General features: G+C 41.8%; 5 protein-coding genes and 1 long non-coding RNA gene across 15 annotated transcripts; 3 read left to right on the plus strand and 3 right to left on the minus strand.

The window, feature by feature from the left end:
• The first annotated feature begins 2,062 nt into the window (after positions 1-2,062).
• PIAS3 (protein inhibitor of activated STAT 3) lies at positions 2,063-11,513 on the plus strand. Of its 2 annotated transcripts, none has more exons than XM_081224690.1 (14): positions 2,063-2,244; positions 4,898-5,315; positions 5,475-5,559; positions 5,792-5,842; positions 6,070-6,160; positions 6,658-6,792; positions 7,015-7,120; positions 7,692-7,765; positions 7,900-8,060; positions 8,828-8,961; positions 9,042-9,210; positions 9,357-9,490; positions 9,724-9,761; positions 10,324-11,513. In XM_081224690.1, the coding sequence occupies exons 2-14, from the start codon at positions 4,901-4,903 to the stop codon at positions 10,588-10,590; spliced, it is 1,860 nt and encodes a 619-aa protein (XP_081080816.1). In that variant the 5' UTR covers positions 2,063-2,244; positions 4,898-4,900; the 3' UTR covers positions 10,591-11,513. The 2 variants fall into 2 exon arrangements, with proteins under 2 accessions (XP_081080816.1, XP_081080817.1); XM_081224691.1 differs by lacking the exon at positions 2,063-2,244 and adding an exon at positions 2,834-2,938.
• NUDT17 (nudix hydrolase 17) lies at positions 9,065-14,263 on the minus strand. 4 transcript variants are annotated; one of them, XM_081224697.1, is made up of 8 exons: positions 14,044-14,258; positions 13,511-13,694; positions 13,242-13,267; positions 13,013-13,105; positions 12,676-12,774; positions 12,311-12,447; positions 11,776-11,928; positions 9,065-9,197 (listed from the first exon to the last, which is right to left on the minus strand). In XM_081224697.1, exons 1-8 carry the CDS (start codon positions 14,086-14,088, stop codon positions 9,194-9,196), a joined length of 741 nt encoding a protein of 246 aa, XP_081080823.1. In that variant the 5' UTR covers positions 14,089-14,258; the 3' UTR covers positions 9,065-9,193. The 4 variants fall into 4 exon arrangements, with proteins under 4 accessions (XP_081080823.1, XP_081080821.1, XP_081080822.1 ...); XM_081224695.1 differs by having other exon boundaries at positions 13,900-14,254; XM_081224698.1 differs by lacking the exon at positions 9,065-9,197 and adding an exon at positions 11,543-11,664 and having other exon boundaries at positions 13,900-14,263.
• On the plus strand, positions 11,949-20,732 carry LOC308612305. 2 transcript variants are annotated; one of them, XR_014015096.1, is made up of 3 exons: positions 11,949-12,323; positions 14,312-14,423; positions 20,655-20,732. It is a non-coding gene; the product is annotated as an uncharacterized lncRNA (long non-coding RNA). The 2 variants fall into 2 exon arrangements; XR_014015097.1 differs by lacking the exon at positions 20,655-20,732 and adding an exon at positions 15,298-15,504.
• On the minus strand, positions 14,605-30,320 carry POLR3C (RNA polymerase III subunit C). Of its 4 annotated transcripts, none has more exons than XR_014015095.1 (15): positions 30,156-30,320; positions 28,982-29,148; positions 27,864-28,119; positions 27,568-27,753; positions 26,435-26,523; positions 23,023-23,349; positions 20,984-21,064; positions 20,699-20,750; positions 20,284-20,344; positions 19,685-19,835; positions 18,832-18,933; positions 18,668-18,717; positions 18,088-18,237; positions 16,231-16,370; positions 14,605-14,699 (listed from the first exon to the last, which is right to left on the minus strand). XR_014015095.1 is itself a non-coding variant. In XM_081224693.1 (15 exons), exons 2-15 carry the CDS (start codon positions 29,126-29,128, stop codon positions 16,289-16,291), a joined length of 1,623 nt encoding a protein of 540 aa, XP_081080819.1. In that variant the 5' UTR covers positions 29,129-29,148; positions 30,156-30,305; the 3' UTR covers positions 15,702-16,288. The 4 variants fall into 4 exon arrangements, 3 of the variants coding, with proteins under 3 accessions (XP_081080818.1, XP_081080819.1, XP_081080820.1); XM_081224693.1 differs by lacking the exon at positions 14,605-14,699 and having other exon boundaries at positions 15,702-16,370; positions 23,023-23,133; positions 23,245-23,349; positions 30,156-30,305; XM_081224694.1 differs by lacking the exon at positions 14,605-14,699 and having other exon boundaries at positions 15,708-16,370; positions 23,023-23,115; positions 23,245-23,349; positions 30,156-30,302.
• A 208-nt stretch (positions 30,321-30,528) lies between these two features.
• Positions 30,529-90,846, plus strand: RNF115 (ring finger protein 115). Of its 2 annotated transcripts, XM_081224700.1 has the most exons (10): positions 30,696-30,760; positions 49,671-49,729; positions 50,584-50,635; positions 53,396-53,438; positions 61,481-61,692; positions 83,331-83,381; positions 84,558-84,630; positions 85,562-85,655; positions 88,194-88,309; positions 89,517-90,846. In XM_081224700.1, the coding sequence occupies exons 2-10, from the start codon at positions 49,720-49,722 to the stop codon at positions 89,646-89,648; spliced, it is 783 nt and encodes a 260-aa protein (XP_081080826.1). In that variant the 5' UTR covers positions 30,696-30,760; positions 49,671-49,719; the 3' UTR covers positions 89,649-90,846. The 2 variants fall into 2 exon arrangements, with proteins under 2 accessions (XP_081080825.1, XP_081080826.1); XM_081224699.1 differs by lacking the exon at positions 50,584-50,635 and having other exon boundaries at positions 30,529-30,760.
• Positions 90,847-98,178: 7,332 nt separating this feature from the next.
• Positions 98,179-105,707, minus strand: CD160 (CD160 molecule; the record flags this gene model as incomplete). The annotated part of the gene is given in 9 exon segments (XM_081258379.1): positions 98,179-98,342; positions 98,345-98,372; positions 102,339-102,482; positions 102,486-102,527; positions 102,531-102,581; positions 102,584-102,631; positions 102,635-102,636; positions 103,283-103,345; positions 105,653-105,707. Coding segments are annotated over 9 exon segments (597 nt in total).
• Between the last annotated feature and the right edge of the window lie 25,535 nt (positions 105,708-131,242).

The raw sequence follows: 131,242 nt of genomic DNA on the forward strand, positions 1-131,242 counted from the left end.
TGATTTGCAGGTTCCCTCCTTTGTCTGGTAACATTATTTTATTAAACTGATATTTAAAGGGCCTACTAAGTGCCAGGCACTGGGGATAGAGAGACCTTGCAGGCAGGATCAGACTCAGGCGCCCTGGTTGCTAGTTTTATGTTATCCTGTAGGGATGCTAGAACTAATAACTGCAATTAACTCTTTTTTTTTCCCTTGTGAATTTGTTTTTATTGGGATATAGGGGATGGGTTGCAAAATATCTCCGTGGGTTATGCCCCGTCAGGGAAATGTCCATTCTAATGTCCCTGGAATAGCTTTTGGAACTTTTTCTTGGAGCTTCTGCTCTTGCTATCAGCAGCCTCTTTAGGTCCACTGCTGAGCGGCTCCTCCTTGGAAGAGAATTTCCTCTTTTTCTTGGGGACTCAAATTAACTATTAAAGGAGATCCCTCCTTTATGAAGTCACTAGGAATCAAGGTGAGGTTGATTTTTTTTTCTTTACATTTTTACAGCTTTATTTGGGTATAACTGACATACAATAAGCTGCATGTAAAGGGTACAGTTTGATAAATTTTGACATATGTATACACCCATAAAACCATCACACCATCAAGATGATGAACATATCCATCACTGCCAAAGAGTTCCCCCATCTCTCTCTTTTTTTTTAATCCTCCCTCTTCTCCTTCCCATGAAACCACTGAAAATTCTAGAAGATACAAACTAGTCCATAGTAACTTTTGATATAGAGGGCTTAACAAAAAATGAGCTCAGGGGGCTTCCCTGGTGGCGCAGTGGTTGAGAGTTCGCCTGCCGATGCAGGGGACACGGGTTCATGCCCCAGTCTGGGAAGATCCCACATGCCGCGGAGCAGCTGGGCCCGTGAGCCATGGCCGCTGAGCCTGCGCGTGCGGAGCCTGCGCGTGCGGAGCCTGTGCTCCGCAGTGGGAGAGGCCACAACAGTGAGAGGCCCACGTACCGCAAAAAAAAAAAAAAAAAAAAAAAATGAGCTCAGAGCCTGATGAAGATTCAAGTGTTGGAGGGAGCAGTTGGGATTTAGAACCAAATACCGGAGCTTGAGGTTTCACCATTGCTGGCAGCAGAGCAGCAAGGAAAGAACCTGAGTGTCAGGAGAGGGCAGACATCCTCCCTAGGGACAAAATCCACAAAGTAGTTGGGTATGGTCCAGTTCAGCAGGTACCTGGGGATGTTGGTATGCTGGTACCTTCAGCCTTACAGTTGTGGGGTCTCATGGGAAGGATTATACCGAAGGTTTAAGCTAAATGAGAGCATTACTCATATAATTTATTAAAGCACTCTTTTGGGATGCCAATTATTGGTTTAACCATCTTGCTGCTGCTAGACTGAGAACTCCTGCAAGGATTTTATGTCCTCACCACCTAACAATCTTTGAACAGCATTCAAATATTTATTGAACAAATGACATTATCACTTAGGTCCCAGCCGACTAAGTATAAAATGCTATGAATTTTTCCAGTACCCAGTTTGGGTAAACTGCTCTCACGTTGGTACTTTCAAGGGACCTGCCTGCGAGTGATTAGCTTAGTTGAGAATGGGGCCTCTGGAAGGTCTACGGCTTTGGAGGAAGGAGAGCAGGCAGTTCAGAGTGGCAGAAAGGTGCCCTTTTTGGGTGAGAAAACCTCCCCTCTGTTCACTTTCAGCTACTCCAAAGCTGTGGGGTCTCTGGTGACAGTGTATTTGAGGTAAGGGGTAGGGGACCACAGGTAAAGTTAGGGTTTAGGTACACTTTGGATTTTAGCAGCCCATGTTTTCTTACCCTTAGGGAGAGAGACTCTAAGTAGGAACCTCTTTATGCGATCAGATTCCTGTTCCACACCGTCTTATTTGAAGCATTCTTCTACCTCAAGCGCATACATGAGTTTGCAAGGGTCACAGCGGTAGTCAGAATGGGAGATAAAAGAACTTCTCTCCTGATCCACTCACTAGAGGAGTTAATCTCTCCCGGCCGGGCTCTGAGTCCCTGCCCCTCCCGTCTCAGGCTCCGCCCCCTCCCCACTTCTCCCGCGGTCCTGGCGGGCTTACCAAGGAGGGGGGCGGCCCCAGGCCCAGCGCTGGGCCGGGCGGAGCTCCCGCCCAGGCGGAGCTGAGGCTGCAGCGTCCAGCTGCCGGACCGACCTCCAGGCGGGCAGACTGCGGGAGCGGCGCCGGGCCCCCTCCCCCCACCTCTCCAGCCCACCCTCTGAGCCTCCCGAGCCCCCTCCCCGCTCCCTGCAACTGTGCTGGTAAGTCCCACTCTCCGCACCAAACTTTTTTGCTGCCGAGTTTGAGTCCTACCGCCGGACCACGAGATACAATGTAATTGGGGGGGGGGGAGGGGTGAATTGAGAATAGAATGAACTCTTCACGACACCATAGCGTCTCTAAAATGGATCAGATCTCCCCCATTTCCCGAATTGGTAGAACTCTTGAATTTAGATGGTTAAACTTGTAGATAAGGAGCTGAGGGTATTTCCTCCAACTTCGCTACCCCCTCCCCCATTTCTCTGAGATTTAGCCCTTCCCGATACTTTCTCTCCATATTCCAAGTATCTTTGGCTCCCTAAAAGCTCATCCCTTCTCAACTCCGGCGTGGCAAAGCCCCCTCCCCCAGGTGCTTCGGGTCCACCTCCTTTCCCATTCCCCCTGGGACCCCGCGATCCTTCGGGCGGTACACTCCCTCCGGGTCTACCGGTCTGGCACACCGGCCAAAGACGTGCAGGGGCTGGGTTCGGCTGTGGAGGGAGGGGCTGAGGCTGGGTCCAAAACCCGGCGGGCGGGGCCGGGAAGGGGAGGTGTAGGGGGCCGGACTGGGCGGAGCAGGCGGCATTTGCGGCCGGCGCCGGGGTGGAGAGTTGTGCGCCGGTCCCTGGGCCTGAGCTCGGGCTCGGGCTCGGGCGCCTGCGATGTCTCAAGATGGCGGAGCTGGGCGAATTAAAGGTACCGGCCCCCTCCCCCATCCCCATCTGGACTGAGCCCGGCTGTACGCCGAGTCCGGGAAGCGACCGAGACTGGGTGCTGAGGGCTCGGGTGGGGGCCGGAGACGTGGCGGGGACTGGCTGCCGGGGATGGTGAGAAGTGCCTGTGGGCGACGAAGGGGCTGCGGCGGGGCTCCGGGGGCGGGGCCGCGGGGCAGATATAGGGGTGGGGCCGAGGGGAATTGCCGCAGTTGGGGGCCGAGGCGCAGGGGGCGGGGACGCGGGGTAGAAGTCGGATTTGGTAGTAGGGGCAGATGTAGGAGTAGGGCCAGGAGGAAAAGCTGCTGTAGAGGCAAAGGGGGCGAGTCGATCAAGGGCCAAAGATGCGACAGTAGGGGGCAGATGTTGGATGTGACTGGGGGGCAGATTACGGGTAGGTTCCTCGGGGGAAAGGCGCTGAGAGGATAGATAGAGGCTTTGGGGCTGCTCTTGGGATCTGAGCCTTGGGAAGTACCAGTAGGCGGCTGAGATCTAGGGGGCGGGGCTGTGCGGGGCTAGATCGAGGGGTGGGGCAGAAGCATCCTGGAGGCTGAGAGGAAGGTTCTGCCTTAGTGAGTCGGTATCTTTGGGCAGAGGAGTGTGAAACTATGGGATAGAAAGGGAGAAGTTCTTGACAAAGCTAATGGAGCAATAAAGACGGGACAGAGGAAATTAGGATGGGGAGAAAGGTAGAGGAGCAAGTTTTTAATCATATTCCTCAAAAGGGGCCCAAAGCCATAATGTCTCCTATGAGGGGAAGAATTGTGGAGGGCTAGGAAGGCCTGCCCGTGGCAGGGTCTCCTAGAGATTCATAAAAGTGAGTCCTTTAAAGAGAGAACTTACCACTACCAGAGACTTGAGGATAACCATATCCGAGGACATCTCACAGAACCTTTAAAAACCATGGGGTTCATCCCCCTGTCTCCTGGCTTTATTCTGCCTTTTGAAATGGAGCCATTTTCTTGGGAGGGCCTGAGGTCTAGTTACTGGGTCTAGCTGCCTAGAAGAGCATGCAATTCCGCACCCTGGCTCAGGGGCTGCTCACCTTCTCCTCACCCTCCCAGGGCCCCTGTTTAGAGCTTTCCTCTTCTCTCTTCTACCCCTGTGGAGGAGGGGGAGGATCACTTATTTTCTCTGGGTAGGAGAGAAGCAGGATATTAGTTCCTGGCAGATGGAGTAAACGGGTAAACAGGAAGGATACCTGGATTCCACGATTCGCTGTTAACCTCTCACCCCAAGTTTTGGTCCTGTTTCTCTCCCACAAAAATAGGACTGAGGGGAGGGTGGTTATGTAAATGACACTGAGAAAGGATTTGGGGGAGTTATGAGCATTGAACCCTGACCTGAAAACCCTGGCCACAAATGCTTCAGAGGCTTGGGGAAAATAGCTGAGGTAGATTGAGGTGTTGGGAGAGGTGGGCCGTGAGGCACAATCCTCCAGCCACCTGGCCCCTTTCTTCTCTCTGGGGCTGTCTGGCCTGAATCCTCTTCTCCCCCTCCTTCTCCCTGTCTCCTATCCTCTTCCCAGGAGCTGGGATGGATCTGAGTGTCTGAGAAAGAGCAGGAGAGGAGATAAGCAGCTTACAGGAGGGTCCAGGCTCACGGCAGGGATGGAGGGAAAAGGCTGTAGTGGACTCAGAGGTGTGCTTTGGGGTGGCATGCTGTCTGCACCCTGCCCTCACCTGTTCAACTGCCAGGCACGGGGAGATAGGGCTGCTCAAGCCTGGGGGGCAGTGGTGAGGTGATCTGAGGGTTGCTAAAGTGGGACTTAGATGTCCGTTTGGCCAGCTTTGCTGTCTGGCAGTAATCCACTGGCTGCAAAGCACCTTTCTGATTAGCGCTGGAGGGAAAGTGCATTGCCCGCCTAATAGCTCAGCCCCAGTGTCTTTGGCAGGACAGCCCTGTGCAAGGTAGGATTCTCAAGCTTCTCTGGTCTCCACAGCACATGGTGATGAGTTTCCGGGTGTCTGAGCTCCAGGTGCTCCTCGGCTTCGCTGGCCGGAACAAGAGTGGACGGAAGCACGAGCTCCTGGCCAAGGCCCTGCACCTCCTGAAGTCCAGCTGTGCCCCCAGCGTCCAGATGAAGATCAAAGAGCTTTACCGCCGACGCTTTCCCCGGAAGACCCTGGGGCCCTCCGATCTTTCTCTGCTCTCTCTGCCCCCTGGCACCCCTCCTGTAGGCTCTCCTGGTCCTCTAGCTCCCATCCCCCCAGCCCTCTTGGGCCCTGGCACCCTGCTGGGCCCCAAGCGTGAAGTGGACATGCACCCCCCTCTGCCCCAGCCTGTGCACCCTGATGTCACCATGAAACCGTTGCCCTTCTATGAAATCTACGGGGAGCTCATCCGGCCCACCACCCTCGGTATGGCTCTTTGTGGTCCCTGGGTCTTCCTGGACTCCGTGCCTCTTCCCCAAGCCTTTCTTAGGCTTTAGTCCTGTGGGATCAGCACCCTGGAATAGGGGCAACTTCTGTGGCTACCTGTGCATGGGCTTGGGAATAACTGCCCCTTTGTGTCCTCAGCATCCACTTCTAGCCAGCGGTTTGAGGAAGCGCACTTCACCTTTGCCCTCACTCCCCAGCAAGTGCAGCAGATTCTCACATCCAGGTACATCTCTTTCAGTCGTCCTGCCTCATCCTTGGGTGGTTACCCTTAGTCTCTGCTCTCTTTCTTCTCTTCTGCCCTGCCCTCCTTCCTCTCCATCCTCCTGCACCTGCTTTGTCCCTCATTCTCTTGTATGTCCCTTCTCCATTCTCTGGACATCTAACTTTCTGGGTCTCTTTTCACCCCTGCCCTTCAGGGGCCACATACTGACATCTCTCCTCCCTCCCTCTTCCAGAGAGGTTCTGCCAGGAGCGAAATGTGATTATACCATACAGGTGCAGCTAAGGTGAGTTGATTCTCCCTCCCCTCAGGGCTCCCACTGAGGGTGGGAATGAAGTAAGGGTATGACGGTTACTATTAGGAGATACCCTGCTCTGCCATGTCCACCCCAGCCCTGGGATTCTTGTTTGGAAGCTGAAGGCTACAGATATCCATGACTGATTTTCTGAGGTTGCCTGCCTCTCTCTGCAAGAACTGCCTCCCACCCTTTCATCTTCTCTCATCTCTTACCAGGTTCTGTCTCTGTGAGACCAGCTGCCCCCAAGAGGATTACTTCCCCCCCAACCTCTTTGTCAAGGTCAATGGGAAACTGTGCCCCCTGCCGGTAAATGCTCTTCCCTTCTTCTGGCAGTAACCCCTTCCCTGTTTTAGTTCCTAAATGTTACATCTATTATGAAAGAGACATGCCTGACATAGTAGGTGCTCACTTTACTGACTGAATCAATATAATCTAGAGAGTACCAAGATAGGGCTGAACAAGGGTTCTCTCAGAACCCAGAGAGGGGATATTAGTTCAACTCAAAGGTTCAGGAAAGATTCTCAGAAGTGATGACCCCAGAGCTGAGGGTTGGAAGAAGTGGGGTATCCCTACTCTTCCTCTTCAAGAACTCAGTGAGCAGGTTCCTATTTATCTGGTCAGTGAGTAAGTTCTCCTTTTTCCCCAGGAAAGAACCCTGCTGCCAACCCTAGAGAGTGCCCCAGTCTTTTGTCACTGAATGGGCCCCCGTCTCACTCATCTCAGTGAGTGAGCTGACCTCTCCAGAAAGCAAGTGACCTAAGACAAGGTGTCTTAACCAGGCCCTCCTTCCCTCCCTCCCCCAGGGTTACCTTCCCCCTACCAAGAATGGAGCTGAGCCCAAGAGGCCCAGCCGCCCCATCAACATCACACCCCTGGCTCGACTCTCGGCCACTGTTCCCAACACCATCGTGGTCAACTGGTCGTCTGAGTTTGGACGGGTGAGTGTGGCTGAGGCAGGGAGCCTGGAGAAGCCTGCAGGGAGTGAGAGGGAATCATCCAGTGCATTGGGCTGGGGAAACATCTTTCTCTTCATGGGTCTCTCTGCATTAACTTGCTGTCTCTGGCCCTCATGTGACAAGGTGGGGGGCCGCTGGTGGTGGTGGTGGTGGTAGTGGTGTACGAAGCAGAGGCTGATTGTCTCCCCCCGCACTTCCAAGTAGAATTACTCCTTGTCTGTGTACCTGGTGAGGCAGCTGACTGCAGGAACCCTTCTACAAAAACTCAGAGCAAAGGGCATCCGGAACCCAGACCATTCCCGGGCACTGAGTGAGTAACATCCCATCCCTCTTCTCTCTGACCAGGATCCAATTCTTCTTGGCCCTCGAGCCTTTACAATTAAAACTCATACCCCTCTATGACAACTTACTTTACCTCTCACATGAACCCCAACCCGTGCCGTACCCATTACCAATCTTTGTGGTTGAAAAGTGGGGCCACTTCAGGCATTGACACCCTTGCATTCCCAATTATACATCTGCTTTGTACCTCGCAGACCTTAACTCCAGCCCTGTTGGAATATGGGTTCTCCAGACTAGAAAGTGTCTTTAAGTATCATCAACACTAACCCTCTTGTGATGCTTCAATTCCCTCTAGGTCATCTCTGCCAAAGTGTCACCCAGCTGTATTTAAGCATCTTCAGGGATGGGGAAATCTCTCCCTGCCACCTAGCCTTCGTAATGCAGATCCCAGACCACCCCCATGTGACATCCCATTGGCCCCCCAAAGGCGCTCTACCCAGCCGCCTCTCAGCCAGAGCCATCTGCTTCTGGCCTCACCACCTCCCGGGCTTCTCTCCAGCCTTGCTGACCCCATGGCTCTGGCCCCACTCTTGTTTCAGTCAAGGAGAAGCTGACCGCTGACCCAGACAGTGAGGTGGCCACTACAAGTCTCCGGGTGTCACTCATGTGCCCGGTGGGTACAAGGGAGAAGAGAAGGGGGAGGGGTGGTGGGTTAAACCTCTAGACTCAGATGAGGGTTCCTAGGGCTATTAGAGTGAGGCTATCTGGGACATGGGGACTCTGACCAGAGAACTCGTCTCTCCTCAGCTAGGGAAGATGCGCTTGACTGTCCCTTGTCGGGCCCTCACCTGCGCCCACCTGCAGAGCTTCGATGCTGCCCTTTATCTACAGATGAATGAGAAGAAGCCAACGTGGACATGTCCTGTGTGTGATAAGAAGGCTCCCTATGAATCTCTTATCATTGATGGGTAGGGCCGTTCTGTATTCAGCTTCCTTTTACCTAGGACATCCACTAGGACTGGCCCCTGCCCCCATATATAAATATATATCTGTAACTTACTTCCCCTCCCAACTCTTAATGTATGTCTCTTTTATATAAATATTACTTATCTATTTATCTATCTCCCCCTCCAACATTGAGGACTTCACTACACACCGTACTAAGTACTTTGCATGTCTTATCTCATTGAGTCCCATGAGATGCCAATAACCCTGTGAGATAGGTACTGTCATTACAGGTGAGGAAGCTGAGACCTAGAGAGACTTAGTATCTTGCTCAAAGTTACATTGTTAGTGAGTGGCAGAGCCAGTGTATCAAACTGTTACATCAAACAATTACCTGACCTCTTACTGAACATAGCAATAAAGTTCTTTTGATCTAGCGACTCCTAACCTGCTTCCTGAGCCTACATTACGGTTCTTGTTCCCAGTGCCTCTTTTTGAGGTAGCTTATAGAGTTCTGTTATCTCTGCTCCTTCTGTCTTGTCCCTAGTACTACATGGAACACGTGCTTAGAATGTACTTATTTTAAAACTCAGCATTTAAAATTTTCAAAGCTCTTTTATGCACCTTACTTTATTTGATTCCAACAACTCAGAGAGGTCAGGAGGGTGGATAATATCCCTAATTTACAGATGAGGAAACTGAGGTTCAGGAAGGTGAGTCCCAGAACTCCCTGGCTACTGTTGCAGCCATCTCCCAGCTACATGAATTCCCATTCTCTCCCCTCCCCTAGTTTGTTCATGGAGATTCTTAATTCCTGCTCGGATTGTGATGAGATCCAGTTCATGGAAGATGGATCCTGGTGCCCAATGAAACCCAAGAAGGAGGCATCTGAGGTTTGCCCCCCGCCAGGGTATGGGCTGGATGGTGAGTGACCCCCTGTCCCCCAGTTGAGCTAAGTCTTGTATGGCCTCTTCTCTGAGACACAGTCTTCTTACCAACCACAGGCCTCCAGTATAGCCCAGTCCAAGAGGGCAATCCATCAGAGAATAAGAAGAAGGTTGAAGTTATTGACTTGACAATAGAAAGCTCATCAGACGAGGAGGACCTGCCCCCGACGAAGAAGCACTGTCCTGTCACTTCAGCTGCTATCCCAGCTCTACCTGGAAGCAAAGGGTATGAAGAAATAGGCTGAATCTATAGCAGAAGGGAGAGGAAGAAGTCAGGAACGCTTTCTGATCACTGGGCAAACTCGGGCAGAGAGGGGACTTGAGACGCTGAGCTGGGTGAGGACATCTGTGATTCCTTCTATCTCCTCACAGAGTCCTGACATCTGGTCACCAGCCATCTTCGGTGCTACGGAGCCCTGCTATGGGCACGCTGGGCGGGGATTTCCTGTCCAGTCTCCCACTACATGAGTACCCACCTGCCTTCCCACTGGGGGCTGATATACAAGGTATGACACTGATCACAAGGTGGGGCCGTGCACTGCCATATCTTCCCCCAAACCAGCTCACAACCCTTGCTCCTTTTCAGAGCTTTTTGGCTGTTTTGCAAAGGGCCACAATCCAAGGAACTTATTTGATATTTTGTGTGTGTGTGTGTGTGTGTGTGTATGTGTGTGCGCGCGCGTGTGTGTGCTGAAGGGGTCAGATAGGAGGTTGATTTTAATTTTTCTTCTCCTACCAGGTTTAGATTTATTTTCTTTCCTTCAGACTGAGAGTCAGGTAAGTGGTCCCTTCTCTATCTCAGATCTCTGAAGCTTCCTTTCTAGGCACTGATGGGCCCCCTTACTCTCTCATTTTCCCCAGGGACCTTAATGTGCTTCTCCATGGAGGAAGGAAACTGCGGTACGGGCAGTTTATTTCCCTCCTAGGCCCCACTGGGATTTCTTCGGATTCTTACCCATGTCTTCCTCTGTCCTCTGTTACTTACTGTTCTGTCTCCAGAGTTTTTAGTGTAGTTCTGCGCCTGTCTGCTCACCCCTCCCCACCCCCCCAAACCCACGTGCACTTGAGCACCATGACTGCCCCAGCCGGACATTCCACACATTTCAGACGCCCACAGGGCCGAGAATCTAGCAAGCTGGTGGGGCTGTCTCCAGGCAGGGAAGAGGGGTGGGGTGTGGGGAAGTAGGGGAAGGAGTCAGAGGGAGGCTCTCCTGCTTCTCAGAGAATACTTTGGGATCCTGAGGGGTTTATTTATCCCATATGATATTTCTGAGATGAGTGACTGGAAGGCAGGTAAAGTCAGGATAAAATCTTAAACCATGCTCTTGATTCCTCCCAGCACTATGGTCCGTCCGTCATCACCTCGCTAGACGAACAGGATGCCCTGGGCCACTTCTTCCAGTACCGAGGGACCCCGTCCCACTTCCTGGGCCCGCTAGGCCCCACACTGGGGAGCTCTCACCGCAGCACCACTCCGGCACCCCCTCCTGGCCGTGTCAGTAGCATTGTGGCCCCTGGGGGAAACTTAAGGGAGGGGCATGGAGGACCCCTGCCCTCAGGTCCCTCTTTGACTGGCTGTCGGTCAGACATCATTTCCCTGGACTGAGTCCCCTGGATTACGGAACCTTCACCGCCTCGTAACACTGAGCAAGTATGCTATGGAGTCTGGAACTCTGGCCCCTCTGACTCCTCAGAAGGGCTTTGGTCAAGGCCAGAAAGATCTTCATGGACACCTGTTTTTGGCCTTATCTCTGCCTGACAAGGCTAGCACCCAAAGGGTTAATATTTAACCTCTTTTAAAGGACATTTGGGGTCTGTTTTTGGAAATGTTCTTTGATGTCCAGCCCATTCCTTTGGGTCTGTTAACCTAGGCAGTGGGAGGCAAATGGGATGGGATGTGAGTTGGGGAAAGGGCTGAATCCTCAGCCTTGACTGTCTAAAGCCTCGTGGGGAAGGGGCCCTTCTCGTGTCCCCCAGATGCCCTCTCTTCCCATTCCCCAAAGCCGGCTGTGTTCCTTCCCCATATCCATTGTCTCTTCATGTCCATTCCGTTCTCTTTGGCCAAACAGACAGCTGGAGTAACTGAGATAGGCAGACACATGGACAGAGAACTCTATTTTGGGTTGCATATTTTTTGTGTGTAAACAAGAAAACCCAAAATACTCCAAAGATGACTTTCCCTGCCTCCTGCTTCCCAGTGTGACTGAGGAGGAGATAAGGCCTTAGCCCTGATCCCCAGGGGTTTGGGAGAAGGGCCTGGCCAATTGCCTGGGTCTCTATTTATATATTTAAGTAAGTTCACAATGATGCTTATGCTGACCAGCCTGGGGCCTGAGCTTCTAAAGGTCCATGGCCCTGTGGTTAGGTCTGGCTCATTCTGCACCTTTCCTGGGAGGTGGGAGCACCCTTGTGCTCTCTCCAGTCTCCCTTTTCAGGCTCCTCTAGGGCCTAGGGTCTATGTTGTAATTTTACTTTCTATTCCCACAGCTGTAGCAAAGTTCTTACCCATAATAAAGGTTGTGGATGTTCTGTGAGTGTCACAGAGGTGGGCTGGGGAGGGGATTAAGCACTTTGCTTTCCAGATCCCTGGTTTGTGGCAGGGGGATGGTCCACGTTCTGTTCTTCCCTTGCAGGCCCTGGGTCCGAGTGAGCTCCACTTCCACATGGTAGGGGTGTCACACTGAGGATTTCCAAGGGCAGTTCTTTCTTCCTTTCTTTCCCCCACACCCATAAAAACACTAGACCATTCAGCCCAACACTGTGGAGTCCTTAAGTCCTTCCTCATCCTTACCTGCCCAGATGCTGTAGCCAGAGCCTGAGGGCAAACTTGGTCCCAGTGCTGACCCTCTCTTTGCTATCTGCCGTGGCTGGGGTCGTCCGCAGCAGTGTGGACGTGGGTAAGACCAGAGGTTGAGCTCCTCCATTCTCTTCTAGTTCCACCGCGCTGCAAAACGACAGCTCCTGTCTGGGCTGTGCCTTGTGGCTTAGCCCACTTCCGTATCCATAAGGTCATCTGATCCTCCCAACCACCACAGGAGAGGGGTGGGTGGGTGTTAACCTCATCAGAAAGGAGGGTTAAATGACTTGCCCCCATGAGAGAGTGGGACTGAAACCCAGGTCTTCAGTGCTAGCCAGTTGGACAGGAACCCTTGGAGTATCATGGGCAGTGTCTTTGATCTCATATGCTCTCTTCATTATCAGTTGACCAACTCCCTCCCTAAATCTCCCCCACAGCACAAAATTGCCCCGAAGGACGAGACAGAAGATGAACTTCTCAGTGTGTATGTGTTGGTGTGTTGGAGGGTTAGGGAGAAGCTCCTACTTACAGGACAGAAAGCGGTAGGTCCTGGGGAAGATGTCTGGGTGTCTCTGTCCCATCCTCTGTGGCAGCCACCGCAGCTGCTACATCTGGTCCCAGCCACATAAGGGCGCTCACCTCTCTTGGGTTTGGTTGGATCCGGGCCTGGGGCCAGACATGTTGATCCCTTAGTCATGGCCTCTCTCAGAAGACCTGTTCTGGATCACAGCCTACACACAGGTGGAGTGGAGAGACTTGGGGCAGGGACAAGGGGAGAGGCTACTGGATTTCTTGGTTATCTCTGACCTTCCCTCTCCCCCTCCTTAGTCATAGTCGGAACCAGTCTGTTTGGGCCTCCTAAGCCGCATTTCCTTCCTCTACTGCCAGCCCTACCTGTAGCTGCTGCTGTGACTCCTGGGAGATGACAAGTAGATAGAGAATGATGTGATGGTATTTGGGGAGACCCCAGCTCAGCCTAGGAGGGTAGGCAGACTAAGAGAGAAGAAAACAGCAGAAGTGAGAACTGCCTGTCCCTTTTTGAGGCTTTGTAAATACAGCTGAGGAAGTGGAGAGTAGAAGTGGTGGAGGAGGGACATGGGTAAGGGTTGTGGGCTTGGGGACTCCAGACCACCCACACTCCATCGGGTCCCATGTGGTCAAGGCAAGCGTGGCTATTCTCTGGGCTTTGGTGGGTTAGAAGCTGTTAAGGGCTCCCAAGTCCCTGTCTCACCTCCCATAACCCCAGAGGGACCCAAAAGAACTGGCCCTGGGGCAGCTGTAGTCCACTCTCCTCCCAAAGCTCTCGAAGTCCTCCGTCCAGCAGCTGGGAGTGAGGGGGCAGGAGGTCAGAGAGGCCACCATCTGACTCCTCAAGTCCTGTGTTTGCCCTTCCCTCAGCCCACACCCAAGGTGGTCCCTCCTTCAGGGCAGGGTGCAGGTTGGGTCAGTGGATTGGCTACCTCTTCATCAGGTTCCACGTGCCCACCTGCAACAACAGTGGGACCAGTAGGTGAATGGTGGTGTTCCTGGTCAGGGACCCTCACTCACTGTTTACACCGCCCCCTCCTCCAGTGGGCACAGATGCAGTTGTAGCCCCTTGTGATTATGGGACCTGTTGATACCACATTTCTGGGCCTACTTCTCTGTCATTCTGAGACTGGGAATAGCACTGTTGGGGAAAGGGCAGATTTCTTTCCTGAACTTAGGGCCTTGTCCTCAGACCGCTCACCTGGGGGTACCCAGAGGTTGGGGGAAACGTTGAGAGTGCGTGTCCTTCGGGTCAGCAAGACAGTCTGATCGCTGGACTGCAGAACGACTGCCACAGCCAGATCCACACCTCGATTCGTGGGCAGCTCGGCCCCAGGAGCCCTGGGCTGCTGATCCAGGGCCGAAAAAGGGCAGAAAGGGGGTCGCTGGCGGGAGGAAGCCGCTGGGGTTAATATCTCAGAAGCGAGGCGGGGCTTTCAAAAATTGGGCGACACCCCGGTGGGGAAAGAGGCCACGGCAGTCGACTGGCCCCCAGGCCTTTCGCCTCCATCCCCCACCCGATCCCAGTCCCTACCTTCGGCCCTTCACCCCCCGCCCCCGCCCCCGCCCCGTGTGCCCCCGTCTCCGGACCTGGAGCGGAAGCCTGGCGGAGGCGCCTGGGAACGGCCTGTCCGACAGGACGAGTTGTCCCCGCTTGAGGCCGCAGTACGTGGGCCACGGCCCGAGCCCCGGCCCGGCGCCCAGGAGGCCACACACGCTCTGCACGAAGCTCACCGACTCCGGCCGTCCGGACAGGAGAAGCACCCTCGCCGCCGCCATAACGCGGCTCTGGGGTCTCTGCGGCCCGCTCCGCGCCCTCTAGTGGCCCAGCGGGCTTCCCCTCGGAGCCTTTCGCCGGGTGGGAAGGAAGGCCGGCTTCCGGGACTTGCCCCGGGAAATTTAGGCATGACACTTGGGGATGATCCAGGGGTGTGATAGGTAAATGACAAAGGGGAACACCTCTAAATCCTCAGCTCCTCTTTTCCTCCCATCTTCTGTTTAGGAAAATGATCCCCAGACTGTGATTTCTGGACTCACGGGTCATCTCCCACCAGCCATGGGCGGAACTATAAGCACCCCTCCATGGCACTCTGCACACCTATCTGTTATAGCAGGTAACATCTCCAATTAGTGAATTACACCTGTCTCTTAGCCAGACACCCAAGAAACATTTTTGACACCTTCCCTTTTTTCTCGTTTAATTTATTTATGGTTGTGTGGGGTCTTAGTTGCAGCATGTGGGATCTTTTGTTGCCGCCTGTGGGCTTCTCTATAGTTGTGGCATGCAGGCTTCTCTATAGTTGTGGCATGCAGGCTCCAGAGCGCCAGGGGCCTAGTTGCCCCAGCATGTGGGATCTTAGTTCCCCCACCAGGGATGGAGCCGGCGTCCCCTGCATTGGAAGGCAGATTCTTAACAACTGAACACCAGGGAAGTCCCACCTTCCCTTTCTTTTCACTCAAATGGCAACCAAGTGCAGCAGGTTCTACTTCCTTAAACTTTCTCAAATCCATGTCTTAATCTCCAGCCACCATTGCCCAGTTCAAGCCTTCCTCATATTCTGCCTGAGATACTATTACTAGTCTTTAAATAGTCCTGCCTCCACCAATTCATTCTCTACAGTGCAGCCAGAGTGATCTTTCTAAAATACAAATCTGCTCATTTTGCTTCCCACTGCTCTCAGGATAAGCTACTTAACACAGCGTAGCAAGTACCCACCAGTCCTTGCCCCTGCCTGTCAATTCTGGTAGGACTTATGCCCTGTTTTTCAGTCACATGTTATTCTGTTCCCTCAAGAAACAGGCTCTGCTTCCCTCCGGGATCCTTTTTCCCTTCCACCTGGCAAATCCCCATCTTTCAAAATACGGATTGTGTCACCTTCTCTATGCTCCCTTTCCTGCCTGACCCTTTTCCCCATTGCCTCTGTACATGATACTTTCCCACTATAGCCCCCCAACACTTCCTTGTACTTATTTGTCTCCCTCCACTAGGCTGTATGCTCAAGGCTCTTCATCTTTGCATCCCCAAGGCCTGGGGACATACCGGGCACATAACTGGTGCTCGGTAAATGATGGTAAGTGCCTTGAAGGCAGAGGTGGTATTGTATTTATCTTTGTATATTATATCTAGTATGGTGGCTGGTAATTAATTGGCATTCAAATGTTTAATGAATTAGAACTAACATTGGTAAGAGGAAACTGAAGAGATTATAAAACAACTCCTGCCTTAAATGAAACTGAAGCTGCTGGGACAAATTATGTCAACTAGTTTAGTCATCTATCCATGGTACTAGGAGAGAGAAGTTAGAATTGCCAGTTTTTAGGAACCATGGTGAAGAGGAAGGCAGTGATTTATTGAGTGCTTACCACATGCCGGGCATTGTGCTGAGTGTTTCACATACATAATTTCAGATGTGTTAGAAGCCCGGAGCTGGCAAATGTAACTTTTATCCATAGATTCTAGTGTGACTGCTTGGGCCAAACCACCTGCTAGCCCTGAAAATAGCTTTTATCCCCCCTCTGTGGTAGTCTTTCACATTCCCTACATTGTGTGTGTGTGTGTGTGTGTGTGTGTGTTTAAGATTACAGTTTAACAAAGTAAAGAACAGGTGTAGCCTTTTGAAAATGGAACGAACAGCTTAGGAAGAAGTTTTTCTCACTGTCAGGGATGTTCAAACACAGCCTTAGCTGACTTCTTGGTGGGAACTGATGCATCTGATAGATGATTAATCTAGTTGATTTAAGGTTCTTTCCCCTGCCAAGATTTGATGAGGGTAGAATATAGTGATGATTCTAAAACAGGATCAGCAAACTTAAAAAAATATGTCAAACTCTTTCTAGTGTATTCTGGGTGGTAGGGATAGAGAGAGGGTTTCAGTACAAGAATCTGGAACTTATCCTACTGCAAAGAATGCATCTAGGCACCTCCTTTATTCTTCCTTCCAATCCCCTCAGATCTTCTGAGGAAGACTCTTCTTCTGGGTCATTGTCTCTTCACGGTGCTCTCGATGTATGACTCCAGCAGGAAGATGGTTTCATCCACCTGGATCTCACAGGCATCCAACCTGAGTGAAAAAGTGAAAGCATTTGCCCACACTGAACATTCATTAGCATATTTAAGATTAGAGGCTGGACTGGGTGTGGTCATGGAGAATTGCTTGGTTACCCCTGAAAGTACTGGGTAGAAAGCAAGAGAACCAATAGATCATTCCTCCCACTTACTGAGCATCTCTTATGTGCCAGGTACTGTGGAAATTGCTGAGGATTCAAAAGATAAGGGCTCTGTCCCAGGAGAAGTTACATTCTAACTTGCAATGAGGAGGAAGATAGCACATGTTAAAGGCATAGGTGTAAAAGGACCTAGTGTGTTTTAAAATAGAAGCTGAGAGTGGCTAAGGCTTAAAGTGATTAGGAATAGAAGGGAACACTTCATCAACCTGATAAAAGCCATCTATGAAAAACCCACAGCTAGCATCATACTTCGTGGTGAAAGACAAAGCTTTCCTCCTGTGATCAGGAACAAGACAAGATGTCTGCTGTTACTTCCATTCAACATTTTACTGGAAGTTCCAGTCTGGAAATTAGACAAGAAAAACAAATAAAAGGCATCCAGATTGAAAAAGGAGAAGTAAAGCTACTTCTAATTCACAGATGACATGATCTTATATACAGAAAAAGCTCAAAGGATCCACAAAAAACCTACCACAGCTAATAAATGAATTTAGCAAAATTATAGGATATAAAATCAAAACACAAAGATCAGTTCTATTTCTATACACTGGCAATGAACAATTCAAAAATGAAATTTAAGAAAACACTAAAACATGGGCTTCCCTGGTGGCGCAGTGGTTGAGAGTCTGCCTGCCGATGCAGGGGACATGGGTTCGTGCCCCAGTCCGGGAAGATCCCACATGCCGCAGAGCGGCTGGGCCCATGAGCCATGGCCGCTGAGCCTGCGCGTCCAGAGCCTGCGCTCCGCAACGGGAGAGGCCTCAACAGTGAGAGGCCCGTGTACCGCAAAAAAAAAAAAAAAAAAGAAACACTAAAACAATTGCTTAGGAATAAATCTAACAAAAAAGTGCAAGACGAATACCAAAAACGACAAAACTCATTGAAAGAGACAAAGGAAGATCTAAGTAAATGGAAAGACCTTCCATGTTCATGAGTTGGAAGATTTAGTATCATTAAGAAAGCAATACTCCACAGAGTGATCTACAGATTCAAAGCAATCCCTATGAAGGTCAGTGGTGAGCAGTGAAAGGAAATGAGGATGAAGAGATAGGCTGTTATGAGACTGTGAAAGGCCTTATATGTTACGCCAAGGAGTCTGGTCTTTATACTGTAAACAAGGAGTCAACAGAGCATTTACAGCAGAAGAGTGATGTTGTCAATCACTTTAAAGATACTAACTGTGAAAGCATTATAGAAATGGTTTGAAGCAGGAGGTGATTTGCAAAGGTCTGGCAAGAGGTGAGGAGGGCCTGCATGGGAAGCAAGATGAAAGGCCAGATTTGGGACACATTATTGAAGTAAAATCAGCAGCTTTGGTGAATGAGAGAGTGTGTGTGTGGGTGGGGGGCAGCTGGTGAGCGAGGAGAAGCTGAACATGTCTTCAGAGTTTTTAGCTTAGGGAAATAGGTGGATTAAATTCTGTTAATTGAGGTGGGGAAGAAGAGAGTGAGTTTCGGTTTCCTCACCTTAAGTTGGAAGGGTAGCAGGATATCAAGATGGATTTGTCTGCAAGGTATTTTGAAACTTACGTTTGAAGTTTATGATGCTTACTTGTTGACGTTACGTTTCAGGGTCTCTAGCTGCTGGCGTTCAGGGGCTGTGATCATCTCCTCTATTTCTTGTAGCTGTGCCTCCTCTGCACCTGTAGCCTGCATAGATGCAATGATGGCTTCCACCCTCTGAGACTTTTCCAGTAGACGCCTGTCAGACAAACACAACTCTGAGGCATGTCCGCTAGCCTTGGAGATTCTTTTATCCCATAGCCCTGGGGCATAGCTCCCCCTTTTAGCATGTTCCTGGTCAAAGTGGATAATGTCACTCTCTAAGGAAGGGCATTTTCTACAAGCTTAATTAGAAATGTGACTTCACTCCGGGAACTCTTGCTGCCTCTCATTTGTACTTAAAGTTTGGTGCCAGTTTATATGTTGCTCATAAATTTAATCTGCAAAATTATTTCACTGGGGACATACGAGAGAAGTGTATACTAATGCATCTTTATGCCAACCTAAGCCAATAATTCAGTGCAACCAGACTTGTTATTGTCTCTGTTGGTTTCCACTTCTATAGGAAGTTTCCCCATAAGCCTTTTGGCCTTGTAAAATGTAATTACTCAACTGAAAATGTTACTCACTTGTTTTCTTTGGTTTCAAATTGCCTCCTTTCTATCAAGTTGGCTACACTCTGAGGGGAGAGAAGATAAGAAATGCACACAGTTCCATTTAAGCAGCTCAGGCAAAATGGCTAAAGGGGGCATGAGGGTGAGACATCACTGTGGATGGACTGGGGAGGAGTTACCTTGTAGCATTTGTGCAGCAACATTCGGGCAGCTGACAGGATGTTCACAGTATATAAATAGAAGGTCCTGGATGGGGCATGGTCTGGTGTTTTGGGAATTTCCTATTTGTCCATAGAAAGAAAAATAAGACTTTATACTTTTCTTCAGAACTGGCAAAGTAAACACCTGTCCCGCCTGGAGCTACTCAGCCCTCTCTTTCACTTATACTTTCACTCTTCCCCAGTCATACAGCATCTGTATTTATGGTACAATCAGCCACATGGAGGGTTGGGCTGCCCTGTTTTTTCCATTTGACTGTCAACATCCTGAGTGGGGAAGAAAGAGAAGGCACTTAACATTTACTAAGCAACTCTCATGTGCCAGGTAGACTGTATCTGATCTTAAAACAAACCATATTGTCTCTGTTACCACCATCCATCACCATTTTGTAGATGGGAAAAAAGATGGTAGGTAATTTGCTCAGTGTAACTGGGTAAGAGGCAGAGCTGTGATTCTGACTCCAAAATCCATTCTATCTGCTTCCTCATGGGGTATACTACACGGCTCTGCATGTAGTGATGACCCAATAGATTTAATCTACAATAAACTTAAGGCTCGAGGAAAGGACAAATCACATGGACTAGGAGTTAAAGAAAAAAGGGTAGGGTGATTCTGGGGTAATTTCTTGGCTATGCCTCTTATTTACTAGGCCAGTTAAAGCTCCACAGTTATCTTTCAAGTGCTTGCTAAGTCTTTGTTAATCTTTTTTTTTTCTGTCTCAGAGCTGGATACAGTTTGTTTGGGGTTCAGAATGTTTGCTTCAGGAGTTTCTCTCATCCTAGGTCAGCTCTGCTGGCTGGTGATTACCGTTACCTGGAGTGATATGAAATTTTCTGAGAGCATTTTATAAAGCATATCCTTTGCCTCCTTTGCTGGAATCATTGCAAAGTCTTCTACCTGTTTCTGTTCCAGGTGTTTCTTTTGTAAAACTAGACGGAATATTCTGGCACAGCGAGACCCAAATCTGTAAAGGAATAAAGAAAGCAAATGGCGTGCCGACGTAGATTAGCTTTAGCTCTTAGTCACAGATGGTGCTTGTTCGGTTTCCATGTGTGGAGACAGGACCAGAGAGGAACAGCAATCAGAGAATTCCTTCATAACTCCACAGATTGATGACAATACTGCTAATCATAAGAGTCACCAACTGCTGACTCACTTGAATGCCTCAGTTCCTGCATTTGTAAGGCTTTAGGAAGGATGGTTAATTGGCATCACTGGGAATTAAGCAGTAGGGTATTTAGGGTAAAGAGCTGTAGTAGATGGGATCCATAGCAGTCCAGTGGAAAATGGGGCAAGATGTGCCAAGGTGTGTCTATATTGGTCACTGACATAATGACCAAGTCACTTGTTCAAATGGGGTGTGGAAAGGAAGTATCTGACCCCCAACCCCAATCAGGGTGACCCCCCCTTACCTCTCTTGTACGACCGACTCCAGAGTGGCTGTGGCTAGAGATCTTAGAGCCTTATGTAGGTCTTTATGTAGAAGGTTAAGGTTACTCCGTAATGTTTTGGCTTGGTCATTGTGATCTTAGTTTTATTCCTAAGTCTTTAATTTAAAACTTAAATACTATTTTGTTTTTCACACTAGTCTCATTTATGGTATGTAAGTATTTCGAAATCTTAATTAACTAAGGTGCTTAAGTCAGAGTTTTGCTTAACTAAAATTTGGTTAGTTAAAAGTCCCTTTCACTTCTTTATCATCAATGTTTTAGTTCAATTTTCTAACTTACTTAGTATACTAAATATCATCAAATCTTTTCTAAGTCACCATTCTGTTTCATAGTTCACGCTGCCTGACTGTAAGGAAATAACCACCCATAAGGATACTGATGACATACATTCCTCCACCACTGTCGCCAGACTTTCCAACAAACTCAAGCTATTAAAAGAAAAGAAAAGAAAAAAAAAGAGCACGTGTGTTATCTGAATGGAAAGTCCAGTGATCCTGTTTCCAAAAGAGCAAATCTGGCCAAGAGTCTGCAGCAGGAAGCCCTCCTATCAGATGATGGTAGAGAAATTGTCTGAGCTGGCTAGGTAGAGAATGAGGCTACAGAAGACTGATAGCAGGCAAAAATTAATCGTAAATACAGCAGAAAAAAGAAAAAGACTTACTGGATCATCTGCCAGCAGAGTGAGATACTGATCAAGAACTTGCTTAGAGATGTTATAGCCAACAGGTAGGGATCTGAAGATCTATGGAGCAAAAGAAACAGTGAAAACGGGTCTGTGAACTCAGAACTCCTGACATTGCTGAAATAAAGATGTTCTAATTTTAGATATCACAAGTATAAAAATGTCCAAAAGCACAGCAGCATTGTTGGTAAGAGTAAAAAACTAGAAACAATTCGCATGTCCAGTAATAAGGAATTCATTAAAATAAAGTACATCATGGCCATTAAGTGGAATATGATATGGCAATTATAAAGAATGAGGCAGATCTAAAAATACTGACATGAAAAGAAAGTTTACATATACTGTCATATGAAAGAAGCTAGTTTAGAACAGTTCATAGAGTATAACCCCATATTTTTTTGTTGTTAAAAAATATAGGGCTTCCCTGGTGGCGCAGTGGTTGAGAATCTGCCTGCCAATGCAGGGGATACGGGTTCAAGCCCTTGTCTGGGAAGATCCCACATGCCGCGGAGCAACCGGGCCTGTCAGCCACAACTACTGAGCCTGCGCGTCTGGAGCCTGTGCTCCGCAACAAGAGAGGCCGAGATAGTGAGAGGCCCGTGCACCGCGATGAAGAGTGGTCCCCGCTTGCCACAACTAGAGAAAGCCCTCGCACAGAAACGAAGACCCAACACAGCCATAAATAAATAAATTAATTAAAAAATATATATATCTACATTTATGTGAGACTATACATATAAAAAAGTCTGAATAAAGATATGTACCAAACTACTGACAAGGATCTCTGGGGCTGGGATTATGCAAAACTATATATTTATTTAAACTGGGGTATGTTACATACAAGAAGCACAGATCTTAAGGGTACAGTTTGATGAGTACTGACAATTGTATATACCCACATAACTACCATCTGCAAGATATAGAACATGCCTGGCATTCCTGAAAGTTTGGGGAACTACAAGTTTAAAAAAATTATACATTTCTATGCTGTTTGAATACAGGTCATGTAATTACTTTTGTCATCAGAAAAAAACTTGTATTTAAATTTTGTTATATAGTAAGTTAAAATTTTTTTAAATAATATAAAAATATAATAACTATATTTAATGTGGATAAATATTAGTATAATTACAAAACATTAGTATAATTACAAATAAAACATTTGAAATATTAATTTTTCAATAAACAAAACTTAATAAACAAAGCATTTAAAACAAATTTAAAATATACAAAATATATTGAAAAAAAATAGAAGGGGCCATATAATGTCCTGAGCACAAAGGCTCAGATTCCAAACAGTGGATTCTTGGAACAATTAAGAATAACTTATACCATATATATATATATATATATATATGTATATACACACAATGAAATACTACTCAGCCATGGATGGACCTTGAGATTATCATACTAAATGAAGTCAGAAAGACAAATACCATACAGTATCACTTCTATGTGGAATCTAAAATATGACACAAATGAACTTATCTATGAATAGAAACAGACTCATAGACATAGAGAACACACTTGTGGTTGCCAAGGGGGAGGTGGGTGGGGAAGGAATGGATTGGGAGTTTGGGATTAGCAGATGTAAACTATTATATACAGAATGGATAAACAACAAGGTCCTACTGTATAGCACATGGAACTATATTCAATATCCTGTGATAAACCATAATGGAAAAGAATGTATATATGTATAAGTGAATCACTTTGCTACACAGCAGAAATGAACACAACATTGTAAATCAACTATACTTCAATAAAATAAATTAAAAATAAAAAAAGAATTACTTATACTTTGACTAAGGTAATGGTTTAGGTTTTTAAAGGTTGAATTCCCAAGAGACCAAATATTTCAGTACCTACCACCTGAGAATAATCCCCGTACCTCCTCAAATAGCAAAAACCCTTCCTTTCAAGGTTCAAACCTCAACCTAATTGCAGGCTCTATGTATACTAATTATTATATCCAAGAGCCTGTCAGAAAACTAGTACAAGAACATGAAGCTCACCTCGTTGGAAGACAATGGCTGGGTGAAGGGGGCACTAGAGGAAGTGGTAATCTCACTCATCCGGAGCATGGTCCGCACGATCTCGCTGCTGGTCTGGGTTTGAAAAGTGAACTGGAAATCAGAATTCACTCTGCTGTGCTGGCTTTGGCTATATGCCAATGGCCACATCTGCAAATAAGTGAATATTCCTGATAGCCACTGTCCCACCCACTTAGATATCACCTGGTCCATCCTGTTGGCAACTGCACTGACAATGCCTTGGTCACGGAAGTGCTGGTGGAATCTGTCAAGGTTGGCCTGCCAATAAATCCCATCATCTGGAATGGGCTGAGGAGGAGAAAAAGATTAGAGAGAAACATTTAGATACAATGAAGCATTTTCTAGTGAGAAGCTTGGATTTAACTGTTCAAATTTTCTTTTCCTATATAGTAGCAAGTAAATTGGTTGGAGGAAAAAACCATTCAACCATGTGGATTTAGTGCCTCCACAATGACAAATTCACAACCCCCAACTTCAAACAGATTCTCTTTGCTTACCTCGAATCTTTGTCTATTTTAACTCTTTTCCAGTATTCTCAAATCTCCCATTTGCCCCTCCCTTCTCTTTCAGCAGATGACCTTGCTTATTTCAGAGAGCAAATAGAAGCTATTAGGCCAGAACTCATTCAGCGTGGTGCACACATCCCCACCACATTTCTTTATTTTTAAAAAATGTGAGCTTCTCAAAGAGTTGGTCATCCCAGCTGTATCCCCATCCACAGATTTACTCAACCCATTTCCACCATTACACTGAAATGCCAAAGTCCCTGAGGAACCTGTTGCTAAGTTCAAAGAACACTGTCCAGTTCCAATCTTATTTGATCTTTCTAAAGCATATGACATGGTTGGACATTTTCTCCTTAACTCTATGTGGCCCCTTGGACTTTATGACACCATTCTTTCTTGGTGCTCCTTCTGACCACTCTGGTTACCCTTCCTCAGTCCCCACAGATTCCTTTTCCAGATCCCATCTATAAATACTGGTGTTCCCCAGGGTTCTGTCCACAGCCCTCTTTTCTTTTCACTCTACATATTCTACTTAGGTGATTTAATCTGCTCTCAAGGTTTCAACTGTTCCAAGTCTATTACTTAATTCTAGAACTCTCTATTAAGCTCCAGGTGCATAGACTCAACTGCTTACTTCCACCTGTGCCTTAAAACTGTTCTTTTAAGTTTTCAGCTAACTACACTACAACCAACCCAGTTTCTTAAGCTAGAAACTTGAATATCATCCCTAACCCCTTGCTCTCCCTCATCTACTATCCAATTACCCAGTTCTATCTATTCTTTTTTTAAAAATTTATTTTATTTATTTATTTTTGGCTGTGTTGGGTCTTCGTTGCTGCAAGTGGGCTTTCTCTAGTTGCGGCGAGTGGGGGCTACTCTTTGTTGCAGTGCACAGGCTTCTCATTGTGGTGGCTTCTCTTGTTGCAGAGCATGGGCTCTAAGCGCGTGGGCTTCAGCAGTTGTGGCTCATGGGCTCTACAGTGCAGGCTCAGTAGTTGTGGTGCATGGGCTTATTTGCTCCATGGCATGTGGGATCTTCCAGGACCAGGGCTTGAACCCATATCCCCTGCATTGGCAGGGGGATTCTTAACCACTGCACCACCAGGGAAGCCCCTATCTATTCTTTATATTAATCAGAAGTCTACTTTTCTTTATCCTGTCATTACCTTATTTCAGGCTCTAATCTTGGCTCACCTGGATTACTACAGTAGCCTCCTAACTGGTTTTCATTTTTCTTTTTCATATAGTGGTCACTATAAAAAAGGGCAACTGGGTTTTCTGCATTTAATCTTGTTCCTTTTGCATCGTTCTCCCCATTTCTCATAGAGCAGTGCTTCTTTTTACCTTTTGGGCTCACAGTTCCCCTGAAGAATCTGAAGAAAGCTATGGAGTGCTCTATAGAAAAATGCACAAAGTACAGGTGGACTCTCTGAAATGCATCCATGGAGTTGTACAAGTTATAAACCACTGTACTATGGTAATATTTCTAAAATGTAAATCTAGCCACTTCATTCACCTGCCTAAAATTCATCAATGGCTCCCCATTGTCTTCAGGATAAAGTCCAAACTTCTTAGTTAGTCAATCAAGAAATATTTATTGATGTCTTGCGAGTATTCCAGGTGCCAGGGACAAGATACTGTCCTTAAAGAGTTTATAGTCTATTGGGAGTACAGAGACAAACGCTTGTACAAATAATAAGTAATTTCAGCTACTTATAAATGCTGTGAAGATGAAATGAGAAAATGTGGTAGAGACTGGAGTAGAGGGTGGGCAATGGTGCTTGAGCTCTAAGAAAGTAGCATTTGAGCTGAGATCGGAATGATGAAAAAGAGGCAACTACATGAAGATCTGAGGGAAAAGTATTTGAAGCAGAAGAAATCCTAAGGGCAAAAGCCTGAAGACTAGGAAGAGTATGATACATTTAAAGGATGGAAAAAATGATAGAAGCTGGAACATAGTGAATGACAGAGTAGGAAGAGCTGAGGCTGGAGAACCTTGTCTCCAGCAGATCATGTAAAGACCCAGCTCATGTAAGGCTTCATAATCCATAGTAAAGAACTGGATTTCTTCTAAGAGTAATGGGAAGCTATTAAAGGAGTCAAAAATCAGTGATGTGTTGGAATTTTTAAAAAAGAACAATTTAGAAAGTCATTTTGGCTCTTAAGTAGGTATGAATGCAGGTAGGGAGACCACTTAGGAGAGTGTTGGCAAAGTCTTGACTACAGTGATAATGGTTTGGACTCGGGTGATGGCAGCGGAAACAATAAGAAATAGTTGGATTTCAATTATTTTTAGAAATTGGGTTGACAGGTTTTACTGTGAGATCAGATGGCTCCTAGGACTTTGGCCTAAGCAAATGGTGTCCTGGGTGGTTGGCCTTGGTGGTGTTCCTTACTAAGATGAGGAAAGCTTAGGAGGGAGGAGTAGGTATCTGGGAGCAGGAAATCAATTACTCTGTTTTAACCATACTACTTTTGAGATGCTTATTAGACATTTTTACAGGGATGCTGAGAAGGCATTTGAATATAAGAGCTCAGGCCTATACATATCTTTCTAAACTCATTTATCACCACTCATCCCCATGGGTCTCTATGGTCCAGTCATACTGACCAATTTAAACTTTTTCTAGGCCATTTTTCTGCCTAATCTATTACCTCTTTCCAATGACTGAAGTAAGTTAGGCCTCAGAAGGGACACAGCAACAGAGTTCACTCTTTGTTAGTCTATCCCTGGCCAAAATTTAATGAAGTTCATAATCCTACTACTTCTCGACCCAAGAACGTTTAAGCTCTTTTGAGGCTTGTCATCTTAGTGATCTTTCTGGCTTGCCTCAGGGTGAGGACTCCTAACCAAGAAGCCTCATTACCTCTTTGTTATCTGTGTTATGTTTTGGTCTCTTGGCCTTGGGCTCCCCAGTTGCATCTTCGTCAGATGATCTCCTCCTTTTACCTTTCCCTGCCAAACAAAACAGTTGCACAGTTAGCCTACATCTCATATGATAACAGGAAATGACCGAAGGTGAAAGCAGGTGTCTCTATCCCAAAGACATCTGTAGCTACCTCTAGGTTAGAGATGTTGAGGAGACTGAGGAACTACAAGAAATTCAAGTTAATGATGAAGTCATCTGAAACTCAACAAGTTCAAAAAGAAATTCATAGTCTTTCTGCCTCAAACTGCTCCTGCTCCAATGCTTCCTCTTACAGTGAATGGTACCATCGTCCTCCCACATACTCAAGCCAGACACACAGATGTCATTCTTGATTTCTGTCTTCCTCACCCCTCCTATGTCTAATTTTTCACTGGTTTGTGAAAAATTGCCCCATCCTTTCTACAGACAGAAACATATTTTAAAAATGCAAATTAGATCATGTTACTTCCTTTAAAATCCTTTAGTAGTTTTCCTTTGCTCTTAGGATAAAGAACAGGTGCTTTACAAGGTCTTGCATGATCTAGCCCCTAACTGTCTGTCTAACCTTAACTTACGGCTCTCTTTCCTTTCCTCACTGTACTTTAACTATATCGATCGTCTTTTACTTTCTCAAATTCCTATTTTTTTCCTCACTACATACTATTCCCTTTGCCAAAAATGCTTATCCTCTGTACCCCTTCATACCTTACCTCACTGGTTGGCTCCTACTTTTGCTTCAAATCTTAGTTCAAATGCCACTTCCTCAAAGAAGCATGTGCCCAAATCCCCAGGTAAATCTGGTCCCCTGTTATATATTTTCATAACACCCCATATTTTACCTTCATAGTACTTATCGCAGTTTGTTATTTATATATCCATCAGGCTATTTGATTAATGTAAGCCTCCTATACTAGACTTAAGCCCCATAAGGGCAAGTAACACAATTGTTTTTTCATCTCTTTATACCACAGTATCTGGCATAGAGTAAATCCTTGGTAACTGCTTAATTGATTGAGTCATTCATTTAACAATCATTAAGGAAGAATCTACAATTAGGTCAAATCACAGATCTAGGGGCCAAGATTCCTTACCTATCAAGCTCAGTTTAGGAACCAGGTACATGTCCTTTTCATTGATGACAAGAGTGGGGGCAGGTGGCGGTGGCCCAGGGTCTGAATTCTCAGTGGCAGGCACCAAGGGGCAACGCTGCACGAAGTGTGTGTCTGCTAGTCGCACAAATGTGTTTGAGACCTCAGCATAGTCCATGGTCTTGCCATCTGTACGACAGGAGGAAAGAGGCAAGTGAGATGGCCTCAGATAGCTAAGGGTCCTCTCCTGAAGCCAGCCAATCTATGCTTTTGCTAACAGCTGTGGATACAGTACTGACCCTCCATAGTCTCTGTGAGCCGATCTGCTACTTTCTTCACGACAGCTGACATTGCCATCTTGCCATTCAACAGGAGCTCCTCAACAATCAGCTCTCCAGTGTCACTGTACAGTGTTTTAGCAGTATAGATGTACCGGGGATACCTAAGCATTCGCAACACCCGGCTGCACTGGGCTTCATACTCTACCACACCACGTTTGTGCACCTGATATATCACCAGGTTATGCTGGATGAGGACACAAAGGGCTTTTTTTACCTAGAGAAAACACAGAAGAAAGAGAAGAAAAATCTGAAGATGCAGCTAATTATTGCTGGCAATTTTTGTCCAACATTTCCTAAACATCAGGAGATGGCTGGAATCTCTGTGTGTCTTCCCTCTCTCCACTGGAATAGCTAATAAGAAGTGAATATCAATGGAAGAAATCAGGAAGAGTCCTTGCTATGATACTCATATTTCCTCTGATCTTTATCTTTCAAAGTACAATTTACTTCCCCTGTTATTTTTTTTTAAATTAATTAATTAATTAATTTTCGGCTGCATTTGGGTCTTCCTGCTGCACGTGGGCTTTCTCTAGTTGCGGTGAGTGGGGGCTACTCTTCGTTGCGGTGCGCGGGCTTTAGGCTCATGGGCTTCAGTGGTTGCGGCATGCGGGCTCGGCAGTTGTGGCTTGCGGGGTCTAGAGCACAGGCTCAGTAGTTGTGGTGCACGGGCTTCATTGCTCCGCAGCATGTGGGATCTTCCCGGACCAAGGCTCGAACCTATGTCCCCGGCATTAGCAGGCGGATTCTTAACCACTGCGCCACCAGGGAAGTCCCATCCCCTCTATTATTCTTATTCCTTAAACACAGTACTGAAATTAATAGACTCATGAATAAATGAAGTATGGCATATGGCATAGGAGGAGCAAAGATTTGCCTCAGAAGCCACGATGAGCCACTTTGAGAAGCAGAACCCTGGGCACTATGCCTCATCATCTTTCCCCTCCCAGATAACACTATTCTGATCCTAGCACAGACTTTGCTTTCTTTTCCATTTTGTGGGGTGGGGAGTAACAATATTCAAAGGTAGGTTAAAGAAATTAATGAACTGGAAGCAAATTACTGTGATCCAAACATACCTGATCCAACGATGTTCCTGTGTCATGGGCAATAACTCTTAGTGGCTGGCTGCCAGTTCTGATTAGGTGGACTCCAATTTTTTCTACGATCTCTCCAAAATGCTCTTGCAGCAACAAAGAACACAGTTTAATTTCTGCTTGAGTCATTGTGCTGAGGAGTCTCAGAGCTAGGAAAAAAAGAAAAAGATGGTATGATGGGAAGTTTTTCTTTTATGTTGGGAGTAGAGCTGCTGAGTGTAAATTCATGTACTTTCTGGAGAGCAATTTGACAGTAGATATATCAAAAGCCTTAAAATCTTGCACATCTTTGACCGAATACTTTTATTTTGGATATTCTGTTCCAAGGGAATAATAAAAACATGTCACTTTAGAATACCGATATTCTGGAAACAAGCTCATAAGTGATTATTTCAATAAATTATGGTATACTCATATAATGGAATACTATGCCAACATTCACAATAAAGTATAATATGTATTAGTGTAGAAAATTGTTCATTACAAAGCAAAATGTAGGGGAAAGTTCAATTACTGTGGAAATAGCCCCACACGTATGCATGAAAAAAAAGACTGGAAGACTATATATCAAGTTTATCTTTATGGGAACATGTGTGATTCTAGTTTTCTTTAAAGATCGGATGTAGATGGTTTTGCGATCCGTCAACAAACCTTAGATTCTATACTTCATTGTTTGGGAGAATTAAGGCCACTATTCACAGACTATTGGGACTGAACAGGCAATGACAACTTTGCAAAATAAACTAAGAGGTAAATGAGAGCTTCTCAACAGGGTGTTTCAAATAGGGGATGAAGTATGTTGTTGGCAGGGCAGTATTTAATTCTGAAATTTCTATTCCTTGACAAAGTATACACAAAGAGAAACAGACATAGTCCACTGTATAATCACTTCCTTATTATCACAAGTGCTATCAAACACTGGTTTGTTCATTTATTTCTCCCAATTCCTCAGAAGCCAAGACTTTGCCTTTCAGTCTCACTATCCCCGTCCACAGGTCTTTGGGGAAGTATCCCCAGACCCTCTGCCATCCCCGGAAAGTATTTCCAAGGAGCCCGGCTCCTGGCTCTTCATTTCTTTACCTCAGGTTCCTGTCCCGGACTGGGTCCCTGGGTCCAGAGACAGGGCCACCTCGTTCAGACCGCATTTTCCACTAACCTCTGGGTCAATGCCACGTAACGTCGCCGACTTCCCCACTGCAGCTTCGTACAGCTCCCGCTGGCCGCCCGGGCAGAGGGGGAGCCCAAGGTCCTTTTCCGCAGGAGCACGGCCACGGAGGAGGACCGGCAAAGAGGCAAAACATGTGCCGCTCTACCCCAGCGTTTCGGTGGTTTCCGGGGACGCTCTTTCTTTCTTCTCGCTGGGCGATTGGAGGACCGACGAAGGGTTGTTTGAGGAGCCGGCGGGCGGGCCGCGGCGGGCGGACTCTCCTTCCTGCACCTCTTTGGTGCTGGGAGGCGGGCCTCGAGGTTGCAGTCTGCGCCGCCGCCTCTGTGGGCCGGGCGAACTCACGTGACCCGCGCTGGCTCTGGAGCGGCTGGCAGCACTGAGGAAGCGGCGGCGGCGGCGCGGCGGCAGAGGCGGCGACAGCAGCTGGGAGGTAGCGACCTGGAGAGCGACCGGCCGGCCGCCCTCTCGGACGGCCGCGGCGAAAGAGAAAAATGGCGGAGGCCTCGGCGGCCGGGGCCGGAGCGGGCGCCGCGGTTGCCGCGCACCGGTTTTTCTGCCACTTTTGCAAGGGCGAGGTCAGCCCCAAACTACCGGTAAGAACCCTGTGTCCTCTGCGCTCGGGCATCGGCCTGGATTCCTCGCCCCGATATCCCGGAACGGGTCTTAAGCTTCCCGCCCATCCCCGACTCCCCTGACATCGGTCTCCCAAGTACTTGCTGCCTCCCGGTCGCTGGCCCCAAACCCCGGGCGTCCCTGTCCTGGCTCCGTAACTCCCGCTTGCATGCTCCACCTGCCCCTCACTCTCTCTCCCCTCTTGACCGGCCCCACCTCCAATTTTTTTTTTTTTTTTTGGTCTTCTTTAGCAAGTTCTCTTCTGACATCCGCTCAGTTTTCTTGCACTCTTCTTCACCTTGTCTCCTTCCCACGATGACCTCTCTTTTCCCCCCACTCAGATACTCTTTCCGCTGTTGCTTCTCACCTTTCTCTATTTCCTTTTCCACTTTTCACCAGATCCTCCCCTCCCCCATCCTCATTGAAGCAAAATAGCGGATTGCTGAGGATTGTCCTTATTCGGTTGTCTCTAGGGAAGAAAGGAGGAAGAAAGCACAGAAAGAAAGAGAGGGTTGGAAGGTAACTGGGATGGAGAGGGGGATTTTGCTCTTCAGGGGTTTCCAGCGTTCTTGTGAAAGTGAAAACAGCAGTGTACTAATGACTTGCAGACTGCCTGCGCTCCCTATTACTGTTGAAGGAAATGGCTTTAGGAAGAAGGCAGAACATACTGTTTCAACTTGCTTATTTTGGTTGTCATGCTGCCAGTGTCTTTAGCACCACCTGCCTTACCCACCCCTCCTCCCCCGTTCTATCTCTTCACTTAATAGAAAAGATCTAGGACAGAATGCTGGGGACCGCATCATCTGATGTAAAATTGGTTTTCACCACTATCTGCCAGACTGTGTTAGCCCCTAGAGAGGTAGTGCTATGGCTGTGACAAAAAGTGCTTCTGCAGCATGCTAGCCAGCTACAGCATGCCAATCGCACAGGCTGCTTGGGGTTGGGTTATAGCTACCACAGGGAGACGCACCAGGGTGAATGTTAATCCTACCTTTGGCCAACCATCTTTAGAACTAGTTATGTGTGTTCTTTTCCTTAGAAGTATCTGTGTTCAGCCTTAAGACAGGGTGCCTGTCTAACAACTTCCGTCAGTGTTTATAGTGGCTCATACAATCTGTAAGAAAGCCTACTAAAGTGTGTCTGTATGTCTTATTTCTTGGAAACACAAACGGAGTCCAGTGAAAAGTGCCTAAAAGTTATTTTAGCCTTTTTCACTTAAAGGTTGTGCATTTTCAGGCTTTTACAGCATTTTCTTTTCTTCTCTTTTTGCCCGACCGCCAGCTTCATAGTTGCATTGTCATCTACATGCTGTTTTAGTTTTGTTTGCTGACTCGGCTGTGTTTGTGTCTGTGTGCTTTTTGCCATACTTTAGTGCTGAGAAGAGCAGGTGCCTTGTTTTTTTGTCAGAGGACATCAGAGCCTCCAGAATGCTCCCTTACCACAGAGAAGGAGTCTGGAATTCAGCCAGTATGTGTGTGACCAGTGACATGTTGAATATGATGTCCTATTGAACAGTGTGGCCTCAGCTCTTCTGATCTTTAAGTTGCTGTTCACTGTTTGCCTTTAGGAGTGAGAAAACAGTCTAACTTTCCGCAAGTTTTTATATCTTTTCTTCTTACCATCTCAAGTCCTCACTTCAAAGTGCTCTTGAAAAGGGATCATTTGAAAGACTTTTTAGGCGTTTTTCTAAGCCTTAGTTTGATACATGGAGGGGAAGTTGTTGATCTTTTTAGACTGATTTATTATCTGTCATGCCTGATTTGTAAATTGAGGCCTAACACAATGAAGTGTAACTGAATACTTCCTGCAGACATACCAGGTTCTCTCAGCTGAATGTCCTGGAGGTGATACTGAGGAGTCTGTGGTTCCCGCTCTTAAGCACCTCACAGTTTTGTTGGAAAAAGTAACAACTAAGGTGAATGAGGATGGATAATAATGTGCTTTAGAATTCAGAGAGGGGGAGACATGGTAGCATTGGTGATGTGAGGTCGGGGAAGAAGTGACAGATGAGATGGGATTTAAGTTTTGAAGGATAGGTAGAGTTCAGACTGAGGAGACAGCATAGACTGAGGTAGGAAAGGAAGAGTGAGTTGAGGAAGAAGGGAGAAACATTTAGTAAATCATTGTTGCTATGCATTTTTAGGAAAGGTACAGTGAGGTTAGGAATATAGTTTTGATTTCTGGATGAGCCAGTGAGTTTCATGTTTCATGGCCATTTCTGTCTCCTTAACTCTAGACTGTCATCTTGAAAATGTTGATTGTAAGAATGACCAGGTTAGTAAGTGGCTGATTCAGTACAAATCAATCTCTGCTACTGAAAAACCAATCCAGCACTGGTTAGTCAGTAAGATTATCATATATATTGGACAACATTGAAGTTTTTTAAAAATAATTTTTTATATAAACTTGGGATTCCCTCACTGTATAAGTACTCAGCATTCATTAGGCATGCATTGTTTCTTGAACTGGATCAATGTGGTGGGAAACCTGAATGTCTTTCTGCAGATAGCCAGAATAAAGTTTTTCTTTGTCTGGGGTTAATTTACATCTCAAGAGGGTACTTTGGTGGTAGTTGGATCACAAGATCCATTACCCAGGAGTGTTGCCCTCTCTGAACACCAGAGGCTGGTATTGAGTTTTACATCAGCCTTTAGTGAGCTATTGCTAGGGATGTTTCTTCACCCAGTCAGTGGGAGGAACTGCTTCAAAGCCATCTCATCTCTTGCCAATTTATTCACCACATAAAGTCATAATTTTGTTCAGTGGGACGAGGTTGCAAGGTTTTACAACTCTTTATTTCTTTTCCCTTCCCCAATCTTTAGGTTATAGCACTTCATGATACATTTGGAAGTGTACAGGCAATAGCAATAGCTTGCTCAATGTTCATCCCTGAAACTACCCTTAGGTTTTTATTGTTTTTCTTGTCAGTCCTGCTACTCTGAAAGATTCACAGGCCCAGCTAACTTCAATGGCTATATTAAAAGGTTTTTTTTTTTTTTTTGGTTATAACTTCTGAGAGAGATTGGAGTATGTCTAATGCTATGTAGGTTAAGCCACATTTGGTTGAATTAATTTAATTTGATGAAATAACCTCCTTACTCCTGCTACTCTGAAAGATTCACAGGCCCAGCTAACTTCAATGGCTATATTAAAAGGTTTTTTTTTTTTTTTGGTTATAACTTCTGAGAGAGATTGGAGTATGTCTAATGCTATGTAGGTTAAGCCACATTTGGTTGAATTAATTTAATTTGATGAAATAACCTCCTTACTCCTAATCCTGATCCATCCATCTTAGCTTTGTGTGTTTTTGATTTGGATCCTCCCAGATAAGAAGACAAAAGTTTCTTTTAGAAAGAAGATATTAAGAAATGAGGGGGAAATCATGAAGGGAATTTTAGAATGAAAATATATTCAGTGGTGTTGTTATCATTAGGTTTCTAAAAAGCCTTTATTCTAGAAGTGAATAATGATTTAGGAATTTATTTTTTTATTAAGTGTTTTCCTATTTACAGTGGAAATGGTTTTAGTAAAATTTAGTGAATGTTAAACTTGGATTTTAAAATAAGAGATTTTGATTATATGGTCTGAAGCCCTAGTGTTTCAGGTTTATATATATAACTGGGTAAAATGGCATTGTATATTTTTTGGTCATCAGATGACAAAGGAAATACTTAAGTAACTTAAAGTTATTTTGAAAATACAGCAGAAGCTTCTACCTCACCTGACTATCCCATTGAGAGACACTGTGAAGCCAAGACTGATGGAGTTAACTATGCGACACTGAGGGATGACTGGGTGGTGCCACAGAGGGCTGTGTCATGGAATGTAAAGGTGTCATTCCATCTCCATACTGCCTTCCCCCACTTTTAAATAAAGGTCAGGGAATATTACCTTATGAGATTAAATCCTGTAGCGTCATTAAGCAGGTGAGATAAATCATATGCAGAGTAAACTACTTTCGATATTGATGAAACTAGGGTGATTCTTAAGTGTTTTATGGAGATCAGAGTATCCAAAGCCAGAGAAGAGACCAGTGTAATTAAGGACTGCAAGTGTATTGCTCACCTACCTCTGAGGCTTTGTCTGAAGGAAGTAGCTGGCTTCTCTCCCTCTCACATCTCCTTATTATTATCACCTTTGATCTAATAAAATGTCATCCTTATCAATAAGTAATATTGGTTTGGTTCTTTACCAAGTGCTATACAAGTCATTGTCATTGTGCTGTACTCTAATGACTCTAATACAGGAAAACTTTCTAACCACCCCATAAGAGTAGGTAAAAAGTAGACTCCCTAAAGACTTTGTGATTCTTAAAACTCTAAGCTCACTGACCTTGCTTTTTAAAGTTGCATGATTCTTAGAAAGATCCTAGAGCGGTGTCTAAGTAATGTTAGTAGTTTTGTTGAGCTGAGGGAACAAATTAGTTATTTGAGCTGGGTTTTAGAGGTTTTAATAATTAGATTTCTTGTTTTAAAATATATTTATTTAATTTATTTATTTTTGGCTGCATTGGGTCTTCATTGGTGCGCGCAGGCTTTCTCTAGTTGCGGCGAGCGGGGGCTACTCTTCGTTGCGGTGCATGGGCTTCTCATTGCGGTGGCTTCTCTTGTTGCAGAGCACAGGCTCTAGGGCGCATGGGCTTCAGTAGTTGTGGTGCATGGGCTTAGTTTCTCCATGGCATGTGGGATCTTCCTGGACCAGGGCTTGAACTCATGTCCCCTGCATTGGCAGGCAGATTCTTAACAACTGCGCCACCAGGGAAATCCCAATAATTAGATTTCGTAAATTCTGTTATTGGTGACTTCAGTTAAAAAGTGTGCTTGATTATCTAGCATCTTTCTGGTGCTATATAGCCAACTGTTTATTAAAAGTCTCTTGAATGATAGTCTCTTGACCCCGTAGTTATATTCAAAAAGTAGTGGTGTTAGTGGTATGACATCTTTATCTAAAAGGCTTCAGTGGAAGAAAATGCAGGTGCTACCATGTGAAGTTTGAACATACAGTGTCAGTAAGTATATTCCCTGCAAAGATCTAGAAATAAGAAGTAGGTATTCTTATGGGTAGAATGCTAGTTCTGGTCTTGAAATTCTACTGATAAATAGACATGTATATCTTGGGTAAATCTGTGGGATTTTTTTCAGTATGAGGAAGAACAAGAATCTTCAAACTCACTGCAGATGAAATTCCTTATATTTTTTGGGGAAGTACCAGCTGATTGCTAACACTTTGTGTTTCTTTATGTTTACTTGGCTTTTTATGACCTTTGCTTATGTCCAGGGAGAGGATGCTAAGGTCTCTCAGACAGCCATCTTATTAGAAGAGGAAAAAAAAAAAGTGGATTGTTTCTTATTCTCTGTAGTCAAATTAGAAGGGGTCTGAAAATAAGAAGCCTTTGGATGCTGACTTATTTTTATGTCTCTGCAGCTTAATATTGATAAATAAAGGAGATAATCTAGAGTAGTGGCTCTCAACTGGGGGCAGTTTTGCGTTTTACGAGGAAATTCGGAAACATCTGTAGACATTTTCTACAACTGGGTTGTTGTCACTAATGGGGGAAGGGGAGGGTTGTTTCTGGCATCTATTGGATAGAGGCCAAGGATGCTGCTAAACATGCTTCAATGGACAGGACAGCCCCCAACAATAAAGGATTATCAGGCCCAAAATGTCTAGAGTGCTGAGGTTCAGGAGCCCTGGGTATAGAAGGATAAAGGGATAGTCATTGGCTTCTCGTGTCAGTCGTGCTTAAGGTTTTGTCCTGGGTTAGTTTTGATTTCTAATTTGGGGATCCTATTGAGAATTTTCAGGAAGATAATTGAGACCATATAATTTTAGCCAAAGCCCTGATGGTTGGGATTGTTTAGAACAGGAGTTAAGTGGCTGCTATTCCATTATAGCAGTATCTCTTGGGGTCACTTTCTTTCCTTGTGGTTACTGAGACCAGAGGAATTGGATCACTCCTCTCAAGTTACACACTGGGGCAACTTCTAAAAGAAAAGTATCCAAATTTTTCGTCAGTTGGGAATTGAGGTGGTAACACCACATGTAACTTAGTAAGACATCTGGAAATTCCAGTTTGAAAACAAAGCAAAAAGCAGACAAGTCTAACTTAGTTTTTCTATAGCTCATCTTAGCATTAATCAAGTTTTACTTTCTGTGTTTCTCGTTCTTGAAAGTTTTCCTGAGCTTAGGAGATGTTGTGCTTAAACGTTGTTTCTTCAAACTCTTGGTCGAGTGGGTGAATTAAAGTTATCAATTCTTGTTCTAAAACTAATTCTTCAAAGGGCTGGAGTTGAGTCATATGACCCTCTCAGTTTATCTTAGTATATCCCACTGTAAAATACTACTGAGGTGTGCCTATTGAAAGCTTGAGTGGGTATTCGGAGAAATGGAGCTATGTAATCTTTGATTGAAAGGTTGTGTAGGAATGAGCAGTCCTTATTTGTAGACAAATAAGGCCTTTACCATAGGAGAAACATTTTAGGTAGTTCTTATAGTTTTACATAAAGAAGTTTAGGTTAGGTTCTGAAAGATTTTTTTTTTTAAATCTTTTAAGTTCAATTGTTAGCAGTTCAAAGTTCCTTAGAAGTTTCCAGATGCATATATAACAAATAGAAGTGGTGATTTTAAACTAGGCACACTTTTCTTGTATGTTAAATAGATTGCCCAGCTTCTTTTCCCAAAATAGGCCAGTTAGTTTTGTTTTCCTTGAAGAGCTGTTAAAGTAGATAATCTCTCTCCTTGATGATTTCAACAGTGTCACAAGGAAGTTCTTAGTAGGCAAGGTATCCTATATTCACCTCTTTGCCACTTACTTTCATGTTGTGCAGATTTGAATAGACTTAAACCTAGAGGACCATCTTCCAATAAAGGTTTTATTGTGTTTACTTTTCAGCATGCTTAGAATTTACATTCTCAGAAGAAAGAAAAAATCCCATAGTTATGTGTCCTTTCTTTTCTTTTTCTGGATTGACTAAAACCTATAGATATCCTACAGTGATGCTGATCTTCTAGCCCGGGAGTTCTCATACCTGTCAGCCCAGTGCCCTCTTTTTATAGTAAACATTTTGAAACACCACCTTTAATGAAATGAAATTCTTAGGTAATACAAATTCCTTACACATACATTTAAAAAATTCTCTAGATGTAAGATAAAGGATAAATAAAAAGAAAGTAACTCATGACAAAATAATATGCATTTCAATGTGTAAATACTCAGAAGTCCATTATAGGAAGATATATATAATGTAGTAGATATTGGCACCAAACACAGACATAACAGTTGCCCAAAGAGATTAGCTATAAGGGTATTTATGCCTTAAATGGCATGAGTGGTAAGCCACCAGAATGGTGAACAATTCTTGATAAAGGTACAAATAAAGTATAATTTTCTCTTGTTTTATTCAGTAGTTGTTTTTCTGGACATACAGTGCATGGTGTTTATATAGAGAAAGAGTTGGTGTTTATATATAGAATGGAGTTAGGTTCTAGGCTTTGGTAATTATAAAGATATTTTTTATCTACTTAACTATCCATAGGAAGTTTAAGAATGGAGACATTTCTTTGTGCTGGAGTTTCTTATGCTTATGGACTCTGCCCATTAAATTAAGTAGCATTTCTTAATTGCTGTGACAACAAAAACACTTCAATAGATGTCCAAAATGTCCCACAGATGATTGTATTATCCTCATTGAGAATGACTGCTAGTCACAGGGAAACATCTTCCCGTTTTATCACTCTTCTTTTCTCTTGCTTATTATTCACTACTTTAGTACTTTTAACATATTGCAAGATTCAGTCTTTGTCATTTAGACTTGATTTACTTTTCCTTTAGACAATTTCTCCTATATGCCTTTAAATTTCTCACTTCCTCACCACTCTTGTCATCATTTTTGACTAACCTGTTGAATGGAACTTAGCTGCTTCTAGTGAATCTTCTGTAATTTAAGTGGTAGTCAGAGGTACTTTATTCTCAAATGAACTTATGAAGCTGTTGATTCCCTGATTTTATTTTATAGTACCAGTTATTACGTTCTGATCTTGTAATACAGTCACTGCTGAATGGTTAGAGGCATTAGTATTCCTAGTTAAGACAAGTTAGGTTGAGGAATGGAAATTTTGTACCTTAAGCCTGTTGGTTTGAAAAAAAATTATTGTTATTTTGATAGTTGACGTAGTGTGAAGACTATAACGGTATGTTTACTTTTTGTTTAATTACATGTAAAAGGCAAATTCAGCAAATTAGTTTTCACTGCTCTTCTTAATTTGCATGTTTTAGATTAAAAAGTGTTTGGAAGTAATATGAACAAGTGAGAATAAGGAAAGTATTTAATTCCCTAAATTTTTCAACTTTGTTTTCCTAATCACTAAAATTATTGGTTTATTATTCTGTGCCAAGTGTAGGTGCTGATTCAGTTAGGGAGTCCTGTTTTTTTTTTTTTTTGCGTTACGCGGGCCTCTCACTGCCGTGGCCTCTCCCGCTGCGGAGCACAGGCTCTGGACACGCAGGCTCAGCGGCCATGGCTCACGGGCCCAGCCACTCCACAGCATGTGGGATCCTCCCGGACCGGGGCACGAACCCGTGTCCCCTGCATCGGCAGGCAGACTCCCAACCACTGCGCCACCAGGGAAGCCCGGGAGTCCTGTTTTAATAATATACTAGCATTCTGGTTCTTTGTTCTTTTTTAAAATTTATTTATTTATTTTTATATTTTTATATTTTTTGGCTGTGTTGGGTCTTCGTTTCTGTGCGAGGGCTTTCTCTAGTTGTGGCAAGCGGGGACCACTCTTCATCGCTGTGCGCGGGCCTCTCACTATGGCAGCCTCTCTTGTTGCGGAGCACAGGCTCCAGATGTGCAGGCTCAGTTGTGGTGGCTCACGGGCCTAATTGCTCCGCAGCATGTGGGATCTTCCCAGACCAGGGCTCGAACCCGTGTCCCCTGCATTGGCAGGCAGATTCTCAACCACTGCGCCACCAGGGAAGCCCCTGGTTCTTTGTTTTTGAAATGCAAAATTTTATTTGAGCCAAATTGAGCATTATAACCCTGGAACAGACTCTCAGAAAGCTCTGAGAACTGTTTCCTACTAGCATTCTGTTTTAACATACAATCAGTATTAGATGAGCAGATTCAGAGTTCCCAAGGTTTTTAATAAGGTCAGCAATGTAACATACGTCTTTCTCATCTTGCAACACTAATGTTGTAAAAGGGTTCCAGAAGTATGTCTATTTCTATTCCTGAGTGTGAATTATTTCTCTGAACTCAAATCTTTAGTGATTGTTTCCCTGGCTGTTAATCAGGAAGAAAACCAGTTTACAAAAACAAAAAAACCCACCATTAGGCCACAGTTTTTTAGTGTTATACAAGGATACCTATATAGTTTAAATATTGTTTGGAGAGCTGTGATTCAGTTCCAGGCCAATAGAACTGCCTTTATTTATGGTCTCACTCCCTACGAATAGTAACATTCACAACCATCATCATTTTGTTCCTTCATTCCAGGCCGTGATTGAACATTGACATTATCAGGGACTCCAAATAGGAATGTATAATCAACCAACCTTCTTTAGTTCATTGTGTAACAAGGCAGAAAATCAGGTCACGAGACAAAGCGTTACTTGATATAAGCTTGATCAGATGGACAAGAAGCCAAATTTTCTAAGAAAAAAAAAAGACTAAACTATAAGAATTATCAGAGAAAAAGTTAACACAACATAGCCAGAAAAGATTTAGTTACAGTGTTCTTTGCTTGCTTACACTAAAGGCAGCAAAAAGGAGAACAACTCAGGGGCATAGATATAAAATGGTAAATGATACTAAAAGTTTGACCTTTGTTCTGTTGTGTACCATCATAGTTTGGAGGAAAATTTTGTCTTACGTTCAGTTTAGGCTGATAGAATCTTCTTACATAAGCTGACAACATTCATTCAGCAAATATATTCTAAGCTCAAATTCCAAGCATTGTGCAGAAAGAAAAGCATGCTTGATGGGGAAAGAAAAATAACCTGGGATTAAAAGTCACTGAAATCATCTACAAAAAGTTTATGTTGTAATAATAAAATCACACTTAGAGAAGTAAAGGCACATAAAACAAACTTCTGTGAATATCCTGATCTTAAGTACTTACCCTCAAAAGAAGAATTGAATGAGTGAGACTTCTTGTTTTCCTGAAGGAGAGTTAGGGGAGACAAGTAAATGAGGACAGCATTTGTGTTCTAGTTTTACAGATGGAGAAACAGGTCTTCCCAAAGACCATGAACTGGTGGAACTGGGAATAGAACTCAGAAATTCTGTTACTGACCTGGGTCCTTGGACTCTTTAATCAATAGAAATTGATAAGAGGCCAGATGAGAAATTCAGGCAAGGCTTTACTGGGACTCCAGCATGAGGGAGTGAAAATAAGCAAACAGGTGCCCTTGCTCGCTTTCTGAGGCGGGGCCTAGCTGGTTCCTTAAATGAGGTGAGGGTAGGGGCAGGTTGGTCTGCCCGCAGGTGGTGCCCTGTGTAGGGATCATGTGCTTTTTCTTCCCGACACCTCTAAAAAATCAGTTAGTTTGTGGCCTTTTTGTATCTTACTGTTCATAATTGCCCCAACTGTGCCTCTGTGCAGTTATTTTTAGTTCCTCAGTTTGTCCAGGTGCAAGCACTCCAGTAAGGGGTTCCAGGTCACAGGTCCCAGCCTATCTCAGTTCTGTTATCTTTGTTTTGGGGCTCACTTGATGCTTTTGAAAAGGGAGGAAGTGTAACTTGGCTTGTAAAGGGATAATCATAGGGGACTATGGAAAAAGTCTCTAGAAAAAAGTAGTGTCTTTGATGTTAGAGATGTGAGTTGGCATGAAATTCATGGTGTAGTTGGTTCTAGCCTAGGTAGGAACTGTGATGTGTTTCAAACAGTTTGTGTTCCTAATCCTTCTAGTTAGGAGTTTCTGAACAGTTTTGCCTTGTGATACTCAAAGAGAATATGAACAATAGAACATGACTGACTTAATATTGTGATCTTAGATTTTGACTCTGTCAAATGACACAGAAAATAGGCTTCTCTTTTAGATAAAATAAAAAAAATAGACTTTGATCGTGACTGTATAGAAAAGCAAAGCTGTGGAATTAGGAAATAAATAGTAAGCCTTTATATTTCATATTCTGAATAAACATTGGATATAAATTTGTATAAAGTTCAAGGGTATGTAAATTTCACAGTATGGGACTTCATATAAATAAGTCCTGGCTTATAGGTCATTGTTCTACCAAGACCTTACATTTTGTGATAATTGATCCCTTGAAATATAAGAAGGAAAAGAAAATAATGCATTAAAACCACCCTTTCCCTTTCACTCTTGTATTCCAAGTGCTTTGTGTCCTCCAATACTGTTCTTCTAAGTGGGTAAGCATCAGGGCTAAGCTGTACTTAGGGAGTTGTCCCTGATTCAGACTATTAATGGTGAAAGATATTTCTGCCTGTGGGTATTTTTAGGTGAAATAGACAGTGGAACATCTGAAGTAGTTCATTCAAGTGTACCTGCTACTGAGTGTCCTCACTTAGGTTGTGTACAGTAAACATTCAGACCCTAGAGGAAAGCAGCTTAGTTTAGTGGAAACAACTGGGTTCCTGTTTCCAGTGATTCTGGGTAAGTAACTTAGGCTTGTTATACTTCTCTTTTACAGATAGGATGGTAGAAATGACCTAATGAAATTTTTTGATAAGACTTAGTGACTGTGGGGACTACATACATTGGCAGTATTTGGGGGGAGGGGTTGGTGTGAAGATTTGATATATTCATATTTAAGCAGAGGAGAGATGTCCATAGTGTCAGACATATAATGGGCCCTTAATTCACTCTTATCCTTGGTTTTTCCCTCCCCCCAAACCTATCTTATGCTTAAAATTTAAAACTCTGTTATCTCAACAGATGAATGGATAAAGAAGATGTGGCACGTATATACAATGGAATATCATTCAGCCATAAAAAGAAATGAAATTGAGTTATTTGTAGTGAGGTAGATGGACCTAGAGACTGTCATACAGAGTGAAGTAAGTCAGAAAGAGAAAAACAAATACCATATGCCAACACATATATATGGAATCTAAAAAAAAAAAAAGGTTCTGAAGAACCTAGGGACAGGACAGGAATAAAGATGCTGACGTAGACAATGGACTTGAGGACACGGGGAGAGGCAAGGGTAAGCTGGGACGAAGTGAGAGAGTGGCATGGACATATATACACTACCAAATGTAAAATAGATAGCTAGTGAGAAGCAGCTGCATAGCACAGGGAGATCAGCTTGGTGCTTTGTGATCACCTAGAGGGGTGGGATAGGGAGGGTGGGAGGGAGACGCAAGAGGGAGGAGATATGATAACATATGTATACGTATAGCTGATTCACTTTGTTATACAGCAGAAACTTAACACACCATTGTAAAGCAATTATACTCCAATAAAGATATTAAAAAAAACAAAACAAAACTCTGTTATATGAATATATGAGGATGATTCTAAGGCCAAGGCCTGGGTGTGGGAGGAGTGTAGAGTCAGAGAGAGACTGTGTTTGGTTCTTGTTTGATCTTCTTACAAATTCTCCTTAATTCATGGATGTTCACCCAAATTGAAGTTAGTAGTACCTCTGAAGAAAAATTAGGAAAAATTGAAATGCCAAGTTAGCCATCTTTAGAAGTGATCCGAGATAAATACTTAAAATCCAGTCCAGTCTGGTTGTAATCTCAGTGTAGGGCAGGACTAAATTGTGATTGTGAGTAAGAAAATACAGCCAAGTAATTGTATTATATTCTAACAGGAAAAAGAACTTGTCTATTAGAAGAGGGTGTGGGAATTGTGGGTCAGCAGTGAAAGAATAGAAAAGGAGTCAGAGGCAAACATATACTGTGTTCTTCCTGCCCAGAGGGAGAGGAAACCCAGATCATTGATTTTTGAGCATGTGGTTTATGTTCATAGTGGGAATGGATATATTAGGCTATCCTAGCATGATGACACAAGCTATATATCCAGTTACCTACTGGTCTGATTCTCTGCTTATTTAGCAGGTGATTATAATCTGCAATAACAATAATAGCTATATTTATTAAATGTCTGCTATCTAATGTGGCAGTCACTGAGTTAAGTATTTTGCAAACATCTTAAACTTTACAGTAATACAGCATTGAAGCAAGCATCTCCATTTTACAGATGAGGAAATTGAGTCTCAGAAATGTAATATGACTCTCCCAAGACTTCATATCTAATAAATAGAGACCTGAGATTAGAATTCAGGTCTCTGATTCCAAAAATCTTTCCTCTATGCGTATGCCTCTTTCCTCTATTTAGGTGGATTTATTTATTGAGGAAGACTGTGCTGAATTGTAAAAGTAAATGGGCCACTTGATAACTCTTTTTCATTGAAATTAAATGGGCATTCTGAGATGGCCTCTGAATTTGGTTTTATGTGACTCTTCCTCTAAGAGACAGATCTTCTCTAGGTGCTAAATTAGATTTCTGAGCTTGTAAGATTGAAGGTTTCAGACCCTGGATGGTATGTTCATCGGGGTACTGCTCCCCTGTAAGGGAAGGAGGGGGCTGAAAGGCTGCTGAACCTCCCAAGTCCTCGTCTGGCCTTGACATAAACGTTTCCATTCAATCCTCAGCAAATTATAGTTCCTGTTCCCTTCTCTAAAAGAATAGTTATTTTCAATCAATGAAGTGTAATGAAAAGAATATGGAGTTTTGAATTCAAGAAAGACCAAGATTCAAAGCTCTTCCTTCATCCTTTGGGCAATTTTCTGGTTTTCTGTTACTGCCTAAAAAAATCACCCCAAAATTTAGTGGCTTAAAACAGTATTATCTTTCATGTTCCTCTGGATTTACAGAGTTCAGCTGGTCAGTTCTCACTGGAGATCTTTCATGCATTTGTAGCCATACAGAACCTGGAGAGGGAGCCATCTGAAGCCTCTATTGGAATGGACCTTCAAGATAGTTTTTCTCTTTTACAATCCAATCCTTCTCTGATGTCTTAGTGCTCCTCTACGTGGCCTCTCTGTCCAACAGAGTAGCCAGACTTTTGTGGCTGCTCAGGGCTTTAAGAGTCAGGAAGCAGAAACTGTTAGGCAGTTAAGAGCATTGTCTGGAATTGACTCAGTGTTCTACAGGTAAAGAAGTCACAGGGCCCTCCAGATTCAAAGAGGGTGGAGTGGAGGGTTACATTGCAGAACAGCATGCGGGTTGGGAGATTTTGTTGGGGCCATCTTTGGAAAATCAAATCTGCCACAGACAACTTATCTCTTTCTTACTTACAACTTCATGTTCTTATTTGTGAAGTAGAAATAACAGTATTTTCCTCACAGAGTGGTTAACAGGAATAGCACAATGTCAAGCATGTAGGTGTTTCATAAATCTAAGTACCCTTTCCCCTTAATTCTCCAGCATAATAGATTATTTCTAATCTACTTTTACTTTACACAGTTTTTTTCTTTTTTTTTTTTTTTTTTTGTGGTACGCGGGCCTCTCACTGTTGTGGCCTCTCCCATTGTGGAGCACAGGCTCTGGACGCGCAGGCTCAGCGGCCATGGCTCATGGGCCCAGCCGCTCCGCGGCACGTGGGATCTTTCCAGACCAGGGCACGAACCCGTGTCCCCTGCATTGGCAGGCGGACTCTCAACCACTGCGCCACTGGGGAAGCCCCTTTACACAGTTTAGTACATAGTTTGGTTAACACTTACTTGACCTATGTTTCTCAGACTGATGTAACTTAAAACAAAAAAAAACTTTTTCATGGAAAATTTCTAACATATTAAAAGTAGAGAGAGGGACTTCCCTGGTGGCACAGTGGTTAAGAATCCGCCTGCCAGTGCAGGAGACACGGGTTCAAGCCCTGGTCCAGGAAGTTCCCACATGCCACGGAACAATGAAGCTCATGTGCCACAACTACTGAGCCTGCGCTCTAGTGCCCGTGAGCCACAACTACTGAGCCCTCATGCCACAACTACTGAAGCCCACGCGCCTAGAGCCCAGGCTCCGCAACAAGAGAAGCCACCACAATGAGAAGCCTGCGCATCACAATGAAGAGTAGCCCCCGCTCCCCGCAACTAGAGAAAGCCCGTGCACAACAATGAAGACCCAACGCAGCCAAAAATAAATAAATAGATAAATTTATTTTAAAAAAAAAGTAGAATAGTATAAGAAGCCCACATGTACCCAGGTTCAGTAATTATCAACTCATGGCCAATATTCTTCATTCACCTCCACCCTTACATAACATCCAGTCTCCAGATTAGTTTGAAGCAGTTGCTGGAAATCGGGGGGAAATTAGTGTGATTTCAGAAGAAAATGGCGGTAGTAAATAGAGTGCTATCAGGCCTTTAAAAAGAAAATCTAGAAACTGGAACTATAGTATCTTCAGAATGTTATTTTTGGGTTTTTAGGCTTCCAAGAGAATGGTTTTCTCAGACCAGACCTTTGTTCTGAGATCAGACTACTGAAGTATGTAGGAGACAAGTATGCATTTTTTACTTTGATAATTAGAGAATGACAGGCTTGTGAATTCTGAAAAGTTCTCCGTATTTCCTGTAATGTTGATTTTAGGAGGAATAGTTCATGGCTGAGAGGTTAGTTTGTTCTATAATAAGCTACTTTTATCAAGAATAATTCACAGAGCATTTGGAAGGAATTTTGGTTCTCTTCCCTGTAATCAAAATAGAATTACCTAGAAAGGTTTGATTGTGCTAGTAAATGGAAGGAATACCTAGTGGCAGGAAGAAGCCACTAGGTACTCCTGTAATTATAGTACTTCTGTAATTTGGTTTATACCTCTGAAGTGTTCTATTCTGTGCAGGAGCTATCTATGACGGCTGACAGCCTGATTCCTAGAACCATGACTGGGATCATGAAAGTTTCTCTACTCTAAATCAGTGTGATTCTTGCTTCAAGTCTTTTTTGTCTTCCCAATTGTAATATCTGCCTTTTGAAATTATTTTCTCTCTACCACAACTCTAAACATTATTGGAAGTTTAGTATCAATGTAGACCACCCTTTAAGTCTGAAGACCTTCATACCTACTCTACTTTAGCCAGCTACTCCCATAGCTGTATCTTGGACTTTGTGATCATCCAGAACATTGCTACTTCTGAAATCTTAGGCTTCACTCTCCCATGAGCAGGCCACAACTTCTTAAGCTTCCAGCTCTTTTCTTTACTTCCACTCCAACCATCCTCTAATTGTATTAGATTCTGGTACTTTGACTCCTAGTTGTGAGGTGTGTGGCAAGTAATTTCATGTTTGTTTATTCAATAAATATTTATTGAACACCTTTCTGTCCTAGGGATATAATGGTAAACAAAACTGATCTGGACCCTGCCTTTATGAAACTTAAAACTTATTGAATGGTGACAGACATTAAAAAAGCATTAAACAAATATATAATTACAAATTGTGATAAGTGCTATAAAGGAATGAACAGGGTGCTGTAGGAGAAAATAATCAGAGGAAACCACTTTAGATTGGATGATGAAAGAGGGACTTTCTGACATGACCTTAAAATGGAGACCTAAAGGACTAGAAGTCCCTTGCCATGCAAAAAGTTAGGGGAAGAGTGTTTCAGTCGTAGGAGCAGAATGTATGAAAGCTTGAGGTAGGAATGAGCTTGATGAGTTAGAAGAACTGAAAGAAGGTCCATGTAGTTGGAATTCACTGAGGGAGAGTAGCCTGAAATGAGGTTGGCAAGTTAAACAGAGACCAGTTGAATTAGGGCCTTGTAAGGCATGTTTAAGAGTTTGATTTTATTCTAAGTGTTTTTGGAAATAGTTGAAAGGTTTTAAGATGGGAAATGATATATGGTCCATTTTATGTTTTAAAAAGATCATTCTGACTTCTTCATGCAGAACAGATGGGAAAAGGCTAGAAGAGAAGCAGGACAACACTTAAGAGGGAAGTTATTCATTGTCCAGAGCCAGTATTGGCTTGGGTTAAGATAGTAAGGCAGTGGCGCAAGGAGTAGGTTTGAGAAATGTGTTCGTGGTAGGAGTGCCAGGATTTGATGGTTGGATGTGGAAGATAACAGAGAGGGAGGTGTTAGGAATGACTCCCAGTTTTCTGGTATGAACAAACTGATAATGCCACCTCTTGAGAGAGAGAGAGAGAGAGAGAGAGAGAGAGAGAGAGAGAGAGTGTGTGTGTGTGTGTGTGTGTGTGTGTGTGTGTAAGTGTAAGAGAGAGAAAGAGGATGAAAGAAAGTACGTATAAGGATAAATGAATCTGGAGTTCAGAAGAGTGGCCTGGGTTAGAGAGAGATGTTTGGGAGTTGTTCCACATATGGGATATTTATTTATTTATTTTTTCATACAGGGGATTTTAAAGCAATGGGAATGAGTGAGAGAGGAAGAGAAAAGAAAGAGGAGGGCCTGGCACTGGGATGGTGACAAATCACATTTTGTAATTGATATTTTTTTCCTTTTTACTTTAGAATAGATTTAAGGTTAGCCTTCTAAAGTCAATCTCACTTCCTTTCAGATAAACTTTCTTAGTGGGAGAGAAAGGAATGTAGTTACTGCTGCCTGGGAGGGTGGGGGATGAAGGAGTAGAGGGAGGGGCTCAGGCATTCATGTTGTCTCCAGATTATTTCATTTCTGGAGTAGTTAACAGTATGGCCATTATGAGTGATTCTTGTCTTTCATGTGTATAGAGGAGAGAAAAGGTTGAGAGATTTCTAATCCACAGGGTAAAGTTCATGGTAATCTGAAGTTTTCCACAGTCTGGTTCCAGCCTGCCTACTCATACTCATCATACCATTCCCCTCCAACCTCCATGCATGCTATATTCTCTTGTTACAGTTATTAACCCATAATTTCCTTTTTTATTGAGCAAACAGAGTACTATTTTAAGTCTATGTTTCAGATAAAGCCTTCCCTGATTCCCTCAGGCAGACTTCGGTATTTGTTTATATTTCCAGTGTGCACTGATTAAAGAAAGTCTTTTATTAAATTTTACTGTTTCTTGCATTGACTGTCTCCTCACCAAACTAATTTTGACAGAAGGGATTGGTCTTTTTTCTTTATATCTCTTTTAAGAAAGCATTTGAATATTTGAGTTACCATTCTGACTGTCTTTGTTTGAGTAGGCAAATACAGCTTGCATTTCCTTCTGATAAGACAAACTTTCATGTTTAGAAAATATAGAGAGCAAGAAAATAGTTGAAAATGTCTTTCCCAGATCTATTTTAATAGGTAGTTAAAATATACTTTTAAAAAACTATGGTAAGGCAGTCTCTAAATTATATTCTTTCTTATCAGCCCCAAAGCTTGATATTTAAAAGAAATATTTACTTATTTAAAAGAAAGATTCATGGTAGTTAAGGAAATAGATGCTGATCTAATGGGATTGTTCTGGTTATTTAAATTATCATTTCTATAGAATACCTGAGGATACTAAGTTTTATTTGGAACCACTGATAATCAAAAAGCAGATCAGAAATATTGTAAAACTTCACTGTAAATTCCTAGTCTACAAATTGATTTATTCTGTGATTCAGTTTATGTCTCCTGTATGTACATAGTAAAAAAAAAAAAAGCAATTTCTGTACCCATGAATATCATAATCTTCTACTGCTCTGATATATGTAGTGGAACTTTTTCAGTAGATTTGAATAGAAAATTAGATAATGAATTCATTCCAGTTAAAGAAAAATAAAAACCTTTGACATTCTTCTTTTAGTTCTCAGTGGGAACTGCTTGTGAAGCCATTCTGTAGACGTCTCATGGAATTCTTTATTTGCCAGAGTATAACAGAAAAAACTGTCCTGGGAGTCAGCAAGTACATACAACATTTCACAGCATCAGCTTGTGTACTGCATATTATTCTGAAACTATATACTTAGCTTTCTGATGAACGACTTTTATTTGTCTTCCTTTCTTTTATAGGAATATATTTGTCCCAGATGTGAATCAGGCTTTATTGAAGAAATGACAGATGATTCCAGGTATTGTACAAGCTCATGAATAAATCAGGCATTCTGTTATCAAAATTATTTTTCTCAGCATCAACTGAGTGAATAGAAGGGAATTTGTTTTATAACATACTCTATTGAGAGAGAGAAGAAAAGTGGCAGAGCGAAGGGGAAGAAAAATGGGAAAATTTGGAAAATGATGTGATAGTGGGTGTGATGAGATCTACTGTGACATCCCTTGGAAACCTCTGTATCCATATCATAGTAAATCTGGTAAGTTTTCATATATTTTCTAAGAGTTTGGGGTTCTCTTGGATTATTGGTTGGTTTTTAGTGACCACTCTGTGGCCTGAAGGTAAATTGCTGTTATACCTCTTTGGTGGGCTGGTGAGTGACTTCTGACAAAGATATCTAGTAAGATAAACAGGCTGTTCTAGCCAGGGAAACTGAGTTGTTATTCTTGCAGAAGCCTTGGGTCCCTTGTCCTTATTAGGATTATTGCAGTCAAACTTACGCCATCTTGCCACTGTAATATCAGTGTGTTGGTAACGCTTGAAATTGGTTCTTGTTGCTTTTACTAATGGTATAAAGCCTATAAAAAGGGGACATTATTTCTGAAAGTGACAGTGTTAAGTATTCCTTCTTGGTTAATATGATTAAAACTATGAAAGCTTAACAAAAAGTAGAATAGTGTTGATAGGAGGGCCTTTTTGGGGTAAATGTAATAACACGTTTGTTCTTTTGTGGCTATCTGGTTAAACATTGGTTGGACAATTGAAGAACTACTGACTGGGTAAAAAGAATCTGTAATCTGAAGCTTTTAATCTTGGGATGACTTTGGGGATTTTAATGGCAGTAAATAATTCCTTTACTGTTGCTGTTGGCAGAATATAAAGTTGAAGGTCCCTTCCACAACCAGGAAAAACTACACATTTTACAGTATGTACAATTAGTTTAACTTTATTAATGATCAGTGATTATATATGTATAAATGAACTGGAGCTTCTAAGGCAACATATGGCATGGGATCTAGTTTGGTACAAACACTTAAGTGTTGATATAATAATCTTGGTTTTAAATAACACAATACCAATTCTAAATCTATAAAGATTAGCTTGATAGCAAAATTAGCAATTTTGTGTGGACGGCATGCTAACTTGGGATAGCTTTTTATTTGTGCTATTATAATTGCATCTAATACTTATTTCAAGCAGGTATGCTCTGCATGCATTGAATGAAGAGCATATTGGTTGTTGGGGGGTGATTTTTTCAAAGTTTTTAAATACTAATCCTGGTTTCTTTAGCCCTGTATACAAAGTATGGTTATAAATGAGGTTTGTGAGTAACTGCAGGATGAATCTTTTCTAGCGGGGAACTATGAATTCTATGGATCCTGCTCTCATTTGACTTAATTCTTTTCTTTGTGCCTTTGTAAGTCAAAGGTTGTCCTGTACAGGTGCTATTGGTACCAGATACTCAAATGCAAAGATTATGTCTTTTGAAATATCAGTGTTTTAAATAGTTGAAGAAATATTTGTCTTAGAATCAGTCTTAGAGGTAGCATGGTATTCCCTTCTATAAAGTTCATAAACATTTGCTTATTTGAATACTTAGCAATTATAGTAGTAAGTAGTGGATGGTAAAAATTAATGAGAGCAAGTCCTTATGTAAATATTGGATAATGGGTTCCATTTGCTATTAGACATTCAGCTAGAGGGGCATCTTGTAAGTTTTCTTAAGCTTTGTAACATTTCTCAGAACGATGTGGTTGTTATTATCCCTTCTCTATGATTAGCCTTATCATTCTTAAAATGCAGGGGAATTTTAAGGAAAGGGAATGCTGAGGGAGTTTCAGGGGGAGAAGAACTCCAAAAGATAGAGTTGATAGCTTTAATTACCAAAGATGTTTGAATTCTTGAAACTATATGGTAAAGTCAGGAAAGAGCCCTGGAAGCCTATCTAGACTTGAGTAATAAAATGGATACATAGTGGTAGTTCAATTATTTATTTAGCATAGATGTACTGGTACTTTTGGGCTTGTTCTACATTTGAAGTGTTTTTTACAAAAGATGTTTTAACTTCTGAAGCAAATACAGTTGTTAAATGGTTTCTAATTAGAGAATAAGGCCTGAGAATGATGACGTAGAGAATGGCATTAGACTCGTTTTTTCGCTTTTGCTTCCAGACTAACTGGAGTGTGTTTGTTTCCTCAATGAGCTGAGTGCAATGCCTGGATTGGTATTGTGATTCTGAAAGTGAAAGCTATTTATAATAGTTTGTGGACTTTATTTCATTGGGGTGAGTGTGTGCATGCTTGTGTGCTAGTGTGTGTACTTTGGTGCACTTGTGTGTGTCTCTTGAAGTAAAAGTGATATCCAGCAGTTCTTTGATACTTTCCATCCCATTTCCGCCAGAGTGTGTTAGCCAGTTTCCTCTCTTCTTTGCAGATTTCATGGGGACAGTGGGATCAAATATTTCCCCCCAGTCTTTGGGAATAGGTTTATACATGTGATATCAATTCAACAACTTTTACTTTCCAGTTATCGATATAGGATATGGTAAAGAGGGTTTTCAGAAGTGGTGAGTGCTCTGTATAATGGCTGATACATACTAAACACATATATTTGTGGTGTTAATAAAATACAGTCTTTACCCTCTGAATTTATGTTTATGAAAGGAGGGGAACGAGTAGAAATGGATGAGGCAACTTCTAGATATTTATAATACAAGGTTGAATTTAGAATCAGAGTCAGTGCAGAGGGGTGTGGAGGAGTCTTGTTTGGTTGGTGAGTTTAGAAAAGACTTAATGGAGGATGGGCCCTGAAGGGTGGGTAGGATAATCACAGAATAGGATAAGCTATCAGAAGAAGAAAAAATATTTATTGAGCCCTTTTGTAAAGGTGCTAAATATAGTACCAGACCCCTTGCATTACTACATTTAATCATTCCCAATAGTTTCAAATGTTGTGTTCATCTGGTGGTTAAATGGTTTTTTAATGAAATATTATTTTGAGAATCTTGTTTTATTTCTTAGCTTCTGAGAATAGATGTTTTTCTTCCTTTGTTCAGATTTGAGTTGCATTGCTGGCTGTGGATCCTTCTTCCTTCTTTGTGATAGTCTCTCTCCCCAATTTTTAAAAAAATTTATTTATTTTATTTATTGATTTTTGGCTGTGTTGGGTCTTCGTTGCTGTGTGCGGGCTTTCTCTAGTTGCAGCGAGCGGCAGCTACTCTTCATTGTGGTGTGCAGGCTTCTCATTTCAGTGTCTTCTCTTGTTGCAGAGCATAGGCTCTAGGCGCACGCAGGCTTCAGTAGTTGTGGCACGCAGGCTCTAGAGCGCAGGCTCAGTAGTTGTGGCACACAGGCTTAGTTGTTCTGCGGCATGTGGGATCTTCCTGGACCAGGGCTCGAACCTGTGTCCTCTGCATTGGCAGGCAGATTCTTAACCACTGCACCACCAGGGAAGCCCTCTCCCCAATTTTTCATTTGGCTTACCCTTGATTTTGTAGTTTGTTATAATATTTTTCATAGATTAATCCACATGTCAGTTCTTCATAATTTCCTTTGAGGGTGTCATGTTGGGATGAGTTATTTTTCCTTATTGGGATTTGCTCTCATTGTACCATTCTGTATTTAGCTTCCAGGAGGGAAGCTTGTTCCTGGGAATAGAACCACTACTCATTGCTTTTTCTCTTCAGTTTTTTAGGTGGTGGCAACAGCACATCGACACATTTTGCAGAGGTAAGTTTTCCTCGGGCTGTATGGATTCTTTAGATGGTGGGTGGGTGTTAAAACCATGACAGATTTTCACTTCCCAGTGCAGCAAAACATCAGAATGTATAAGAAAAATATGGGCAAGAGTAGTCTTAGAAAGATTTGTGTTCAGTAGTTGGGGCTTTGGCAGGTTACTTTTAGTAAACCTTTGATTAGGAGAGAGCTGTGCTATATTTGAAAGCTGGTGGTGTTTTCAGTTCTGTTTTCTGCTTCTATATTGTGTATACGGTGTGAGAATAAAAAGCTTATGTTGTTTTTTAAATAACAGTGTTGCAGACTCTTAGTGGTCTGACAGTCAAGTAAAGAACAGGCCAGGATGAGTTGTAATTGAAGTCACAATGAGGCACAGTCTATGATTTTGCACAGAGGTACTGGTTTCTAGAGATTACCTTTAATGAATGTGGTAGTTTGTAATTGGAATTTCAGGGCCAGATTAAGGATAAGATATTTGCTTGCCTTCCAGGTCTCAAGGTGGGACCTACAGTTAATTTCCAGTTCTTTATATAATGCGGCATCCATATTTTTTGGGAAAAATAATCTTAACTAGGATTTGAAAATAAGACATTAATCTGTATCCTTGAATACCATTTTAAATTAAACGCAGTAATTTTCTTTTTCATTTAATCCATTGACTTAAAATCTGGTTTTTTGGGACCATTTTAACCATTTTTAAGTGTACAATTTAAGTGTACAATTTTAAGTGGCCTTAAGTACTCTTTGTTTATAAGCATTTAGAGGCTGTTACCTCACAAGGGACAGACCAGCTCTGCCTACAAAAATCACTGGTTTGCTTTTGCTCCTGTTGCCGCACAGCTTGGTTAGCTCTAGAAAGCTAACAGATGCTAAAAGAAAAAAAAAAAAACTTAAATCCCATAATCAGAATTTCTTTGTGTTTCAGGATCACATTAGCCTTTTTTGGAGATAGTTCAAGTACCTGAAGAACTAGCAAAACTTTTTGGTAGTTATTTGTGTGTAAATTAAAACTATATTTGCAGTGTATTTGAAAACTCGTATTCAGTAAGAAGCCTAAGCTTCTCTCCTTTATCCTCTGAAAATTATCTTAAGACCTGTAGCTCCCAGGTTTAAAAAAATTTTTTTTGAACTCTCTGCTCAGCTTGCCGGATCTTAGTTCCTCGACCAGGGATTGAACCTGGGCCCTGGCAGTGAAAACGCCAAGTCCTAACCACTGGACCGCCAGGGAATTCCCAGCTCCCCAGATTTTTCTGTTGTTAGATTTATAGTCAAGAAACTTAATGAAATGTTTGGGTAACAGTCCTGTTTTATTAAGGTATTTTCTTTTACTTATGGTCTGTGGTACTTCTTAATATCCAGTGTTCAGCTTTTTGCTTAACTCTGAACTGTCTTGGTACATGGGTTGATTAGTGTGATTCAAGACAGATTATGTCTTTGAACTCCCACTTTCTCATTTTGGTGGATGGAAAAACATTACTTAAAATTGATTCTGCTAGCCAGGCCTGGAAGCCTTTCCGGTTTCAGTAATTTTTTTCCTTGTGTGTGCTATTCCTGATTACACAGATTTTCACTTACTGGTTATGCATATGCAGAAGAGACTTCATCTGATTTTCCTTAAGTGTTAGTTCTCTTTTAGGAGATGGAAATACATTGGTCTGTCAGTTTTATAGATATGACTCACCAGGAGGAGATGCATTCAGAAGAAAAATAAATATCTATAGTCAGTTTCCTAACTTTAGTAATGCTAAATCTGACACTGACTGCATAAGTTATCCTTCAGGTTTTGAAGTAATTTTGCTTAGTCATAGCCTGTGACTTCATGTTCTTAAGGGTTTGTAGCAAGGGCATGATTATGCCCAGTTTTCCCTTGTCATCATGCCTGAATATTTCAGTTTTCTCCTTTTTAAACGATATTTTGCACTTAAAAAATAGAAAAGAATGTCTTATCTTTTAATACTGTGGAAGTTGTCAGGGATTTAAAAAATCATCTAAGTATATGTTTAGTGCACTTCCAGCACTCTGCTAGAAGTAGGGGCAAGAAGCAAATGTTACGGTTGCCTTGCCAGCAAGGAACTTATAATTTAGTTGGGGAACAAGTGCAAACATATGAAACAGATATGAAAACAAGTGTGTACAGAGAGTATAATAAACTTATTATGGGGATGTAACAAGTACAGTAGAAGGGAGAGATTAGGTGGGCTGCAGTCTTTGGGAAGACTAAAATCTTTAGGAAAGAGGTCAAATGACATAGTGATATGCACGGATCCAGACTGCCTGAGTTTAAACCCTGGGTCTACTGCTTACTGACTAGGTAACTTGGGCAAAATTACTTAGAATTTCTCTGTGCCTCTGTGTTCTCCTTTATAAGTTGGGGAAGATAATAATACCTACCTCAGAGGGTTGTCATGAGGATTAGGTGAGTTGATACATGCCAGGTGTGTGGGCCAGTGTCCCTGACATATAGTGAGCGCTTAATAAATTTTAGCCATTATTAAGACTTCATGGAGAAGGAAAAACTCCTTCATGGAGAAGGTAAAACAAGGCTTCAAGTACTAGAGCCTTGAAGGGTAGGTGGAATTTAGATAAGCAAAGAGGTGAGAAATGCTATCTCAAGATAGTATTCATAGGCCATAAGGTCTTACACCCATGTCCCTGGAGGAAAAACTTAGAAAGAAAATTATGTGTGGAGAGGGCTTTATTGGTGGCACAGTGGTTAAGAATCCGCCTGCCAATGCAGGGGACACGGGTTCGAGCCCTGGTCCAGGAAGATCCCACATGCTGCAGAGCAGCTAAGCCCGTGCACCACAACTACTGAGCCTGCGCTCTAGAGCCTGTAAGCCACAACTGCTGAGTCCATGTGCCACAACTACTGAAGCCCACGCACCTAGAGCCCGTGCTCTGCAACAAGAGAAGCTACCGCAATAAGAAAGCCCGCGCAATGCAACGAAGAGTAGCCCCCGCTCGCCGCAACTAGAAAAAGTCCATGCGCAGCAATGAAGACCCAATGCAGCCATAAACAAACAAACAAACAAACAAACAAACAAATAAATAAAAAGAAAAGTGTGTGTGGAAACGAAAGCTATTTTTCTTTTCTATATTTCAGTTGGTAATTTCAGCAAAGGCTTATGCTCAATTTTGCTCTGTTTTTTTTTTTTTTTTTTTTTTTTGCGGTACGCGGGCCTCTCACTGTTGTGGCCTCTCCCGTTGCGGAGCACAGGCTCTGGACATGCAGGCTCAGCGGCCATGGCTCACGGGCCCAGCCGCTCCGCCGGCATGTGGGATCTTCCCAGACTGGGGCATGAACCCGTGTCCCCTGCATCGGCAGGTGGACTCTCAACCACTGCGCCACCAGGGAAGCCCTGCTCTGTTTTTCTTCAGCCAGAGTTGCTTGTACAATGAAGAGGTTATTTTCTTAATTAGCATTTACTAATAGCTGAATTCTTAAAATACTAGATATATCAGAAGAGGCTTAGTCCAAGCAAAATTTCTAATATAATTGGTATTGATTTTTTTTTCTGTATTGGGTCTGGGATGGGGGAGATAGGGAGGGTGGATGAGTATGGAGGAGGGTTGCCAGTTAAATGGGAACTATGAGTAATGTGTGAGGGTCAGTGGAGAGTGAATCTAGAAATGTTGCTAGCAGTTTGTAGAGAGAGAGGACATAGCTATACTGAGGTTCCTGTTGATAACCTGGGGAATGGAGCCCATGGCTATCTGAGGGGTTTCATTGACTACTTGAAAGCTTCTGACCATGACCTGGTGCCAGTGAGACATCTGATCGGAAGGTCTCAACTTACCTCAGTTTTATCACTTCAGTGCAAGAGCGGCTGGCTGTAGCTGCTGCCTCAGATTAGCAGAAAATAAGGTAGGTGGCTTTCTAGAAAAAGAACTCCCAGGTGTACAAGAAGGCAGGGTACTCTGAGCAGTCTGATTTATATTTATTTAAATGAAGTTTGTTTTGCTACATATGCAGCATTACAATGGGCAATAAAAAAGGTATTAAAAAGCACCTGGAGTCCCACTATTCTAAGAGCCCCTTTCTCCATACATTTCCTTTCAGGTTTTGTCTTGAGGCATAGATACTGAAAAATATTGTAACAACATTAAGAAGATTTTTTAAAAATGAAAAATCTTCCATATTCTCATTACCTTATTTTTGCTTTATTTGTTTATTTTTAATACTTTCCGGGGCTTCCCTGGTGGCGCAGTGGTTGAGAGTCTGCCTGCCGATGCAGGGGACATGGGTTCGTGCCCCGGTCCGGGAAGATCCCACATGCCGCGGAGCGGCTGGGCCCGTGAGCCATGGCCGCTGAGCCTGCGCGTCCGGAGCCTGTGCTCCGCAACGGGAGAGGCCACAGCAGTGAGAGGCCCGTGTACCGCAAAAATAAATAAATAAATAAATACTTTCCATTTCTCACATTCATGCTTCATAACTTTTCAGATGTAATCATAGGATATACTGTATTGCATTTCTGATTTTTAAAATTTACTTAGGATTATGTTATAAATCTTTTTTCTTATCTCTTCATAGTTATAAGAATTATATATTTTATGACTTCATATTATTTCATGCCTGTGCTATATTAAACTGTTATCCTGTGTTAAAACCTGTCTGGTTATATGTGATGGTTGATAGTTGATCATACCTCTTCCCTCCATCTGAGCATCTAGAACATACTGAGAAATGAAACGTAGACGCCAGGCAGATGGAAATAAAGATTTAGTTTTTATTCAGCCAAATTGGAGAGCACAGTTGATCTGTGGCCAAATGGACATCCTAAGTCTGCACAGGATGACCCACTTGAGAATTAGAGGCTGCTGAGCAGGCACAAATACTCAGAACCACTTCTTTTGCATTTGTGCAGCCTCCTTATAAATGAACTCCATCCACTGGAGAAATGCGAATTAGCAAATGTTAGACTTTTGCCACTCACCAATCAGATGCATCACTCCTCTGGTAGGGAAGAGTAATGAGGAATGAATGAAGAGGTCAGAGGTGAACATGAAAGCTCTGATTCCTCCCTTTTAAATGATTAAACCTAGTGAAAAGAAGTTAAAGATTTCAAACCTTTAACTTTCCTTTACGAAGTAAATCATCCTTTACCTGTTTGCTGTTCTTCCCAGTCTCAGCCAGAGGGCTTGTACTCAAATGCCAGGTAGAGTTTGGGTTCTTTGAGCAGTTGCAGCCTGGATGGGATCTTAAAGGTTGAATTAACTCAACCAAATCTTTCATCTGTCTCACTTTTTAGTATGAAGGGTTAAAATAGCTCATTTCACAGTGCTGCCTACTTCACATCCAGTCCATTTGGAAATATCAAGTAAAACTCCTGAGCTCTCCAGCAGTTGTTCAAAGAAGAACTATGTTTATGTCATTCATGACTAAGTTCACACCAGTAATACTGTTGCCAAGCAAAGACCATAACAGAAACTCAATGGTAGCTGAAGGAAGAAGAGTGAAACAGAAAACAGTCTTGGTGTCAGCCTTGCCAGTTTTTTGTTCAGTGACTGCCAGTTGACCAGAGTCCATAGCCTCTAAATTTAAACTCATTTGGAAAAAGGTGCCTTTCAAAAGATTGTTTATGGCAGAGTGTTTACATTTTGGGGGGTGGGTGGGCATTGGACATCGTATTTTTTTCTTTGTGAATGACATTTGAATACTCTATTTTTATAAAATTTAGGAATTTGCCATAGTCACCCATAGTCTTGTAAAAAAAATTATTTATTTTATTTATTTTTGGCTTCGTTGGGTCTTCGTTGCTGTGCGTGGGCTTTCTCTAGTGGCTGCGAGTGGAGGGTACTCTTGGTGGCGGTGCGCGGGCTTCTCATTGCAGTGGCTTCTTGTTGCAGAGCATGGGCTCTAGGTGTGTGCGGGCTTCAGTAGTTGTGGCACGTGAGCTCAGTAGTTGTGGCTCGCGGGCTCTAGTGCATAGGCTCAGTAGTTGTGGCGCACGGGCTTAGTTGCTTTGCGGCCTGAGGGATCTTCCCGGACCAGGTCTTGAACCCGGGTCCCCTGCATTGGCAGGCGGATTCTCAACCACCATGCCACCAGGGAAGCCCCTCATCCATAGTCTTGAGATTTGTTTTGAGAGTCCTTTCTTTCCCAGCCAGCATATTATAAACCTCTTAATTTCCATTTATTTTTGATCCTTATATTCCAGGCATCCCTGAGCTGATTTGACGATGAGCACTGTTTTTATTTTTCTTTCAATATCCACTGCTCCTGGTAGTCATTCTAATTCTTCTTATTCTTTTTAAAAAACTATTCTAATTTTCCTTAATTTATTGAACAAATAAATTTATTTTCTAGAGACCCAATGCAGCCAAAAATAAAATGAATAAATAAATAAATTTATTTAAAAAAAAAACTTGTATCCAGGCTATGTAGGGACCTTTTAAAATGGAATAATGAGCAAACAACCCAGTTTCAGAAAATGGCAAAAGATTTGAACAGTCTGCTTCACCAAAGAAGATATATAGATGGCCAAAAAAAAAAATGCTCAACATCATTAGTCATTAGGGAAATGCAAATTAAAACCACAATGAGGGAATTCTTTGGCGGTCCAGTGGTTAGGACTCTGCTTTCACTGCAGAGGGCATGGGTTCAGTCCCTGGTTGGGGAACTAATACCCCACATGCCGCGTGGCATGGCCAAAAAAAAAGAACCACCAAAATGAAATACCACTTTACAGCATGGTTAAAATTTAAGACTGACCGTGTTAACTTTTGGTGAGGCTATGGAGCAACTGAAATTGAATGTAAAAATGGTACAACCACTTTAGAAAACAGGCTAGCTGTTTTTTAAAAAAGATAAAAATACAGCAGCCATATGATTCAGCCATTCCCCTCCTCTAAGATATGTACATAATTGTTCATAGCAACTATTTGTAATAATAAAAAATTAGAAACAACCCAAATGCCTGTCAACAGGTGGATGGATAAAGTTAAATAAAATTTAAATTATTTCAGAGGTAATTTGTTTTTTTTCCATTTACTCTTTGTTTAGTGATTCCTTGGCCAAACCCAACAAACGCTTCCCCCACCAAGACCCTTTTAGTAAAAAGTATGTACAATAGAATGGTCTTATCAGGCATTCTTACACTGCTTTGTCACAGCTTTGCCACAGCTTTCTGATGAACCTTCTATAAGTATTTTATAGACACCTGTCTTCACTTTGTGGTGATGCTGCCTTTTTTTACAAGTGTATAAATACATCCATTTTATTCAATCTTACTGTATTCTGTGGTGGAAATGTGGATGTCTTTGTTACAAAACACAAGGTTGTAATGTTGATCTAGATGGTTGACTATGCTTAGGACAGAAGTTCATGTTCACCTTTGGCTCAAGTTTTTATTTTTAGTATGGGAAACTGGTCAGAGGCATGTGGATCTGAGCTCAGTGTTAAGGTCCAGACATTGGCTTGTTTCCTTTTTTTGTTTTTAAATTAATTTATTTATTTTTGGCAGTGTTGGGTCTTCACTGATGCGTTGTGGGCTTTATCTAGTTGCAGTGAGTGGCTGCTACTCTTTGTTGCAGTGCGCGGGCTTCTCATTGCGGTGGCTTCTCTTGTTGCGCAGCACGGGCTCTAAGCGCACGGGCTCTAAGCCCACGTGCTTCAGTAGTTGCAGCACGCGGGCTCAGTAGTTGTGGCTCGTGGGCTCTAGAGTGCAGGCTCAGTAGTTGTGGCTCCTGGGCTTAGTTGCTCCATGACATGTGGGATCTTCCCGGAGCAGGGCTCGAACCTGTGTCCTCTGCGTTTGCAGGCGGATTCTTAACCACTGCACCACCAGGGAAGTCCTGGCTTGTTTCTATATGAAGGAAATAGTTTCTTGGTATATAAATTTTTCCCCCTGTGCATATACTTGAAAGACTTCTCTCCTCCATGAAATTGGAGAAGCATACATTTCTTTAATTCAGAACTGCTGAATTTTGAAGTGTTAAAAGTTAATCCTCTCTTTTTTCAGTATTTCTTCTTCCTGTTTCCTCTTTCTCCTTTTCTTAAAACCAGTAACATGTGGTTTATTTCTGGTTTTTACTAGTTCTGGGACCATTTGGACCCCACGATGTTTTTCCAAGATTTTAGACCCTTTCTGAGTAGCAGTCTACTGGACCAAGATAATAGAGCCAATGAGAGGGGTCACCAAACTCACACTGACTTCTGGGGACCAAGTCGGCCACCACGGCTGTCAGTGACTCAAAGATACAGATCTCGAGGAAGTACTCGTCCTGATAGATCCCCTGCTTTTGAAAGGTGAGTGCAAAGTTGTTATTTAAGTTCTTTTAAAGGGTAGTTTCAATGAAGGACATACTGACATAATCTAATCTTTATAAGGTTTTCATACTTACTACCTTTGTGGACAAGATGGGGATATGTATACAGAATGAAAATGAAGCTAAATTGAGTGTCTATACTCAACTAGTATAGTTTACTGATGATGATAAACTGAAGGATGATAAAACTAATGATATAGGTCTCTGGTTAATATTTTTATTAATATTTCAGATTAATATATCAGTGGTATGTTTGTCAAAACTTCAGAAGATACTGAAAGGGATAGCAGATATATTGGATGACATTAGGATTCAAAAAGACCTCAATAGATTAGAGCAATGGACTTAATATGAAATTTAATAATGATACAGAGTCTTCTGCAAAACATTCATGCAACAAATATTTATTGAGTGTCTTTTATGCTGGGACACTTGTACTGGATACTGGGGATATAATGGTGAGCAAAACAGTTGTTGGTACTGGATCTCATGGATCCCATTTAGTAGGAATAATAAACACTAATTTTTCTAAAGTGTTTGCTGTATGCATAGGATTGTGCTTCATGCTTTTTCTGCTTATCTCATTTAATCCATATAAAATGGTAGGTATTGTTGCTATTCTCATTTTATATAAGAATAAACTAAGACTCAGAGAAGTAAGGTAACTTGGATCAATGGTGAATCTAGGACTTGAACCCAGGGATATATGCATCTTGTGCTGCACTGAGATAGCAGCTGCTAGCCACATGTGGTTATATCAATTTAAATTAATTAAAAGTTAAAAAGACTCAAAATTCCTCAGTCACACTTGCCACTTTTCAAGGGCTCAGTAGCCACAGATATCGAGTAGACACCATATTTCACAGCACAGGATATAAACATTTCCATCATCTCAGAAAGTCCTATTGGACACTGCTGTTCTAGAGTCTTCACTCCCCTCCCCTCCACACACCTAGATTTTACTATTAATATTTTACTATACTTACATTATCACGTATCTATCCATTGATTTGTCCATTAGTTCATCTTATATTTTGTAAATTTCAAAGTTAGTTGCAGACAGTCTTTCTTAGGACAATTACAGGATATGGGAAGTCTGATTTAATGGGATTGTCTACGACAAAAGCCAATGATATCTTAGACTTTTAATAACTTATGGTGCTCAGAGGTCAATCCATCATTTCCTGTGCCAGTTAAACTGTATCTATATTACTTTCCCTTTACTACCTGGCTTGGACCCTATTGTTGAACTCCTCAACTACAGTTCATCTAAACTTGTACATCCTGTGCTTTTTCTCTTGCCAGTCAGTGCTGTGGTCCACTTTTCCATGCTCCTTTACTTGGCGATGGATAAGTACTGCTGGAGGAAAATCATATTAATGTGCCCATTGGTGTCCCTGCAGCTGGTAAAGGGCATTTAATCTCCATTAAACTGTCAGTGCTTTTAATTTGCATTTCCCTCTGCAAATATTTTGAACGATCACTACATTTCAGTCTCCGAATTTCCTATCTAGTAGATGATTCTCAACAGCTTATTTGTATTTTTCATTATAAAAATTAGGACTTTAGGCATGAACTCCCCAAATCCCTGTGCCCAACTTCTTTGACATCAGTATTTATTTTTCCTTCCAGTCTCCTGAGATGAGGTATCTTTTCTTTTTTTCAAAGCAACTCCATCAGCCCATGTACCTATTTCTTTTGGGATTTTGTTTCATTCACTTTCTTCTCCCTGTTCTCTTTTCCCCCTTTACTGCTCCCTGTCCCGTCCCCTTATACCCCTCCCTCCTCCTTTAGCTCTGTGGTTTTCAATTTTGTCTATACATTAGTGTCACTGAGGATATTTTTTAGAATACAGATACCTGGGCCCTACCCCCAAGGATTCTGATTTAATTATTCTGGGTGAGGTCCAAGCATTTGTAATTTTTAAAAGCTACTTCGGTTATTCTGATTGTAGCCAGCATTGAGAACCACTGCTTTAGTTACTGCCTAACCTTATTTCCTTCCCCTTTGAATAAGATCTCTTAAGAGGAGCCTATGTTTATTTTGTGTACTTTCTCATCTCTTATTATGCTTCTGCTACTATAGTCTGGCCCTTTTTTCACTAAAATCCCTGGTGACCTTCTATTCTGGTTACATACCCAGTGGATACTTAAAAATTTTTATTGTATGGGTCCAATTCACTGAATTCAATATTTTTGGTCTTTTTCTTCCCTCTAGAAATTCTCTACTTCTGTGACTTCCATGATAGTATATTTTCTTTTTTTTTTTTTTTTTTTTGCGTTACATGGGCCTCTCACTGTTGTGGCCTCTCCCGTTGCGGAGCACAGGCTCCGGACGCACAGGCTCAACAGCCATGGCTCACGGGCCCAGCTGCTCCGCGGCATGTGGGATCTTCCCAGACCGGGGCACGAACCCGTGTCCCCTGCATCGGCAGGCGGACTCTCAACCACTGCGCCACCAGGGAAGCCCTTTTTTTTCTTTTTTTTTTTGGATAGTATATTTTCTTGACTTACCTATTTTCTGACTTCTCCTTCTTGTGGATAGTATTTCTAGATATTTGTTTTTCTAAGGTGTTTCCTTCATTTGGTTTTCTTCTTACCCTTCAACAAGGTTTCTTAACTTCAGGACTATTGACATTTTGGCTGGATAATTTTGTTCTGTAGGGCTCTCCTGTATGTTGTAGGATGTTTAGCAGCATCCCTGGCCTCTACCTACTACATGCAGTAATCAACCCCCCTCCCCCAAAGTTATGACAACCAAAAATGTCTCCAGATATTGCCAGATGTTCCCCTGGGGGAGCAAAATTGTCTCTGGTTGAGAATACTGCTCTGTAAGCATTTTCTGGCCATTATTAGGTTCTCTCACAGTTCTAATATTTACCTGTATACAAACACTCTCAAATCTATATTTCTTTTTGACCTTTCTCCCTAATTTAAGATTCGAATATATAACCTCTTCTTAGACATTTGTATTTGGATGTTCCATAGGTACTACACACTCACAAAAATGGAAACCAAACTCTTTTCTTCCAGACCTGATCCTTTTTCTTTATTTCTGATTTTGGTTGGAAGTACCACTCTCTACCTAGGCATTAATCTAGAATCTTTTCTTTGTCTCATCCAACTCATATACACATACAATCAAACATTAAGTCTTTCTGATTTTTTTTCCTATTTCTCAACTCCCATTTTGTCCAACCATTTTCCCCCTAGTTCATATCTACATCTTGTTTGCCTGCACTATTGCATTAGCCTCCTTCAAAGCTTTATCATTCTTTTTTTTTTTTTTTTTTTGCGGTAGGGGGCCTCTCACTGTTGTGGCCTCTCCCGTTGCGGAGCACAGGCTCCGGACTCACAGGCTCAGCGGCCATGGCTCACGGGCCTAGCCACTCTGCGGCATGTGGGATCTTCCCAGACCGGGGCACGAACCCATGTCCCCTGCATCGGCAGGCGGATTCTTAACCACTGTGCCACCAGGGAAGCCCAACTTTATCATTCTTAAGTTTACTCCCATATTACCCTTGCAGGATTATCTGCCTCAATTTTCAGATCTGTATCACTTCCTGCCTTAAAATCTGTTGTCATGGGGTCTATAACTTCATATACAAGGCCCTTTATGTAGAGGTTTTAAACTCTCCCGACCCCTGTAGCCTTGTTTCTGGTCACTTCTTGCTTTTTTTTTTAATTCTACCAATACGAAACTTGTAGTTTTCTACATATGCCATACTGTTTCATGCTTCTATTTGTTTTCTTAATCTGTTTTCTCTGGCAGAAGTACCTCTACTGCTTTTTTAACCCAATTAATCAGTCCTTCACTGAATTTAGGAAGCCTCCCATGACCGCCAGGACTGTATCAAACGCTCTTCTTTTGTGCTTCCCCAAAGCACCTTATGCATTCTTCTATGCATACTTCTAACTACACAAACTGAAGTTATTTTAATACTAGGTAGCATTCCTGAAGAATACATACTGTGCCAGGCTTGACATTCATTAGCCCATTTAATGTTCCCAGTAACCCTATGAGGTAGGTATTATTGAGGAAAATTGAGATTTTGCCTTATTAGAGCCTCTGTTAGTTATCTATTATTGCATAACAAATTACTCTAAAACTTGGTGACTTAAAACAGTAATAATCATGTATTCTCTGTCACAGTTTCTTTGGGTCAGTAATTTGGATAGGGTATGGGGAAATAGTTTGTCTTTGCTGTATGATGTCTGGGACCACAGCTAGAAGACTTAAAGCTTAAGACTTGACTGGAATTTGCAGGCTTATTTGCTTACATGTCTGGTGGTTAATGCTTGCTCATGGCTGGGGGTCTAGTTCGTGCTGCCAGCTGGAAAACCCACACATGACCTTCCTTAGTTTTAAGAGTCAAGACATGTTTTTTTGGGGTTTTTGCAAGATGTCCATTAATTTGGATTTGTCTGGTTGTTTCTTCATTCAGATTAAATACCTGAGCAAGAATACAAAATAAATGATGTATCCTTCTCGGTGTATCACAACAGAGGGTGCACATGATGTCAGCTTGACCCATCATGGGTGATGTTAAGTCTGACCATTTGGTTAAGGCAGTGCCTGCCAAATTTTTCTTATAAAGGTGCCCTTTCTCTTTTGAAATTAATATATAATCTGAGGTGATACTCGGAGATTGAGTAAATATCTGGTTCTTTAATAGTTTTTTACCTAATGATATTAGACTCCATTGATGATTCTTGCCTGAATTATTACTATAATGGCTATACAATAATGATTTTCTATTTCTTTGATTCTTTCTACAGCTATTAGACAATCTGTTGTTAAAAATTTTTTTTTCTCTCTCCCTGCCCTACCTTATCTGTCTACTTATTTATTTTAGCCCAGACTCATGCGTTTTGTTTTAATCATTATTCATTTTGATGATCAAATAATCTCAGTTTGGCCAGAGAAATTGGATCTAAGCATTTTAGGTAGCAGCCCTTATTCACAGCCCTTAAATTAATAAGAGAGTTGGGACATCTAAGTAAAGTGATCATCTTGTGTTTCTCTGATTATTAGCTGATAATTTCTTGCCAGTTGGACAAATGGAGCTTCTGCTGCATTTCCTTTAATGGAAATAAAATCTTTCAAGAAGATTTTTTTTTTAGTTGTCAAATAAGAACAGGGAGATTTACCCTAATTTGTCAGTTCTACTGTATGAATGCTTAAAAACAATATGAATGCTGTTAGGCAGCCATATATCCTGTCTGCAATCTAATAGAGATGAAGGTGACTAACATTTACCAAATGCCTAGGATTTTTTAGGCACTAGGCTGTATACACTCTTCTCACAGAGCCGTTGAGCTGGGTCATGTACAGTTAAAGAAGACAGGGGTCAAATTTTAAACTGTTTTGCTCAAAAATTCCTTGCCAGACTAATAAAATATCAATGTGAAGATAATAGCTTGGATCAGTTCTCCTTGGTTGCTTTGCCTCTTTATACCGTAGGAAATTGTGGTCTGTTCTGCTACTACACTGTCTCTTTAACTGATAGTAAGAGTGGGAGAAAGACATGAGCTTCCTTTTCTCACATGTCCTTTACTGATAATCATATTACCTTAGTAACATGCAAGCAACAAATAACCTGATTTAATGATGGCTCAAACAAGCTTTTTTTTTCTTACATATAACAAGTCTGTAGGTAGGTCACAGCAAATTAGTTCAGTGCGTCAACCGTGTTAAGGTTGGATCTCTGTGACTCTCATGGTCTTTCCCTCATGCTTACTGCCTTAGGACTTCAGGCAGGAAGAAAAGGGAAAGGAATAGCACCAGTTTATTTGTCCCATGTTTTGAAGGAAAGGAAAATCTTTTTCACTGCTCCACTTCCACCTCTTCACTTCCTGCCTAGAAAATTCTATTCCCTGGGCACTTTGTCACATGCTCCCCACACCCAGCTGTAAAGAAAGCTAGGAGAGCATGGATTTAGCTTTTCCGTCCTTTGTAGTAGGAGGTGGCAAGGGAGAAAGCTGTTGAGAATGGATTTGGGGTCAGCCTGTCAGTGTCTGCTAATTAGCTATTTTATTAGCTACTTCAGCTAATAGAATAAGTGGCATGTTATTTCATTATTTTATATTAAACAATGTTATAGCAATCTTCTGAAGATTTTAATCCTATAGCTTGTGAAATATATTAACCATGGGCACCCCTCCCCGACCCCTTTTTTGTGGATGTCATGAACTCAGTGATTTTGGCTCTAAATCAGTGTTTTCTGTGTTTTAGTCATTCAGGTACTGTATTGATGAATTTTTTCCTCTCTGGCATCATCATTATTATTATTTAATGTTTTCTTTAAATGGACCTACCTTTTTTTTTTACCCGTGTTACCAAACTCAGGTTCAGCTGCTTGCCTTTCAAAAGCCAATATTTGAGTGACCAGTGTTGGTAGGAAAGGAAAGGTTGCTTTATTTAGGAGGCTGGCAACCTGGGGAGAAGGTAGACTTGTGTCCAAAGGTCAACTCCCCTGCTTCTGATCAGGGGGCAAGAGCTTTGAAAGGGGAGTTTCAGGGGTGTATAGGCGGAGGGAGGGGGCTATGTGCAGAACAGCACAGTCAGCTCCAGCAGTCATCTTGAAGTTGGTCATGCAGTGATCTGATCAGCATCATCTTGATTGTTTTAAGTACAGTTCATCTTCAGTTCCAGGGTTGGTTTATTCCCATTTCCTTGAGGCCAGTTCTCAGAATTGTTAAGATGGAGCAGCTTATGTCATGGCTACAGTCTGGTCATCATGTAGTTAACTTCTTCCACCTGGTATGGGTTTCAGTATCTGCAAAACAGCTCAAAAGCTATGGCTCAGAATATTATCTGTAGACCTTGAAGAGGAACTAAAGGTCCTTGACTTTGTTTAACGACTAAACTACTGTTTGGTTTTGTTTGACTGCTTTCCTTTGCTTCTGTATTTTCCCATTTCTCTGATTAATTTTATTCTAAAGTTTTTCTAGAGACAAGAGACAGGCAGAGGACATGGTGGGGTCTGTCCCAGGAAGGCCCCATAGGGTCCTTCTGTTACACTTATTTAGATGTTCTGTGAAAAGAAACTTCACAGTATTATCTGTGTAAACATTATTGACTGTATATCATTAGCTGTTTGTTTGTTTTTTTTTTTTCCACTTAAGTAGAGACTACTTCCTGCTGTAGGATCAGAAAATGCCAGATATTACATTTTCATTCTAAGCACGCACTTAGGAAGAAAATAGCCAACCATTAGAGAGATGTGTAAAAATGGATTTTGCTGTGTTTATATGGAAAATAAAAAATCCAATTTACGTACCCGTTTATACCTGTTGTAGTTTTTTCTCACTGCTCCATGGGGGTAGGGACAATATCTAATTAGATATCATTATTATCTAATTTTCTTCACATAGCAGGATATTTTGTGGAACTTTCCACGTCATTAGTTATAGACCTGCCAGCTCTGTTGCATTTAAACACACGAATAGAATTCCATCTTATGAATGTATGGTAATTAATTTAGACAATTCCCTAATGATGAACACTGGAGAGCTTTTAGATTTTCTTCTTTCGTCATTATAAACTATAGTGCATTGAACACTCCTTCTTGTTTATATATTTTTGTATGTCTGTGAGAATCTATCTTTCCATATTTTAAATTCTTTTTTTCTCTGTACTTCATTTTGGATATTTTCTGTTGACCCACCTTCAGTATCATTAGTCTTGTCTTCTGCTGTTTTTGATCTCCTGTTAAACCTATCAAATGAATTCCTTATTTCAGATATGATGTTTTTCATTTCTAAAATTTCAGTTTGATTGCTGTATGGATTCAGATTCTTTGGTGATATTCTCCATCTTTATTTGCACATACTAGTCATAGTTAATTTAAAGCCCTTTTTTGGTAACTTCAGTATCTGGATCATCTCTGGGTATTTTTTTTTTAACATCTTTATTGGAGTATAATTGCTTTACAATAGTGTGTCAGTTTCTGCTTTATAACAAAGTGAATCAGCTATACATATACATATATCCCCATATCTCCTCCCTCTTGCGTCTCCCTCCCACCCTCCCTACCCCACCCCTCTAGGTGGTCACAAAGCACCCAGCTGATCTCCCTGTGCTATGTGGCTGCTTCCCACTAGCTATCTGTTTTACATTTGGTAGTGTACATATGTCCATGCCACTCTCTTCGTCCCAGCTTACCCTTCCCACTCCCCGTGTCCTCAAGTCCATTCTCTACGTCTTCGTCTTTATTCCTGTCCTGCCCCTAGGTTCTTCAGAACCATTTTTTTTTTAGATTCCATATGTATGTGTTAGCATACGGTATTTGTTTTTCTCTTTCTGACTTACTTCACTCTGGATGACAGACTCTAGGTCCATCCACCTCACTACAAATAACTCAATTTTGTTTCTTTTTATGGCTGAGTAATATTCCATTGTATATATGTGCCGCATCTTCTTTATCCATTCATCTGTCGATGGACACTTGGGTTGCTTCCATGTCCTGGCTATGGTAAATAGAGCTGCAATGAACATTGTGGTACATGACTCTTTGAATTATGGTTTTCTCAGGGTATATGCCCAGTAGTGGGATTGCTGGGTCGTATGGTAGTTCTATTTTTAGTTTTTTTTTTGTTTGTTTTTGTTTTTTTTAATTTTATTTATTTATTTATTTTGGGCTGTGTTGGGTCTTCGTTTCTGTGCGAGGGCTTTCTCTAGTTACGGCGAGCGGGGGCCACTCTTCATCGCAGTGCGCGGGCCTCTCACTATCGCGGCCTCTCTTGTTGTGGAGCACAAGCTCCAGACACGCAGGCTCAGTAGTTGTGGCTCATGGGCCCAGTTGCTCCGCGGCATGTGGGATCTTCCCAGACCAGGGCTCGAACCCGTGTCCCCTGCATTGGCAGGCAGATTCTCAACCAGTGCGCCACCAGGGAAGCCCTCTATTTTTAGTTTTTTAAGGAACCTCCATACTGTTCTCCATAGTGGCTGTATCAATTTACATTCCCACCAACAGTGCAAGAGGGTTCCCTTTTCTCCACACCCTCTTCAGCATTTATTGTTTGTAGATTTTTTGATGATGGCTATTCTGACTGGTGTGAGGTGATACCTCATTGTAGTTTTGATTTGCAACGAAGAGTAGCCACCACTCGCCACTCGCTGCAACTAGAGAAAGCCCGCGCACAGCAATGAAGACCCAATGCAGCCATAAATAAATAAATAAATAAATAAATAAATTCCGTATATATTAAAACCAAGTTGGAAATACTTTGTGTAGAATGGAGTTAAGTTTAGGCTCAGTTAATTATAGACAGATATTCCCCAAGTGAAAGTCCAGGCAGGATGTTTAAAAATTATGCATGCTGGAGGACAGTTTCTTTTTGGTCTTGGCTTTCCTCCCATTTCTTGCAGGGTGACTAGCACTGCTCTTTCCTTGCTACTAAATACGAATGGTACTACCCCATTTACTGTAACTAGCAAAACCATCTCCTTGGATTCCTAAGTTGCTGTGTAGGGACAATATTAAGAACCACGGATATAAATCAGATGTTCTTAGATGGATCTAGATGGTCAATCAGTATGTTATCTTCATCTGTCTCTCTCTTTGCTGGCATCATTATTAGATTGCTCTCCTGTGTAAAATGAAAGATAGCTAATTGTTGTTCCAAGTTTATAAGAACATTAGAGCATTCATCCCAGAGGATATGTGCATCTATCAACTCCCAGGGAGGATCTCTGGCTTGGCTTGTGTTTTGTGCCCACACGTCTGGTGGTGAGTGTATTATTCTTGTGTATTTTTTGAGTTAAGGGTCTGTCCCCTCTCATTTATTGAATAATCCATCTGATTGGAAATGTTACCTTTGTTATATATACAGTTTCATATTCATCTCTATCTGGATTCTCTGTTATGGTCTGATCTTTATTTGTGTACTCCTGTGCCTATGTCTTACTGATTTACTTTCTATAATTTTATAGTATGATTTGATAGCTAGTAGTGAAAGTCCACTTCGTTATTGTTCCTTTGCAAAAATTTTTGGATGCTTCTCTTACATTTACTCTTTCAAATGAATTTTAAATGCAAATTTGTCAATCTCTGACCTCTCTCCCATCCCATTGAGATTCTGATTGGAAGTTCATTTGGGGAAGTTCATTTGGGGACTGTTCGTACTTTTTATAATACTGAAACTTCTCATCTAGGCCCATGACTCACATCTCAATTTGTTTGGTTCTTTTTTTATGTTATTCAGTAAAGTTTTATGGTTTCACTTAATTTTAAACTGATTATTAGATAGATTGTTACCCAACCCCGTGCTACTTAATTGAATTCTCTTATTAGCTCTAATAGTTTTTCATTTTGTTCTCTAAGGTTTCTAGATTAGCAGATATATCAGTTGATTGATACAAATATTGATTGTATTTTTCCTCTACGTTTATGCCTCATTATTTTTTCTTATCTGTTGCATTGACTATATTATCAGGACAAAGTTGTCTAAGTGTAGCCATCTTTGTCTTCTTCCTGACTTAAATGAGAGTGAATTAGTGTTTCTTTATTAAGCATATTCACTTTTGGTTCCTAATATGGTTCCTATCACATTAAGAAAGGTTTATTTTATTCCTAATTTATTATGGGCTTTTAATTGAGGATGACTAGTGATTTTATCAAATGACCTTTGCAGTCCTATGAAAATGACCCTTATAGTTTTTCTCCTTTAAACAATTAATACATTTTATTAACTAATAGATTTTCTCACGTTGAACCAACAGTTTGAATTCAACAGGCTTCGAATAAAAAACTACTTTGTCAAGGAGTGTTAATCTTTTAATACACTATTGGAGTTGATTTCTTCCTAATCTTTTTTAGGATTTTTGCATCGATTCATAAGGGAGCTGGTAATTTTCTTGTGTTATCTTTATCAAGTTTGGGTATCAGGGTTGTATTAGTTTGATAAAATGAACTGGGAAATCTTGCTTTGTTCTTAGGCTTGGGAATAGTTTAAATAAGGAAGTATCTATTCCTTAAAGGTTTGGTAAAAGTTACCTTTAATTTCATCTGGACCTAGAATCTTTTGGGGGACCAGATCTGTTACAACCTTTTCAGTTACTTCTAGGGTTAATGGTCTAGGGTGGAATTTCATTCATTTTTGTATTCCCAGCTTCTAGGTAGTGTCTGTTTTATAGTGGACATTGTATATATTTGTGTTGAATGAATGGTTAATTTTAATTTTGTTGCTAAGAGGTATGTATGGAACATATGAATTAGTAGTTATAATAGCTAAGAGTTTGTGACAGGTACTAGTCTGAGTGCTTTTCAGGTATTTGTTTAATCTTCACTATAACTCTCTGGAGAAGTTACTGTGAATATCTCCATTCTACAGTAGAAACTGAGGCACAGAGAGGTTAGGTAAATTGCCTAAGGGTATGAAGCCAGTTAAATATTGGAGCCAGGATATGGCAAAAATGATGATATTTGTATTTGGTGGGATTATGAATGTTTCAAAATAATTGAAAAAAATTTAACAGTATCTTATAGTCTTCCCAATTAAAAAAAAAAGAATTAAGCATTTTCCTAACTTTCTCAGAAATTTTTCTTCCAAGGGACACATACCAGTGTGTCAGTAAGTAGAACTTGGGAAGTTTTAAATTCAGTTTATTTTCTCTTTTCTTTCACGTAAGTGTAAATGGAACGCAACACATCTTTGGGGCATATTACTACTCTGCCTGATTAGCAGGTCTACTCAGATTGTTCACATGATTGTTATTACTTTACAGTAGTTGTCATTATAATGTCACCCAATGTTTTGAAAACACTTTACAATTTTGTATTTTATAGGTTTTTTTAATTGATTAAATTCTGGCTTGGCTTCTTCCTGATAACAGTTTGTCCTGTTGATCTGAGAAGTAGTATAACTTTTTATCCTCCTCGTCAGGTTCTCAGCTAGTGGTTTCCATGGGCTACATCTCAGGCTTCTGATCATTCCACCCATTTTACTGTAGACAGAGTACTTTGTCATTTAAGAAATCAGATGTCAGGGATTAGCCTTTGTGGGATTATTAATGTGCTTCTCACACCAATTTAAGGAGCTCTCCTGAAATGAGATGTATTTTCTTTGGCTTTTTCATTGACATGAGTGAAGCCTTTTTTGCTCATATAAGGAAGGGTAAGTCTTCAATTGTTCATCCGTTCTGCAAATATTTATTGAGTGTGCCTAAAGTCCTCTAATTTGCAGCTTTCAAATGATAGTTTATCTGGGTGTAATCAGGTCATTTTATCTAACCTTAAATAATTATCTGACCTGTGCCAGAAGAGTAATTTATTAATTTACAACTCGGGGAATTCTACTTCAGTGACTGGAAAACTCATTTCTGCTTATTAGCTTAATAATGTCTTTGAATTTCCTAGATATCAAGAAATCAAAAGCAATCAGATGGTTACTTGGTGTGTATAGAGTCAGCAAAGGAAATTACATAATCTTTTGGAGAAATTTCATTTGGATTGTGATAAGCCTAATGAATTATTCATATTTCATCTTTTTTTAAAAAATTAATTTTATTTTTGGTTGCATTGGGTCTTCATTGCTGTGCGCAGGCTTTCTTTAGTTGTGGCGAGCAGGGGCTACTCTTTGTTGTGGTACGCAGGCTTCTCATTGTGGTGGCTTGTCTTGTTGCGGAGCATGGGCTCTAGGTGCGCGGGCTTCAGTAGTTGTGGCACGTGGGCTCAATGGTTGTGGCTCATGGGCTCTAGAGCTCAAGCTCAGTAGTTGTGGCACATGGGCTTAGTTACTCCACGGCATGTGGGATCTTCCCGGACCAGGGCTCGAACTCGTGTTCCCTGCATTGGCAGGTGGATTCTTAACCACTGCACCACCAGGGAAGTCCTCATATTTCATCTTAATGATTTTATTTTTAGGATGGAAAAGTATTTATGTTTGTCATTTGTTCCTTTTCTTTGTATTAGATCAACACTAATACATTCATACTTTCCTGGATTCATAGAGATTACCACCTTTTAGTTTGCACTTATTACATTAAAACCTATCTTTTATTTCAGTGTGGTACCCTTTTTTTTTTTTTTTTTTTTTTTGCGGTATGCGGGCCTCTCACTGTTGTGGCCTCTCCCATTGTGGAGCACAGGCTCCGGACGCGCAGGCTCAGCGGCCATGGCTCAGGGGCCCAGCCGCTCCGCTGCATGTGGGATCTTCCTGGACCAGGGCACGAACCCATGTCCCCTGCATTGCCAGGTGGACTCTCAACTACTGTGCCACCAGGGAAGCCCATCAGTGTGGTACTCTTAACATTTAAGGTTTCCTTCCTTAAGAATATGTTTTCCTGAAGTTAACCCTAGGTTCTGGGACTTAACATTTTCTGACCACTAATCACAACTCAGATTTTGAGAAATGACTTCATTTCGGTTGTTAACTTTTTTTGTTGCTATTTAAAAGTAATAGGTTTGTTTTGGTTTTTGGCATGGATTAAAAAAACAACATTACCCAGAAATAGCCACAGTTATTATACCTTGATACATAATTATGTAGACCTTTTCCCATATATATATGAGATATCTACATCTATATAATTGAAATGGAATCATACTATACCTATTTTATAATCTCCTTTTTTTATCTTAATAGATTGTATATGTCTTTCAGTGTCCATCTGATTGGGCCCCATCTTGGGGTCTCTTAAGTCATTCAATAAACATTTGTGTACTACTATGCCAGGTGCTATTCAGGATGTTGGGCATACAGTAGTGAACAAAACAGTAAAAAATGATTGCCCTTGTGGAATTTACGTAGTAATGGGGGATGAGAGACAAGCAAAATAAATTAAATCGATAGAGCGTTAAGCAGTAGTAAATGCTATGGGGAAAAAAAGGCAGGGAAGGGAGTGTGGGAGAAGTGATGTTTCAAAGAGTATAGTCAACAAAGGCCTTGCTGAGAAGGTTTTTGAATAGACATAAAGGAAGTGAGGGAATGAGCCAAGAATGTGCCAACAAGGAGAGTCTAGTGTGGAGCAGAGTAAGAGAGGGGAATAGTAGGAGATGAGGTCACAGAGCAGTTGTTGGGGCTGGGGCTGGGTAGCTGAGTATGAGATCATGTAGAGACTGGTCGCCTGTTATACAGGCTTTTATTCTGAGTGCAGTGGAAATCCAGTAGGAAGTTTAGGGCAGAAGAATGACATGGTCTAACTTATGTCCTAAAATGATCATTCTAACTGCTGTGTTGATAATAGAATGGCCAGGGGTATGTGTGTGTACAAGAGGCACAGGGGCAAAGACAGAAGCAGAGAAACCATTTAAGAGGCTGTTGCATTAATCTAAGTTAGAGATACTAGTGGCTTGGATGAGGGTTAGTGCAAAAAATGGTTGGATTCTAGATAAAGTTTGATAATGGGCATGATAGGATTTGCTGGCAGATTGGATATGAGGTATAGCAGAAAGAAGAGTTAAGGATGACAAAAAGGTTTTTGGTCTGAGCAACTAGAAAAATGGAGCCACCATCAGCTGAAATGCGGAATATTAGGGGGAACAGGTTTGGGGGAGAAGATCTAAGAGTTCAGTTTTGGACATAACAAGGTTGAGGTGCTTATTACACATTCAAGTGGTGATGTTGAGTAGGCAGAGGTCTTGGCTAGAGATAAAATCTGGAAGCTGTTGCCTCTTTATGATACTTAAAATTATAAAACTGGATGAAATTGCCAAAAGAGTCAAGATAGAAAATAGAAGAGCTCAGAGAATTGAGCTCTGGGCCCTCATTGATTAGAAATTTGGAAGATAGGAGGAATAAGTAGAGGAGTCTGAGAAGGGAGCTAGGAGGAAAACCTAGAGAGATTCCAGCTTTGGAGACTACGTGAATACTCTTATCTGGTCTTAGCATACCCCTCCAGACCCTGTGGATTGCTTTTTCTCTTCTGTGAGTCGCTAAAATTAAATACATACACCTCTTCCCCTACGCCTTTTAGCTACCTTGTACTTTAACAAGAAAAAGTTTTTGTTTAAAAAAAAATTCAGTGTAAATACTGTATGTATCAAGTGAAGATAATCTCCTAACAACAGCTCATACACTTACTGGGGTCACCCTGAGCAGTTCTCTCTGTCACTGCTGAGGTGGAACCAACATCTCACTTCCAGAGGGTAAGCAGCCGATAGAGGGGAAATCATTGGCTGATCCATTGAGGTGTCCCTGGCAATTCCAAGTATTTGTATAGGGTCAGCTTTAGAACTTCAAGGAACTAGGCTCTCTCTCAAACTTGATTATTACCATTTACTTATTGGTTAGTTCAAGCATGTGATAAACTGTTCTTCTAAGTAGTCATCCCTCAGTATCCATCGGGAGCATTGGTTTCAGGACACCCCCCCCCTCCGTGGATACCAAAATCTGAGGATTCTCACCCCTGATATAAAATGGTGTAGTATTTGCAAATAACCTATGTACATCCTCCTGTATACTTTAAATCATCTTTAGAGTACTTGTAACACTTAATACAATGCTATGTAAATAGTTATAAATACAGTGTAAATGCTATATAAATAGTTGGTGGTGCACGGCAAATTTAAGTTCTGCTTTTTGGAACTTTCTGGAGTTCCACCCCCCCCCCCGATATTTTCAATCCTTGGTTGGTTAAGTTCATAGACGCAGAACCGGTGGATACAGAGGGCCAGCTGTACAGCATACCCCATTTTATTGCACTTCACTTTATTGCACCTAGCAGATAGTGCGTTTTTTACAAATTGAAGGTTTGTGGCAACCCTGCGTCTAGAAAGTCTGTCGGTGCCATTTTTCCAACTGCATTTGCTCACTTCATGTCTCTGTGTCACATTTTCATAATTCTTGTAATATTTTAAACTTTTTCATTATTGTATTTGTTATGGTGAGCTGTGCTCAGTGATCTTTGATGTTACTACTACAACTTGCTGAAGGTTCAGATGATGGTTAGCATTTTTAGCAATAAAGTATTTTTAAATTAAGGTTATGTACAATGTTTTAGACATAATGCTATTGCACACTTAGTAGACTACAGTATAGTGTAAACATAACTTTTATATGCACTGGGAAACCAAACAATTTGTTTATTGCAGTGGTCTGGAACCAAACCTGTGATATCTCTGAGGTGTGTCTGTACTAGCAAGCAGGGAGGGTGTATTAGTTACTTATTGCTGTGTAAACAGGTTATCCCAGAATTTAGCAGCTTATAACAACAGACATTTATCATCTCACAGTTTCTGAGGGTCAGGAATTTGGGAGCAGCTTAGCTAGGTGTTTTTAGTAAAGGTTTTCATGAGGTTGTAATCAAAATGTCTGCTGTAGCTGCAGTCATCTGAACCCTAAACTGGGGCTGGAAGATCCACTTCCAAGATGGGTCAACTAACATTGCTGTTGGCAGGACGCCTCAGTTCCTCACTGTGTGGACTTCTCCATAGGACTTCTTCGGTGTCTTCATGACTTGGCAGCTGGCTTCCCCTAGAGTAAGTGATCCAAGAGAGAGAAAGGAAGAAGGGAAAAACCGTAAAGCCTTTTTATATCCTGATCTTGGAAGCCAAACACTGTCCTTCCAGCCATACTTTATCTATAAGAAGTGAGTCACTGAGTCCAGTCCACATTCAAGGGGAGGAGGATTAAGCTCTGTCTCTTAAAGGGGAGGATTATTAAAGAATTTGTGGACATATTTGAAAACTACCACAGTTTAACGTTTGGCCAGAAATTACTTACATTTCTCCCATGTGCAAAATACATTCACCTCCTCCCAAGACCCACCAAAAGTCTTGTCCCTGTACAGCATCAACTTGGAATTCAGGTGGTTGTCATTTACTTAAGTCCAAGTGTGGATGAGGCTCTTTGCATGTAGTTCCTCAGACATAATTCCTTTTGATCTATAAACCAAAGAGGCAAGTTTTCTACCCCTCATATATACCCAACATATAGTGATGGGACAGGCGTATAATAAACAGGTATAGAGCTTCCTGTTTAAAAAGGGAGAAGATGAAAGGCACAAAGAAGTCACTGATTCGTAGCAATTTTAATGTTTGTCTGGATAAGTGTTGGACCTTCCTTGATTAGGACTTAGTTCTACTTCTACCCAGGAATGCTTCTCTGTAGCTCTTGTTTCCTCCTTCCTGGCTCTTGATTCTACCCTATGAGTCATTCTTTTCCATAAAAAGTAGTCCAGATTTGCAACTTCATAGTTTTCTTAGCCTGCTTCTTGCCAGTAGAATTTTGAGGGCCCAAAGGCTCTCTTTTCATTTTGTACTGCCTCTGTACCTTTCAGTTTAAGCTGGCAGTGTTTCTTTTTACTATTAGTGAGATTCATGCCATTAACAAAAGTTATACCCACAAATCTTTTTATATAATCTCTTTTTTACCATGGGCTTCTTTTGGGATTGCTGAAGGACAATACTTGTAGTGGGATAGAATTATATACCCCCACCCCCAAAGAAATGTTCAAGTCATAACTTCCAGTACCTGTGAATGTGACCGTATTTGGAAATAAGATCTTTATACATGTAATCAAAATAAGGGGAGATCATATCGGGTTAGAGTGGGCCCTAATCCAATGGTGTTTTTATAAGAAGAGAGAAATTTGGACACAGAAGACACAGAGAAGAAAGTCGTATGACGACCGAGGCAGAGATTGGAATAATGTGTCTCCAAGCTAAGAAACAGCAAGGATTGCTGGAAACCACCAGAAGCTGGGAGAGAGGCATGGAATAGATTCTCTCGTAGAGACTCCAGAAGGAACTAACCCTAATAGCATCTCAGTTTCAGATTTCTGACTTCCAAAACTGTGAGAGAATAAATTCCTCTTGTTTTAAGCTACCCAGTTTGTGGGAATTTGTTAAGGCAGCCCTAGGAAACTAATACAACACACTTAAGCTTCTTAGAAGCTCAGTTGTTTAATTGAATAGCTCTCTAGGCACTATGTGAACTTTCTGAGGTCTTTTTTTAAAAATTTATTTATTTTTGGCTGAATTGGGTCTTCATTGCTGCGCACGGGCTTTCTCTAGTTGCGGCAAGTGGGGGCTACTCTTTGTTGCCATGTGCAGGCTTCTCAGTGTGGTGGCTTCTCTTGTTTTGGAGCACAGGCTCTAGGCACACGGGCTTCAGTAGTCGTGGCATGCAGGCTCAGTAGTTGTGGCTTGCGGTCTCTAGAGCACAGGCTCAGTGGTTGTGGCACACGGGCTTAGTTGCTCCGCAGCATGTGGGATCTTCCCGGACCAGGGATCGAACCCGTGTCCCCTGCATTGGCAGGCGGATTCTCAACGACTGAGCCACCAGGGAAGCTCCTCTTTCTGAGATCTTAACAAAGAATTTTTATAGCCACACTCTTGGCTTCCTCTTTAACCATTTTCTTGGCAATGCCCATGATTTGATCTTTGCTCAGAAACCATTTCTTTCTTTTTTTTTAAAGCTATTTCTTAATTTTAGTATCATTTGCCATCTGGAGAGGCCAGAAATTTTCAGAATTATCTAGTCTTAACTCCTTTTTAACTATTCTTCCTTTAATTTATTCCTCTTCTCTTGCATTTTAATACAGCAAGAAGAAGTCAGAAGGATCCTTCAACACCCCTGTCTGGAAATCTTGTTAGCTACATTATCACCCCATTCATGAGCCACAGCTTCCACTTTCCATGTTATATCAGGCAACAGCTTTTCCCACTACATACATAACAAGGATCCCTTTCCCTCCCATTTCCAAAAACATTTTTCTCACTTTCCCTTAAGTACTCACCCATAACTTCCTCAAAAGCCATCATGCTTCTACAATTTCTTAAAGGCTCTTCAAACTTTTACTCACACTCTCCTCAAAGTCCTTCCAACTCTGCCCTCTGCTGAGTTCCAAAGCTACTCCCACATTTTAGGTTTTTGTTACAGCAGTACTCACTTCTAGGTATCAAAATCTGTATTAGTTATCTATTGCTGTATAACAAATTATCCCAGAGCTTAGAGGCTTAAACAACAGATATTTATTATCTCATAGGTTCACTGGGCCAGGAATCTGGGAGCAGCTTAGCTGGGTGGTTCTGGCCCAGGGTCGCCCAGGGTCTCATGAGCTTACAGTCAAGACATTGGCCATTGCTGTAGTTATCTGAAGAATCAACTGGGAGTTACTCAAAGTCTGGCAAGTTTGTTCTCGCTCTTGTCAGGAGGCCTCAGTTCTTTATCATGTGGGCCTTTGCACAGGACTGCTTGATATGGCACTGTCCCAGAGAAAGTAATCCAAGAGAGGCTGCAAGGAGGAAGCCACAGTGCCTTTTATGAACTAGCCTTGGAAGTCAGTTATCCCACCATATTCTATTGTTAAGAAGTAAGTCACAGTATGGTACTGGCATAAAAACAGACACCTAAATCAATGGAATAGAATAGAGGGTCCAGAAATAAACCTTTGCATATATGGTCGATTAATTTATGACAAAGGAGCCAAGAATATACAGTGAGAAAGGACAGTCTCTTTAATAAACGGTGTTGGAAAAACTGGACAGCCACAGGTAAAAGAATGAAACTGGACCACTGTCTTACACTATACACAAAAATTAACTCAGAATGGGTTAAAGACTTGAACATAAGACCTGAAACCATAAAATCCCTAGAAGAAAACAGGCAGTAAACTCTAAGACATCAGTCTTGGTCATGATTTTTTTGGATGACTCCAAAAGCAGAGGCAACAAAAGTAAAAATGAGCAAGTGGGACTACATCAAACTATAAAAAGCTTCTGCATGGCGAAGGAAATCAACAAAATGAAAAGGAAACCTACTGAATGGGAGGAGATATTTGCAAATGATGTATCCAACAAGCAGTTAATATCCAAAATATACAAAGAACTCATGCAACTCAACAACAACAAAAACAAACAACCCAGTTTTAAAATGTGCAGAGGACTTCAATAGACATTTTTCCAAAGAAGACCTACAGTTGGCCAACAGGCACATGAAAAAATGCTCAACATCACTATCATCAGAGAAATATAAATCAAAACCACAATGAGATGTCACCTCATACCTGTTAGAATGGCTGTTATCAAAAAGGTAAGAAATAACAAGTGTTGATGAGGATGTGGAGAAAAGGGAATGAACCCTTGTACACTGTTGGTAGGAATGTAAATTGGTGTAGCCACTATGGAAAACAATATGGAGGTTTCTCAAGAAATTAAAAATAGAACTACCTTATGATCCAGCAATTCCACTTCTGGGTGTTCATCTGAAGAAAACAAAAACACAAATTTGAAAAGATATATGCATCCCCCTGTTCATTGCAGCATTGTTTACCATAGCCAAGACATGGAAACAACCTAAGGGTCCACTGATGGATGAATGGATGAAGAAATTGTGGTACATATATATAGTGGAATGTTATTCAGCCATGAAAAAGAATGAAATCTTGCCATTTGCAACAACGTGGATGGACCTTGAGGGCATTATGCTAAGTGAAATAGATGAGACAAAGAGAAAGACAAATACTGTATGATCTAATATGTGGAATCTAAAAAAAGAATTCAGTAACTGAGTTCACAGATATAGAGAATAGATTGGTGAGTTGCCAGAGGCAGGGGTTGGGGTATGGGTGAAATGGGTGAAAGGGGTCAAAAGGGACAAATTTTCAGTTATAAAATAAATAATGGGGATATAATGTATAACACGGTGACTGTATCATCAGGGAAATGCAAATCAAACCCACAATAAGATACTATAGTTAATTACAGTATTATCATTTTAATACTGTATTGCATATTTGAAAGTTGCTAAGAGAGTAGATCTTAAAAGTTCTCATCACAAGAAAGTAAAATTTTAGAACTATGTATGGTAATGAATGTTAATTAGTCTTATTGTGGTGATCCTTTGCATTATATACAAATGTCAAATCATTGTGTTGTACACCTGAAAAAAAAAAACATGTAGGGCTTCCCTGGTGGCGCAGTATGGTTGAGAGTCCGCCTGCCGATGTAGGGGACACGGGTTCGTGCCCCAGTCTGGGAAGATCCCACATGCCGCGGAGCAGCTAGGCCCGTGAGCCATGGCTGCTTAGCCTGCGCGTCCGGAGCCTGTGCTCCACAACGGGAGAGGCCACAACAGTGAGAGGCCCGCATGTCGCAAAAAATATATATATATATATAATGTTATATGTCAGTTGTACCTCAGAAAAAAAAGTAAGTCATTAAGTCCAACCTACACCCAAAGGGGGAGTATAAAATAACTTGTGAACATATTTTAAAACAAACACATAGTATAGTTAGCTATTGTTGAACTTTTACAAAAGGACCCTTTAAATAGTATCTTGCACAATGTGCATAACACACAAAAATGGAACTACCCTTGTTGTAGGGAGGTGGGTCCAGAATCTCCCTGGCTTAGCATCCCTTTCAGCTTCTCATTTTGCTGCCAAGGATCCAAGAATCATAGTTTGAAAACTAACCATACAATCAGATTCCTTTCCAGCTTAATTCATAAAAATCTATTAATACATAAAGTAGCAGAGTTCAGGAAGACAGCCATAATAGCAAAGTAGCACTCTACCATGTAGTGGACTGATTTCTGGTGCTCTCTATTGTATAATAGTCAGTGAAAAGCCATTGTGTTTTGGGGAAGGAGTTGGTGATTAGTCAGCCATGGATATCTATAGAGTACTTTCATTAGCCTGTTGTCTTATCTAATTTTTTTCCTTCAACAGAGTACTACAACAGATCATTGCAGGATTCATTCCTGGATCCCCATTTTCTTGGTAAGTAATTAATTGCCTTCTGTCTTACTCTCCTGCAGTAGCATCATTTTAGGTATGGTAGTATCTGTGCCATAGTGAGAAAGAAAGAGCTGCATAGGTGAGTATATAGGTGTAATTGGCAGGCTGTTAAAGACTGCCATTGTCTGCTGAGCCCAAACTTAATCAGAACTTATTCTTTATAATTCAGGCTCATGAGGGCTATCCTGGGCCCACAGGATGTCTGGGTACTGGGTGTGTCTGATTCCATTCATATTCAGGTGTGAGAGTTGTGTTGAGGTGGGGAATGAAATGGTCCCTATCAGGCTTGGTATCTGATTTGTGTGTTTCTCTAGATCATATGGGAAGATTTTATTCCTTAAGAATTTCTGAAATTGAAAAGATACTGCTTAACTTCCTTTTTTTTTAAAGTAAGAAGGTTTTTCAGAAGAAATAAGAGTATCAGAGTGACACGTACGGTACGGGTTAAAGATGGAATTTCCTCTTGTCTGGACAGTTATTTGCCATTTCTGACTCTGCCCCAGAAGGCTTCTTTGCTCAAAGGGACCTCAGTCCTTCCACACAGTTACCCTATTTTCCAGCCTTTAGTTTCTTTAAATGTGTTCCAGCCAAAGAGTCTGGATATCTGTCATCCAGGCTAGTACACCAACAGCTCCAGAAAGAGGTGCTGCCAAGTCCCTTTTGTGATTCCTCTAAGTTGTGATTCAGAGACACTGCTGTGGCTGCTTCTCTACGTGAAAGCTCCTCATTGTCCAGGACCACAGGCCAAGTCTTAGAATGAGGGAAGTCTGCTGTCGATTCTTGCTGATCACGAAGGGAAAACTCTCCTTAAAAAGCAGCTCCATCTATGTTTAAGTTAAATGGGCATAGAGAAGACAAACTTTTCTTAACCAATAGGCAATGAGTCACTCTTTTTGCTCTGGTTTGTCATGTGGTATTTTAGGTAGCTTCACATTTTATGTTGTATACAGTTAAGCAAAAATTCCTAGAGAATGAGAGACTGCCTCTGGATAATCTGTTTGACCTTGAAATTATTGAGAAATTCTTTGCCACTTGATTCTAGAGAACTGGTGACTTTCCAGCTCTGAGAGAGAACAGGATTCCTCTGCCAATCTTTCTGTGGTGTAAGGCGGAGCCTGGTCACTCCATCTAATGCTCTGTGTCTCATCTCATGTATAGGAGCGGGATGCTGCACTCCAACCCTGGGGACTATGCCTGGGGTCAGACAGGGCTTGATGCCATTGTAACTCAGGTGAGGAGCTGCCTTTTGAGGGTGTCTGTTCAGTGTGTCTCATGGTTCCACAGGCTTCCTGCTTTCCTTCTGCTACTTTCTGAAACGGCAGTCACTCTGCTTTCCCTAATAGTTTGAGCTTGTGGGTTTCCATTTTACTAAAGGGATAGATGGTTTATGGGTTTAGCATCCATGTACTTTCTTGATCCTAGGGACTTTCTAGAAGATAGCTTCAACTCCAAAGGAAGAAAAGTCTTCTATAACAAACAATATTGTATATTTTTGTCCTCTTGTTCAGTCCTGTGAGGATCCTATTAACAGGTACTTCACAAAAAAGAAGGGTCTGCCTATATGTTGAAGCAGGGATTTCTGCTAGATGGAACAAAGTAGGGGAAGGAAGCAGAGAAAAAGGTATTCCCATGCCATGTATAATTGCTTCCACTTGTTTATGTTTATTTTAATTTAATTGGTTTTTCATTTCCCTTGTGGATTGCTGAGACTAGAAAGCATGTTGTTTATATCCAGGTCTTCTTGTAGGCAGTAATTTACCTATTTCTTGGCTTACCTTGTGCTATTTTCCATACTCTGACCCTTTTTTTTCCTTTCAGCAAAATGAAGTTTTTGAACTGGTTAAGTATTACATTTTGTTAAGCTGTAGTTTTATTCATGACATCACAGCCCTTTTGCTGTCTCCGAAGTTGCTTTATGCCCAGAGGTGGGCCCTGCAATGATGGATCTGTCTGTGGGCTTATACTAATGTCACTCTGAAATTGTAAAGCAATTATGAGTGTTCTGGCAGCAGGAAAGGGCAAACCCAAGCCTCTCATAGCCTTGCAGAAGTAAGAGCAACTAACATTTTTAATATCTGCACTGTTCTCAGCTGGAACAGCTCCCTCCCTAGGGATAGTTAGATGTCTACCACTTCTTCTTCTTCTTTTTTCTTTTTTTGTAGCTTTTAGGACAACTGGAAAACACAGGGCCTCCCCCAGCTGACAAGGAAAAGATCACATCTCTTCCAACAGTGACAGTAACTCAGGAACAAGTTGGTAGGTTCATTTTCATACGTATTTTGTCATCTTATTATCTCTGTTCAGAATCTGAGCCATTTCCTATACTAAAGATCTTCAAGTGGAGCTGTAGCACCCCTAAAATTTATACCTGGGTGCCAGATATGGAAGGTACCTACTCCTTCATTAGGGTTAGTCAACAGGTAATTCCTGAGCAATTACCATGTTGGTTTTCTAGATGCCATGCAGGAAATAAAGAGGTACAAAGGTATAGAAGACTTGATTTCTTAAAGAACTTACTAGGGGAAGCAAAACTTACCAAATGATTAGACAATAGTATAAAAAGTGGTTGAGCAGATGATACTGACTTTGGGAGAAAAGGAAGAGAAAAAATGGGAGGCTAGGCATTTGTTTCACATCTACCCTATACTCAGGTACATTAGACATAGACATTATTTTATCTATAAGCACTAAAAGAACTTAGTGATAAGGGACATTATTCTGGACTGGGAGTTTCTTTCCCCATAAATTCCAGTTTAGAGTCAGAAGATTTTAAAGACAGGATGGGCCATCTTAGAGAGATTATTCTATATATGGAAAAGTATGAACCAATGAAGAATGTCAGCATGGACATGGTGTCTGGATCAGGTATAAGGAGTGTAACCTCATTAGACCTGAAATAGAATCTGATTTGGGGAGTAGTGGGAGGTATGACTGGATAGGAAGGGTGGGGCCTTGTTGTAGAGGACCCTGAAACTGGCAGAGTAGTTAGGGCTGGATAGTTTAGGTAGTAGGTAAGTTTTGTATGTCCCCAAATGGAAGAATGAGGGAATTTAAGTGGTCATTAGGGAAGATTAGTTTGGAGGGTAGTGTCTAAAATAGATGGGAAGGGACTTCCCTGGTGGCGCAGCGGTTAAGAATCCACCTGCCAGTGCAGGGGACACAGGTTCGAGCCCTGGCCTGGGAAGATCCCACATGCTGTGGAACAACTAAGCCCGTGTGCCACAACTACTGAGCCTGCACTCTAGAGCCCGTGAGCCACAACTACTGAGCCTGCACTCTAGAGCCCGTGAGCCACAACTACTGAGCCCGCATGCTGCAACTACTGAAGCCTGTGCCTAGAGCCCATGCTCCGCAACAGTAGAAGCCACCACAATGAGAAGCCCATGAATCGCAGCAAAGAGTAGCCCCCACTCAATGCAACTAGAGAAAGCCCACGTGCAGCAACGAAGACCCAACACAGCCAAAAGTAGATAAATAAATAAATTTAAAAAGCAATCATTTAAAAAAAAATAGATTGAAAGAGAGAGGAAGCAGAAACAGAGATTTAAGGGGCTGTTGCAGCATCCTGATGGGGTTCAGGTGGCGGTGGCAATGCTAACAGAAAGGAAAGGGTAGACTCAGATCATTTTGAAGAAAGGCTTTCATCACTGATTGCATAATGAGATAAAGGAGGGGAAAGGGTGAAAGATGATTCTAAGATTTTGCAACTCTATAACCACAGAGGTGGTGCTGACATCAGGGATGGGGGAATTGTGAGCCGGCCCTGGTTTGGATAAGGAGGTGATGTGATGTTTTTAATTCTGAATTTGTTGATTTTGAGGTGCCAGCTGAGAATCCAAGTGAAGATGAGCTGGGAATTGCTATGAAGCTGATATTAGGGAAAAGTAGCTGGTAGCAAAATATAGGATATATCTGGAAGGCCTGGAGTCGGGGATGCTACCTGGGAGGCTGTTACAGTAGAGTAGGCATGGGAAGTAGAAGCTAAAATTAGGGCTCAGGTGGTGGGAATAGAGAGGAAGGAGTGAATCTGTTAAGTGGTATTTTACTCCAAATGCCTTGAGTACTGTGGAGCATGTAACATACATAGCCCAGCTACTGGAGAGATAGACTAGCTGGTATTACTAGCCAAACTTGGGAAACTTGGAATTTGCTGCCTGGTATCCCCCATTCAGTTTGTAGCCATTTTCTCTGAGAAGAGGGCTTCCTGTCTCTGGACTTGGAGCCTGAGCTACCCTTGGGGCTTGCAGTTCTGTAGCACTATCTCTTGGTACAGCTTTTAATGAACAACTTGTAAAAGAGGCTTTAGGGTAACCATGATGAAATAGGATGTGCGATGTAGAAAGTAGTAGGGTAAAAGTGGCTTGAGACACTGAATGGGAACTGCCAAAATTGCCGAGATGAGTCCTTTGGTTGTGGTGGACAGATTGCCACTGTTTCCTAAGTAGAAACTGCCAGAAGGCTTTCACACACTTGGGAAGATGTTTTTCCTGTTTTACTTAAAAGATAATCTAAGCCCCAGTTCTTCCAACTCTTTACATTGAAAAGTAGGCCTTATATAGTTCCTGTCTGGGCCTTATTGGAACAGGCCCATTAATCAGTCCTCCTTCTCATAACCCTGTCTACTACCACCTCTGTCCCCAGTTTGAAATAAAATTCATGCTTCCTCTCTGCTTCCACCTTGGGTGCACTTTGTCTTTACTTTGTGTATTCCTTTGGCTGTTAAAGACATTGGGCTAGTTTCTTTCTTCCTTCTTTTTGCTTGTTTATTTTAAAAGGTGTTTCCTCCTCCAACAGATAAGGGTTTAGAGTGTCCAGTATGCAAAGAGGATTACACAGTTGAGGAGGAAGTCCGGCAGTTACCCTGCAACCACTTCTTTCACAGCAGTTGTATTGTGCCGTGGTTAGAACTGGTAAGTACAGACAGCTCTCATCTGTGATGGGGCAACTGTGCCAGTCATATCTTCTTGGGGGGATGGTTCACAGTAAGGGTGTAGTTAACAGTTAATTGGTACATATATACAATGGAATATTACTCAGCAATAAAAAGGAACGAAATTGGGTCATTTATAGAAACGTGGATGGACCTAGAGTCTGTCACACAGAGTGAAGTAAGTCAGAAAGAGAAAAACAAATATCGTGTATTAACACACATATGTGGAATCTGAAAAAATTGGTATAGACGATCTTATTTACAAAGCAAAAATAGAGGCACAGACGCAGAGAACAAATGTAAGGATACCAAGGGGGAAAGGGAGGGGTGGGATGAATTGGTAGATTGGGATTGACATATATACACTATTGATACTATGTATAAAATAGATAACTAATGAGAACCTACTGTATAGCACAGGGAACTCTCCTCGGTGCTCTGCGGTGACCTAAACGTGAAGGAAATCCAAAAAAGGAGATATATGTATACGTGTAGCTGATTCACTTTGCTGTACGGTAGAAACTAACATAACATTGTAAAACAACTATACTCCAATAAAAGATTTTTAAAAAACAAACACAAAAACCAAACAGTTAATAGAGAGCCAAGCAGATCAGATTTTAGTCCCTGGCTAACTCCTAGTAGCACCATTCTGTGTTTTAGATTATTAATCTGTTTGGAACTTCTCTGACCAGGGGTTAGCAGACTACAGCCTGCAGGTCCCTGTGGCCTGCCACCTATTTCTGTAAATGCAGCTTTATTGCAACACAGCCATGCCCATTTGTTTACAAATTGTCTATGGCTACTTTTGTGCTACATCAGCAGAGTTGAGTAGTTGCAACATAGGTGGTGTGGCCTGCAACGACTAAAGTATTTACTACCTTTTCCTTTACAGGAAAAGTTTGCTGATCCCTGCTCTAGACCATCTCAGGTCACTGTTTCTAGTTAGTTCTGCTTGGTGATATGTGTTAGCTATTGTTAAGTTGCTGCCTAGAATTCTCTGTCAGTTCTGTTGAAATTCTGTTTGGGAGATGTCCTGGTGTTACACGTGGAGCCCAGCGTGCATTCTGTGAGAATTCATGCCCTTTTGGTTTTTCTACCTGCTAACTCTCAGGGTTTCTTAAGTGTTTAGTTCTTCCAGCTTTCGTGTCAGGCTATTCACGTGGACTGATATCTTTCTGTTTCAGCACGACGCATGTCCTGTGTGTAGGAAGAGCTTAAATGGTGAGGACTCTACTCAGCAAACCCAGACCTCTGGGTCCTCTGCAAGCAACAGATTTAGCAGTGACAGCCAGCTACATGACCGATGGACTTTCTGAAACTAAAGACCACCTCTGAGCCAGGGCTATGGTAGACCTCTTATCACAGCTGTTAATTGTATCAAAACAAAAAAATCATAGGTGAATTTAGGAATCACCTAAGAAACCCCAACCCATAATATTAATTCATTGAGTGTTTTTCTTCTCTAAATTTAAAGTTAGTATCTACAGATGGGATGGTATCTACAACCAAATGCCTCTCATTCTTGAATTCAGAGCGATAATTTTGTAAGTGCGAAACTTAATTATGTGCGTTTCCCCTGCCAGAATAGAATCAGTTCCTTAAAGTCTAGCTAGGGTCCTGCTATCTGTCATGTTACCTTGTGATGGATGTTTCCACCTCTTTCTCCAACCTCCACCCTGTCATTAGTGTACTTTACACTAAATACAGTGGAACCAGAGCCCTAAAGTCCTGCTGATATAAAGTCCTTCTGTTTTAATTGTACAAAAGCATCTACTTTTGGCCACATTAGCCACGAAGTGAGATCAGATTAATTCAAGAATCTGAGACACTAATGATTCTTTTTTTTCTTAAATTTTCAGAGAGCAAATCAAAGAAAAATTACAGTGGGAAGGAGAAAGTGGCTTATCATTGTACTCTTTGGTTTTCTCATTTTTATTTTTAAAGACTACTTCACAAGACTCAGCTTCTGCAGAAACCAACCTGACATGTCTTAGGAGTCTTATGTTGGGAGGAATCTGATTCTGGTTCCTTTTTGGGAATGAGTTGGGCAGCATACAGGTACAGAAAGACAGATGTTTGAAATCTTTGGTTCCAAGATGTTTTAGTGATCCCCAACTCATTGTTTATTCTGGGGACCTTAAAATAATTTCCCTCACAGAAATAGAATTACTTTATCACTGCTTCTACAGCTAAGTCATTGTTTTTTGTAATTCACTGGTCTTCAGGAATTGAGATTTTATGTTGTCCCATTTTAATTTTTTAAGCCCATTTATCATCTCTGAAACCTTTCTGTTTGCTTGGTTCTGGCTGTACTTGGAGTCTTACTGATTATTGTGATCATGGCCAAACAACTTGGCCTAGGAGAGGTAGGCCTTCTTTTTTCAGCCTAACAGTGTCCCATGCACATGCACATGCTCTTTGGCGCATTTAAGTGTTTAAAGTTGAATAAATGAAGAAGATTAAGAATGTTGTTGGAACTTCAAAGTCTCAAAAATAAATGATGGGGACATGTAACCACTGTTGGTGCACCAAAAAGGGTGACAGAGGGGCAACAATGGTATGGTCATATCAGCCCTTCATAGTTTGGAATGATCAGAACAAGAAGGCTGCTCTTTGGTGAGTCTCTCTTGGCTAGGAGTCTTTCCTTGGTTTTTGTTGACTGTCGTACACTGGTTTTGGGGGTGAGGGATGGGGTTAGAGATATCTTTGTAATTCAGTAGAGGACAGAGGAGTAGGAGAGGGAAGAGAGAAAGTCGGAGAGTTTAATTTACTATCCTGCCTCTAAAAGTTGTGACCATAAGGTATGATTCAGGTTGGGCCCAGAGAGAATAAAAGATGTTTTCTCATATGCCTTATGTTATCCTCTGTAGAGATCGTTTCTTTGGAGAATGTGAACTATTTACTATGGCTATTGAAATGCAGCCCAGAAATACACACTGGTTTTGAATGATGAGGGGTGATAAGCCTGAGGGGACATGGGAGGTATATTGTGAATATTTAATGGCCATTACTTAGATGGAGAAGGGCTAGGCTGAAGTTGGAGCACATTGTAGTTTTCAAGTGGAACAATATTAGCTGTCTCAGAAAAATGATGCCAGCCTGGAAGTTTTTGTCTGCTTGTTAGTGTCTGGAGTTGCCAGAACAGGCAGGTGTATTTTTACTTAACACTAGAGAACTAGAAAGAATCTGAGTAGCTTTACAAAAGGATGCAAACAAAGTGCTGGACTGGGATTTAACTTTTCAATATACGGAAGAACAAATAGCATCAATCTAAGTTATCTGAAATTTTCTTCACTTTTTTTGTTCTTTTAGACAGAGTGCATAAATCTGTTTGCTGTTTCTGAGACCCCTCCTACTTAATGAATCTGTAGTGTTTCTTCCTAGAATAGGAGGCATCTCAGACTTCCAGGTTAATTTAGGTAGTGTATTAGGGTTCTCCAGAGAAACAGAACCAGTAAGGGGTTTGTGTGTGTGTGTGTGTGTTTGTGTGTGTGTTTGTGTGTAGAGATTTATTATAAGGAATTGGCTCACATGATTATGGAGCCAAACACAGTTTGATATAGTTCCCAAGGCAGAGGACTACATAACCCAGACTTCTCAGGTGTTCATTCCTTTACAGCTGGAAGGCTTACAGACTCAGGAAACTGGAGCCTTACTAGGAGCCAAGGGAGAGATGATTCAGCTTTCCCTCATTATCAAAGAGAATAGAAAAAAGTTGCCATTTCAAATCTTGGGCCCTTAAGAGACTTGAGGCCTTTACATTTGTACTAAATGGCCTACCCTTTGAGTTCCATGCATAGATAAACAGATTGTTTTCCTATTCATGAATGTCTTTTTTTCTTATTCTTTTGTTCATTATAATTTGAAATAAAAGAGGAAGTAAAACTATGTTAGCACATAATTAGGAGGGACTTGCTAGAGATTGGTAGACCTGAAAGTTGAGAGGTTATGTAGGGCAATTCCTTGCTGGCCTCCAAGTGATTATTGCTTCTTGGGTAGTTTCCAGATGGGTTATTCTGGCTGGACAGGACTGGGCAGTTGGGTGGGCAGGGCAGAGTGATGAACATTTAACCAATATCTCCAACAGAGAGAAGGAATAATCCTGGTATTAAAAATTAATTTTCCTGCAAATTTCCTATTGCCAGTTCTCTGAAGAGTTGGGAAACCTGAAGTATCCAGATAGCTTCCTTAGTTGTCAACATTTGCTGCATAACAGTTGAGCAAGTGCTTGTTAAATGTTTTCCTTGAGCAGTACTCTTCTGGTCCAGTAGTTAGTTCTCAAGTTGGAAGGAGGATTTGGGGGCAAGAATTTGTTTCTTCCCCCCACAACAAGTCTCAGTTGGATTAAATAGTTATTAGGAGAAAAATTCCTTGTTTATGTCTTTGTATTGCACATTTGTATATATGTGTGTGTGTATATATATGTGTGTATGTATATATTCATAGACACATGCATATATGCACATTTCACTCTAGAGGAAGAAGGGGTATTGTGGGCACCGAAGTAGATAAAGTGAGCAGGGGTACAGCAGAGGACTGGAGCTTTAGTCTGATTCTCTCATTGTATGTGCCTCAGGCCCATGTGTTTCTGTAGTTCTCTGTTATAGGGCACTGTTAGCTTGGGCAGGCACCCCGTTATGTGGTGTGGCAAATGGATTCACTGGAGCTAAAGTCTGGTCATTTCTGAAGGTTGAGGATAAATGGCTTTGAGGAAAGGGTGTTTGTCATCTCTTGTTTCTGTATTATAATTAATTGAACTCAGACACAGTTACCTATTGTTTTCAAAAAATTTTCTTGATAAGTTATTGATGACAAATTGACTTCTCACATGAACTTCTGCATGCTTCAGTTTCGTTCTTCCTGGTGTCCAAGTCCTATTTCCTCAAGGAATACAGATATATCAGACTTAACAAAAACTAATCAGGAGGGGATCATAGTTTGTCTGTTTTAAACAACAACAAAACAGCCCCTGGGGTTTTGGGAGGTGAAGGGTACCTCAGAGTTGGTTGTTAGAGCTCATCTAGGCAGGCCACTGACATCTGTGAAGGGAAACAGATTTTTAGGAGGAGAAGGAACAGGGCTGGTGAATAGATATTTGGATGTTAGGAAAATCCCTCTTTGGTCTCTGTGGTAGAGAGGTGGGAAGATAAAGGCGCTGTTTACAAGAATAAACCAGTGGAGATTTGGGAGTTTGCGGGGGGACTAGCAGGAGAGAGTACTCCTACTGAGAGTCTCCAAAATGAATCTAACGTAAGTTCTGATGTAGGGAGTTGGAGGAAAGATTTGGTGGGGTAAACATATCACAGGTGTCTATCCTACGGTGGGAAAGTATAGCTTGCAGTAATGTCAGCATCTCAGCACTCAGGCTGGGAACCCCAGGTCTGCGCCATGGGTTTAAAATGGAATGTGTAGAATACAATGTGTACAACTGGAGATCTTTTCCAGGATCAAGACAGGATCAAAATGTCTTAGCTAATGGACATTAAAAGGTTTTGATCTCTCATACCTGCCAGATAAGTGGAAATACAGGCACTCAACTCTCTAATTTTATACATATAAACTTTGTGTTTTGCCAGATTATACTTAGATGGTGTCCACAGAAGTGGAGTCTATATGTTGCCTTTCCTCTTTCACCTGAAACACTTATATCTGTAAATCATGAGATGTAGCCTTGTCGTTCTTTACCTTTTCTAATAAGATGTACCATTTTTAAGGTCCCCAAATTATTAGACTCGCTCCCAACAAGATTATAGTTGTATTTTTAGTATCTTTTGATGGAAAGAACACATAGCAAAAAGCTGCTATGATTTCAGTAATGCTTTTAAATCAGTTTGTCTTTATTAGTCACACCAGAATCTATATCCAGTTGAAGTACAGTATATACATATTTGTAAGATATATTATTTATTCAGACTGAAGATAATGCTTACATAGACCTCTTAAAATAACTACATGGCCTCACAGAGGTTCAAATTCCTTGGGTTGTGAATCACTCATATAGATTGAGGTTAAGATGTGTGTCCAGAAGTCTACCTATTCATGCATGGACATTTATAGACTTATTTGAAATCAGTGGTATCAATACACTTTGAAAGCCGATATATAAGTATTTCAAATTTTTGTTTAACCATCTTGAGATAAGCAGAATAAATAGATTCTTTAGAAGTGGGACCTTTGACTTACTGTTGCTTTGTTTATTCTGCTTAGTTCAAGTCAGAGCTAGTAGTCAAATGCTCTTGAATGTCTTGATAAACTTGGCCAGCAATCATGTGTCCTTTCTGCAGATTTTTTATGTAGACTATAATTAGCATAATAGCACAATGGATAAAACCTTTTCTGTAGTTGGACATGGCTTCTGTGTGAGACTTCCAGTGATTGTATAATATTGAGTGGTTTCAGAAGAGTCTTTGAATAGTGAAAAGTAAAAGACATCTCCACTCATGTGAGCTTAAAATTTAGTTAGTTAGAAAAACAAAACTAACACATAAAACAGGTAAAGACTAAAGTGAGTGTAGTACAGTAGAGAAAGCTTTGGAGACTTCTGAGTCAGAATTCAAGTGGTTCTGGGTTTAAAATCCAGAATCTCATGTGATTCTCAGAGCAGTCCTGTGGAAACAGAAGATAGAGTAGGAAATACCACATTTTACAGATAAGTAGCATCTCAAAACTTTATTTGCCGAAGGACAAGTAGCTGGTACGTTGCAGGGTCAGAATTTAAATCCAGATCTTCTGACTCCATGCCTAGTCTTTCTACCTCCATAAGACACAAAATCCAAAATCCTTAGTTTGAGGTTCAAGGCCATCACTAATAAGGGTCTTACCCATCTCTTTCAGCCTTCTGTCTCTCGGGTCCCACAAACCTTAGCTCCCCCATCTGGCAGGTCCTGGCTAAGGATCACAGGTAAGGTGTCTGTTTCCCTTTGATGGCTTGCCAGTTTAGCCCCAGTTAAATTGTCTGTGTTTCTACCTCTTTATTCATGTAGTTCCTCCTAGCAGGAATATCCTGCCCCCACCTCTCTGCTTAACTAAGACAAGAGGTTATCTGTCCAAAGAGACAAGAGGATTTATGAATTTAGAAAAGAAAAGGCTGCAGATATTGCTTTGACATTTACTTTTAAAAAGAGAGAGAAATGACCAGAGAGGTTGACAAGTACTTAGTTGAAGCTAGACAGTTAAGATCTGTGGTGCACCTGGTCTGCACAAATCTTCCTCTTCCTCCAGCACTGCTACGTGGATGCCGTTCAACACCAGGGTCTCTTCATTTCCTCATTTTCTGCCAAGTCAGTTACTGGGTCTGGTGCTCTTCCTCTCCTATCCTACCTGTCTTTGCTTGTTTCCTCTCTCTTCCCTTAACAGTGTCAAATAAAAATTTCTTCCAAAAACATTGGTGTTCTCATTTTATTTGACTCACTTGTTTATTTTACTTTGTTGGAGGGGAGGGAGGAAAAGTTCTTCTTGGGTACAAAAACACACTTATCCAATATTTGAGTGAGAACTGTACACCAGCTGCTTTTGTGAGAGCTGCTTTGTTATTTTCTGGTGACTGAGATAGGAAGAAAGTTAGGTTTGCTCTGGCAGTGAGGAGGGGAGGTCAGGGAACACATTCATTTGCCCATCTTATGTTCCCCAGATTCCTGGCATATTTAGCATCTCTTCCCCTGTGCCCTGTTATTTCCTTCTCTATGCATATTGTAATGTGAAAGATGCCAAGCTAAAGAGTGTCAGATTTATCTTGCTATAACTTTTTTTTAAGATTTTTTTTTGATGTGGACCATTTTTAAAGTCGTTTTTGAATTTGTTACAATATTGCTTCTGTTTTATGTTTTGGTTTTTTGGCCACGAGGCATGTGGGATCTTAGCTCCCTGACCAAGGATCAAACCCACACCTCCTGCATTGGAAGGCGAAGTCTTAACTACTGGACCACCAGGCAAGTCCCTCTATAACTTTTTTTTTTAAAGTTTCTTCTGGCACAAGGCTTACAAAGCTGTAGAAAGAAAAAGGAAAGTTTGTTTTATGCTACAGACTTAGAATAGTAACAAAATACCTGATGTAATTCATCCTGGGATGTGTGTTTGATAGGCCCTTATGACTAGAGGGAATGGGAAAGGAAAGAAGGGGAGGTATTGTATGTGTTGTATCTACTGCTTAAAGTTGCAGTTGTGATCTTGTGAAATCTACCTGATTCTGATGCAAGTGGGAAAGAAGCCAGCCTTTGATCTCTTCTTGCTGGAAGGTAAGACAATCGAAGAAATAGATGCCACTCAACAAGTTCAAGGTAGGTTTTCCATGTATAGCACTGAGTGGCTAGCACAGTGATAGGACAGGGATACTCATTGAAATTAGTTTCATGAGCTGAGGGAGGCATAGAGATCCAGGAAAGTTCCCTCATTTCATCACATGTAAGCATGATAACTTGACCTACATGATTTCTCTGGTCCTGAGAAAATGTGTGCGCTTTTGTTCTGCTGAACACTACCACTTCCATAATTCTGCTGAGTCTTGAGGTGGGAAGAGTGATAAAAGGAATGGTTCATTCTCTTCACCTGACTAGAAAAGGGAAAAGAGCTTAGAGATTTTTTCCTCTCGCATAACTTGGGAGTCAATAGTAGGTTGTATGGCTAGACCCAATCTCCTTTTCTCTTTAGAGTTTTTAATATGTATGAAGAAATAAAATTGATTTTGCCAATGAAATAGCCTAACCATCTGAGAAGACTTAGATTCAATAAAGAATTATGTCTGAAGGGTCAGACTGCTTGATATTCACCAGTTTCTCCCTGAAAACTGGAGTAGGCTTACATTTGTCAGGTGCTTGCCAAGAATCACAGATGTGGTCTTTGTTTTCCTTTGATAGTTTGTAGTTAAGGGGCTGGAATAAGGGAGTGTTAGGTGGTCCTGTTTCTGGAAATGGGAGGAAGCAATCTCAGAATGGGGAGAGTGGTGATGGAGTTGAGAGAAAAAGTGCTTAGCATGTAGTAGATAATCACTGAGCACGGATTTTGGAGTGAGAAGGTCCTGTATTAATTCCCATGCACTGGGGCAACATTTAACCTCCTTATACCCATTTGCTGGTGAGTAATTGGGGAATATTTACCTGGAAGCATTGCATGAGGTTAGAGTCACCATATGGAAAGCCTAACCTGTCATACAAATTCTTTAAACAAATCTATTAAGAGCCTGCTATGTGCCTGGTACTGTTTTCGGTTGGGGTAAACAAGACAAAGGTTCTGCACGTATAGAACTTACATTCTGGTGGCACAGTGGTAGTTATTGAATTGAGGAAGGCCTAAATAAGGCTTGGAATTAAGAATGCCAAGGAGAGGCAAAAACCTGCATCAGTTAACTGATGATGCAAACGTGTAATAGCAAGTCATTGCAAGTTCCAATATCTTTTTTATCTAATAGGGAAAACTAATTGACATTGATAAATGATGCTCAGAGGACTCAACTACAAGTGTTCTATATACTCAATCTGGCCATCAACCTTTGCTGAAGAGCTGCATTGTTTAAAACCCACCTCCAGACCAAGTCTGTTTCTTGCCTTGCTCATCTTCACATTATAGCCAAACATCTGTTGCCTCAACTTGTAGCCCTCTGTTCATCCAGTAAGTAGAGGTATTTGTATTTGCTTGCCTCTCCCACAGGCTTTCTTTCCTCATAGGTGTGACCTCCTACCCAATGGAAAGTCTGATTCATCTATCATCCCCTAGTTAGTATGAAGTCTTTAGTCCCTTTGGACTGATTTTGCCCTCATACTGGTGTGATGTTTTCATGTGGACAGCCAGGGCCTAAGGAGCATTTCCCTGTCCCACTCTGGGCTTCCTTTCCACCCTTCTCCTGGAGAGTAATCAAGATGTTAAAGGTATAGCACCCTCATTTCTTGGGGTGCTAAAAGCTCTTCTGAACATACCTTGAAGGGCCACCAGGCTGGTGACCAGCATCATCCAGACCTTTTCTTGCAGGAAGCCTGAACTGAGAGCACCTTTACTGTGGCCAAACTTGGGGTGTCCTGTTTCAATCCCAGTACTGTGTAGTTCACTCTCTGGTTCAGGAGAGAATCAGTGGATCAGGAGAGAGTTTTGGAAATTACTAATACCTCCTTTTGCATAATCTCAGGACATCTTTTTTATGATCCCCAAGGATACCTCTCAGTATAATCCGTTGCCCACATAAGTATTTTTTAACATTTGTGGGTGGTGATGATGACGTACATAAGTGGCAATAAATAAATATAGAATCTATGTGTGTCACAGTGGGGATGCAAATAGGCCTACCTTGAAGGAACTCAAGTCTTGCCAGAGAGACAGCTAAAATAGCTTAGTTACCTTGGTGTCTCCAAGTCTCATTTAAAAACCGTCTTCTGGAGTGGGTCAAGCAGTTTAGTCCAAGTTAAAATCGTGGGTTTGGGGCTTCCCTGATGGCGCAGTGGTTAAGAATCCGCCTGCCAATGCAGGGAACACGGGTTCAAGCCCTGGTCCGGGAAGATCCCACGTGCTGTGGAGCAACTAAGCCCGTGTGCCACAACTACTGAGCATGTGCCACAACTACTGAGCCTGCGCTCTAGAGCCCGTGAGCCACAACTACTGGAGCCCACGTGCCACAACTACTGAAGCCCATGCGCCTGTGCTCTGCAACAAGAGAAGCCACCGCAATGAGAAGCCTGCGCACTGCAACGAAGAGTAGCCCCACTCGCAGCAACTAGAGAAAGCCTGTGTGCAGCAACAAAGACCCAACACAGCCAAAAATTAATTAATTAAAAATAAATAAAATCTTGGGTTTTGTAATAGATACGGATTTTTGTCCATTATTTCCTAGCTGAGTGAACTTACACAAATTACCTTTGAGCCTGATTGTCACAGGACAAGAATAGTACCTAACTCAAAAGGCCATGAAGATTAAATGAAATAATGTATCACTTAGCACAATGCCTGGCACGCAGTAAACAGTAAATGGTAGACATTGCTTATTGATATTATCTGTTACCTGTTTGGCCTTCTTAGTGTCAGGTTCCGAAAGGAACCTTATTTCCACGTTTGGTGAGCATCCATATTTATTGACTCTAATAAGTATGCTGAGAGGATGATAAAGGCTTTCTATCTTAGAACCATCACAAGTAGAAATACTTAAGGTGTATTAGGAGAACATCAATACTGGATTATAAGGGGCAGTGGCTTCGTCGTACTCCCATTCTATTCTCCAAGACTTAGCACCGTGCCTGGGTTATGCAATCAGTAAGTTTAGATGAATGAAAGAGGAGTTTCCATTAGTGAGATCAACTGGAACAGAGTATTCACATAAGTAGTAGAAAGAAATTTCATAGAGTGCCTCCAGTGCCAGGCTAATTACTGTCACACAGACAGTGAAAAGCCATTAAAACTCTGGGGTGATATGTACAAATCAGCGTTTCAGAAAGATGTCTGGTGGCACTATGGATTAGAGGCAGAGACAGTATCTAGTTGATAGACCACTTACTAGGCAATAGCTCAGTGCCAGGCTCTGAGGTAGGTGTGGGAGGTATAAAGATGAGTAAAACATGGGCAGATTTGAGATCTGGGGCTTACCACTTAGGAGACTATTGGAATATTTTAAGTGTGAGATGATGAAGACCTGGAAAACACCTTTGGAAAGAAAGGAATGAATGTGGGAAAGAACTAGTAGTACTTAGTAACTGACTGGATGGGGGAAGAGAAAAAAGGAGGAACCAAGGTTTTGACTGTGAATCATGGACATAAAAATGGTCTCAGGAGGATAGGTTTGATTTTGAGTGATTTGGTTTCTTTTTTTAAAGACTTTATTTTTTATTTATTTTTTGACCTGGGCCCACATTGGTGAAAGCGCTGAGTCCTAACCACTGGATAACCAGGGAGTTGCCAAGACTTTATTATTTTGTATTTTTAAATTTTGGGGGGGCTGCACCACATGGCATACAGAATCTTAGTTCCCCAACTAGGGTCAAACCCGTGCCCCTTGCATTGGAAGTGTGGAGGCTTAACCATTGGACCACCAGGGAAGTCCCAGGAGGTGCAGGTTTAAATCATGAGAGTAGATCAGAAATTGGGAGAGATAGTAGAGAGAAAAGATTGAAGGAGTGGGGAATGAGTCTTGAGGAATGAATTTTCATGTTTGAGAGGTGGGAGGAGGAAACAGGCAGAGAAGGAGAGAAAAGAACAGCCAGAAAAGTAGAAAAACCAGGGGGGAACAAAGTCACAGAAGCCAATGAAGATGAGAGTTTGATAAGGAAGAGAATGGAAGTGCTGAACGCTAAGCTAGTTAGGTCAGATGAGAAGACACCAGGAAGCAAGGAAGAAAATAGAAATCAACCTAGACTGAAGTAGAAAATTTGGATTAACTAGTAACCGTAGGTGATGATGAAAACATTTGTTAAAAGGCTGTGGGACAGGTTTTTATTTAGGGCTGGGTGGGTGTAATTTACATCTATTTTTCTTAAAGTCAAAAAGATAGTATTTGAAAGTTCATAAAAGGTAATAGCAGTGTCTTTTTATTCTCAGAGACAACCACTATCAACTCTGAGGTGTTTTACAATCTTCCTACATAAAATGCTAATATTACCACTCTTGATAGTTTAGACATTGTCTATTGATTTTCTGTTACAGAAGATGAGGATATGTTTCTCTTAAACCCCTACCCTTCTCTACATCTTTCAAAAAAATCATTATATTATAAATTTTAGTCAATTTTTCATAATTTGGATTCCGTAAATGTTACTTATTACAGAGCCAAGTTGTGTGCTATGATTATGTTTCCTTTTGTAAAATTTAGTGTTTTCCCTGGAGATGATGATCACCTTAATTTTTTCAAACAGGCAGAGTTTTCCATATCCATATCTTTAATCCCTCGTCAGATCTGTCATGGGCCATCAGAGAGATGATCTGTCAATTCCATTTTCACCCCCTAGAGGTCTTTCAGAGTCCTGTATCTTTTGCTTTCTTCAGGAATAACTGCCCTTTTTGGCCCTTTTTAATTCTAGAATTTCTTTATCCCCTCCCCCTGTTAGATTTCTTGTTTCCTGGATCCCATTTTATCCACTCTACCGATTCACTTTCTTGCTTTACTGAAGCACATCCTCTGGTAGCTCCTTAAGAAACGTCATATGAAAGGCAATTTTTTTTTTTTTGGAGTCACTGTGTGTCTGACAGTGTCTTCTTTCTTTCCTCACGTTTGATTGGTAGTTTGATAGGGTATAGAATTCTAAGTAGAACATAATTTTCAGTTTTGAAGACTTGCTCCGTTGTCTAGGAGTATGAAGAAGTCATATACATAAAGCTGAGGCTGCAGTGGCCATATTTAGGCTGTGCCAAAGTAGTAACAGAGCAGGGGAGCATGCACAAAATGAGGAAATATGCAGAGATGGGAGGACTTGCTGTCCCAGAGAGGAGACAGTAACTGTTTGGGGTTCTTTTGGCTTTCTGGTTTCTGATTCCAGAAACCAGAACTCATGAGGGCTAGCTATACTTCTTCTTTATTATTTTTCCCCCTTTAATCTATGGCAATTTGAGTGGGTTTCTATTTCTTATGACTAAATGCTCTTTAAGACAACTATCCATTTTATCCATCTTTCTTTCCCAGCCTGAAGGTGCAGTGCCTATATTTAGAAATATAGCCACATCTCTGAGAGACTGAATTGGGAATCAGGAGGCCTAAATTCCAGACCTTTCTGCTTTTACTGGCACTGCTCAGTGAGTGACTTCGGATAAGTTGCTTTTCCTGCTGTGATTCAGTCTCAGTGTCAGTAAAAATGGGATGGCTACCTCAGAAGGATTTTTTAAATTAAAGACAAAATGAGATACTTTTGTATCCATGCTTTGAGGAAAGGCAGCATTTGCCAATGGGAGTGATGGAAAAGGATTTGAGTAATGGGAAGGACTCTTCTCCAAGGAGACTGCCTATCCAGGACCTGAAATAACTACTTCTGTCCTTAGCTGTTGACCCTGCTTACTGTCCCACCTGGTGGCACTGGGGATATCAGAAGACCACCTGTGACTCAAACAGAGAAATAATGGCCCTGAAGGCAGATATCCAGCTTCTGGCCTCTGGCACACCACTGGTAGGTCTCAGTGTCCAATGCCATGGCTTGGTTTATGGTGAACACCAACTGAGATGATATTTCACTGATACCATCTTTCCCAGGATCCTATTTAAGTCTCAGTTGCTCCAAGCTAGTCTCAGGGGAACAGTCTCAAGACTTGTCCTTGCACAAAAACACCATACCCACCTCAGCCTCTTCTTTTTTAAGCTACACAGTTGCTTTCCCTCCTGGGAAGTTGAGCTGAGGATGTGCATTCATCCTGGAATAGGAAGAGAAGTGTTAGCCATGGAAGCCGGGTGTATACATGGTAATCTAAATTCACTCACATATAAATGTTGAGGCAGAGATGAGGGCTGCTCCATAGACATTAAATACCACCCTCTTAGAAGAGTAGCCTACAGGCTATACCCGTATCTGAGGGAGATCTGCAATCCCAGTTCTTCATTAATTCAGAATTGGTTTATATTTTATTTCTACTCTTCAACTGGAACTTCTTTTGTATACATCTAATCTTTGGTATAGCCCTAGCGACAGGTATTATTGTTCCCATTTTACAGTTAAACTGAGGCACAGAGTGGTTAAGTGGGTTGCTAAAGTTGACAAATATTGTAGTATCTAGATGTCAAAACTGGATTTCATAAATTTATAGTGTGTAAGAGCCTGAGGGCCAGATTACCAGGCTTTTTTGCAACATATAGCAGAGGCAGAATGGTGGGGAGGGCAATAGTATTAGTTCTAACAAAAAAGAAAAAGAAACTATATTTTTCACCCTTTCATTAGTGTCAAGAAGAATGGGTCCTTTTCTTCCCCACCAGAAAAAAATCATGGGATCCATTCCTCATGAGTTCAGGATTTTCCCTGATGGCTGTCTCTGCTCTGGGGATCTCGGGATGGTCTGTCCTCACGACCAAGTTTGTTCTCCACAATTGCCAGCAGAATGGCCAGGGCAAAGCAGCCTCTGCCAGGTGCTGCATGTTGTCAAGAGCCCCAGGAACTCGAAGCAGATGTTGGCTCTGCCGATGTCCTTGGCCTCACTTTTCTGAAAGCACAAGGGGAACTCCTAGACAAGGCCTTACAGGGATCCAAGACTATCCCCCTGCTTCAGGCAGTAGCCTCGGTTGGCTAGAGTCTGATGGAGGTGGAGGAGGGCTTGGACATGAGAGTCCAGCTGGCTGGGAAGTAACACAGTTAATTAAATGAGGTGTACTGAAGAGAGGATAGGGGAAAAGAGAAAGAGAGAAGAGTCATAGAGAGACACTAAAGGCTATATTTTCAGATTTTTTCCCCTTAAATTAAGTTGGGTTGCTGGGTCAAAGAATATGAACATTAAATTTTTTTTCTACTATGTTATTGGATTGCTCTCTAAAAAGATGGTTGAGATTCAGATGTTCAGCAAGAATATTTAATGTACATTTCTTCATGGACTTGCCAATACTGGTTATTATCTTTTACATTTTTGCCAATCTGATGGATAAAAAATTAGACCTCACTGTTGTTTTGCCTTCGAAACTATGACTAGTGAGGGTGAGGATCTCTTCATATATTTATTGGTCATTAGTATTTCCTCTTCTATGAATTGCCTGTTCATATTCTTTGCATGTTTTTTAAAAAATCAACTTCTAGGAACTTTCTATATTAGAGATATTAACCCGTTGCCATTTTTTCTTTCTTTTTTTTAACAAATAGTTTCTTTCACTTCGTTGTCTCTTGACTTTATTTTTTTCCATAAGGAAAATTTACATTTGTATGTAGTTAAATACAATATACTTCTCTTCCTAAGTCATTTGTGTTTCCTTTATTGTTTAAGTAAGTTACCCTCAGGCTGAGGTTATAATTTTCTTCCAATATTTTTATTATTTTACCATTATATCTTCTAATTTTAGCTAAGAAAAATTATTTTCGTGTCAAAAAACCCAAACTGAACAAAAATCAAAACCAAGAAAATACCTGAATTTTCATCAAAAGGGAAATGGTTGAATAAATTTTGATTAATTTATACAATAGAATATTATATATTAAAAAGAATGAGTTCTATAAATATGGGCCTAAAGGCAGATGTCCATAATATACCATCATGTCAGAAAAAGGCAAATTGCAGAGCTATGTATATAAAATAAATATTTTTATTTTAAAAAATCCTCTCTCTGTGTAGATGTTAAAAATATATTTAAGCACTTTTGTAGTTTATAACCAAACTACAATGGGATAGGATTTTTGGATAGGTAATTACATCCATAGGGTTTAAAATTCAAAGAGTAGAGAGGGGTATACAGTTAAAAGTTTTCTTCCTACACCCACTCCCCAGTGATCTATTATTGACCAATGTTGCTTTGTTGTTGTGGACCCTTCTACAGATATTCTGTGCATATATAAGCAATTCCCTATTTTTCCTTTTTTAAAAAACAACAATAATAACAACAATGAATGATGTTCTACATTTTGCTTTTTTCACTTACCAGTATGTCATGGAGACCATTCCATATCAGTACATAAAGCGCTTCCCCTCTTTAAAAATTGCTGCACAGTGTTTATAATTATGTGAATTTATTGACATAGATTTCCATCAGTGAGCATTTTGATTATTTCCAATCTTTTCTTTTCCAAACCCAACCCTGTACATACATCATTTTGCAAATGATGAATCTCTAGAAATGGCATTGCTGGTCAAAGGGTATATGCATTTGCAATTTTGAGAAATGTTGCCATATTTTCCTCCATAGAGGTTGCACCAGCATACCTTTCCACCAGCAACATATGAAATGCTTCCTCATACCCATGCCAACAACATGATGCTAATTTGAGAAGTGAAAAATGGCCTTAATGTAGTTTTAATTTATAGTTATCTTATCATGACCGAGGTTAAGCACATTTTTACATGTTCAAGAGACATTTGTTTCTCCCTTTCCATAAAGTTGCCCGTTTCCTATTGGGTTGATGTCTTTGGTGGTGTTTTCAGATTGATTTGTAGGTGCTCTTTATACACTCAAAAAATTAGTCCTTTGTGATAGAAGGTAGAAATATTTTTCTAGTTTGCCATTCATCTTTGCCTATGGTAGTTTTTGCAGGAATCTTTTTGTTTTCATATAATTATGTGACATGTATACAGACCATCACCACCCCAAGACTGAAAAAATTCTCCCATGGTTTCTTCCAGTATTCATATTTTTTCATTTTTTACGTTAAAGTTTTTGGTCTTCATGAAATTTATTTTGGTGGAAGGTGTGAGGTACAGAACCAACTTAATTTTTCAAGTTGTCTACCAGTCATTCCAGTACCTTTAGTTGAGTGAAACTTCTTTTCACCGTTGACTTGAAATGCTTTGTCATACATTCAATACATCTGTGTGTATGCATGCCTATTTCTGTACATTCATTCTGTTTATATATGTGCCTGACAAATTTTAGATTTATATTTTATTTTATTTTATTTTATTTTTTTTTATTTATTTATTTTTTTGCGGTATGTGGGCCTCTCACTGTTGTGGCCTCTCCCGTTGCGGAGCACAGGCTCCGGATGCGCAGGCCCAGCGGCCATGGTTCACGGGCCCAGCCGCTCCGCGGCATATGGGATCCTCCCAGACCGGGGCACGAACCCGTATCCCCTGCATCGGCAGGCGGACTCTCAACCACTGCGCCACCAGGGAGGCCCAAGATTTATATTTTAATTCCTAGAAAACAGTAATTTATATTTGTTAATATTTTTAAATGTCTAATCATTTTTATAGATTTAGAATATTTTAATATTTAGTCCCCCTCTTTTTCAGAATTTTTCTATTAACTTAATTTTCTATCTAATTTTTATAATCTGCTTATCTGGTCTCTCCTTTCCCACCATCTACCAACAAGAAGACCTACTGGTATTTTTAAAATTGGGTTATGTTCTGTTTATATTTTAACTTAGAATTGAAATTTTTGTGACATTGGTTTTTTTGATCCAAGAACATGATATTCCTTACCATTTTAAAACTCTTGTGTTTTGATACGTGTGTAGCTCGGCCATGTTTAGAAGTTTTTTCATAAAGGTCTCATCCATTTCTTAAGCTTATTTCTGAGGATTTAATATTGTATGTCACTGCTGAAAATATTAGCGCTTTCCCATTGCATCTTTTATGTTTGTATCTTTATATCATTTTAATTTATATCATTCATTATATCTTTTAACTCTTCATTGTTTTTCACACCTGAAAGGTAACTGATGATTAAATATTAATTTCATACCCAGTTACCTTCTCTTACTCAATTCTGTAATGGTTTTTATAATTTTTCAGTTGTTTCTCTTGGATTTTCTAGTCATGCAATCATATTATTTGTAAATAATGATAATTACTTCCTTTTCTATTTTTATATCTCTGATTTCTTTCTCCTGTCTAATTGTATTGATTAATATCTCCAGAAAATATTAAATAATAGTGGTGATAATGAGTCCTGTCTTTTTTCTTAGTTTAATGGGGGATTCTTCAGTTGTTTCCTTATTAAGCATTGTGCTAGCTTTAGGGATGAGATATATTTTATTATGTTAAGGAATATATATCTATTTCTATTGAGTTTTTAAGATATCTAGAATAAATACTGAATGCTTTATTAATTGGCTTTTAAACATCAACAAAAGTGACCCTATGATTTTTCTTTATTCACATATTAGTATGGTGGTCAATGCTAATAGATTTCCTAAAATTGATGCATCCTTACAATCCTAAAAAACAAAACAAAAACAAAAATAACATTTGGTCTTGATATATTAGTCTTTTAATATGCTGCTGGCTTCTGTTTCATAATATTTAAAAAAAATTTATTGGAGTATAGTTGATTTACAATGTTGTGTTACTTTCTGCTGTACAGCAAAGTGGATCAGTTATACATATACATATATCCACTCTTTTTAAGATTATTTTCCTATATAGGTCATTACAGAGTACTGAGTAGAGTTCCCTGTGCTATACAGTAGGTCCTTATTAGTTACCTATTTTATATAGTAGTGTGTGTATATGTCAATCCCAATCTCCCAATTTATCCCTCCCCGCCTTTTTTGCCCCTGGTAACCACAAGTTTGTTTTCTACATCTATGACTATTTCTGTTTTGTAAATAAGTTCATTTGTACCATTTTTTAAAGATTTTTTTAGATTCCACGATGTTTGTCTTTCTCTGTCTGACTCACTTCACTCAGTATGACAATCTGTGGGTCCATCCATGTTGCTGCATATGGCATTATTTCATTCTTCTTTAATGGCTGAGTAATATTCCATTGCATATATGTACCACATCTTCTTTATCCACTCCTGTGTTGATGAACATTTAGGTTGCTTCCATGTCTTGGCTATTGTAAATAGTACTGCAGTGAACATTGGGATGCATGTATCTTTTTGAATTATGGTTTTCTCTGGATATATGTCTTGGAGTGGGATTATTGAATCATATGGTAGTTCTATATTTAGTGTTTTTTTTAACATGTTTATTGGAGTATAATTGCTTTACAATGGTGCGTTAGTTTCTGCTTTATAACAAAGTGAATCAGTTGTACATACACATATGTTCCCATATCTCTTCCCTCTTGCGTCTCCCTCCCTCCCACCCTCCCTATCCCACCCCTCTAGGTGGTCACAAACCACCTAGCTGATCTCCCTGTGCTATGCGGCTGCTTCCCACTAGCTATCTATTTTAGGTTTGGTAGTGTATATATGTCCATGCCACTCTCTCACTTTGTCACAGCTTACCCTTTCCCCTCCCCATATCCTCAAGTCCATGCTCTAGTAGGTCTGTGTCTTTATTCCGGTCTTACCCCTAGGTTCTTCATGACATTTTTTTTTCTTAGATTCCATATATATGTGTTAGCATGCGGTATTTGTTTTTCTCCTTCTGACTTACTTCACTCTGTATGACAGACTCTAGGTCTATCCACCTCACTACAAATAACTCAATTTCGTTTCGTTTTATGGTTGAGTAATATTCCATTGTATACATGTGCCACATCTTCTTTATCCATTCATCTGTTGATGGACACTTAGGCTACTTCCATGTCCTGGCTATTGTAAATAGAGCTGCAATGAACATTGTGGTACATGACTCTTTTTGAATTATGGCTTTCTCAGTGTATATGCCCAGTAGTGGGATTGCTGGGTTGTATGGTAGTTCTAATTTTAGTTTTTTAAGGAACTGCCATACTGTTCTCCATAGTGGCTGTATCAATTTACATTCCCACCAACAGTGCAAGAGTGTTCCCTTTTCTCCACACCCTCTCCAGCATGTATTGTTTCTAGATTTTTTGATGATGGCCATTCTGACTGGTGTGAGATGATATCTCATTGTAGTTTTGATTTGCATTTCTCTAATGGTTCATGATGTTGAGCATTCTTTCATGTGTTTGTTGGCAATCTGTATATCTTCTTTGGAGAAATGTCTATTTAGGTCTTCTGCCCATTATTGGATTGGGTTGTTTGTTTTTTTGTTATTGAGCTACATGAGCTGCTTGTAAATTTGGGGGATTAATCCTTTGTCAGTTGCTTCATTTGCAAATATTTTCTCCCATTTTGAGGGTTGTCTTTTGGTCTTGGTTATGGTTTCCTTTGCTGTGTAAAAGATTTTAAGTTTCATTAGGTCCCATTTGTTTATTTTTGTTTTTATTTCCATTTCTCTAGGAGGTGGGTCAAAAAGGATCTTGCTGTGATTTATGTCATAGAGTGTTCTACCTATGTTTTCCTCTAAGAGTTTTATAGTGTCTGGCCTTACATTTAGGTCTTTAATCCATTTTGAGTTTATATTTGTGTATGGTGTTAGGGAGTGTTCTAATTTCATACTTCTACATGTACCTGTCCAGTTTTCCCAGCACCACTTATTGAAGAGGCTGTCTTTTCTCCACTGTATATTGTTGCCTCCTTTATCAAAGATAAGGTGACCATATGTGCGTGGGTTTATCTCTGGGCTTTCTATCCTGTTCCATTGATCTATATTTCTGTTTTTGTGTCAGTACCATACTGTCTTGATTACTGTAGCTTTGTAGTATAGTCTGAAGTCAGGGAGCCTGATTCCTCCAGCTCCATTTTTCGTTCTCAAGATTGCTTTGGCTGTTCGGGGTCTTTTGTGTTTCCATACAAATTGTGACATTTTTTGTTCTAGTTCTGTGAAAAATGCCAGTGGTAGTTTGATAGGGATTGCATTGAATCTGTAGATTGCTTTGGGTAGTAGTCATTTTCACAATGTTGATTCTTCCAATCCAAGAACATGGTATATCTCTCCATCTATTTGTATCATCTTTAATTTCTTTCATCAGTGTCTTATAATTTTCTGCATACAGGTCTTTTGTCTCCTTAGGTAGGTTTATTCCTAGATATTTTATTCTTTTTGTTGCAACGGTAAATGGGAGTGTTTTCTTAATTTATATTTAGTTTTTTAAGGAACCTCCATACTGTTCTCCATAATGGTTGTACCAATTTACATTCCCACCAACAGTGTAGGAGGGTTCCCTTTTCTCCCCACCCTCTCCAGCATTTATTATTTGTAGATTTTTTGTTGATGGCCATTCTGTTGATGGTGTGAGGTGATACCGCATTGTAGTTTTGATTTGCATTTCTCTAATAATTAGTGAGGTTGAACATCTTTTCATGTGTTTTTTGGCCGTCTGTATGTCTTCTTTGGAGAAATATCTATTTAGATCTTCTGCCCATTTTTTGATTGGGTTGTTTGTTGTTTTGATATTGAGCTGCATGGGCTGTTTTGTTTGTATATTTTGGAGATTAATCCCTTGTTGGTTGCTTCATTTGCAAATATTTTCTCCCATTTTGTGGGTTGTATTTTCATTTTGTTTATGATTTCCTTTGCTGTGCAAAAGTTTTTAAGTTTAATTAGGTCATATTTGTTTATTTTTATTTTTATTTTCATTGCTCTAGGAGGTGGATCAAAAAAGATATTGCTGCAAGTTATGTCAGAGAGTGTTCTGCCTGTGTTTCTCTCTAAGAGTTTTATAGTTTCTGGCCTTATGTTTAGTTCTTTAATCCATTTTAAGTTTATTTTTTTGTATGGTGTTAGTGTTCTGATTTCATTCTTTTACATGTAGCTGTCCAATTTTCCCAGCACTACTTATTGAAGAGACTGTCTTTTCTCCATTGTATATTCTTGCCTCCTTTGTCATAGATTAGTTGACCATAAGTGCGTGGGTTTATCTCTGGACTTTCTATCCTGTTCCATTGATCTATATTTCTGGTTTTGTGCCAGTGCCATACTGTTTTGATGACTGTAGCTTTGTAGTATAATCTGAAGTCAGGGAGTCTGATTCCTCCAGCTCCATTTTTCTTTCCCAAGATTGCTTTGGCTATTTGGGATCATTTGTATGGAAACACAAAAGACCCTGAATAGCCAAAGCAATCTTGTTTCACAGTATTTTATTTAAGACTTTTGCTTCCATATTCTTCAATAAGATTGATTTTTAAAATTTTTTGGTGTTACTTTCATTAGGTTTTGGAATAAATGTTATGCTCACTTCACAAAAAGAATTTGGAAACATTTTTTAAGCTCAAAAACAATTTCAATAGCATTGGAATAATCTGTTTTTTAAAGTTTCAGTAGAATTCTCTAGTGATACTAACTGGGCAAATGTTTAGGGGGAAAGTTAGACCATAATAATTTTTCTCTATTTCTTGTTTGGTAAGTATTCTATTTAGTATTTTTTCTTTACTGGAAACAGTTTTTGTGCATTGAAATTTTTTTTTTAGAAAATTATCTGCTTTGTCTATTATTTACATTCATAGAATTGAGAAAAGGGGTTTTTATGGTTCTTTAAATTTCCTCTGCATTCATAGTTCTTTCTTTTTAGTTTTTTTATTTCGTGTATTTGTGTTTTCTTTCCCTTTTTTCCTTGATTACATTAGTTAATTATCTATTTTATTGCTTGTTTTTCCTGAATAAACTGCTCAACTTACTTAGTAGTTCTATCATTTTCTATTTTCTTGTTGATTTCCACATTTAACTTGATTCTTTCCTTCTACTTTTCTTAGATTTATTTATTACAAAATTGATTATGTACTAGCCAATAAAGCAAATATCAAAGAATCTTTGTCAAAAAGATCACATTGTCTGCCATAATGCAATTAGCATAGATGTAAAAAATTTTTTTAAATCCTATTTTTCACAAATTGCATCTTCTTTGCCTATCATTCTTTCTTTGTCAGTAAGATGGTATGGGGAGAAATACATAGGTAGAGGATGCTTTTGGTTATGTTCTAATTTTGTGGTTGTGCCGTGGGCTCATTGGTGTTAATTATATCGTTATGCTTTAGATTTTTAGATATATGTTACATATTTTGTACATATCAAATAATATATTTTAAAAATATATGATAAAATCATATATATACATACCTATGTACATATACACTATGATACCATGCATATAAAATTGAGAACACTGATCTGAGAAGGTTTACCACCCACCCACCATTTATGAAGAAAATTACTCAAGTAGGTACTACACAGCCAAAAAGGAAGACAAAACATAGTATTACTGTAAGATATAAGAAATCCCAGCCACTGAATATGATCTGAAGAATGGAAGACATCTGGAAAGAAATGAAAAGGAAGTCCATTTGACCTTGACATTTGTAACATTCTCTTTTGAGGCAAAGATTTAATTAATGTCATAAGATTATATTTCTTTTTCTTTGGATCCAATCAAACTGCTTGATTTAATTGAATATTTACATAATTGTAATGTTGTTAGTACTCCTTATAGAATAAACCTACAGGCATAACATAGATCACTTAACTGGTATTACAGAACAAATATAAATGTTACAAACCTTGACAATGTAAAAAGTTTTAAAGTACCTTACAAAAATTAGGTGGGTTAGAGTTAAAGGAGAGTAAGAAAGAAGTCTAACTGGTATTTCCTCAATTTTCAGAGGGGAGTAAAAAAACATGTAAAATTAGTAAAACAATAAAGATGTAAGTATTTTTAAATTTATGAAGATGAGCACTAGAAGGACTAAAACATTAAATATCATTAAGAAATATTGGAAAGCAGGAGGTGATGTCAGGGTGTTAAATTCCTCATGGAGGAGGGCCAATAGATACTCTTTGAAGTAACAGAAAATAAAGGTGTATAATTAAAATTATAACCTTAACCATCAAAGGGGTTAAATGAAAAAAACTTAAAATAGTGAACTTTTTTTGGGGGGTGTACTGTGGGTAGGGAGAGAGGTAATTGTAAGGAAACTTTTTTTCTCACTGTGTGTTATTTTGCTTGATTTATTTTACCTTATGGACATACTACTTTTAATTTAAAAGTTTTTTCAAGAAAAATAGAGTGTATTGCAAAAACATAACCTATAAAAAGTAATTTTTAGAAATGAAATGGAGGATGAGGAAAAAGCAACTGTAATTGTAGGGCCCTATGATATGTCAGGTACTTTATATGCATTGAATCATTTAATTTTCATAGATATTGTTATCTGCTCTTTTCAAGGAAGGATGCTTGCATTCTTTTTCCTCCAGGGTATTTCCTAAACATTCCTAAATCCAGAAAACCAAGAGGAACTCTGATTCCAACTCTTTTTTTAAGGCAAATACTCAATAATTTTATTATAATAAACTAACTTTTGAGGCCGGATCCTGAAAACTGGCTTTGTTTGCAGTAAGATATTTGGGAAGTTTATAAACTTTTTGCTATTTGCTGCATTAAAATAAACTCTTATACACATTTCTCCAAAGAAGATATACAGATTGCCAACAAACACATGAAAGAATGCTCAACATCTCTAATCATTAGAGAAATGCAAATCAAAACTGCAATGAGATATCACCTCACACCAGTCAGAATGGCCATCATCAAAAAAATCAACAAACAATAAATGCTGGAGAGGGTGTGAAGAAAAGGGAACCCTCTTGCACTGTCGGTGGGAATGTAAATTGATACAGCCACTATGGAGAACAGTATGGCAGTTCCTTAAAAAACTAAAAATAGAACTACCATATGACCCAGCAATCCCACTACTGGGCATATACCCTGAGAAAACCATAATTCAAAGAGTCATGTACCACAATGTTCATTGCAGCTCTGTTTACCATAGCCAGGACATGGAAGCAACCCAAGTGTCCATCGACAGATGAATGGATAAAGAAGATGTGGCACATGTATACAATGGAATATTACTCAGCTATAAAAAAAACGAAATTGAGTTATTTGTAGTGAGGTGGATAGACCTAGAGTCTGTCATACAGAGTGAAGTAAGTCAGAGAGAGAAAAACAAATACCGTATGCTAACACATATATATGGAATCTAAAAAAAAAAAAAAAAGGTTCTGAAGAACCTAGGGGCAGGACAGGAATAAAGATGCTGACGTAGAGAATGGACTTGAGGACACGGGGAGTGGGAAGGGTAAGCTGGGACGAAGAGAGTGGCATGGACATATATACACTACCAAATGTAAAATAGATAGCTAGTGGGAAGCAGCCGCATAGCACAGGGAGATCAGCTGGGTGCTTTGTGACCACCTAGAGGGGTGGGATAGGGAGGGTGGGAGGGAGATGCAAGAGGGAGGAGATGTGGGGATATATGTATATGTATAGCTGATTCACTTTGTTATACAGCAGAAAATAACACACCATTGTAAAGCAATTATATCCAATAAAGACGTTTAAAAATAAATAATAAACTCTTTAGTACAGTAAATATTTTCAGAATTAAAATAATTCCGAAGGTATTTCAGTTACACACTTCAGAAGTTTGCTCACCAGATATCTGATGAGTGTTGCTGACATTGAATATAGTCTTACATAAATAAATACAGAATATTTGACTCTGTATTTGGACAAATAGTATCTGGACAATAGTTCAAAAGAATCCTGCTTTTTCTTTTTTTTTTTCGTCTTTTTTTTACATATATGTATATATCTATTTTTTTTCAGATTCTTTTCCCTTATGGGTTATTACAAAATATTGAGTATAGTTCCCTGTGCTATACAGTAGGTCCTTGTTGGTTATCAGTCTTTTATAGTGTGTTCATCCCTCCTCCCCTTTCCCCTTTGGTAACCATAAGTTTGTTTTCTATGTCTGTGGGTCTATTTCTGTTTTGTAAGTAATTTCATTTGTATCATTATTTTTTTTAGATCTCACATATAAGTGATAGCATATGATGTTTTTCTTTCTGTCTTTAACAAGATTTCTGTTAGGACCTATAGGCTAAAAACTATAAAGTACTATTAAGGAACATGAAAGAAAATCTAAATGGAGATAATTGTTAATTTTCTTTATATTTACCTATAAATTTGTCACAATCCTAATAAAAAATCCCAGCAGCAACAGCAGCTCAGTGATCTGGCCCCCAGTGCTGCTGCCTTAGCCTTGACCTCTTGTTCCCTCTCCTATGTTGTTACACCTTCGTGCTTCACCATGTCTCCAACAGAATGTCCTGCTGACTCTTGATACAAAACATTGAAAGTTTAGTGATACGCTTTTGTGTCTCACTGCAAGCATTATCTAATTTGAAAAGAAAGAGAAAGAGGATTGCAGTTATTCCTTCAGCCAAGGGGTGTGGTTAAAAGCATAGACTCTGGAGCCAGACAGCTTGTGTCCAAGTCCTGGTCCCAAAACTTACTTGGTGACAAGCAAATTTCTTAGGCTCCTGGGACAGGCACTATGCTCAGCCCTTAATAAATGAATGTCTTTGACAAACACTGAGCAACTATGATGTGTCAGGCGACACAGGGCACAGAGAGATAACTAAAACAGCAGAGACTATTTTAGTGGTTAAATGCAGCCTCTAAAATCAGAAAGACAGGTTTGTAATCTGGCTTTGACAATTCTTAGCTGTATAATGTTCGGCAAGTTTTTTAACCTCTTTGAAAATCTGCTTATTGATCTATAAAATGGTGATGATAATATTCTCTTCCCAGGGTTGTTGTGTAGGTTACATGAAGCAACCTATGTAAACTACTTAGTATAGTGCCTGGCATAGAGTCAGGGCTCAGTAAATGTTAGCCATGATTATTTTTATGGTTCCTCATATTTGAGACAATTTACAGTGTTTCAAGCACATCCACACACATGATTGTGTTTAGTTCTCATAAAACACTGAGCTATTATGGTTATTTAAAAATCTGTCATTTGAACTAAGCATATGGAGACTTAGGCATTGTGACCAGCTTAAAATCACAGCTTCTAAGTGAGGGAGCAAGGATTCTAACCCCCAAGTTATGGGGTCTTTCTCTTGGAATTTCCTTTGCCTCTTTTCTCACACCCATCCAGCCATTCAGGAACAGCTGCAACACAAGGAGGACTCTGATAACAATAATAAGGTCATAAAGTATATCAAGGAATAGGGAAGGAGAAATTCTAAATGAGGGATCTGGAAAGGCTGCAAGATGGCAGTGGGGTTAGGCCTTGACAGATGTTTGCTGACTTTGGGGAGCTAGTGCCTTACAGGTACAGCGGAGAGTGTGCTGGGGAGATTTGGCTTCCAGTCCTGGCTCTGCACTAGCTAGCTGTGAGATATTGAGAAGGTCATATGCCTTTTCCCGGCGTGGTTCCTTAGGGACTGGTGAGCGGGATGGGAGGGGTCAGGGTAGGGACTGCTTCCAAGAAAAGAGCGGCAGACAGGCTGGCCGGCTCGCAGGCGCTGATGCAAGAGTGAACGGGCTTCGCGGTGCCTAGGGCCGAGCTGAAGCAGAGTGTGTAAGTCTGTCGTGGTCCGTTGTGGAGGGCTGTGGGTAGGTGGGGTCCATGGGACAAGGATGCTCCTGGAATAGGTGACCTTTGTGCTCCGGACCGGAAGCACCCTGGTGTGGTGCAGACAGGGCCCTGCTGGTTCTGCACTCTGACCGCTAGAGGGCGCTGCCTTCCAGTTGAAGCCTTCCTGAGACTAACCTTTGGCCCCGCGAACGGCCGGGGCGCAGGGGGCGTGCGGGCTCGCCAGGGAAAACCTAAACTAGTAGCGGAGGTCAGGGGGGTGCAAGATCGGGTCTGGTGGATCCTGGGGTCACAGCCTGTACTAGGGCGGCAGCTGGCCCTCATTAGCAGGTAGAGGTGGTGGGGAGGGAATTCTGGGGACTTTCTGGGTCCACCAGGTGCCGGAGGCAGTCTCCTCTCCCTCATAAAATGTGGCCAGCCCCGGAGAGGGCGAGGATGAGGGTGCAGACTAGGTTGGCACCAGGCTGGCACCTTCACCTTTCAGCCTTTCCCCGGGGATTCCTGAACTCCGTTGGCTGCCCAGGGCCTGTGGACTCTCAGTATGGAGAACTCGCAGCCGCAGCCGACAGTACACGTCCTCCTTTCCCCGACCTTTTAAAGCGGGAGGCACCTGGGTTCAGATCCAAGCTTCGTGTGATTTCGTGCACGTTCGTAAAATTGCTCAGCCACACATTCCTCTTGTGTTTAAAGCTGCCTCATGGGAATGTTGTGACGATTAAATGACACATGAAGCTGTGCCCAAGGTTTGCTGGTGGGGACAAGATTGTAAAGAAGAGGCTCCATTCTCTCCTCTACCAAAGCTCAGACCTAGCCTGTCAGAGGAGCTGGAACACTAGCAATCCGCTCCACAAATACCTCTGTTTGCAGATCTCCCACAAAAGTGAAAAAGATGCCTCAGGCCCAGGGATGGGATCTCAGTAATCACCGTAACACCAAATTCCTTAGAGTAGAGCCAGATTTGTATGTAAGCCAAAGTTAGGGTCAGGAGGCCCTTGGAGCGCTTGTCTGCTTTCTCAGGCCTCCGGCTCTGACCCCTCTCAACACACTAGAGCACGGCTTCTCAACTTCAACATAAATGTGCTTTGGACACTTCTGTTGTCTCGTGAAGCCTGTGGAGCCTGTTCTCAGAATAACATTTAAAAATTCATAAAATAAAATACATAAGATAACAAAAGAAACAAATTATTTCAAAACGGTTGTCCAAACATTAGAAGAATGTGTGATAGAGTAGTATGCATGCTTTTTTAGATGTGGCATCAACCTAATAAACTATTGTAATTTCATAATAGTGATGAGCATATAGGACATTTTGAGAAATCTGTAACAACCGTAAGGAGATTTGAAAGTAACTAATTTCTATTGAATGCAAGTTCTAATGTGGTTTGTTGCCTACATTCATAGTTGAAGCAAATGCTTTCAACTAGAGACTGGTGAAAATAAAGATGTAAGGTTTCCCCCCGATTCACGATCCCATGGACCCTCAGTTAAGAGCTCCTGCAGGACAGGGTCCTCACTTTGCATGTAGGGAAACTGAGGCAACAAGTTCTCCTGATTCCTAGATGAAGGGTCTTCCCACTAAAGTGTATAACTCTGGAACTTGGGGAAAACTATCTCCAAACCATTATCTTCACCCTGGAATTCCCAGGTTTACTCTGCCAAAAACATGCCAGTGACCCAAAGTCTCCCTTTTTTGCATCACCCCCAGAGCATACATCTGGGATGTGAGCTTCCCTCAAGGCACCTCACACGGCAAGCACCAAGCTCCATGGAGCCCAGTGGCTTTTCCCAGGCCAGGCTTTGAGGGATCCAGAGGAGAGTTTATTCAAACCTTGGTAATTTTCCTCTGGTAACTATCTCCTTTTCATTGATGAGAACAACCATTTGTCATTCATCCCCCATGAAGACTGAACAGAAGAAATTAGCCTGGAGGATTTAAAACAGCACAAGGAATTTAGGCTTTGTCAGGTACAGTTACTTCAAGGAGTTCACCTGGATTTCCCTCCCATGAACACACAGTGTGGTTCTTTCCCATTTGAGGATATTGTTAGAACAGGCTGTATCCCTGAAAGCCCCCTGGAGAAGAGCGAGCATGCCAGCCCCGTGGGCATGAGGAACACTTCTCTTCCCAGGCTCCTGAGGGCAAAGAACATTTCAAGAAACGGGTTTTTTCAGGGACCTCACTGGAAGCCTGTCCTTGCCTGAGCAGTCCTGTCAACTGTCCCATCCCTGCTCCCAGACCCCAAGTCCCCAGTGGGGCTCTTTACCTCAGGACAGAAATTCTTCTTTCCTGCTCTCAGGCTGGGGGCTCTGGTGAAAGCACTTTGAATGAGCTCTCAGCCCTTGACTTGTTCTTCATTTTTGTTAAAACTCCATCCCCCACTTCTGTCATTGCTGGTGCCTTCATTACTGGTAGTTATGATCTTTGAAAGCCAGAGAATGGGTTCTTTTGTAGCAGTCAGGTGTCTTCCTGCTGTTCTCCTCCTCCACCCTCACTGTGAAATTCTTTCTCCTCTCTCTCCTCCACGTCCTCCTCTGCCACTTTATCCTTTTCCTTTTCCTCTTTTATTTTTTATTTTTTTGTTGCATGTTAGAAATAGACTAAGGTGCTGAAAGGGCAGAGAAGAACCACTCTTTGAAATTGTTTTCTTCACCTTGGGGGAGAAAGCTTTTTCACTTGATAGTTCATAATAAGGATAAGACTGATAATAGAATAACTAGAAGATATAAGGACAGAATGTGCCCTCAAGTATAAAGAAAGGTGCCTAGTCTTTTCTTGAGAGAAGACTTTGCTTAGATGTAGGACAGAGAACAGAGCTGCTGCAGGATGAAGGGGAAGATGGGCTAGGAGCGATGCAGGGAGGCTGGGGGAGCAGGGGAGATGAGGGGTGAGGGCGGCCAAAATGGTCCTGTATGTACGAGTGAAGGGATGGTTGACTGACCTTATTTTTTCACTTATGACCCCCTCACCCATTTCTATTCTGTTCTGTTCCTCCTTGGTTGTCGATGGCTGGGGAGATTGCAACGATTATTCCTAAATTCTAGGGTTGTGCACTTTGGTGGAAAGAGCACTGGTCTGAGAATGAGAAGCTTTGGGTTCTAACCTCTGCAAGAGTGGGCCAGGCTCTGTGCCAGAGGGGACCCAGCACAACAGGAAGTCTCCTGGTTCTACAGCAAACACCTGTCATGATTGCCAACCAGTGCTGTGCTACCCAGGAGGCCAAGTGGGGTTGGGGGAAATTTTTCATGACTAATCTAGAGTCCCTTTCACCCTTGTGTGGACAGGGAATTCCTGTTTTGTAGTGCTGTGTGCCCCCCTGCTCCAAAATTATAATAGGACCTCTGGGGTTTGAGGTCCTTTCACGTGGCCCCACTGAAGCCATCATCCTAAGTGTTGTCAGGTGAGACAGACATCAGGAACACCTCGTTACTCCACCAAAGTATTCAGGTTTCACAATAGAATGAGTCAATTCCAGGAGCCTGGGGTATAGAAACCCTTGTTGGGGAGGGGGGTCTTTCATCCCATTTCCCTGTCTCTCACCAGCATCCTGGTCACAGGGCCAGTCCACCACAGCCCACAGGACACCTGGCCCTGCAGACATAAGCTGTTAAACTGGGCCTGGTATCTGGTGACCCAGTATCCTTCTTTGCTGTCCTTACACTAGTGGTCTAATTTATGACCTCTCTGTTCTCTAAAAAGGAGTTTTGTCCATGCTTGTCTCTGTGGGATACTTGGAAGGTTGGCTGAGAGGGCACTCAGTATTTCACATCATCCAGGGATTATGCAATGAAGATTGTTACGAACGTGAAGAGGAGTTGAAGATAACAGGGCTGTAGCTGCGTGAAGGTGGGGCACCTTCATCCCGGCAGCGCACACATGCATTCACAGTGGTTATTGCAAAAACCTCAAAGTTCTGCAAAGACCTCAGGACTTGAAACTGAATCACAGAGGGCTCCCTTCTTACCAGTCAGGCAGCATCGGTTTATCTTGTAAATAGTTGCATACATCATTTTCCTAAAATGTTGCCTCTGATCCCTCCTCACTGAGCATCATCGTACGGTAGGCGCTGGGGGGCTGACATGACTGAGCGCCAGGAGAACGCCGCTCTGCTGAGAAGCTCCACCCCTGTGAGACGAGGCTGACCGCTCTAGGTGCTGCGAGTTGCCCAGAAGTGAGAGAAAACTCAGGAAGGAGAGAGGGAAGGAAGGCTGCCCCGTGCACCAGATACTGTCGGCAAATTTCACAGACAGTGACATTTGAATTGAGCTTTCAGAGAAGGGAGGATTTCAAAAGGTAAGTGTTTTTCAGATAGAGGAACAACAGGAACGAACAAGGAGTGGGGACGTTCGGGGCTTGTTTGGAAACCCGTGGAGGGACAGGTGGCTAGAATGTAGGCTGCTTCCTGGTCGGGGGGTGGGGGCTGGAGGGGCAGCCCCTTGCCCACAGCCTTCCAAATATTTATTTTATTTTTACTTTATTTATTTATTTATTTATTTGCGGTACACGGGCCTCTCACCGCCGTGGCCTCTCCCGTTGCGGAGCGCAGGCTCCAGATGCACAGCCCCAGCGGCCATGGCTCACGGGCCCAGCCGCTCCGCGGCACGCGGGACCCTCCCGGAGTGGGGCACGAATCCACGTCCCCTGCATCGGCAGGCGGACCCCCAACCACTGCGCCACCAGGGAAGCCCCCAAATATTTATTTTGTCAGCCTTGGGATGTCTAAGTTACCTGAGCCCAATCACACAGTTTAGCAGCTGATATATTGTTTCCAAGATATTACTAGGATGCGCTCAATGTTAAAAGAAAATCTGGTTAGATGTTAAATCATATTTGTATCTCGCTTCTATAGAACTGTGAGGTCTTAGAGAAAAAAGGGACTAATACCATCAGCTAGTCCAGTCCCTCGCCGGGTGCAGAAACTTCTATGCCAGTGGTTCTCAAACTTGAGCGTGTATCAGAATTACCTGGACGGCTTGTTAAAATACAGGTGTCTGGGCCCAGTCACAGAGTTTCTGATTCAGTAGGGCCGCGGTGGGGTCCAGGGATTTGTACTCCTAGCAAGTTCCCAGGTGCTGTTGCTGCCGCTGTAATTCTCCTTGCAAACTGTCTTACGTAACACCTCTTGCCTGCCCTGCGTTCATCTCTCTAGTGGTGTGTAGCTCATGACCACCTAAAGCACCCACCCACTGTTCTTTGTTGCCTCCAGTTGTTTAAAAATTCTTTCTCATGTTGCCTTCAGATCTGCCTCACTTTCACTTCCAACCACTGCGTCTGGTTCTGCCAAGGGCTCCACACAGAACATGTCTCTGGATGGTGGTTAAGTCGCAGGCCTGGGCTCATCTGATGACTCTACCACTGGGTATGTGACCTTGGGCAAGACTCTCAACCTCTCCGAATTTTCCTCATCTGTAGAGTGGGAATAATAATAGCACTGATATTTAGATTAAATGACAAAATGTGTGTAAAATGATTAGCCTGGTGCTTGGCACATAGTAAGTACTCAATAAATGTTGGCTATTAGCATCACCTGGTTTTCCTTTTCTACATGGAGTCTCATCAAATCTGTGAAGAACGCTAATCATTCTAGCTAACATTTCTCCCTCCTGGGCTAAATATCCTGTTCTTTCAACTATTCCTTATGGCACAGTGTCAATATTTCCTTCATCCTTGTTACTCTCCTCCAGAGTCTAGTTTGTAAAGTTCCCTTGTCAAGTGTGTGTGGGCCTCAGACCTGCCACCAGCCTCAGCATAGTCAGAGCTTAGTATATTCACTGCAGCCAAAGATCACTTCAGCTTTTGTGACTAATTTCCACATTTCACTCCACCATGTCAGACTTTTAGGCAATGAAAATGCCTGAGACCACATCTGCATGTAGAGAAATTTTTGTTATTCTGGCACATTTCCCCTTGAAGCTCACCTGGCTGAATCTACACGTGGCTCGTACTGCGTGTGAGTGTGTGGGGTGTTGGGTGGGGAGAGCACCTCTGAACCTTGGTCTGATCTGGGGCTTACACTTGCTTTGTGATGGGCATGACAGTCGGCAACCTGGGTGACAGGCCATGTAAGGAAGCATGTCAGAGGCTGACAGAGAAAAGGGATCTACTCCCCTTCTCTGCCTTGCCCTCAGCCTTTCCTGGCTCCACGGGCCTGGTGGGAGACCCAGAGTCTCCCCTGGGAAAGGGCGAACTGACCCCTCTGGCACAGCCAATAGTTTTCTGGAAGGAAACCAAACCTCAGGGCCAGAGGGCACTTAGAGCAAAGCCGTGTAGGCATTTCAATCCCGCCGCTGTATCCACTCGCCTCCTGCCCAGACTCCTTGGTAATATCATATGAGGAGGGAGTCAGGGCTGTTTTATTGTGGAGACGTGGTGGCAGCTTCAGGGGTGTGGGTATCAGGGCGACAGGGCAGGCCCTGAGAACAACACCTCTCGGCTTCAATTCTAACTTCCAGCCTGTAGTGAATGGCTCACTGGGAATATTGACTTCAAGTTCTGTCTTTTTTTTTTTTTTGTGGTACGCGGGCCTCTCACTGTTGTGGCCTCGCCCATTGCGGAGCACAGGCTCCGGACACGCAGACTCAGCGGCCATGGCTCACGGTCCTAGCTGCTCCGCGGCATGTGGGATCCTCCCGGACCGGGGCACAAACCCGTGTCCCCTGCACTGGCAGGCGGATTCTCAACCACTGCACCACCAGGGAAGACCTCAAGTTCTGTCTTTTAAATAGAAGGCAGAGAGAGTCTGTCTGCCCAACTCACTGGTATGAGGGAGAGTCTGTTTTGTCTCTTCCTGGTCACAGAGGACAGCGGTTCCTTTGCAGCCAGGCCTCCCTCCTGCAGAACTGCTGGCTTGGCAGCCCAAACACTGCCACCTGCTCCACACGCAGACCTGTATGGGGATAACCTGAGCTTCTCCAGGACACAACAGCTTGATGGCAGAAATGGCTGCAGTTGCAGCTCTGTCTGTCTTCTGGGCTGGGATGTCCCCTCACCGCCACCACAAACCCACACTGTGTTGTATGAGCAAATAGGAAGATGGTTCCTCTCGGCATCTCCCTGCTTGTTGGACGCCAACATCATGTAGCGCGTGGCTCTAGAGCTGCAGATCCCCATCCTCCTCCGATTATCGCCCCTTGAGAGCTGCCCCACAAGCTGCAGCCTTGTGAGTCCCAGTGCTGAGCTACTCGCTAAGCCTCCTGCCAAGCTTTGTCTTTGGCCAAGGGAGTTGAGGAAAGTAGCCTCACACGTTTTGGGGCATCTGCACTTCTTCAGCCTTCCCACAGCCTCTAGGAATCCCAGGCCTTCCTGATGCCCAAGTCTTTGAATCAGGGACTTCACATTTTGTCCCCTGGAATATTTCCAATCTGATGTAGGGGAAAGGAAAAGATAGTGTTTAGCAAAGGATCCACTGCTGAGGGTAGAATGTCAGCACTTCCATAGCTGGCTGGGGGCACAGAGGCTGTACTCCACCTTGAGGCAGATCAGATGGGATCATCCTTAATCTGATTTGGGCTTTTGAGAAGAAGATGTACTGTCTTCAGTGGATAATGAGTATTGTGTTTTTTTTGTTTTTTCTGGTATGTTAGAATTCTAAGCAATTCGGAAAAACAGGGTTCACATGAATTCGTTTGTTCTCCAAACTAGAGTGTCAGGAAGTCCTGGGACCATCCTGAAGGAGGCAATACTTTGAGGCAGGGGTGTCTTTTAAATCATGCCACAGACTTGAGCCCACTAGGCTGTTCCTTGTCTTGATTCTCTCTCACTGGCCTTTCACCCATGGATGGGATGGTCCCCAGTCTCTCTGTGAGGGCTGGAGTCAGGCTGAGGCTTTGGCCTTGAGATCCCCGGCACTTTCCTTGCTGTTTTCCTATCCTTAAGCTTGTCCCTTTGGGGTCCCTGAGAAACTGGCTCTTTCAGACAGGGTCCGAACTTCCCAAGGACCATTGATCCTCCATTTCTGTGTCTTTCAGAAAGAGGCAAGTAGAGACCTTAATCCATACTCCGAGAGTGCCCAAACTTTGGTACATTCAGGAACCCAGGACATGGCCTGTTCTCGCTCTGCATGTCAGTTTTTTTTCCCCCAGTGGAAAAATACTGTGTATTCTGACCCCTCAGCTGGGAAAAGGAAGAGGGAGGAAATGACTACTAAAGTATCCTTTGCAGCCAGCTTGCAAGTATTAATAAGTCACAACTCTCCAGGGGTCCTCAGGCCTGCCCTGCCCTGCTACCTGGTTGCTGAAAAAAACTAGAAAGTTTAGATCAGCAATCATGTGGGGCCACAATGTGTGAACCAGCCGAGGACCACAGCTTTGCCCTTCCTCCTGCCCATTGCCTCTCACTGCTGTAAAACATTTATCTCAATTCTGCATCTGGACCCTGGCCTAATAAATCCCTCCAAAGGTATGCAGACTACACAGACTGCTTCTTCAGGTGTTGGATAAGGCCATAGTAACATAGGGAGTAAAAGGGGAGATTGTCATAAACATTGACTCAGGTCAGGGACAGAAAACCACTAGAGCTTAAAATGTCAGGCTCTGAGTAAGTTAATGAGCTACTAAAAAGACAAGGATAATCAGATCTGAAGTTGGAGTAAAAATTTGAGCATATCAGGGAATATCTCAAATGTGAAGGGTAGAGGCTGGAATCTTGTACTAAACCAGGCAGACTGGTAGTAGAAAGGGCATAAGCCTTGGAATTTTTTTTTAATTGAACTACAGTTGATTTACAATATTATATTAGTTTCTGGTATACAACATAGTGATTCAATATGTTTATAGATTATATGCCATTTAAAGTTATTATGTGGGGCTTCCCTGGTTGCCCAGTGGTTAAGACTCTGCGCTTCCACTGCAGGGGGCACCGGTTAGATCCCTGGTCAGGGAACTAAGATCCCACATGCTGCACCATGCCGCCAAAAGAAAAAAGAAAAAATAAACGTTATTACAAAATAATGGCTATCTTGCCCTGTGTTGTATAATATATTCTTTTTTTTTTGCTGTACGCGGGCCTCTCACTGTTGTGGCCTCCCCTGCCGCGGAGCACAGGCTCTGGACGCGCAGGCCTAGCGGCCATGGCTCACAGGCCCAGCCGCTCCGCGGCACGTGGGATCCTCCCAGACCGGGGCACGAACCCGCATTCCCTAGCATTGGCAGGCGGACTCCCAACCACTGCGCCACCAGGGAAGCCCTATTCTTTTTTTTTTTTTTTTTTTACAAATTTACTTTTATTTATTTTTGGCTGTTTTGGGTCTTCGTTGCTGCGCGCCGGCTTTCTCTAGTTGTGGTGAGTGGGGGCTACTCTTCATTGCAATAGCTTCTCTTGTTGAGGAGCATGGGCTCTAGGTGCGCGGGCTTCAGTAGTTGTGGCGTGCGGGCTCAGTAGTTGTGGCTCGCAGGTTTAGTTGCTCTGCGGCATGTGGGATCTTCCCGGACCAGGGCTTGAACCCATGTCCCCTGCATTGGCAGGCGGATTCTTAACCACTGTGCCACCAGGGAAGTCCCTGTACAATATATTCTTGTCACTTATTTATTTTATACATAAGAGTTTGTAACTCTTAATCCCATACCCCTATCTTGCCCCTCTCCCCTTTCCTCTCCCCACTAGTAACCACTAGTTTATTCTCTATATCTGTGAGTCTGTTTCTGTTTTGTTATATTCATTTATTTGTTTTATTTTTTAGATTCCACATATAAGTGATAACATACAGAATGTGTCTTTCTCTGACTTATTTCACGAAGCATAATGCCGTCTAGGTCCACCCACATTGTTGCAAATGTCAGAATTTCATTCTTTTTTATGGCTGAATAATATTCCATTATCTATACTACATCTTCTTTTTTCCTGCATCTGTTGATGGATACTTAGGTTGCTTTCATATCTTGGCTATGTTAGTAATGCTGCTATGAACATTGGGGTGCATGTATCCTTCAGATTAATGTTTTCATTCTCTTCAAATGTATGCCTAATGGTGGAATTGCTGTATCATAGGGTAGTTCTATTTTTAGTTTTTTGAGGAACCACCTACTGTTCTCCATAGTGGCTGTACCAATTTACATTCCCACCAACAGTGTAGAGAGTTCCCTTTTCTCCACACCCTCTTCAGCATTTATTATTTGTAGACTTTTTGATGATGGCCATTCTGACCAGTATGGGGTGACACCTCATTGTAGTTTTGATTTGCATTTCTCTAATAATTAGCGATGTTGAGCATCTTTTCATGTGCTTTTTGACTGTCTGTATGTCTTCTTTGGAGAAATGTCTATTTAAATCTTCTGCCCATGTTTTGATTGGGTTGTTGTTGTTTTTTTTTGATATTGAGCTGTATAAGCTGTTTGTATATGTTGGAAATTGAGCCTTTGTCAGTTGCATCATTTGTAAATATTTTATCCCAGTCTGTAGGTTGTCTTTTCATTTTGTTTATGGTTTCCTTTGCTGTGCAAAAGCTTATAAGTTTGATTAGGTCCCATTTGTTTATTTTTGCTTTTATTTTTTTTTGCTTTGGGCGGCTGACCTAAGAATACATTGCTATGATTTATATCTGAGAATATTTTGCCTATGTTCTCTTCTAGGAATTTTATGGTGTCATGTCTTATATTTAAGTCTTTAAGCCATTTTGAGTTTATTTTTGTGTATGCTGTGAGACTGTGTTCTAACTTCATTGAATTGCATGCGACTGTCCTGCTTTCCCAACACCATTTGCTGAAGAGACTGTCTTTTCTCCACTGTATATTCTTGCCTCCTTTATTGAAGACTAATTGACCGTAGGTGTGTGGGTTATTTCTGGGCTCTCTGGTCTGTTCCATTGATCCATATGTTTGTTTTTGTGTCAGTGCCATGCTGTTTTGATTACTGTAGCTTTGAAGTATTGTCAAAAGCTGGAGTTTTGAGAGGAAAAGTAACTGCTAAGTGATAGAATCATTTCTTGAAACATGGCAGACTAGATAATCTGAAAACCCTTTCTCTACAAAGTCCATAGAAATACTGGGTAAAATATACCAAACTTTTTTTTCAAATAGGTAGTTGAACGTGGATGAAAGGAAAGAAATCTCTAAGTTCCAGAAGTGAAGAGAAAGCTGAAAACCAGTAACCAAGCAATCTGTTTTGCAGGGTCACTTTGGGACAAGAGAAAAGACCTAGAAACTGAGACCCTGCATGGACATCAAACCCTCAGAAGGCTACACTCTCAGTGAAATGGTGGGATAAAAAGCAGTCCTGTTGACAAAAAGAGATTCATTTATTCACTCACTCATTCAATTCATTTTTGGAAAGCTTGCTATAAGCTAGGCTTATATTCCAGGCACTTGGGATACAGTGACAAAACAAGTACAAATCCCTACCCCTGGGGAATTTATATTCTGGTGGGGAAGAGACAGAAAATAATTAATAAACATATAAATATGATAAAAGGAGATATGTTTATGGAAAAAACAGGACAGGGTAAAGCAGATTAGGAATAACAAGGAAACCATCTGTCTTGGCCTGGACTCTGGAGAGAAAAAAGAATCCTCTCTTGCAAATTCCCAACCACAGATGTGCCTTTCGGAGGTGCTAGCACCGTAACTGACATTAATTATTTTCATGATCTGAGAACACTAAGGCAAGTAACTAACATAAATGGACCCCAGGCTTTTGGTGCCTTACCTCACCATTCTGGGGGTATGGAGAGGTGCTGCTTGACAAAAACAACATAAGACCCTCCACCCAAGCTGCCAAATTTTCCAGAGATAAAGCCCAGACAAACTTGAGCTCACAATAAAAAATATAAAGCTATTAATGGCAGATTTAAGATCTTAAATCTGCCATTAATGGCAGCAGCATCTGATGCCAAATCCCATGTTTGTAACTCTTATCTGCATGTCCTCTACGCACACACCAGGGCAGGACTCAACTATACCGTCATGGGCAGGACCCACAGCATTTAGGTTCACAGAACCTTAGAGTTGGAAGCAATCCAAGAAACCGCCTACTCCGGTCTCCTAACAATGCAAGACATCTTTCTGTAACATGACACAGGTCAACATCGGCCTCTGCTTGAGTACCTTTAGGGAAGTAGAGCAAATTCCTTCCCTGGATAGTGGGAGGCCTTATTGTAGAGGCAAAACAGTACTACCTAAGGAGACAGACAGGCTCTTTAAGCCTTCTGAGCCAGGAGATCTCAGACAGGGTAATTAACCAGATGAATTTAAGCCTTCTTATCTGTAAAATGGGGATATTGTCTCATAAGATCATGCTGAGTGCTAACAGAATAATAGATATAAAGGCTTACCGGACACACAATAAACAATGTTATTTTCCCTTCTGCATTAACCAGATCAGAGCCACTGATCTGGTAAATCTCATTCAGTTCCACATAACAGGTGGGAAAGAGTTTTGTCATTAAAAAAAAAACAACCAGACAATTGCTCATTTCTATTTAACTTTGAACCAGCACTGTCTCTATATTTCAAGGCCTTTTCTATTCCCAGTTTGAAGGCTTGTGGTTATTTATCCCACCTGGACTGGGGTAAAGGGTGAGTTTGAGAAGTCTCTTGATTGGGGCCTGAGTGTAACCTCCACTGTGAAGGCTGCCTTTTTGTTTTTATGACCCCGTGGCATGTGGGATCTTAGTTCCCCGACCAGGGATTGAACCTGTGCCCCCTGCATTGCAAACACAGAGTCTTAAACACTGGACCACCAGGGAAGTCCTGCCTTTTCTTTTCTTTTTTTTTTTTCAGTACGCAGGCCTCTCACTGTTGTGGCCTCTCCCGTTGCGGAGCACAGGCTCCGGACGCGCAGGCTCAGCGGCCATGGCTCACGGGCCCAGCCACTCCATGGCACATGGTATCTTCCCAGACCGGGGCATGAATCCGTGTCCCTTGCATCGGCAGGCGGACTCTCAACCACTGCACCACCAGGGAAGCCCCCTGCCTTTTCTTTTGATCATCCAACTTTTTTCATTTTAGAAGTTTCAAGAGTAAATTTTACTGATTTCGGCTCCTTAATTAAAAAATTAAGGCATTATTTAAATGCAATACAATTCATCCATTTTAGGTGTATAGTTTGGTGAAATTTGGTAATCGTAGACAATTGCATAGGCACCCCACACTCAAAATATAGGACAATTCCCTCACCTTCAAGTTTTCCCTTTAGGCCTTTGATTTTAAAAGGGACATTGACAAGTTGGCTGGGACCCAGAGCAGGAAGTCTTGAAATCATGACATAGGCAAACCACCTGAAGGAATGAGGGGCATCCATTGCTACCCAGAGAAAAGAAGGCTTATGGGGGATACATCAGCCTTCAAATAGTTGAAGAGCTGCTATGTAGAATAAAGAGTAGACTTAGTGTAGCTCAGAGGGAGCCATCAGGACTCAGGGACAGAAATGAGAGATATTTTGATTCCATATAAAAAAGTTTCTAAAAACAATATTATAACAACTATTTACAGATGATGAAGGTAAGTGAGACAGAGTTAAAAATGAATTCTTCAGCAGAAACTGACACAGCAGTATAAAGCAACTGTACTCCAATTAAAAAAAAAAAGAATTCCTGTAGATCAAACACTTGGGAAGTGATGGAGTCAAAATTTGAACCCAGGGCTTCCCTGGTGGTGCAGTGGTTGAGAATCTGCCTGCCGATGCAAGGGACACGGGTTCGAGCCCTGGTCCAGGAAGGTCCCACATGCCGCAGAGCAACTAGGCCCGTGAGCCACAACTACTGAGCCTGCGCGTCTGGAGCCTGTGCTCCGCAACAAGAGAAGCCACAGCAATGAGAAGCCCGTGCACCGCAACGAAGAGTGGCCCCCGCTCACCGTAACTAGAGAAAGCCTGCGTGCAACAACAAAGACCCAATGCGGCCAAAAATAAATAAGTAAATAAATTAAAAAATTTTTGAACCCAAGTGCTCACATCTTTTAAAAATATTTATTTATTTATTTATTTATTTATTTATTTATTTATTTATTTATGGCTGCATTGGGTCTTTGTTGCTGTGTGCAGGCTTTCTCTAGTTGTGGCGAGCGAGGGCTACTCTTCATTGTGGTGCGCGGGCTTCTCATTGAGGTGACTTCTCTTGTTGTGGAGCATGAGCTCTAGGCATGCGGGCTTCAGTAGTTGTGGCACGTGGGCTCAGTAGTTGTGACTTGCGGGCTCTAGAGCGCAGGCTCAGTAGTTGTGGTGCACGGGCTTAGTTGCTCCGCGGCATGTGGAATCTTCCCGGACCAGGGTTCAAACCCATGTCCCCTGCACTGGCAGGCGGATTCTTAACCACTGTGCCACCAGGGAAGTCCCCAGATGTTCAGATCTTAAATCCAAATTTTTCCCCTTCTACCCTCCACTTTGGAAGATATACAGGAGGCCCAGGGAGTATAGAGTGAAGGTAGAGGTGACCTGGTATGAGTTAGCTGCTCAGATGTTTGTCATTGACCACCATTTACCCCCTGGCTCCAGCCATGCCTTCACCCCAGGGCAGCCAAGACCCAGCAAAGACAAGAAGCCCTTGGAGCATGGGTGGGGGAGGGCAAGGCCACCCTGTCCTCAGCCTGTGGTTCGCTTTGCTTCACTGCTTGGAGCAATCTCTTGCCCTGATTTCCAGTGTGGGCTGAGGATCCAGGTCAGTGAGAAGCCCAGCCCTAGGTTTGCCTGTGTGGGTGCTGCTGACAGGGGTCAGCTGCTCGTGGCTGGGACCGAGCACAGATGCCAGCCCGCTGCCCAGGCACTGGCCCAGGAGTTGCGGCAAGTACCTCCACCTGCCCAGCGGGGCTTGCCTGAGAGGTTCTGATTGTGGACGGGGAAGGCAACTGTTGGAGAATAGAGACAGAGCACCCTCAGGTGAGAGAGAGAGAAAGAAAGAGGAGAGAGTGTCTGAGAAGAGGAAGGGAGCTGGGAAATAAGAGCAGGGGCTTTATTGGCTCAACTTCTAGGGGGCATGCAAGTAAGAACTCGCGGGCAGGTGGAGGAGGAGGAAGGATGGGCGCGCGAGGGGCTTTGCTCCATTTACTGGGACTCCTTGGCCTGCTGGCCTCCTATTGGGTGGGGGTGACACAGGTACTGCTCCCCAGGAAGGCCTCAGGGCTTGAGGATCGTTAGGTGATGGTCCTCAGCCCTGCCCTCGCCATGGGGGATGGTGGAGGCTCCAGAGGCTTTGGATGTCGCTTGGGTGTGACTGAGGCATCTGCAGAGGGGAGAGAGCCGAGGAAGGCCCCTCCTCCCTAGCTGGCCTC

Source organism: Mesoplodon bidens (assembly GCF_964165515.1).
Source record: "Mesoplodon bidens genome assembly, chromosome: 2".
Lineage (NCBI taxonomy): Eukaryota > Metazoa > Chordata > Mammalia > Artiodactyla > Ziphiidae > Mesoplodon > Mesoplodon bidens.

Excerpts from the sequence above, each read along its gene's own strand:
- PIAS3 (XM_081224691.1), top strand. The coding sequence starts at position 2,915 with ATGGCGGAGCTGGGCGAATTAAAG. Across the intron at positions 7,766-7,899 it reads GGGTGTCACTCATGTGCCCG|CTAGGGAAGATGCGCTTGAC; the intron begins GTGGGTACAAGG and ends GTCTCTCCTCAG. Across the intron at positions 8,061-8,827 it reads GAATCTCTTATCATTGATGG|TTTGTTCATGGAGATTCTTA; the intron begins GTAGGGCCGTTC and ends CCCCTCCCCTAG.
- NUDT17 (XM_081224698.1), bottom strand. The coding sequence starts at position 14,088 with ATGGCGGCGGCGAGGGTGCTTCTCCTGTCCGGACGGCCGGAGTCGGTG. Across the intron at positions 13,695-13,899 it reads CCGCCAGGCTTCCGCTCCAG|CGACCCCCTTTCTGCCCTTT; the intron begins GTCCGGAGACGG and ends TCCTCCCGCCAG. Across the intron at positions 11,929-12,310 it reads GACCTACCGCTTTCTGTCCT|CGCGGTGGAACTAGAAGAGA; the intron begins GTAAGTAGGAGC and ends GTCGTTTTGCAG.
- POLR3C (XM_081224692.1), bottom strand. The coding sequence starts at position 29,128 with ATGACTCAAGCAGAAATTAAACTGTGTTCTTTGTTGCTGCAAGAGCAT. Across the intron at positions 26,524-27,567 it reads TCCTAAACTGAGCTTGATAG|GGAAAGGTAAAAGGAGGAGA; the intron begins GTAAGGAATCTT and ends TTTGTTTGGCAG. Across the intron at positions 18,934-19,684 it reads AAAATTTCATATCACTCCAG|GAAATTCCCAAAACACCAGA; the intron begins GTAACGGTAATC and ends ATGGACAAATAG.
- RNF115 (XM_081224699.1), top strand. The coding sequence starts at position 30,659 with ATGGCGGAGGCCTCGGCGGCCGGGGCCGGAGCGGGCGCCGCGGTTGCC. Across the intron at positions 30,761-49,670 it reads AGGTCAGCCCCAAACTACCG|GAATATATTTGTCCCAGATG; the intron begins GTAAGAACCCTG and ends TTTCTTTTATAG. Across the intron at positions 49,730-53,395 it reads GAAATGACAGATGATTCCAG|TTTTTTAGGTGGTGGCAACA; the intron begins GTATTGTACAAG and ends TTTTCTCTTCAG.